The sequence below is a fragment of the Triturus cristatus genome, chromosome 6 (assembly GCF_964204655.1).
Source record: "Triturus cristatus chromosome 6, aTriCri1.1, whole genome shotgun sequence".
Classification (NCBI taxonomy): domain Eukaryota; kingdom Metazoa; phylum Chordata; class Amphibia; order Caudata; family Salamandridae; genus Triturus; species Triturus cristatus.
In genome coordinates this window covers 1898667539-1898811717 of record NC_140589.1, presented here as the reverse complement: position 1 = coordinate 1898811717, position 144179 = coordinate 1898667539, and the positions used below count along the sequence as shown (strand labels likewise).

General features: G+C 46.1%; 1 protein-coding gene across 1 annotated transcript; it reads left to right on the top strand.

Moving 5' to 3' along the window:
- Positions 1–27570: 27570 nt before the first annotated feature.
- On the top strand, positions 27571–137813 carry LOC146822362 (uncharacterized). Its single transcript, XM_085613447.1, has 2 exons — positions 27571–27668; positions 132401–137813. Exon 2 carries the CDS (start codon positions 132791–132793, stop codon positions 134369–134371), a length of 1581 nt encoding a protein of 526 aa, XP_085469573.1. The 5' UTR covers positions 27571–27668; positions 132401–132790; the 3' UTR covers positions 134372–137813.
- The last annotated feature ends 6366 nt before the right edge of the window (positions 137814–144179 follow it).

The window sequence follows — 144179 nt, the reverse complement described above, 5'->3', positions numbered from 1 at the left end:
TAATGTAGTGCGGCACACAATAAAACCCTGAATGGGTGCCGAAAGACTAGGATCTCTAATGCACGCCCTGGATGGGCTGACCCCTCTGTAAACATCTTCTCGGCGCTGTTGAGATATGAACTCGAAACGCGTCTGGCCGCATTTTCCTCTGCTGGGGCATCGAGAGGCATCGCTGGTTCTGGAGTGCTTTCTTGCCACGTGGGCATCTTGGGAGCAATAATATATTACCTACTGGCGGTCGCCAGTAGGTAGTTATAGTTAGGACCTATTTTCCATAGGAAATCTGCAACATTCTATTCCCAATAAATCTGGCGCCGGTTGACAAATCTTTTGGCCAGCTCCGGTCCGCTCCTATCCTGAAAGTTTCGTGGTAATTCATCAAGCGGGGGGCTGAGAAAAAAGGGGGTCCCAAAACGCGTTTTCCCCATGCAATTTCCCATAGGACCTGTTGACACAGCTACAGCCCGAACTGCTGAATGGAATTACACCAAATTTGGCAAAGAGGTAGTCTTCAGTTCAGACTCGTGCCTTTTGCATAAATGGTGTAAATCTGTTCAGTAGTTCCTGAGAAAATTAGACTAAAAAAGATAGATATATCTATGGCCTCGGAGGATCCTCGCACCATATGTGCACCCTAAGCGCACCCTCCCCGAACCGAGCGCGCACCCTCCCGTTAACACGCTGAATGCTAATTGGCTCTCAAGGGTCTGTCTACATTCGAAACCAGGAACTGTTGGCAGCCATTTTGTGCTTCGGTAGAAGAAATGAGGGGAATAAGGGTTTAAAACAAATAAAGGGGGCAGGGTAGAAAATCACTGACCCTCTAGTGTTGTTTAGGGGGTCTCAGAAGGACCCCCTGGGGCCCCCTTTTAAAAAAAATAAAAAAAAATCGGCAAAATGCGCGCAGAGTGTGCAGATACGGGCGGAAAAAAAAAACCCGAAGCGCGGTCTTCCACGCTTCGTTAATAATTAGCCCCCAGGTGGGCCAAATCCCGGGGGCGAAATGTGGGTAAATGAATAGCTTGGAGGGGGGCTGCGTGGCCCCCCTCCTGGAGCCCTCGAGGGCTCTGGGGACCGCCACCCCCAGGGCTGGCTCCTACAGTGTCCTGGGGTGCCCACCCCCAGGACAATGTTGATTGCTATGAAAGGGCGGGAGTCTCCTGTTAGGGTTTTGAAAGAGAGAGCAGGGAAACCTGCTCTCTCTTTCAAAATCCAAAAGATATTGCTTTTGCACACGGGGAGCTGCATGTCAGCAGCTCCCCATGTGGAAAAGCAATGCCGGCTCCCGAAGGGCGCGGGGAGCCGGCTGGGACCGTGGGGGCGTTGGGGCTCCCCCCACGGTCTCCAACGTTTTTTTATAAGCCCCGGGGAATGGGGATCCCCGGGGATAATAAAAATTAGTGATAGGGGCTATTTTTTTTTACGGTAAAATTAGGAGTCGCGCATCCTAACGTGTTGAGTGCACGGTTTCTCTCGCGTTGAGTGCGCGGTTCCTATCGCGTTGGGTGCGCGGATCCAAGGGAAAAAAACTGGAATTTTTGGGAGATAAACATCAAGCTTAAGTGTTTTGTTCTTGAGTAGCTCTAAAAAGAGCCGTTGCGTTCATTGAGAGTTTTTAGTACTTATAAGTAAGTACCTATACAGAGTCTAAAGTTGTTGAGGAAGACTCTGTTTCCTTCATCAGTAAAGTGTACTCCATCACTCCTATACATCTCTTGCATATGAAAGCGCAGATTGTTATTGTAAATGGACCCCATTCTATAGTCTCGGAGAAAAGCAGAAACAGATTTATTCACGTTTCCTAGCTTTCTCAATTTGTGGACAAAAATGATTGGACCAGTTCCATTTCTGCCTTTGGCATATGTTAGAATACACAAAGGCAGTTTTGGGAAAAAGTGAAATCAATTCTGCAAAGGTGTCCTTCATAAGCATTTCCAAACCTACCCCAGTCAAAGTGCCTAGGTCATTGCCACCACAGTGCACTATTATGAGGTCAGGGTGTTGGATATATTCATAAAGGATTTTACCAATGGCATCAATTGGTGCCACTTTAACCCTCTCTGTCCAATCCATTTAATGTCTACATTTGGCAAACCTAGGTCTTTGTGAATGCCTTTGTTTTCTGCATACCTTTGGCTCCAGAAAATATAGCTGTGTCCCACAATCCACACTCTAAGCATCTTGAAGGGAGGTCTGGATGCACTCAGATGGTCTCTGTAAATGAAATGGCAGTTTGAAAAGTAAGATTTTTCTAAAATGGTGGCTAAGATGCAGTTTTGAAAAAAGACAAGAAATCATTGGTTGTTTCACAACCTTCTACACTGAAAGGTAGGGTGCATGTTTCTGTTTTTTAAACGCATGATTCTTATTGGTTAACAAAAACTGAGTGAAAGGAACATTATATATGATAAGCTGATATGTTGAAAAGTCTTGATTAGCAACATTGTGTGCTGAACTTGTGTGCTCAGTTCAGTGTTCCATGACCTGTTGCTATGGTAACAGGCAGAAGGCAGATTGGGGGTAGGGATCAAATTTATGTCATTTGGAAAGGGTTACAATGTTTAACCATTAGAAATGTGTGTTTGCTTTGAATTTATGTGGGAAGGAATGTGATTTGATGTTTACATATATATGTGTGGAAAATGAGAGGGAAACTTTGCCATTCTTTGGTTTTGCTGACAGGTGCACAGTGAAGAGATTCTGTATAAGAAAATCTGGTGTGTGACTGATATACTTCTTAATCTACAAAACAACTTAAAAGGTGAGTTATTTAATTGTGAGGGGATGTATGAGGTCTATTTTGATTTTAATCAGACTAATGTATTTCTCCTGCTAAAGTGCAGGGAGTACTTTTTTTTGTCTACAATCTTATTGACAGTGTGTGTGCATGTAGAAACCATTCTGTGATAAGCATTTGTGTTTTTCATGTGTTTGCAGACAGAAAAGTCTGCTGTCTTTATGTTTTGGTAGAATTAGAAAACAGTCATTGTTTATGAATTTGCAAAATGAGTCATGTTTATACACTAAAATGTAGTACTCATAGATTAAGAAATGTGTTTTGGTATAGTGCAAGGGATAGTGTTGTTTGTCTAGAATCACACAGTGAGTCTGTGTGCATTTAGGAATCATTTTGAGAGAAGCATTTTGGTACTAATGTGTAGTAGAAAGTTTTCTGTAATGTGTGCAGTGACCTTAGATCTTGTAGACTAGTAAATGTGTTTTGTACAAGGGATAGTTGTCTGACTACAATCACACTGTGAGTCTGTGTGCATTTGGGTAAGCATTGTGAGAGAAGCATTTGGTAAAATGATGTATTTGCTGACAGACAATTGTTTTAAAACCTGTCATGTTGTCAAGTTTTAGTATCATTAGAAGCCAGTCTTTGCTTGTGCATTGATAAAATGAGTCAGGCTTTGACACTAAAGTGCAGTACTTAAATATGTAGGGCCCGATTCACAGAATTAACTTAAGACTAAATCCTAAACTTACTACTTTATGGTATTCACAGAATGCACTTACTACTTTTGGTATTCACAGACTGCACTTACTACTTTTGGTATTCACAGAATGGATTTACGACTACTAACTTTACGTCCGCACTCGGGCCGGAAATTCCGGCCCGGAGGCGGAGATTTCGGCCATGGCTAAATCCCCACCTCCGGGCCGGAAGCTCCGCCTCCGGGCCGGAAGATCCGCCTCCGGGCCGGAAGCCCCGCCTCCGGGCCAGAAGCCCCGCCTCCGGGCCAGAATTTCCGGCTCGAGTGCGGACGTAAAGTTAGTAGTCGTAAATCCATTCTGTGAATACCAAAAGTAGTAAGTGCAGTCTGTGAATACCAAAAGTAGTAAGTGCATTCTGTGAATACCACAAAGTAGTAAGTTTAGGATTTAGTTTTAAGTTAATTCTGTGAATCGGGCCCAAAATGTTTAAGTCTGGGATAGTATTAACATGCGCTGTGATATATACCCCCATATATTTTGCAGCCTGCACTATCGGGGCATCCGATGGACCGATAGCCGCAGATTGAATCACTTGAGTCTTGGCAGCATTAAGTTTATAACCTGAATAAGCCCCATACTGATCCGCTATAATCTTCACAGCCATGTAGGCAGACGAAACATCCGAAGTCAAAACAAAAATGTCGTCGGCATAAGCTAATACCTTGTAGTCAGTTGAATGGATCGTGACTGGATGAATGTCCTGCGCTTTCTCAATTAAATTTAAAAAAGGTTCTATATACAACGCAAAGAGCAAGGGGGAACACGGGCAGCCCTGACGAGTACCCCTTCCTACTGTAAATGACTTAGAAACTAGCCCAGAGACTGAGACTGTGGCTTTAGGAGTAATATACAAAGATTGGACTGCGTGGATAAATTCTGGGCCTAAGCCCTTCCAATCGAGAACCGCCCAGAGAAATGGCCAGGCGACCCTGTCGAACGCTTTGTCAGCGTCCAGCAGGATCGCCCCTACAGGTGATGCGGTTGCCTGGGCCCAATCCAATAAAGCATCTACTCGAGATACATGATTTGCTGTGTCTCGGCCTGGAATGAAACCATGCCGACGTAGCGAAACCAGGGGAGTGATTATAGCTGCTAATCTGGATGACAAAATCTTAGCAAAGATTTTATTATCAGAATTTATGAGTGAAATAGGCCTAAATGAGGCGGGATCTAATTCGGGTTGATCTTTTTTCTTAAAAAGAATGATATTGGTCAAAGTCCAGGACTCAGGAATGCTTCCCGATTTGTGCTGACCTAAGAACTGAGAGAAGGGCCCGACGAATCTCCTGAGTAAACATTTTATAAAACTCCAGAGGGACTGCATCAGGGCCTGCTGCCTTGCCATTGGCCAGTGCTCCAATTGCTGTCTCAACCTCCTTCCATTCTATGGGGGCCAAAAGAATGCTCTTCTGTTGAGCTGTGTGTTGAGTAGTTGGAATACTAGCCAAATAGGCTGCAACCTGCTGATCTGAGTGTAAGACGCCATTACTGGTTTCGTTGTATAAGTTTTTATAAAACTGTTGAAAGACTTCAAGAATCCCTTCTGGAGTTTCAAGAAGCTGACCATGTGAATTCTGTATCTTAGTAACACGATTGGCCAGCCCCTTCTGCTGAAGTCTCTTTGCCAGAACCCTGCCTGATCGCTCTACCAATTCAAACATCTCGGAGCGATATTGCAAAAACTTAGCGGCTAGATCTTGGCCAAAGAACTCCAGCAGAGAGGCCCTTGTCTTAGCTATTTTTGCCTGGCTTTGCATAATATCTCTACCTTCTCTTACAGCTTCAATCAATTCTGTCTCTACTGTACTTAGCTCTGCCAAGCGCTCGTAAATTTGTTGCTGGACTAATTTTCGATGAAAAAAGGAAAAGCTCTACGTCTCGCCCCTCATGGCTGCCTTGAATGCATCCCATACCACATTTTCAGAGGCTGTACCAACATTAAAATCAAAAATTCCCTAATCCAGCACCTCATATGATCTATATAGACCTGTTCTGTCAACAGTTTCCTTTCAAACGTCCAGACCCTAAATTCTGGGGCCTTCTGAGGCAGAATATATTCTACAATAAGTAAATTATGATCAGATAACACCCTTGGGTAAAGTGAGATGGACGATGACATAACCAGCTGATCGGACATAAAAAAATAATCTAACCGAGACATTTTATTGTGTGGAGCCGAATAATATGTAAATCCGTCTAATGATTGGTTATGAAAATACCAACAGTCTGTCAAGAAATGTTCTTGTACCAAAGCTTGTAGTGCACGGAACACCCTGGGCTTTTTCCCAAAATAAGGTAAGTCCACAGATAAATCAACACTAGCAGCTAAGGTGATATTAAAATCCCCACAAAGGAAGGTAGGGTATGGATACAAAGCTAATTCGGTATTCAAATGGTGCAGGACTGCCGGGTCATCTAAATTTGCCCCATAAACTGTACAAACTGTATAAGACTTAAAGTTTAAGATTATTTCAGCAATCACCCACCTGCCTGCACTATCTTGACTAGTCCTTCTACAAGTACACAGGCCTCGTCGTGCCAAGACTGCCACCCCCCTGATCTTGGATGTTTGGCGTGAGCAACCGATTAATTCAAATCCAGGTATCCGAAGCATGCCCCGCTCATTCCAGGCAATGTGAGACTCTTGAATACAGATCAGATCCAGCCGTAAGGCCGAGATCATCTTTGAAAATAGGGCCCTTTTCCTCCCATTATTTAACCCACAGATATTCCAGGAAGATATCCTAATCTTTGCTTGTGCCATTCAACATAGATACAAATACCTGCGCTATAATAATAGACATCTGACCTCAAGCCACTGCCAACAAATATCTTTCCTGTATTAGATCCAGCATAAAATACTGAGCTACACACAGTTAAGTTGAACCACAAGCTTTTTTTAATACTCAAGTTAACCCCCTCCACCCAAAACAACCCCAACCCGAGTATGAACCCCACCAGGACCCTACTCTAACGCACCCTCCCACCCCACCACCCCCAACCCTACCAACCCCTATATAGGGCAACAGGGCCTAAGCACTTGCGATGGAGGAGCCGGTAAGACTCGCTCTCCTGAAGGCAATCACCACACTACTTAAAGAAAAAGGGAAAAAAAAACGTAGAGTGCTTTCTTCTGACTTTCGCTACTACTTTTATCCATACAGTGCAGCTTGCAAAGCCAGTAAGGGGCCGCATAAGAAATACAAACACAGAGCCTTATCAAACTTTAAGTAAAAAGCTATAAAGGCCAGAACAACCCATGACCACCATAAGAAAAATCCCAGAAAGGGAGACAGATTGAAATCTGACCATGCTCTCCCTTATAATTAATACAAGTAATCCTTGGCTTTAACTTCGGATTGAAAATATTTAACTTGACCCTGGCAAATGACCTTAAGCTTTGAGGGGAAAAGTAAAAAAGCCTGAGCCCCCTTTGACTGAAATGGGGTGATTAGTTGGCGGAGGTGCCACCTTCGCTCGACAGTAGCGGGGCAGAGATCGGGGCGCACAAGAAACTGACACCCCTTAGCAGACCTCTTTCTATCCGGCCTAGCCAGGTCGTAAAGTTTCTCTCTAGCCAAAAAGTTGTTTAAACAAATAAGGATAGCTCTCGGCTTATCTAAAGCTTGACCGGAGACCCCACTCTGCCTAAATGGGAAGCGATGAGCACGTAGCACCTCAGTCCCCCAGTCCCACTGCTGAATCTCTGGGAATGCTTCTGTTAATAGTTCCACAATGAATTGCCGAGTATCTGATCCTTCAATCCCTTCCGGAACACCAAGGACCCGTAGGTTGTTCCGACGTGCCCTATTTTCAAGGTCCGTAAGTTTCCATAAGATATCGTCCCTTTGTGACTGGATAGTCGCGGTTACATTTTTTTGTGAGCTCATGTAATCCTCAAGTGTGGAAATTCTCTCTTCGGCCACGCCTATTCGCGTGGCGATTTCTGTGCAGGTTTTTGCGAAACTGAAGCCTGAAGCACTATTTGGGAAGATAATACTGTTTGAACTTATTGCGATGCGGTCTAAAATTGGGGTAATCTATCGGCACTTACTTTCAAGGCTCCCAGATGATATTACTGCATCTACATTAAAACTAGAAGCCAAATTTGTTGTAACGGGGATAGACATAGTTACCTCCCTGGAACTAGCAGGTAGGGTCCTTATTTCTGGTAGTCTACGATCTCAGTGCTATATGGCTATGTTTGACTTATATTACACGCCGGCCAAGATATCTAAGTGGGCAGGGCGTGGGAGGCATAGTTGCCCAAGGTGTGGGTTAATGGCGGTGGACGGTGTCCATATGTTTTTCGGATGTCAAAAGCTGAAGTTTTTTTTGATGGAGGTAGAGCAGTTTCTAAATGTCAACCTTGGGATCTCTGCTGTTCTCTCCCCCGAGTTAGTCATTTGTGGGTATCAAAGCAATAGTGAACATATCAGGCCCCGTTATTCTTCAGCTTTCTTGTAAATAGCCATGGCCATGGTCCGCCTTTGTATCACTTCAGAGTGGATAAGCCCTCTGTCACCTACTTTTATTGATTGGAGAGGGAGGATTCTAGCACTGTATAACCTGGAGTCTGCAGTCTGGGCTAGGTGGGGTAGAGCCAGGCGCGACTTTGGTAAAAAGATATGGGCCCCACTTGAAGCATGGATAGGCCAATAGCTGATGTTCTATTTAGATTGTCTGGATAGCAAGCATTAGGCCTTTCAGCAATGTGGCATAATGTTATATACTGTTTTCTCTAATTATGGCTGTACTCTTATTTATTTGGCTTTATTAATCTATACTGCGCTGTAATCTGTTTAGAAAGTTCTGTGATAGGAATGCAAATGTATATAATTGATTTATTTATTTTTTTCTGTCCTGAATCGAGGCCCTTTTTTTTTTTTTTCCTTTTTCTCGTTGTAACCACAAGCAAAAAATATGATTTTTTTTTTTTTAAACAAAAAACAAAAAAAAAACACTTTGGTGAGGCATCAGCCTCCAAGGGGAGAGATGTTTAATGCCTTTACAGGTTTCATTTATTATTGCATTTATTTCACCTGTTAGATTAAGAAAAATAAACATTGACTAAGCTGAAATGCAGATTCCATCACAAAAATCTACTGGTACTTAATGAGACATTTAATTGTCCATACAGACAAGTGCACTGAAGAAATTCTAGATTACACGTTTAATGTAAAGATGCAATAGGTTGAGTAAGGGCATACAATTCTTCTGTGATCCCATTCTAATGATAAATATAGACTCAAGGAGTCCTATTATTACACGGCCTAAGATATAATACAAGATGGAGCCTTTTCCAGTGAATGGACCATTCAACACACAGCACCACAGTAAAGGCGGGAAACATAAGCAACTGCTGCAAGGGAATCCTTTCTGCTATCAGAGATACTGGTATAGGCCCCAGATAGATAATCTAAGCATCTTCCACACAGTCTAACTCCAAAGATCAGAGTCTCTGACCATATCTACACAAGAAACAGGAGGTTTAGAACCATTTTCAACACAATGGCAAAGTCAAGAAGTCTCACCTTTTAGACACACAGGCTTTCCCAATGCTGCACATGATCAGGGGTAACAAAGGTGCAATGATATGGCTAATGTTGCCTCATTTTGTGGGCATGCAAATTTTTCTCCACAATGTCTACACCCATAGAATGACACATTCACCATTTTCTGTTTTTGGTCTGGTGTTAGCCAAGACCTTTTACTTTCCCAAAAATACAGGTATAATATACTTAAAGGGGCTTTCAGCTCTTAATCCATTGGTCTGTTTTTATGCCATTCAGATTTTTCTTCCGCCCACTAAAGAATACAGCATGGGGCAGGGGGTCTGCCAACTTAATCCACTGGCTGACTTCACACTGAGTGATTGCATTTTACTCCTTCAGTGCCAGTGTTTTTGTTTGCACTTAGTTACTTTAGCATTGCCCGAGTGTTTAGAGCCTCAGGCAATAGCAGGATGCTTTCTACAGCACCAGACACATTCCAGCTTTATCAGTGCCTGCCTCCTGCTAATAATGTTGTAAATTCCTTTTGGAGAGGCCTTTGTTTATCTGACTGCTGCTATATCCGAGTGTACCAGAAGGCGTCCATATGAATCTATTTTTTATAAAAGTAATTCACTTTTCAGATAGCACTCAATGAAATGCATTAGTACCTGCACTCCTGTGGGTATTTTAATTGAGGACTACAGCTATGCTTGTAAACCAACTTAGCCTGTATGTCCTGCTTGTATGTCTTGCTAATTTGCTTTCAGTGCTCATTTGTTGTACTTCTGTAGATATTTAACTAATATATCACCAGTTGAATGGGTGCTGTGCTGTCTATCTTTGCAATCCTATCTATTTGCCTATGTGTGTCCATCAACCATCCAACTGTTGTCTATGTATGTATCTCCCTATCTATTACTGTCTATTTCTCTACCGTCTCTCTATCTCCCTGTCTGTCCCTCTATATATGTGACTTCCATCTTTGCAACTCTATCAATCTTTTTGACTTCTATCTATCTTTAAAAATTTATCAATGTGTCTATATTTTCAAGTGTATCTATCTATCGCTATCTGCAAGGTTATCTTTATCATTCTGTCTATCCAACCGTTCTGCCTGTCTTTGTGAACCTCTCTATCTGTTTGGCAAGCCTCTCTATTTATCAAAATTTTCAACCTTATCCTCTGATTTGTAGTAAAGATTTCCAAAAAAAGCATTAGCAAAGGCATGAGGCTGGCAGCCAACACTAAACCAATGGCTTGCTTAGGTTGGGTGTTAGTTTGATCTTTTAATTGTACCAAATTTATGTGCAAAACAGTCACTTATAGTGGCTTTCAGTCAGACTTCACCAATAAGTCTGTTGTGCTTTTCACATTTTAGTATTTTTCCTTTGCTCACGGTTTTTTAAACTGACGAGGGCCAGGCTGCTTCCTCAACAATAACATTTTCCAAAAACGATGACAGAACATATCAAGAATTGTCAGAGTCAAAAGGTTGGTGGCCAACGCCAGATTTTTTGGCCAGGACTGCAGCATTTATAGTGCCATCACCTAAAGTGACAGCAAAACGTGGCTTCAGGCCTGCCTATGTAGCCTTGTTGGGAAGGACAACGTAAAAGAAAACAAATGGCCCACACACTCAGGAACAGAAATCCCAGGGTGTTTAAGGGGTGGAGGGAAAGAGGGTGATCATTATTTATTTTCAATAACTACATCAGGAGTTTGTGTGGAAAAACAAGCAATAGTTTATGTTTGGTGGAGGGCCATAAAAACCAGCAACAGCTGGTTATGAAACTTTTTGCATATGAATGGAACCGCTGTGATGGTGGTTCCTTTCAACATACAGAGCTGACCGCTGGTCAGAGGTCCCTTCCATATATGATGAACTACTGTCAGGGTGGCAGGCATTAAGTCCTCTGCCACCATGACAGAAGGTAGCCGCCCTCCATGGTCAATCAGTAAACTTCAATTTTTTGAAACATATATTAAGTTCTTATAACCAAACACAAATCATAACTTCACTTTAGACTTTTTCTTCTATTTCTGGAGTTCTTCAAGCATTTTCAAACTATTACTGGGTCCTGGTCTCTAATCAAACCTTCAATGGGGTTCGCAAAACTCCATGAGGTTCAACAGAGGATCATGAGCTTCTTGCTGGACGTTTGCATATCTCAGGAGTAGTGCTGAAACATGCTATTCCTGCAGTGGGGTCCAAAAATTCCACAATAAAATACACCTTTTCAAACGTTTGTTCTTTGGAGGGGAACTCTTCGAGGCCCCTAACATAGCATGGGGCAGTCAGAGTTTACTTACCCTCTGCTAGTATGCCGTTTAGTTGTTTTTTTTCCCCCGGGTTGAACAGCCTCAACATTTTTCTCATGTTGCAGCCAATCAGGTTTCCAGAACGAGATATGGACGACACGAAAAATAGCTCCCTCATCCAACAGGATTGTTATTCTTTTAAAACTGAGGGTCCACGGAAGTCCACTAACACAGATATGCTAATCTCTGTGTATCAACAGATTAAATAATTACGTTTGTTAACAATTTCAAACCCAACAAAACTTTATTAAAAACTACTTTCTCAAAAGTTACTGAATCGACTTAAACCAAACCAAGAAAAGACAGTTCCTTGAGTAAAGTTATGCGTTTATATCGTGTGTTGTGCAAATCATTCAGAGTTTTGTTTCTGAATAGATTGCAAAGGTTCCTGTGGGAATTAAAATGGGAATTATCACTTGTGTTCCCCACTTGGAGGGTCTGTACAAAACTTGCAACTGAGAACCCAAACTGGATAAACTTTTATAGAAAGGTGTTGTGCAAATTGGTTGAAGGAATTTCACCTGCAACTGAGGCTCTACACTGGCATCCAGTAGGAAGATGAATATGATTCGGAGCATTTCAAACTGAGCCTTCTGTGGGATGGACCAACCTTCTCACAATCTAAACTCAAAGGAGGACCCTCATTACAAGAACGGCCCCGCTCCTGGTACAAACGTTACATCAGTTGGAGGTCTTTCTCTGTAATGACACAACCTGTGGAGCAAACTTCCAAAGTCAACAAGGGCACAATAAGGAAGGACAGAGCAGGTGTAGATGCTATTCAGAGCAGCGGGTCTAGGCACTTATCTACAGCACAGCAAGTGTAGGTGATAAGAACAGCACATCAGGTCTAGGCACTAGCTTGAGCAGAGAGGATATAGGAACATTAAGGGTACAATAAGGTATGACCCTAAACAGAACAGATGTAGATGCTATCTAGAGCAGCTGGTCTAGGCGCTACCCACAGCCAGTGCAGGGGCTATGAAGAACACAGTGGGTCTAGGCGCTACCTACAGCAGAGTGAGTCTGAGAAGAACTCAGAACAGAGAGTGTAGGTGTTATTAATGAGGCAGTGTGTGGACTGTACAGCTGTAATACAGTGGTTTTGACTAGAAGAACTGTGGCAGTGTCTAGGAACTAAGACAATATACCGACTGAGTGTTATCATGAACTGTGTGAGTTTGAATACAATCAGAATGATATTAATCAAGACTTGATTAATAAGAACGCACAGTCATCACAGCATTATTAGTAATGGATGAGTTAAGTGGACCTGAGCAATAAATTGATTGACGTTACTGAGGGGTGCAGTATCCACAATTCTGAGCCATCAAGTAAAATGAACTACTTTAACTTCAAATTGTAGTCCTCATTTTAAATGAATGCATGATGTCATTTGTAAAGCGCTGGCTTTTACTCCAATGGAGCATCTTGGTGCTTGACACGGGTAGACTGAGTGTCAAAGATTGTGATCTCTAATGTCACCGTGGTCAGATAAGAGACAGTGCCAGACTATCTGGAAATGTGAAGATCCAAGTTTTAAGTCTTTTCTTAAACATGGACTCCATCTGTGTAGTTCCAGGCTTTTGTTCCCAGTTCAGCCATAGATTTTCCTCCTCTGGACTTCCGATGGAAATGGGGGGGGGGGGGGGGGGGAGGCGGGGCACTAGCAGATTATCCATGGAAGATCTCAAATTTCGTGTAGGTACATAGGCTTTTAATCTGGTCCTGAGTTATTTGGGGCCGCTTTGTTTTACAGCTCTGAAAGTTATCACAAGGATTTTGAAGAGAATTATCTTGTGTATTGGTAGCCAGTGGAGGATTTGGAGGGCCTCAGAGGCAGATGACCCCTTTGGTAATTTCAGTACCATGCTGCTGCATTTTGTACAGTCTGCAGCTTTTTCAGAGTACTTTTCTTTACTCTTGCATAGAGACTGTTACAATAATCTAGGCGTGACAAGATCAACGCCACTGCCACAGACTTGCGAGCTATAGCTGGAAGGAGGTCAAATAATTTTTTCAGAGTTTTTATCCAATGAAAACATGTTCCTGCTACCGACAATGCCTGCCAATGAAAGGAGAGGGAAGTATCAAATCAGACACCTAGATTTTTGGCAGTGTCTACTGTAATAGGGGGTGGGGCTGCGTCTGTTGGCCACCACATTTTGGATGTGAAGATATTATATTTTCCCAGCAACAGAATCTCCGTCTTTTGGCTATTGCACTCAAGGTGATTGGTCTTCATCCATTCGAAGACAGCAGAGAGACATTGTTGGAATTTTTATTCTGCTGCTGTGGATTCTTTATCCAGGGTAAGGATGAGCTGTGTATCATCAGCGTAAGACACAGTCACGATGTCAAAAGGATACCACCAGGTCTAGCAGGGTCACCATATATAGATGTTAAAAAGTGTGGGGCTCAAAATTGAGCCCTGAGGCACACCCGAGAGCAGCTGTTTCTCTGTTGAAGTGTAATTGCTGAGTGTTACTGATTGTCTTCTGTTCCCCATGAATGATGTTAGCCAAGCCAATGCTTTCTGTGAGATCCCTGCTCTTCTTAGCTGTTTGCCAAGAACAACATGGGAAACAGTGTTGAATGCGGCCGAGAGATCCAACAGAATCAGCACCGCCATCTTTCCTTGATCCAGTGCGAATTTGAGCGTCTCCGCAGTGTGTAGCAGTGCTAACTCCGTTGAATGCCCAGCCCTGAAACCTGATTGCCTGGGGTGTAACACGTTGCTTAATAGGAGAAAGTCATTTAATTGCTTGTTTACAAGTTTCTCCGTTATCTTGCTTAAGCAGGGCAGTAAAGAGATGGGTCTTAGATTGGTCAAGGTAGTTGGATCCGGGAGGTGGTTCTTTTGAAGTAGTTTAAATCGAGGCAATTTTCCAGCTGTCTGGTACAACAGCCTGTCTAAGCGAAGAGTTGAGGATCTGATTAATAATTGGATTAATAGTGCATGTAGAATTTTTGGGGGGGCAGGGATCGCCTGGAGAGCCTGATTTGCATGTCAAAATAGCCTGTCTGGACTGTTTGAGGGTGATGTCCTTAAAATGGTTTAGCATCAGTCTATTATCTAGATTCATTCTGATTTGATCCTTCTGTAGATGGTGTATCTGTTAATTTAAAATCCTTTCTACGGTCATTGACCTTTTCATCAAAGTAGTTCGCTATGTGGTCACATAGTTTTTGTGACGGGGGAATTACCTGATTGAACATCTTAGGGTGGGTAAAGGATTCTACAATTTTTGTTATATATATATATTCTCATTTCCAGGATTATAGCAGATTCAGGGGCAGTATATAATGACACTAGGGGCAAGGTACCATGTAATATAATTTGCTATGATGGCTCCCTTTGAGGTATTTTTCTACTGAACATTTGACAAAAGTGCGAAAACTGGACTCTTTAGATCTGTGGCTTCACAGCAGAGAGCTTCTTCTTAAATACAGTGTATAATACGTGGGTCCTATATGCTACTGAAGGAGGAGTGACCCCAGGTCTGTTACACCGGAGTCACAGCACAGTACAAAGGGTCCTCAGAGGTGCCTGTGGCTTCTGTCTAGTGGTTCTCTCGTGTCATCATTTCTTGCACCCACACATCTTGTGTCCCAATCCCTTGGAACCATGGGGTCTGGTCACTGCCTGTCACTTGCATTCAGTGTTTACATCCCTGTGTCCATTACTTGGAACACATGCCCTTTTTACTTGCATTCACATTGTCCTGTTCAGGTGTAAAGTATTGCATTTGGAACAAGCAGTGTCAAAGACAATGGTAATGGACTGTATAACCTGCAGGTGACAGTTTATGGCAAGTGCGCTACTCACCTCTTTATAGACAACTTCTCAAGCTCTTTTTGAACAACTCACAGACCTCAAAACTGGGACTGGCCCCAAGGGTTTCAAGAATGATTTTACCCTTTCCACTGTAGTCCATCCTCATACTTGTATGGTCCCCCACGGCTTCTTCCCCTCACTTTCATTTCCTTTTTTTCCACCCATTCTTGTGTGTTTGGTCTGCACATGCAATAAAAACATGCAAAGTAAATACAAAAAAACAGTGTTGTGCGTCCTGATGCAGGCGCTACAATTTAAACAATGAGGAAAAAACGGATTTGAAAGAGTTATGAAAACAGCAGAAATACATCAAAGCCATAAAAAGTAAACACTGACAAATGGACCCCCCCCCCATACCCACCTATCCACCTCAAAGCCTGGATCCAATCCAAATAGAAATATCACACTTACACATTTGCTCACTGTGCAAGAGCACATGCATGGACTCCCACCCACAATACCCCTGTCATGTGAACCCACATCTGAATACAAGCTAATACCAGGGCATGAAGCACATAATTGTTATAAGTGTGCTAAACAAACATCAAATCTGCGTAAGATGACATTACACCCAATACTTCATCAAGATATCTACTAATATCCACTTGACATGGATGAGAGGCTGAGACAGCCCAGCTGGGATCTAAGGCTGAGGGCCTGATTACGAGGGCCCCCTTTAGGTACAAAATGTATTGCACCTGATAAAACTAGGGACCGAAGTGCATGTAGTAATGAAAGATAAAGATGGACCATACCAAAGGGGAGGTTGAGGGAACAGAGAGAAAGAGGAGGTGTATGAGACAGAGGGAGGCAGAGGGGAAAGAGGGAGGCAGAGCGGATGGGATGGATGGGGCAGAGAGGACAGAAGGAAGGGACAGTGCAGAAGGGAGAGAGGGAGGCACTCGGGTGTGTCTATGCTTCTGCTAACTTCATTAAACTACATGTATTTTTAGGGCTCTCACCCAACTTTTTAACCTGCACCAATACTATTATTGTACAGTTCTTTGCTTCTATTCAAGCACATTTTCATTCCCATGCTATATACCTGTAATGCTTTATTTAGCCATACAACATTCTTGCAAAACCAGACCTATTGACACTGTCAATGCTTGTTGTGTTTTTTTTCTATTTGCTGTGCTTTTTCAAACCTGTTTCTTTTACTATTTGCTGTCTCACTAATTCTTTTTTTGAACCACAATCTGAATTACATGTAATTGAAGCAAATAATTTGAACTAGTCACAGGATACACAACAGAGCTGCCCCACCATCTTCAAAACCAGCTCCATCATATACAAAGCAAGATAACCAGCACAGGCACCTATCTGCTTGACAAGTTCAGCACCTCCAGTGGCTCTTGGGTCACCCTCAGCCATGTTTGCATCAGGCAGGCAACAAAGAAGTGTAAAAAAGAAAAAAACAAGGCAAAAGGCCTTTCCAATCTACGCACCCAGAATCTAGTTACAGCCTTGTATCCATTAGAACCGCCCCAACACTGTTACAATTTTTTGAAAGCGCTGAAGACACACCTTGTCATAGAACACTACATTACGACAAAGTACCAAATCACTTCCTGCCTCAGATCACCTCCTGCCTCAGAACACAGGGGCCCTTCAATAACTCATGGATTGTATCTTTGCCTTTGATCCGGCACTGGGCTCCAGAGCCTTCAATGTTATGTTTGTCATATACAAATACTACATACATATTCCATACACAGCAAAAGTCGAGGGAATGTGGGGAAGATGGCGTCTACCCCCTCTTCATAGGGTGGATGCAGGCTACACTGCCAAGAGGTTGGGCCCCACAGAAATGTGCTAAACATATCCCAGTGTAATTTTCAGACACCCGAACACATTCAGCAGCGCCTGCACATAGTCTTTGTTCATTCCGAGCAGCAACGTGCAGGCGGGGAGGGGGCCTGTCAGATTCCAGCTGGGTCCAAAACAAAGTCTGAAGATAAGGGGCTATCAGGCATTTTTTTGTTGGAGCATCTGGGCTGGGAGCCTCACATCTAATGAAATGGAAGGGAAAGATAGGTACACAGCTTCTCACTTCACAGACAGTTAAGATAAGCATGCTTTTCACTTTGCCCAGTCCCTGTATACAAGACATACGCATGCATTATAAGGATGTCAGATGTGTTGGTCTGTCCCAGTATTTACACAAATAACTCTTTTGATACCACTGTTTTGTTTTATTTCTTTTACAGCACTATAGTGCTACATATCCCAATGCAGGATGTCGGAGCACTTTTACATCACACGTACACATTACACATTGATTACAGATCATGTTTGTAATCAGTGTGTAGGATGAGTACATAAGACAGTAGGGTTACAAGGTGTAGGAGCCATATGTTTCTCACAGCTCACTGTGCTAGATTAGAAGGATTACAATTTATAAACTGCAAGCAACAAAAGGATATCTGTTAAAAACCGTAACCCACTTACACATTTAAGTAAAACAAAAATCTGTTATCTGTGTGTTACATAATGTGCATTGCATGAGTCATACTAACCCTATATGCTACTTTTATTCAAATCTGGGACTAGACAAAACACAGATCTCGCCAGCAAATAAGTTAACATCCAGAGTTATCTTACCATTTTTATTATTCTCTGAAATTTAGTTGGCACATAAAGATCTCTACAGCAGGTACATCAACCCCATTATATTTTGTATAATGCAGACTCAGCAACAAATAACACAGAACAGACTGACTGTCACATTTCTCGTTGTTGCCAATTTCTTTGCAGTAGAGTATTATAAAATAAAAGTCGAGGTACAAATTTTGCGCCAGGGTTCTGTCACTTTTTTGGCACAACCTGATGCAAAATCTCATTTGTCAAATACTGTAGTGCACTCAAATGTACTCATGATACACATGCTAAACGTATGTGTGAGGCCTTAAGATCAGATATCACTTCCTGTGAGGTCATGGGTTGTAATACCTCTTCCTGTTTTGCCAAGTCCAAAGTCATATGCTGAAATGTCCCATGCTGTGATGTCACGCACCGTGATATCACTTGCATAGTGTCCCACTTGGGTAGTCCTTCCACTTCCTTTTTTAGGTTTGGCCTGAACAGCACGCATGTGCTATCAGTGAAAGTGAAAAAAAAAAACCTCAGTGGCGTGGTCAGTGACCGAACATAGCAGACGCAAACTAGGCGAGCTCCGGAGACTGAGCCGCTCTGAACCATAATCCTGCCAATATCCGACACATGCCAGGGGGGTCGAGAGCAGTCCCTGCCTGCCCCCCCTCCCCAGCAGCTCCTACCATTCTTGTCCGGAGCGAGGGAGGCTGTGGTGGCGCACTGCGACCGTTTGGCCTCCGGTGCCTGAGGAGAGAGAGCCCTGATGTCGCCGGCTCTCCGAGGGTGGCCTGAAGGGTGTGGGGGCAGAGACAGGGCGGACGGCCCGCGGATGTGTCCTCGCTGCAGGGGGGAGTGTGAACATGCCGCCATCGCTGATGGCGAAGTAGACGCACTGGGCCCAGCGATCTGCCTACGCGACCGGTAGGAGGTCTTGTGGCATCCCTGGTGCATGGCCTGTGGAGCCACGAGGAGAATTGTGAGCTGCTTCACGGGCAGAGGCCCGACCACGCCCAGCAACAGGTGCCCCATCCTGAAAGCTGAGAGGACACTGCGTTGGTACAGATCTGCACAGGGGATGGGTGGGGAGCCCGAATGACTTAGGCAGAACTTGATAAATGAGCCCCCTGCGACTAACACCTGGAACAAACGAAGCTGCGGTAATATGCCACAACTGTGTGACCGCCAGTACCTGGTGGGCGGCCGCCTCAACATAGCTGGCTGTCCGAGGGGGGCCTCAACAGAGTTAGGCCCGGGGCCGAGAGCACGGCCCATGGCTGTGTCCCTATTGTGAAAGGGGAGCGGGCATGCTGCCATCGCCGGAGGAGTAACAACCCATACAGTCGGCAAGGGGGCGGCTCGATATACCGGACACCCGTCCGGAGGAGCCACGAAGAGAGTAGAGAAATCTAAGGGGTGAGGTGACCCGAGCTTAGAGGCCTGATCGAGCACGAGACACACTCTGTTCCAGACACCCTACCCTCAATGTTAAACATACCCTAGGTCAGGGTGGGCTCAAGCCGGGGGCTGGTGAGGGCCGGAGAGGGTCTGGACCGATACCCCTGTCCCTCCCATTAACACTTTGTCTGGGGGACCTCCCTGCTTCAGGGCCGGATCAAGGCCGTTGACTAACCCATAACTCAAGGAACAATGGCATAATCTCCAGTATAGCAGAGCCTTGGGGCCCAAGGACGCTCTGCTGATATTTGCTGATAATGTGTACAGTCTGGGGCCTACTCGCAGGACCCCCACGCCAACAGGCCGTGGGATAGGGACCCAAAGGTGGACTCACAAGGCCCTGCACCTGCCCTCCCCGCTCCCGTGGTCCCTGTCCCAGCAGGCAGCGGTGCGGGAAGTGGCAGAGTGGTTTCAGGCACAGACTAACAGTGGAGCAGCCCCTGAGCCAGACCCTGGAACCATGGCAAGAGGCAAAGAGGGAAAAAAAAACAGCTGAGCAAAATGGAGCACTCTGTCCTCCCACCACCCATGCATATGGAGAATGGGTCCAAGTTGAACTCACAACAGCAAGGAGAAGAGGCCCATGAGCGATCAATCATGGCGGGCATACAGAGTATAAAAGGCAACCAAGAGCCTAAACTTGATTCAGTGGTAGCTGAAATGACCTTGATGAGGGCCGAACTCAATAAAGAAAATGAAAGGCTCCGCAACACACTGCAAACGGTCAAAGACATCAGCGAGACCACTACTTAACAGCAGAAACAGGAAGCCTCTCTACTCAAAGACACTGTCACCATGCAGGCCCGCCTGGAGGACATGGAAGGTAGATTCAGGAGGAATAATCTGTGCAGGTTGAGATACCAGACAAGCCCTGCACTGATCTCTTCGTGGGACACTTTATTACCACTGTGCCCCAACCAAGAGGCCTCTCAAAATTCTTCTCGGTTGAGAGAGCGCACAGGGTGCCTGCGCTACTCCCCATCCCCCCCCCCCCAGAGTGGGCATACCCCCCGCACCATTGTGGCCTGCACATTCAAGCACAGGGACGCAATCCTGCTGGCATTCAGGAGCACTCCATATCTGAAATTTGAAGGAACTACGGTCGCCCTCTATCCTAATTAGACTCTCAATGTCCAACAAATGCAGAGAAGCTTCATGGAAGTGAAATTAGAGCTACGGAGGCGTGAAATTAAGTATATGATGCTTTTCCCTGCCAGACATGTTTTTTTTGCATCCCCTGAACTGGCTGTAGAATGGCCAGCCCGCTGCCATACAGTGGGAGACGGAAAGCAACAACGTATTTCGCGCCCAAAGAGCACGGATGGAGGGTGTGGGCACACCGGCGTTTGCCCATCACAAGACGACACAGACAACAGCGTGAACGGGGGGGGGCACAGATGAAGCTTCTGACTCACCGGACCCCTGAATCGGGCTAGAGCTAGACAGGAACCTCCACTATCTACAAGTCCTGAGGCATATCCACAATAAGCAACTGTGACAGTCTACAAGCTGCAAAGATAGATATCAGTGTTCATAATTCAGGGGGGACACTGATGTGCATACAGAGGAGCAGATGAGCTGTCATTTCAATAGCAGGGGACATCCTCTACCAACTCCATTCCTTGGAAAGTACCAATTTCCTTCCGACATCTACTCCTTCGAAACGGCAGAGCGACGAGAAACTGTCCTGGTAGCTGTCTCCCTCCCCCCCTGCCCCCCCCCAGTTGTTAATTGACTAACATGTTTCTTCTTTTCAGGGGCGACAGGCGCCTTGCCAGTTGAGGATGGGTGGGCAGTCTAGTTTCCACCGGGCAGGGTAGCAGGGTGGGGGGTGCTCCTGGTTTTGATGGGTTAGTTAAGATGGTAGTTATAAGCAGCAAGAGAGAAATGCTTGAGGCAATATGCTGGGGTCCCTCCCACTTTGAGGTAGCCATCACCTTTCTCACTATACAACATATCACTCCCACTTAGCACCAGGTCCCGCTTTTCGATTCCATCAGGGAACGTGAACGGTCTAGGCAATAAGATCAAACGGCGAATGGTCCACCAATTCATCCGTAAACACGCCCCTGATGTTGTACAATGGCAAGAAACACACTTTTTAGGCAATACATGCAGGGCAATGACTAGGGGAGTTTACACAATGGTGGCACACTCTGGATCTACGAACGACTACAGAGAGGTGGGTATTCCGATTAGAAATTCCACCCCTTTATTTTGCATAAGGCTTGGGTCGATCCACGGGTAAATTATGTGGCACAAATGGGTACCTGGGAAGGGATTCTTTTGTGCTCCGTCTATGTTCTTCCATGACTTCACAGCCTCACACACCCGGGTTGAGAGAGATGCTGCTTCAATTACCAGAAGGGGTCTTACTCCTTGGGGGAGACTTTATTGCGATGCTTTCATCTGATGTAGATAGGCACACCCAAGCCCACCTGACCAACTGGGTCCATACACTATCCAACTTTGTCACTGCCCTGGGCCTAGCTGACACCTAGGGTACACAACACTAGACAGACTGCCAGTACACTTTTCTGTCCGGGGTTCATCACAGTCTTTCCAGACTAGAATACATTTTCACTCAAGTTGTTCACCTGACCAAGGTGGCCGAAGCATGGCACTTGGCCACAGAAATCTCAGACCACTCCCCTGTGTGGTTGGAACTATGGGGACGCGCTAACACAACTCGCGGCCCTTCATTGCCTGGCACCTCCGGGACATCCAGTTCACTGAGAAGCTGGATCAGAACACGATAGCCTATTTTGAAACTGAGGGCTCGGTTGCCTCCTACTTAACACTCTGGAAGGATTATGAGGCGGTCATACGAGTCACAGCATATTCACTAATAGAGGGGCAACAACGGGAGAAGGAAAAATCATTTCTTGCATTGGAGACCGAAATGAGGACACTAAAAGGGAAGGGAGGTAACGACTCAAATGCAGACCACTTGCACACCCTACGTCTAAACCAAAAAGAGTACAAAGACTTAATGGAAGATAGGGCGAAAACATCAAATGCTCTGTCCCAACAACGCCTATATGAAGTGGGCAATAAAAAAGGGAAACTGCTCGTGTGGCTCGAAAAGAGGGATCGCGCAAGGGGATGGGTGCCCCAAGTCACCACGGAGCTAGGTGATGTGGTTTCCAACCCAGAGGGCGTAGTGCAGACATTTGCACAATATTATGAGCAGCTTTACTCCCCCAAAACACAATGGTCACTCACAGATATCCATGATTTTCTGAGGGATATCAAACTCTCTACCCTCTCAGTGGAACACCGCACCTTCTTAGAGGCGGACATTGAATCATATGAAATAGAACAATTGATATGAGCATTGAACTCTGGTAAGACTATGGGACCCAATGGTCTACCCATTGAACTCTATAAACGCCTCACATCCACATTAGCTACCCAATTACATGTGGAGGGAAGAGCATATGCACCCAACAGACCAATGTTTGGCAACGATAGTCATCATCCATAAGGTGGGGAAACCGCCGGAGAGAGGCAGTTCCTAACCCTACAGATCCCTTCTCAACGCTGAAATTAAAATCTTAGCCAAGCTCCTTTCTAATAGGCTACGCCGGGTCACAACTACACTGATCCACCCTGACAAATCTGGCTTCATGCCAAATAGAGGAACTCTTCTTAACTTCCGCAGGCTGTACTGAGTGATGGCGGGCTCACAAAACGACAAAATATCCACTATGGACATATCAATGGACGTCTCTATGGCCTTCAACACCCAAGAGTGGACGTACCAGTTCGGAGTGCTCGAAAGCATGGGCTTCGGGACCAATTTTTTAGGTTGGATGCAAATATTGCATATGGCCCATGTGAAGGTGAATGGCATTGTATCCCACAAATGTATCCTGGGTAGAGGGATGTACCCTCGTCATTGATGTTTACACTTGCCTTGGAGCCCCTGGCGGATTGGGTCCGGCAGGACCCGATCATAAGTTGCGTCACTTGGGGGGGGAACAACGCATTTCTCTATATGTGTATGACATCCTTTTCTATGTAAGCAGCTCCCCTGCAACAATCACCCGCCTCACAAACATTCAACAAATTTTTGGTCAATACTACGGATACACTTTAAAATGGGACAAATCTCTCATGCACCTAATAACAGGTCCTATGCCCACGTTACCCAGAAGTATTGACCTCCCTCTAACTATTGGACATTTAAAATATCTAGGCATGTGCGTCACTATGGATCCCACCCTCTTTTATAGTCTAAACTTAGCCCCCCTCCTTGATCGCTTTGCATCAGATGTACAACATTGGAAGACCTTACCGTTCTCATTACTTGAGTGAGCGGCGATGTTTAAAATGATGACGCTACCTCGAATGCTCTAAATCTTAAAAAACACCCTTCACCATATACCGGATAAATTCTTCCGGACCATTGAAACCCTTTGCCGCTCGCTGTTATGAACGCAACCCCGCCACAGATTGCCCTCCACAAGATGAAGCTTTTGAGTATATGATGGAGGTATCGCCCCCCCTCACATAAAGAAATACTACTGGGCATCGAATCTAGCAATAGCAAACGATTGGGTATTTGCTCCCTGGAACGACTCGGCCTTTAGGCTGGAACGGCTGTCTATGGGACCTTAAGGATATCAGGCTATACTGTATTGCTCACCTATGGCCAAAAATCTTATTCCCAAGATGCAAACAGTAGCTCAAATATGTAGTACAGCTACATCCTTCGTGGGTTGAAGGGAGAAGCTCACTGACATGACCCCACTGTGGCATAGTGATGTGCTCTCTCAGGTGTGTAATCTTCAGGGTTTCAAAGCATGGAACCTTATAGGGATATCCTCGTTGGGGGATGTGTGGAGGGAGGGCAATATGCTTACTCGGGAGGAGATACAGACCCAATATGAATTGGCTGCCACTGAATCATACCGATATCTCCAGCTCAGAGACGCCATTGGGACACATATCTTCGGGGGGAACCCACTCTCTGATTCCTCCTCCTAGAAGACAGAATCCTAACTGAACTATTGCTCAAAAAAGAGTTTCCCTGATCTCTAAAAAGTTACAGAATAACTCTCCCAAAACTCACAGCACTTAGGTCCAAATGAGAGGGAGATATTGGAAACTGAGACGACGGTGAATGGGTGGAGGCGCTGTGGACCTTCCACAAGGTAGCTATACATACAGGGTTCCAACTGATTTTCCTGGGCATATTGCACCGCTCTTACAATTCACGCACGGCACTTAGAGCCATAGGATGCACCCGAACAAATCTCTGTCTTCGGGGATGTGGGAGTGGAAGGACATTCTTCCACATTATATGGGCAGGCCCAGCGATTCAAGCCTTCTGAGTTAAACTACAAAGAATCATGGGGGAAGTTACGATGGACTCCCCCCCCCTCCCCCAAACAGCAAAGAAATGCATTTTACATATCTGGGGAGAGGAACCGCCACCAAAATACAGCAAGATCGGCTAAGTGTGGGGGGGGGGGCAGCGAGGATTCCAACAGTGAGGGAATGGGAGCGGGACTTAAACTGGTGTATGTTAAACGAAAAGCCGATATATCAAGGGAGGGGCAGCCTGCGCAAATGGGAAAAGATCTGGCAGGGTGGCGCTCCTATAGGGGCTTAGATATGGGACCCACCCATTATAAGATCGGGAATGGGACAAACTTTCAGCCTAGAACAAATCTGTTTCTACTGCTTCTTACTCAGTCTCTATACCTCATATGTGATCTCTAAAAGAGTTTTTTTCCAATTGATGAGACATGGATCACTGCCGTGTGACCTCTTTTTTGCTGCTTAATGTTATGTGTATTTATGCTTTACTCCTTTGTTTAAAAATCAATAAAAAGATTTTTTTAAACTCGAAAACTGGCTCACAGCCCACCTCATACTGACAGTTACTTACCACTGGTTAGCTCCCACGTCGCTCGTTTTCTTGATTCTGATTGGTCAGAACCTCCTGCTGCTTCCACTTTCTCTTTGCTGCTTGCTGGTCGACCATGGAGCTTGCACCAAGTATAGTTCTGGTCTCTGTAGCCATTGTCCCTACACTGGCCACAGCTTGCACAGGTACTTATGTTTTCATTTTAAGAGACCACACCTTAAGAGCGCATGTCTTTTTAGGCTCTGTAAACACCCCACCCCCTCTCCCGTCCTCGTTTTATTATTTTTGTATGGCCAGGTGCTTTTCTTTCTCTGGCATGTTGGTTTCTGCTAGGGCTTTTCTTCTTGGGACAGGGGATTTGCTTTAGTGTGGTTCTTTTGGCTTTTGTTTCTGGTGCCCATATTTTGTATTTAGAGTGCATGGAGTTTTCTTTCTAGGAGACCATGGCTATTATTTCGGAAGCCCGTTTTTTAATTTTTTTTCCATCTTTGGCCTGAGATTTATGTTTGGCTGGCTCCGGTTTTGTTTTCTGGGGGTGGGTGACCTTTTTTTCTGGGTCCCCGATCCCCATGTCCAGTATTTGTGTTTTTTATTACCGGGTTCTGAAATTCTTGTTTGTTTTAGCCTGGGGTGTTTTCCCTAGGGTTCAGTGTCTTATTTCACTGGGTCCCATCTGTACTGTTTCTGGGACCTTGGGTCTGTGTGTTTTTGTCTATTCCTAATTGGTGGCCCAGTGGCGAGCCTGTCTCTTGTTTCACCTTATCCATGTACCCCTTCCCGCTGCTCTTTCCCTGCGGTCTGCCCCCTTTCAGTGCCAATTCCCGCGTCCCAGCTGACCGGCCCTCCCACCTCCCAACCCTAATTAATGGCGACTGATGTGCAGTCGCACGCAACAGGTGCACCGAAGGGGCGCGAAAGGCAAGCCAGTCAGCACCCAGCACCATGGACCTTCCACTGCAATGACACCAGCACCCTCCATGCAAAGACTGTTGCACATTGTGAGACGCGTGCTAGGTCTAGCCCTGGCTGAGAGTGTTAGCCCCCCAGTAGGTCGGGTCTAGTTGCTCCCCTGATCACAGCGTCCATCATGGGCTGCATTTAACATATATTCTTTCAAAAGGCAAACCACCAGCCCCGCATTTAAAAAAAGAAATGCAGCACGTTTTATATAGTGCGAACTCAACCCAAAAGGTATTGGAGCGATTTACATGATTTTTTTTTTTTGCATGCATGGGGAGATTAATTGATTTGTAGAGAATCACAGAATGTTAGTCTGACCCATGACACAAAACCCATCTCCTAAGTCAGCAGCTCGAGTATTAAGCCACAACCTCTACCACAGAGCGGAAGCATTTTCAATATTGTATACAACTTTATGCAACAGACAACCATTGACAAAGCCAATAATCCTGGCTTCTTGTAGGTGTAATGTTACTTGTATTATATATCCGGATGCAATAACAGAAGAAGCAAATTATCAGTTGAATGGCACACTATGCGAAGCACAGATTTTTTGCTTAATTGCTTTTAAGCCACGCCCTTAATTGCATTGGTCACGCAATTTGAGAGACCATCTAGTTTTATCATCCCACTTAAAGCCCTGGTCTACCAGCGTGGTCAGGTTCTTGGCGTACATAGCCTTGGCTGTGTTGCACAGAGACCTTACTCTGCTGGTCGCACACAGAGGAAAAAACTAGAGGTACTATAGCTTGCGTGGTATTGTAATTAAATTAGTGACTGTGTTTACGAAATCATCCCCACATTTCCCAGGTGTCGGTAACCCTGGTGTAATGTTGCAGCCAACAATCATTGCATAGTCATTAAAAACATTAACAAAGCCAAATAGCTCTCACATAACATGAGAGCTATTTGGCTTTGTCAATGCTTATTTAGACATAATGCAGAGTATGCAAGCTGCTGTGTAACATGGCTTAAAGAATAACAAAGTACAAGGGCGCGATGAACTCTGGCTGTGTCACAGCGCTTTGTTTTACTTTACTTTAAGCTGTACTTCACAGCATGTCTAAATAAACATTGACAAAGGCAATAGATTTAACGTAACTGGTGCGCATGTGAAGCGCTCCGATACCGTCGGTTCGAGCTCCTGCTACAAAAATCTGCACACAAAAAACTGCGTCCCAGTCCAGGCCGGAATAGAGGCCCCCACAACCTCTCCGCTGATTGATGCTGAGAGTAAACTGCCAGTAGACTGAGCTCCGCCTCTCTCTCCAGCGGGGGTATGCCCTCCCCAGCCTCACCTCTGACTCACCAAGCCTCACAGCGCCTGGAGATAAAGCCTCTGCTTCAGAGCGCCACTGTGCGTGTGCGCGAGTCACGCTCACTGGCTGCGGCAACAGAGAACATCCTTCCGGAAGTAGTGAATGCAGATCTGCACATGCGCTGAACTCGGGTTACGTTTGTGAAAAATATAGACGGATCACAAATGCGCATGCGCGAACCTTCAGCTACTAGTTGGAATCCAGTGACATATAGGGGTCTGCGCATGCGCAATGCGACCAGTATGCTACCCTGACAGCTGCTGCCTGACCCCGGAGTTTGATGCAGATCGAGCAGGATCCCTGGTGCAGGAGTAAGTGCAAGCGTTATCACTGTTTGTGTTAATGGGATTTCACGTCCACTAGTGACTGCTGAGCTAGACCCAGTCTGTGGTGAGTCAGTGGCAGGCCCGGCTCCAGGAATTTTTGTTTGGGTGGGCCAAGGGTACATTCGGGTGGGCCACTGCTTGCCCGATTTATCGCTTATATATCTAGCCAGGCCTACTTCTGGGCCCTCCTTTTATCTCTCCTAAATCTTACAAGGTACAGTAAAACACACTCTTTTCCAAGTCTCTTTTAAAATGTTATCACTCTCAAAAAGTGCTTTTCTTCCATGTAATGTCCCTTTGATGGGAAGAGGAGGTTTGTAAGGTGGGAGTATCTAGCAAGTGACTCTAATTGGGCTCCCTCTGTGCAAGCCTTCAGGGAGAAACCCTCTTCATTACTACCTCCACCTAACCACTGACTCTGCAGCGCACTCCCTTACAGGCTTGATTATCCACTTTTCTACCACCCCTCTCCATTACACCTTATCTCACAGCTGACCTTGGGCCCCAGCCCCATATCAGCCACCATTCAGTACCACTTTCATTATTTCCAGTAAATAACAATAGTAAAATCACCTTCAAACTTGAAACATTGAATATAGCAGTAAATGTAATTAGCATGCATGTTAAAGTATGCTCCACAGTTGTCCTAATCACCCGACTGTTAATTAAATAAACAGAAAGGCCATGACAGGGCCAGCTTTAGTGCTGGTGCAAAAGTCTTTTTGACCTCTTTTTGACCTCTTTCTCCGTAGGTAACTTAACAACCACCCTCCACCAGTGCCCCTCATCTCCCCATAGCTCCCCCACACCCCATGACCTCCTCCTCAGGTTCCCTCACTACCACCCTCCACCAGCGCCCCTCATCGCTCCTTAGTTCCCCGCACCCCATGACCTCGGATTCCCTAACTGCCACCCTCCACCAGTGCCCCTCATCTCTCTGTAGTTACCCCTACCCCATGACCCCCTCATCCGATTCCCTCACTGCCACCCTCCACTAGTGCCCCTCATCTCTCTATAGTTCCACCCCATGACCGCCTCCTCTGCTTCCCTCACTGCCACCCTCCACCAGTGCCCCTCATCTCTGTAGTTCCCACCACCCCATGAGCTCCTCCTCAGATTCCCTCACTGCCACCCTCCACCAGCGCCCCTCATCTCTCCATAGTACCCCCACCCATGACCACCTCCTCGGATTCCCTCACTGCTTCCCTCCACCAGCACCCCTCATCTCTTCGTAGTTCCCCCCACACCGTGACCTCCTCCTCGAACTCCCTCACTGCCACCCTCCACTAGTGCCCCTCATTTCTCCATAGCCCCATCCCATGACCTACTCCTCAGATTTCCTCACTGCTACCCTCCACCAGCGCCCCTCATCTCTCTGTAGTTCCCCCCACCCTGTGACCTCCTCCTCTGACTCCCTCACTGCCACCCTCCACTAGTGCCCCTCATCTCTCTGTAGTATCCCCCCCCACCCCGTGACCTCCTCCTCAGATTCCCTCACTGCCACCCTCCACTAGTGCCCCTCATCTCTCTGTAGTTCCCCCCACCTCATGACTTCCTCCTCTGCTTCCCTCACTGCTACCCTCCACCAGTGCCCCTCATCTCTCCGTAGTTCCCCCACCCCGTGATCGCCTCCTCGGACTCCCTCACTGCCACCCTCCAGTAGTGAACCTCATCTCACTGTAGTTCTCCTCCACCCCGTGACCTCCTCCTCAGATTCCCTCACTGCCACCCTCCACTAGTGCCCCTAATCTCTCTGTAGTTCCCCCACCTCATGACTTACTCCTCGGCTTCCCTCACTGCCACTCTCCACTAGTGCCCCTCATCTCTCTGTAGTTCCCCCCACCCCGTGACCTCGTCCTCTGACTCCCTCACTGCCACCCGCACCAGCGCCCTTCATCTCTCCGTAGCTCCTCCCCACCCCATAACCTCTTCCTAGGCTTCCCTCACTGCCACCCTCCAGTAGTGAACCTCATCTCACTGTAGTTCCCCTCCACCCCGTGACCTCCCCCTCAGATTTCCTCACTGCCACCCTCCACTAGTGCCTCTCATTTCTCTGTAGATCCCCCACCTCATGACTAACTCCTCGGCTTCCCTCACTGCCACTCTCCACTAGTGCCCCTCATTTCTCTATAGCTCCCACACATGACCTCCTACTCGGATTTCCTCACTGCCTCCCTCCACCAGTGCCCCTCATCTCTCTGTAGTATCCCCCCACCCCGTGACCTCCTCCTCAGATTCCCTCACTGCCACCCTCCACTAGTGCCCCTCATCTCTCTGTAGTTCCCCCACCTCATGACTTCCTCCTCAGCTTCCCTCACTGCTACCCTCCACCAGCGCCCCTCATCTCTCCGTAGTTCCCCCCACCCCGTGATCTCCTCCTCGGACTCCCTCACTGCCACGCTCCAGTAGTGAACCTCATCTCACTGTAGTTCCCCTCCACCCCGTGACCTCCTCCTCAGATTCCCTCACTGCCACCCTCCACTAGTGCCCCTCATCTCTCTGTGGTTCCCCCACCTCATGACTAACTCCTCGGCTTCCCTCACTGCCACTCTCCACTAGTGCCCATCATCTCTCTGTAGTTCCCCCCACCCCGTGACCTCGTCCTCTGACTCCCTCACTGCCACCTGCACCAGCGCCCTTCATCTCTCCGTAGCTCCTCCCCACCCATGACCTCTTCCTGGGATTCCCTCACTGCCACCCTCCACTAGTGCCCCTCATCTCTCCGTTGCCCCTCTCTCATATCCATTCCATTCGTTGTATAGCACTACTCATATGAGTGAAGGGTGTCACAGTACTTTACATAACAGCACACATTATACAGAGACACTAAATCAGTTTACGGGAAATGTCACATAAGCCAATGAAGATTACAAGGTGTAGAAATCACTTCATCCATACTGGTGGGCAATATATTTTATGGGGGTTTGGTCTGGAGAAGCACAAACTCAGGATTTAAAGAGTACTCCAGTGGTTTGGGGTTGGCTTTACTGATAAAAATGTATAACTGCCCAAACAAACTCTTTTTTTGTAATATTAGAATAATGAAAGAATGGAGAAGTTCTAACTATATCACAACACAAAAAAGCGAAGTTTGTATGCCGCTCTTTGATGACCGTTCATAGGTCACTGTCCTATGTTAGGATAGTAACTTTTGAACTACAAGTAACACAAGGATATCTGTGACAGAGGTAGTAACCCACTGAGCTATTCCCATAAAATTCAGTTTATCTGCATTTAAAAGCTACCAATAGATAAATGGTTGCTCTGCAGCTGGATCGTAAATCAAAAGTTATCTGAACAGTTTTTATTGTTGTTGTACATCGGTGGCAGATTTACTGCGAGGGCCAAGGCTCATGTTTGGGTGGGCCAGGCTCATGTTTGGGTGGGCCTGGCCCACCCGGCCTACCCTCTAGAACCGGGCCTGGTCAGTGGTCACTTTGAAAATATTGAAGAGGAAGGAGCGGGGGCTTGGGTCAGAGGTGAAGGTTTCTACGGGGCCCCCAGGATGAGGAGGGGCAGGGTTGATCAGTCGGGGTTGGTTCAGAGGTAAATCTGTGTCTGAGGTGGGGAGGGGCAGGGGAGGTGATAGTGGATCAGGCAGGACTGGTGCAGAGGTAAAACTGTGTCTGAGGTGGGGAGAGGGGCAGGCGGTGATAGGGTATCAGGCAGGACTGGTGCTGAGGTAAAGCTTTCTATGGGGCCCTCTGGGGTAGGGAGGCTGTGATCGGGGAGTAGGTTTGGTGCAGAGGTAAAGCTTTCTATGGGTTCTCTGGAGTGGAAAGGATCAGGGGGTGATCAGGGAGCGGGCGAGGGTGGTGCAGAGGTAAAGCTGTGTATGGAGCCCTCAGGATGAGGAGGGGCAGGGTTGATCAGGCAGGACTGGTGCAGAGGTAAATCTGTGTCTGAGGTGGGGAGGGGCAGGAGGTCATAGGGGATCAGGCAGGACTGGTGCAGAGGTAAAGCTGTGTATGGAGGACTCAGGATAAGGAGGGGCAGGGTTGATCAGGCAGGACGGGTGCAGAGGTAAATCTGTGTCTCAGTTGGGGAGGGGCAGGAGGTCATAGGGGATCAGCCAGGACTGGTGCAGAGGTAAAGCTTTCTATGGGGCCCTCTGGGGTGGGAAGAATCAGGGATGATCAGGGAGCGGACGAGGGTGGTGCAGAGGTAAAGCTGTGTATGGAGGCCTCAGGATAAGGAGGGGCAGGGTTGATCAGGCAGGACTGGTGTAGAGGTAAAGCTTTCTATGGGGCCCTCTGGGGTGGGAAGAATCAGGGATGATCAGGGAGCGGGCGAGGGTGGTGCAGAGGTAAAGCTGTGTATGGAGCCCTCAGGATGAGGAGGGGCCGGGTTGATCAGGCAGGACTGGTGCAGAGGTAAATCTGTCTCTGAGGTGGGGATGGGCAGGCGGTGATAGGGTATCAGGCAGGACTGGTGCAGAGGTAAAGCTTTCTATGGGGCCCTCTGGGGTAGGGAGGCCGTGATCGGGGAGTAGGTTTGGTGCCGAGGTAAAGCTTTCTATGGGATTTCTGGGGTGGGAAGGATCAGGGGGTGATCAGGGAGCGGGCGAGGGTGGTGCAGAGGTAAAGCTGTGTATGGAGCCTCAGGATGCTACTCTCCTGCAAGGGTCTCAAGGCACTGGGGGGGAAGGGTGAGACAGCTCAGTTGAGTACTCGGGTCATCCGAAGACCCAGGTATTGAGGTGCTTCCTGAACAGGAGCAGTATAGGGATTCGCCGGAGGTGATGGGGGAAGGTGTTCCAGGTCTTGGCTGGGAAGTAAGAGAAGGCCTTTCCTCCCATTCTGGTCTTGTAAATAAGTGGGATGGTGGCCAGAGAGAGGTCAGCTGATCGGAAGTGTCTCTTGGGTGCGTGGAAAGTGAGGCAGTTGTTTAGGTATGCTGGTCCAATATTGCTTGGGTGGGTGAGGAGCTTGAAGGTTATTCTTCATTGGATGGGGAGCCAGTGGAGATCTCGGAGGTGTTGGGTGATGGGGTTGCGACGGGGGAGTTCTAGGATCAGTCTGACTGTGGTGTTCTGGATAGTTTGGAGTTTCCGTAGTAGTTTCTTGTTGTTTCTGGCATAGAGAGCATTGCCGTAGTCCAGTCTGCTACTGATGAGGGCTTGCATGACAGTGTTTCTGGATTCGGATTGTATCCATCTGAACGTTTTTTGGAGTATGCGGAGGGTGTTGAAGCAGGCCGAGGATACAGCATTAATCTGGCCTTTGATTGTGAGCGATGAGTCTCGTATTATGCCAAGGTTTCGTGCATAGTCCGTCAGAGTGGGAGGGTTTCCAGGGGCCAGGGGCCACTAGATGTCGTCCCATGCGGATGGGGTGGAGCCAAGGATGAGAACTTCTGTTTTCTCTGAGTTGATTTTCAGGCAGCTCTTCTTCATCCAGGTGGCGATGGCTTTCATCCCTTCTTGGGAGTTGGGCTTGATGATGTTGGGTCCTTTGGTGAGGGAGAGGATGAGGTGGGTGTCGTCAACGTAGGAGACAATGTTGAGCCTGTGTTTTCTGACGATGGTTGCGAGGGGGTGCATGTAGATGTCGAAGAGGGTGGGGCTGAGGGAGGATCCCTGGGGTACTCCACATCTGGTCTCCGGTGTTTCCAAGAGGCAGGGTGGGAGTCTGATATGGGAAATGGGGGGGGAGGTGCAGAGGTAAAACTGTGTATGGGGTCTTCGGATGAGGAGGGGCAGGGGTGAACAGGGAGTAGGCGGGGTTGATATTGAAGTAAAGCTGTGTAAGAGGTCCTCCGGGTGAAGAGGAGCAGAGGGTGTTCAGGTAACAGGCGGGGCGGTGCAGAGGTAAATCTGTGTATGGAGTCCCCTGGGCTGAGAAGGACAGGGGGTTATCGTGGGAGCAGGCGGAGGTGGCGCAGAAGTAAAGCTGTGTGTGCAGTCCTCGGGGTGGGGAAGAGTAGGGGGTGATCTGGGGATTAGGCATGGTGGTGCAGAGGTAAAGCTGTGTATGGGGTCCTCGGGGGGGAGGGAAGGAGCAAAGGTAAAACTGTGTATGGGGTCTTCGGGATGAGGAGGGGCAGGGGTGAACAGAGAGTAAGAGGGGTTGGTGCAGAAGTAAAGCTGTGTATGAGGTCCGCAGAAGTGGGGAGGAGCAGGGATTAATCTGGTAAGCAGGCAGGGTGGTGCAGAGGTAAATCGGTGTATGGAGTCCTCGGAGGGAGTGATCTGGGAAGCAAAGCTGTGTATGGTGACCTCAGGGTGGAGAGGAGCAGAGGGTGTGGAGGGAACAGGCAGGGTGGTGCAGAGGTAAAGCTGTGTATGAGTCTCCTAGGGTGGGAAGGAGCAGGGGGTCATCAGGGGAGCAGGCAGGGTGGTGCAGAGGTAAACCTGTGTGTAGGATCATCAGGGGTGGGGAAGGGCAGGGGGTGATCAGGGGAGCAGGTAGGGTGGTGCAGAGGTTAATCTGTGTATAGGATCATCAGGGGTGGGGAGGGGCAGGGGGTGATCAGGGGAGATGGCAGGGTGGTGCAGAGGTAAACCTGTGTATAGGATCATCAGGGGTGGGGAAGGGCAAGGGGTGACCGGGGAGCAGGCAGGGTGGGGCAGAGGTAAAGTTGTCTCTGGGCTCCTCTGAAGATACTGGGGAGCAGGCGGAGCTATAAAAGTTGTGTCTGTTTGTGTCTGGAAGGGAGGAGCTGCAGCTTAGGAGGGTCCTGCACAATGCAGCTTCAGGAGCATGTTTAACTTCAGACAGTTGGAAATCCAGCCACCTGCCATTAACCAGCCCTAAATGTGTGAATAAATACGGCACTGTGTACCTTTTATGAGCATTTTCTCTTTGTGTTTATTGCTTTTATTAAGCCTGTTGAAAAGTTCTGATGTACTGTTATATCTGTGAACAGAGGGACAGAAAGCATATGAATCGCCCAGGATCACACAGTTTATATAACCAAAGCGCTTCCGCACCTCGTCAGGGGTGCTAGTTATGCAATTCTGTTTCAGGACTGGAGGCTCAGATTATTGTTTCTCTTTCTTTACTGCAAACATAGCAGCCAATGAAAAACATCTTAACATTACACAAAAAACAACATTTCCCATGATATTTTGCATACAACTACCAATCGTGGTCAAGGAGACCATATAAGAGTCACCATCAACATCATAAAAGCCTCTTTCTTTGCTGCTCGCAGCTGAGATATGTGGCTCTTCTTTTCTGATATTGATTAATGTGTATGTGGTATACATTTTATTGTACCTTGCATAATTGTCCCTGGACAGGTCTTTCCCCATGCTCTTGCGTGCGGGTGAACGAGCTGCCTGTCTTTTTCTTGTCTTTTTTTGTGCACTCGCTTCACGTTGCGGCCTCTGCCGCGCAGGTGTCTCGTGCCCTCCTGCTTTCAGGAGCGGTCTAAAATTGCCTTTGTTTGTTTTGCTCTTTCCATCACTCTTCAGAGCGTCTTTTATTATAGTGGTCTCTTGCGTAACAAGCATCAGTTCCTTTCCTGACATCAGGCCCAGTATTAAAACGGAGCCTTGAGTAGACGGACTTGCATAGCCCAAATTGGCTGGTTTGGGATCTTTTTGGGCCTCGCACGATCCTACTAAAATTAGCTATAACGGTTATCGGCGCTCGGCTTACCGCTGCATATCTGAATGCATTTGTGATCCTGGTGCCGGCTTAGCTGCAATAATTGGGCTGTCCTGTGGAGCGAGTGCACTCTCCATTAAATCCTTGGCTCGTGATGTCCTGGACTTCTGGGGCTGCTATAATTTGTGACTGCAGCTGGTGCTGAGGAGCTCAGTGCTGGAATAATTGTTGATCCGTGTGCATGTGAGTTGGCTCCCCCCTTACTGATCGTTGGTTTGATAGACTTGGCATTTACCCTTCATTTATTTATAAATCTAATTAATAATGGAAGATCAGGTTCCCTTTGAGGAGGAGTAAGAGTCCTATTATGAGGAACAACAGGGAGCCCTTTTGGAAGATTATTTATTTGACACTGTGGATGCTTCTGTACAGCAGTCGGTCAACAGGGCTATTGAGACTGCTGTCCCCATTACAGTGAATCAGTCTCTGGCTGCTGCCCGTAAACCTATCACTGTGTACTTAGAGAGTTTTGTGGAACAACATGTCTTTCAAAATCCACCAGCACCAGATCCCCAAGCATGTTCTTCAGAGGCACCCCGTAAAGCTAAAGCCAAGTCTTCAGAGTGGCTTCACGGAGGCTTTATGATGAATCTCCCTCAGGGTCATATGGGTGACAATGGTTATTCAGTCCCCTCGTCTTCCGTAGTTGCACAGTCCATCGCAAAGATAAGAATCATACTGAAACAGTCACTACTGATATGGATTCTACCCAATCAGATTATGGTGAAACACCCAAGAAGAAAAGGTCGAAGAAATCTGCCTCAGCTAAGTCCCCTGTTCCCGTTCTGAGTACCTCCAATCCTTTTACTTTCAACCCCCTGGATATAGTCAATCCCCATTAATCTGATTGGGCCCCTGTTCCTGAAGTATCAGAGTACCGTCATGAGAATCTGAGAAAGGGTTTCAATAAGGTGGTGCGTAACCGCCTTCAGGCAGAGTGTCCCAGGTCTGACATACCTGATAAGGTCACTTAAACCCCAGAAGTGAACCGAAGCATGCTAACCTTCTTGAAAAAATTTGCAAAGGATCTGAAGAAGGGTATTGACCGCGCCTGAAGTGGCTGTCAGAATAAGTTACTGGACTTGGCTGGGCCTTTGACTAAGATTTTGGAAATTGCCTTTGTGGCTAAGGAGACGGCTACTCCTGTGGATCCTGATATATTAGCTAGCTAGACCAAACGAGCGATATGTTTATTGGGGGACGCGAACTGCGCCGTGTCAACTAAATGGTTGTTGGAAAGGCGTTCGCCGGAGGGGGGTTCGATACACGTCTTGCCCGGGTCGGGGGCGCCCCCGTCTCGACCCAGGCTTTCAGTACTTTCTGGAAGTCTTCCTTTGTGCTTAGTCCGGTGGTAGCGATGCCAAGGTCTTTGCAAAACTGTTTTAATTCTCTATGCGTGTAATAGTCCAATTGATCCTCTCGGAACGGTGAGCTTATTTCGGTACCTGCGGCACCCAGGGAGGTTTCTCCTTCCATCTCTGTTTGGTAGTGCGTCAGTCGTTCACTGCACGCTCTCTTTCGGTGTCGGCTCGAATCCCGTCGTCTGCCACCAAATGTTGGAAAGGCGTTCGCCGGAGGGGGGTTCGATACACGTCTTGCCCACCCCTTTGACCCACCTCTCCCAAGTAGGCCGAACCAGGCGCGCACACCCTGAGATACACTACGAACAGAGTGACACCACACGTATTCTTTGTAGGACGATAGGTTCTTTTATCGATGATTTCAAGGGATCTTTATGATCCAAAACGCAAGTAGTACAGCAGTGGCACAACGTACCACAAATCAGTCGTGGGGAATGGGGGTAGCGGGACAGTCTTTCAAGATAGTGTCTCTGCGAAATACCCTGCGGAAAGCTCACAATCCTCGAGCTGGAGGGTGTCGTGTCTCTGGGCGATCTCTTACCGAGTCGTCCTCAAGGGGAGCGCCGCGAGTCTCTCAGCAGGCACAGGTGGTCGGAGTTCGGGAGCCGCGATTCCGTCAGCAGGGCTCAGATGGTTCAATAGCTGGGGGCCGCGAGTCACTCAGCAGGCCTAGGTGGTTCAGTGTTCGGGAGCCGCGACCTCGTCCGCAGGGCTCAGATGGTTCAATAGCAAGAGGCCGCGAGTCACTCAGCAGGCCCAGGTGATTTCAGCATTCAGGAGCCGCGACAGCTTCTGCAGGCTCTGATGGTTCCAGGTCTTCTCTGTCCTTGTTTCTCCGGCACCCCTTGTTATACTCCGCTGGTTCTTTGAAGTCCGGAGTGCTCGCAGAGGGGGGACTGGGGTGACGGAGGGGGTTCGGCGGGATTTCCTGCCGCTCACTTCTTTGGTCTTTTCAGGTGGGTCTGGGAGGGACCCCAGACGCTCGGCAGGGGAGGCGCCTGCTCCCCAGGGGCCTGGTGGCCGATTGAGTCCTCCCGGGGAAGGCGACCCGAGGTGTGACTGGGCTGGCGCCTCTGGGTCTGGCTCGAGGGTTCCCGCTCCCTCGGTTGGGCATGCATGGTAGGGTGTTGAGTCTGTCAGGCCTCTGGCCGGCCCGCGGATCGGGGGTGGCTGGGGCGGCCGGAGTCGGAGATGTCGTGTCTTGAGGGTGGTTGCAGGTTGGCTGGATGATGGAGAGGGCAACGCTGTGAGGCCGGTCTCACAATGGTGTAAATCGTCCCTTATGCGAATGGACTTTAACCTTACTGAGCTCGCTTCGGACAAAGTGGGTGCCTTGGCTGAGGGCAGTCTCTTTGGAGATAAATTTGTCAAAGATGTGTCTAAATATGTGGGTACTTTTACGTCACTGGATAAAGCCCAATCCAATGTCAAAAGGATCTTCCAGGCTGGCCTTGTTAACCAGGCCGGGCGAGGCAGGGGCCACTCACCAGGCCATTACTATCATTCAGGTCTCCTCAGAGGTGGATGTGGTCAAGGTAGAGGTGATTGGGACTCCATCGGGTGGCACCTTCTATGCCACCCGGCAAATATTCCCCAGATGTCACTTCAACCGAGGCAGACATGGAGCTTAATTTCAATCCCAGAGTTCAGCAGCCAAGAATTCTCGATACCTCAGATATGACTTTGGAGGTGGCTCGGGTTCGGTTTTTCCTCCACATTTGGAGGACTCTGTCTCAAGATGCATGGGTTTTGCAGACGGTTCTGGGATTTATTCTGGAGTTTTATCAGACTCCTCAACAAGAGTTTCCTCCTTGACAGTTACTTTTTCCCAACAAAAGTGCTCTTTTATAGATGCAGAAATAGAAGATCTGCTGCAGTAACATGCAGTGGTTTATTGCGACAACGACGCCCGCGGTTTCTGTGGCAACGTCTTCTTGGTTCAGAAACGGGGCAGTGGTCACAGATTGGTGCTGAATTTGAGAGATTTCAATCATTTCATAGTGTACAAACATTTCAAGATGGAGGGCATCCATCTGTTAACAGATCTGCTACTGAAAGGGGATTGGATGTTCCGGCTGGATCTCAAGGATGCGTATCTGACCATTCCCATCTTTCCTCCTCACTGGCAATTTGTTTAATTCTGGCGGAGGAACAGGTGGTTGGAATAGTTGGTCCTTCCTTTTGGGCTATCTTCGGCGCTATGGTGTTTAACCTGGTGATCATGCAGGTGATAGCCAATCTCAGGGAACAGGGAATACGCATGATAGTGTACTTGGACGATGTTCTCATCATGGCCCAATCACAGTCTTTGGCCAATTTTCATTTACAGAAGACAACATCTCTCTTGCAAGATTTGGATTTCATCATCAATGCAACCAAGTCGATTCTCTTTCCAACCCAGACGATAGACTTTCCTGCGTCATCGACTCCCAGTCGGCACAGCTGAAGCTTTCCAAACTGAAATTGCGTGGTCTGAAGAAGGAACCGACTTCGGTTCTCTCTCAACAGGTGGTTTCCATACGGGTGATTGCCCATTTGGTGGGCCTGTTGGCTTCTTCAACCCAGAGAGCGGAGGCTCTCAACCCAGGGGTCCAGAAACCTCTCTGGTGGTGGCAAATGGCAGGCAGCCATTCAGGAACCACATCGGGGCTGGTCGATTTTCAGGGGGCATCTCTAAGATGCCTTCTGAGTGCATTTTACAATAAATCCCTCCGTGGCATCAGTGTGGGTTTAATGTGTTGAGAAGTTTGCTGCCAAACTTACCAGTTTTTAGTAAAGCCATTACCGAGCTGTGGAGTTCGTAATGACCAACTCCCAGGCCATATACTCTTTATGGCAGTTACCACACTTACAATGTCTAATAATGGGCTTAGACACTGTAAGGGTACAGGGCTCATGCCTCTGTAACCTCACCCTAGGGCTTGTGCACCCTGTTAGAGGGTTGACTTAGACAGTGGATTCCAGGCATGGCACACAGGGATGTGTGCCATGTCGATTCTTCACTTTTCTCTGCATCAAAACACGCAGACTGCAGTGGCAGTGTGTGTGTTAAGGTGCAGGGCTTCTAAGGTTGGCATAATAGATGCTGCACCTTTAGAGGCCTTCCCTGGTCACAGTGCCCTTGGTACCCATGGTAGGTTTTACAAAGGGCCTACCTGTGGCCAGGGATGTGCCAATTGTGGATACATAGATACAGTCTTGGGAAAGAACACAGTCTCTGGGAGCCTGATTGGCAGGGGCCCAGGGCACCTCAAGTGAGGTTGCATCAGATGTTAGGCAAAAAGTGTGTGTGGGGAGGGGGGGCACATTTTGTTTTATCCCAGTTCAAATTAGTAGACCCAAGACTGCTGAATACTGCTACTTGCTGCAAAAGATATAAGTTTGAATTTCGGTGAATATACCACAAGACTAGGCACATCTCCATTCCACCAGAAAACATCCAGTCCATTTTTATCACATGCTTACTAGTAATTTTTACTTTGACTCTAAAGACGCTTATTTTGCCAAATATGGAGCAGAGCAGTACGTTCAAACATTGATTATCCAAGAGCACACAATTTGTCCAAATGGGAGGCCAGGATTTGAACTTTGTCTCCTGGTTCCAAGTTTCCAGCTAGTCCTGTAGCCCACAGTTTGAGTGTTATTGATTCTGATGGTAAAGCTAAAGTGCTGTCCTTCCCTGGGGAATGTCAGTTTTGTGGCCCTGTAGCCCACAGTTAGGGTGTTATTGATTCCGATGGTAAAGCTAAAGTGCTGCCCCTCCCTGGGGAATGTCAGGGTTGTGGCCCTGTAGCCCACAGTTAGTGTTATTGATTCTGATGGTAAAGCTAAAGTGCTGCCCTTCCCTGGGGAATGTCAGGGTTGTGGCCCTGTAGCCCACAGTTAGAGTGTTATTGATTCTGATGGTAAAGCTAAAGTGCTGTCCTTCCCTGGGGAATGTCAGGGTTGTGGCCCTGTAGCCCACAGTTAAAGTGTTATTGATTCCGATGGTAAAGCTAGAGTGCTGCCCTTCCCTGGGGAATGCCAGTGTTGTGGCCCTGTAGCCCGCAGTTAGAGTGTTATTGATTCTAATGGTAAAGCTAAAGTGCTGCCCCTCCCTGGGGAATGTCAGGGTTGTGGCCCTGTAGCCCACAGTTAGAGTGTTATTGATTCCGATGGTAAAGCTAGAGTGCTGCCCTTCCCTGGGGAATGCCAGTGTTGTGGCCCTGTAGCCCACAGTTAGAGTGTTATTGATTCTGATGGTAAAGCTAAAGTGCTGCCCTCCCCTGGGGAATGTCAGGGTTGTGGCCCTGTAGCCCACAGTTGGAGTGTTATTGATTCTAATGGTAAAGCTAAAGTGCTGCCCTTCCCTGGGGACTGTCAGGGTTGTGGCCCTGGCCAGCTTTAGAATGCAGTGTTTGTTTCCAGCATTTTTCGATTAAGTGGGAAAACTGAGATTACCCCTCGCTAAAACATACCCACGGGACCAGATCCTATGTCAGTAAGAGGTTACTGGCAGAATCTGTGGTATATGCGGATACTTACTATTGGTGTTTCAAAGCTCAAGACTACTTTATTCCACTTGTATACCAGAGTTGTCTCTCAAAAGGTGCAACTAGAAGAGCCAAGACTTACTCCAGTAAGTAGTAAATACAATGAGTAGTAGCTGCACTCACTAAATTCAAGCTGAGTGAAGTCTTTTTAATGACTGATTTACGAGAGAGTAATTTAGAATTAAAAACACCCAAAAATGAGCTGCATGACAACTAGACACCCGCTACGCAACAGACATTTTCTGATGTCTCAGTGCATTCTAAGTGTCAACGCCTACTTGCTGTGACTGCAGCCTCACAAAGTGTTGTGTTACCTGATAATGGAAATGTGGCATTGAATGCAGAGGTTTAGCTGTGTTGTGTGGCCCACTCTTACCGTGAGGTTTATAGGGGCCCAATCTACCCTCTCCTGCAGTATTATGGGGAGGAAGTGGCAGAGATGGGGAGTCTAGGAATTCGGGGGACAGGGGCTGGCTGCCCCAGGGTGTTCTCGGGCCCACTCCTGCCCTCTGTGCTTTGAGGACCCTGGTCACCCTCTCCCCTGCAGTGTTATGCGGAGGGATGGAGACTCTTACAATTTAGGGGCCAGAGGTTGACTGATCTGGGGTTCACTCCTGCCCTCCTTGCTTTGAGCACCTTCAATTGCCTGCTTCACTAAACTTTCTTGAAGCTTTGCCTACTCTCATTGCTGTGGGGCCCTGGTCAGGAAAATCTTAAGGATTTTTGGGGGTCTAGACCAATCATAATGTGCCCCTCCCCCCTCTCAGAACAGCTTTTATTTTTTATTTTTGTTCCATTTTGACACATCGTGCCACAAGAACTTAAAAAAAAAAGTTTTATTCAATTTTAGTACAATTGCCAAACTGCTATCTTCATAGCAACCCCCCCGCGCCCCATCGGCTACACAACTCCACCCCCCAATACAGACAGTCCCCTGACTACAATCCAGCCACAGCATGTAATAGACAAATCCCTTTCCATGATCCCCATACTTTAGTTAATTTGTTCGGGCAACCACATGCAAGATATATTTGATCCTCCACCGGTTCATATTAGACTCCCATGGCTTCCCCGTTGGGGTCCCCCTTACTGCCCCATACCTGTATCACATGTCTCCGTGGCAACATCAGGGCTACATTGCAAAATAGGAACATATACCTCAAGTGTCTATTCTTCCCAGATCCCCAGCAGTACTACCTTGGCATTCAATTCTATTGTTTCTCCCAGGACCTGAGAAATCGGTTTTTTTTTTTTTGATAAAAAACTTTTATTGTTTTTATAAAGCAACAATAAGTTATATGGCAGTCCATGGCGAGCCCCATTCCATGTTAAATACAATTAGCAGCAAAGACATTTGCTTACCCGGTCCAGCATATACTAAAATAAGAGACATAAAGCATTTTGTCTACATATTCAGTCTGACTCGGTTCCCATCTCCGCAGCCCAAACCAATTAGCCAAAACTTTCTTATGTTTTGCAGGACATCCCCTGGCCTAATACACAGGCTTCTCCTGTTGTGCACACCAGTCTATCCCACGCCTCCGCAATGCAAGCGTCGGTACCCTGGGGGCTATCCAGCGCGTAGGAATATCCCTCTTAGCCACCATAAGAGCAGTACCTGGCAAAGTCCTATCTACACTGGTAACCCCCCACGCCCTCATCCACCCCTAGCAGGATCAATAAGGGAGAGAGTTCCCAACTCGTCTGAAAGCCCAGCCACCACCGCCTCCCAGTAACTTGTTATGATCAGGCATGATGATGCTATATGAAAAAAATCCGCTGGTGTGTGGGAACAGCGGGAGCAAGCAGGGGTGGCCATAAGGCCCACTCGAAACAGCCTGAAAGGACTAGAGTACAGTAAATCTGGGTGACCCCTCCCCCCTTTCTCAAGAGCTCCCATCATTATCTTAGCTTCCTTGGGACTGAATTTTGGGATGGACATATATGAAGGGATGTGTGTTTGCAATGCGTGGTATAGCTGCAGGGATTATGCAATTGTGTTAGAGTATAGGTCTGCTGGAGCTCCTGGAAGAAAGCCATATGTGAACCCATCCAAACATCCCACAGGATTGTGATGCCTATGTTGTCCCAGCTAGCAAATCCCTCCAATGTTGCCACCTCCCCAACCATGTACCATGCCATAATGGGTGTGTTGGGTGAGTTTCTTTCACCATCCTGTATGTTTCTGGGCAGGCCACCACCTGGTAAACACTAGACAGGTCACTTCCAGCATCGCAGTAGGTATGGTTGTACCATAGAGTAACGCCATAATGCAGGATAAGCCCAGCACAGCAAGCTCACACCTACAGGCCAGGTCTGATTAACCCCAGGTGAGCCAATCATTGAGGACTAGTAGATGTGTGTCTAAGTAATACATATATAGATTGGCCGTACCAAGCTCTCCCTCATAAGGAGTATGCTGACAGGTGGGGAATGATAAGCGGGCTCTACTATTATGCAATAGAAAGGAGAGTCCATCTTTGTAAACCAATTACGAGGGAGACATTGAGGAAAATTCTGAAGAAGGTATAAAAACCTGGGCAAGACCATCATTTTATTGAGGGTAATCCTCCCCATAAATGTCAGCTGCAGTGTTTGCCACTTCTTCTTGAGGTCTGTTTTCATCCTGCGGGTAAGGGAGGTAATGCTAGGGACCAGGTCAACTCGGGCCTGAGAGCCACTTGGATACCCAGGTACCGAAAGCTGAGGCGACGGATTGGGATATTAGTACGCCAGTCAACACAGTCTTGCGTGGATGTTAACGGTACTAACACCGATTTGTTTGGGTTAACAACCAATCTGGAGGCCTCTGCAAAGAACTGTAAAAGTCAAAGACAGCAAGGGCCGCTGTCCGCTGGGTCCTAGAGGTATAACACCACATCATCGGCATAAAGTGCAATGTGGTCCTCATGGCCTGAATCCCACGCCCAGCCCCGAATGTGGGCGTCACATCGTATGAGTCTCACTAAGGACTCTATAGCTAACGCAAAACAAGCATTGGCATAGCCAATAGGTCTCGCCTTTGGGACCTTATAAGTGTTTGGCCATGCAACAGTTCATGTTGTTGCACCAAGGATATTGTGCTGCATAACTAAATACTTATAAGGTCCCAAAGGCGAGACCTATTGGCTATGCCAATGCTTGTTAAGGAAGGGGACAATAATGGCCTCCTGCCAGGTTTTAACTAAGAGTTCCACAGTAACAATTCTAATGACATTCGTAATAAGTAGTGATTTGTAAGCGTCTACAGGGATTCTATCTAGCCTTGGTACTTTGTTCGAGGGACTGCTCTCAATAGCTAAAGTAACATCTGACACATCAATTGTTCTACTAAGGGCAATAGCTGCATTCAAATCACAGGGTGCTACAGAATCCATCGGCACACTAGTAAGCCGAACTCCCGAACCAAACATTTTGGAAAAATGAGCCACCCAGTTTTTAGCTAGTATTGGCATATCTACTTAGGGTAGTTAATTTCCCAACAAACTTGGTGAGTCAACAACCTGCCAAACGGCTCTAAATTCTTTCAGTGGACTTGCTACCCAAAGATCTTCCCTGGCCTTCTCCCTTATTTCGGCCTTCCTTGTGGCAACTACTTCTTTATATGATTTTCTGGCCAAGGCTACTCCTGTATTCTCAGGGCGTTTAGCAAGTGCTAGTTTTAGTACCTGATGGGCTTTGGAGCAAGCATTATTGAACCAGCTAGGACTGGACCTAAGCTTAGTGGCACTTTTGGCTATCTAGCTGCCGTATAGGTATTGAAGATGGAGTGGGCTTAAATAACAGCTGTTGGATTTGTATCAGCCCATACAGGGCTCGAGAAATCCACTCGACCGCTCGCATTTGCAAGGTAAATTTAATGAGGTCGAGCTATTTTTAGGTCCTCCTCGCCCTTTCTGGCGAGTAGGGAAACATACTAACTTTTGTCCTCTGTCTTTGAAAACTGAGAAAATGTGACAAGATAACAAGATTTAAAGGCCTTTTTATTGCTCACAAAGCAAATGAGCAATAAAGATGCCTTTAAATCTTGTTATCTTGTCACATTTGCTCCGCTTTCAGAAAAGAAGGTCAAGTAGGTTACTGTCAGGTCGAGGAGATTTTTAAAGGTACTAGACCTGCAGGACTAGTACCATTTTTCAGATTTTTCGAACTCTGCCATAAGACCGTAGCAATTTAGCGCTGATTATTGGTAAAGAAATCTGAAGAAAAAAAAAAGGCATCCTTATCGATTTTCTCCCATTTGATGTGTACCCCCTTGTTTTTACTAAATTCAACTGTAAGTTGCCGAACATCCATAGTATTTCAGAGGTAGGCACTTTTTAATGTGAAAGCAGAATTGTAGCCCTATTTCTGTGTTTGCAAACTATACAGGTTTTTTTTTTTTTTTCAAAATCTGGTCAGCCTATTTTAGGTTCATACAGGATTCGATAAAATGGAAAAATCTTAAAACAAGCCCCAGAAGGCGGAGTGCCAAAAAAGTCAAGACTGGCTGAAGGTGTCACACATGAAAGAAGGGGAAAGATTTCCAATAATAAATTTGTGTATAACATTACACACGTGAAAGCCTGCAGGGAGTGCAAGTGCACATCTCTGGTGATTGATAGGGCAGCTGCCCTGCTGTGACCGATGACAGCTTGCAGAGAGTTTCCTATTGCAGAGGCCGCGCACACACCAACAGTTGTTAAAAGTACAATGCACCGGTTTAGGATGGTGTCAGCCGATCGTAATTTACATTATGGGTGGAGTCACTGAGCCTTCCTAGTGCCAGTACTTGTATGGACGTCAGCTGTCTACGCTAGGCCAAGAGGGATGTCACAAACGTGCATTTTGTTATGCACCCACAGAAATTGCTTACGAGACAAAATATTCTCAGAACAATTAAAAAGAATGAAGCTTCAAAATTATATCAATTTGGCTCCATTTCAAAAAGAAGGTTCTTGTCACATTTGCAACATGAGGACAAACTTCAATAGATGCAGCAAGGCTTCATGACAAATCAACCAGCAAAGAAAATATGAGCACCAGGAAGAAAAAAAGCAAAGAAAATCAAGATGTGGGGCCCTTTGGTTAATCAGATGTTCATTTCGGCTACATCATGAATACTAACTCAACATAAAGATATTGTTTTTTAACCTCACTGAACCCACACAGAAATGTCACCATTACCTAACTCAGTGTCCAGCGCCTTCAGGGGTGGCTCCTCCATTTGGGCGGAGGAGCGTCGCCCCACTCCTTTCTTGCAGTGCGAGAAGCAGAAACATAAAATGGTATTCTAAATACCATTTTATGTTTCTGCTTCTCGCACTGAAAGAAAGCAGAAAGGTTTAGTTGGGGGGCAGGTGGGTGGGTCTGCTCTATGGCAGGGGAGGAGCGGCTTGCCCACTGCTGAGGGCGCTGACTGGTTGGTCGGCCCTTTATGTACACTCTGCCTTTTCTCCATGTAGGCTGCATGCAGCCTACATGGAGAAAATGGCCTCCCCATAGAAGCCTGGCTGGTTGGCGTCCCGAACAATCACAACGCTGCCATGACAGCATTGTGATTGGCTTTGGGGAGGGGCGGGAGGCTGCCTGCTTCCTGTTAAGGAGAGGAGAAGAGAAGCAAAGACAGCGTGGGACCGGCGAAAGCAAGTTAACTTTTTTTACTTTTTTTTAAATTAAACCTCCCCTCCATGGGTTTAAGATAAAAAGAGCTTCCAAAATATAGATGTTAGCAATACCCAGACTGTATGTAGTACACATTTGTTTATAACAGTCTTTTAAAAGGACACGGTTCACAGCTCAGATGGTAACTCCCTTGCAATATCACTCAAAAAAATAAATGCCTCATCAAGAAGCTTCAAGTGATTCTTTTAATTAAAGCCAATATCTGCTTCCAAGCACCCTTTACATTTGCAGATTGACCATTTGTGCACATTTACATTTCTTTCAGGCAAGGAGGCACCCTGGCAAGAAGGCTTGTTTAGCTGTCTGCACCTCCCTCGGTTTCACAGCAGATTCTGTCTTACACTTCAGATGAATCATTTAAACTGTCAGAATTAACCGTCCCAGGACGGCTGTCTTTCACAAAAAGTTGGGGGAACTGTCATAGATAAATGCAAAAAGAAAGGCCACGTCTCGCCCCTCAGATTACTCCCACTTTGAGCACTGACAAAAGGAGAAAACTTTCAAAATGCAGGAAACTAGACGGTTCTGATTCTTAGTTTGCTTGCAATGTGGACTAGACTCCGACTTTCTAACTGTTGGACGTCTTGTAATGGGGATAATTAAAGTAGAGCAGAAGTAAATAGCCTACGTGTGCACTGGTAAGAACACACTGGCAAAAAGAGGGCATAAGGCACCTTGTACAAACTACAGCCCAGGGTCAATAGTTTCTAAATCAACAATACATTGGAATAGTGGCCCACTACATCGACTGTTACCTGTCATTAGTTTCTGGGCTTCATATGGTTCCATGTAGCCGTTGATTTCCCCTTTCCCCTCTTTGTTCTTCAGCTCGTTCTTCGCATCAAACGGATCAGAATATTCGTCAGCTGTTATAACCGAGGATTGGGTGAAAAAAGACAATATTGTGTTAGGACTATTATAAAAAGTACGCTGTTCAGTTATAAGTTTATGATTTATTAGATAAGTTAAGCACAGCAACAATAACGTAGTTATCTTCTTAAGAGTCACTGCAACTGACTCGAGTACCGCATTCTTGCATAGCCTTCTTCCAGAACTAGAACGTGGAACCTATGGTAACGAAAGATTCCTATACATAATATTGAATACAACATATCTTCCTTTTTTTTATAAATGAACAAAAGAAAATGTAAGCAGACACAACAGAACACTATTTAACAAAATCAAGTAACCTAGCAGGTAAAACTCTAGTGCGTGTAGAGTCTTTAACCCTACCAGCAACAGAATCATTAGAGTGAATCATGTTGTCAGAGAACTTAGTCTGAAAAGGATGTGAAGCAGAATTGTTGTTTACCCTTGGCCCATTCTTGATATTACGATTTACAGGACACAAAGATACACGTCTAACATTCCACAACTTCCCATTTTGAGTAATGAGACTATTCCTAAAAACTTTAGTGACTTTAATGGGTTTTGAAAACCTACCCATACACTTACTCACAAAACCCGGTTTCTTAATTCTGACTAGATCACCCACAGTGAAATTATGTTGCTTGGTATTCCACTTTTTGGCAAACCAAATTTTACGCTTATTTTGTTTCTCTTTGATCTTTTGAGAAGTATCAACAAGATTTACATCAGCATTCAAACTCTTTTTACATTTTTGTTTCAACCACCAGGGGCAAATTTGAGAAGCCGGATCTCTTCCCCTTAGCAGTCGAAATGGACTTATTTCTGTTACAGAATGAGGGGTAATCCTATACATCCATAACCTTTCCCTCAACAGGTCTCTCCAATTCTCTCTCTGTTTACCCACATCTGAAATATAAGACTTAAGAACGCGATTAAAACGTTCCACTTGACCATTTTCATGGGGTGCATACAGTGACGTGGTGATATGTTTTATGTTGTGACATTGGAGATATTCCTCCATCTCATTGGAAATTAATTGAACCCCATTATCCGTTACAATGGTTGAGGTACAACCTTCCCTAGCAAAAATCTCTTTGAAAAACTCCAACACTGCATTAGTAGTAGAGATAGGGACAAATTTTACTTCTGGCCACTTGGAATGGTAGTCAACTAAAACTAACGCATATCTTGAATCTGATGGAAGACACATAAATGGGCCAGATATATCAAATGCTATTTTCTCCCATGGTTCATCAGGCCATTCCGTACTCTTAAGGGGAGGAATATTAAGTTTAAGCATTTTTTCGCTAGAAATACAAATATCACACTCCCTCACTGTACGATCTGCCATGCGATCCATCCCTGGCCACCAAAAATAGGATCTTATCAAACGCTTCATGGCCGACATACCAGGGTGGGAATTGTATGCCAACTTAAGAATCGTTTCACGGACACCAAAAGGTGGCACACACTTCCCATTTTTGTAAACAAGATCTCCTTCCAATTCCAAACTCTCTGCAACTTGAAACATATTCATGAGTTCCTCACTAATATTTTTTTTTGTTGGCCAACCTTCTAGAATATACTTCTTAACAGTTTTCCATAAAGCATCTTCTTGTTCACTTGACCTCCATTTCTCCTCTGAAATGCCTGCAAAAGCACCCACCACCAGATCTTGAATGGAAGTGACAATATCTTCTTCATCATCATCTTTACCTTTTTCCTCAAACTGACAAGGATGTCGTGATAAAAAATCTGCCGTGACGTTTTTCTTACCTGGTACAAACTCAATATTGAAAGAATATTCCTGTAACCTTGACGTTAATCTAGCAATCCTTGCAGTGAAATTCCAACCTCCACCTGGTGAAAGAATATGAACTAACAGTTTATGATCTGTCTTTAAAGTAAACCTACTTCCCCATATGTAGTTTCTAAAATGTTCAACAGCCCATGCACACGCTAGTAATTCCTTTTCAATGACAGCATACCGTCTTTCTGTCTCGTTTAAGGTTCTAGAGGCAAAACAGACATTCCACTCTTCATTTCCAGACTTTTGAGACAAAACCCCTCCAATGCCATATAGACTTGCATCTACCGTGATGATGCATTGTTTTCTTAAACAGAAAGGTTTTAAAGTGGGTGCATTTATAATGTCTTGCTTAACCACAGTAAAAGCATCCTGTTGATCTTTTCCTCACTCAAAAGCAGACTTTTGTCTCAAAAGTTTCCTCAGCGGCTCCATTTTAGATGCAAAATTTGATACAAACTTACTGTAATATTCACACATGCCCGCGAAGGACAATAATTGTTCTTTGTTACATGGAGCGGGTGCATATAAAATACTATCGACATTCGATTTTTTTGGGTACAACACCATCTCCAGTAAGAGTGTGACCTAAGTACTCTTTAAAGTCAGACCACTATGTTTTAGCCTTGAACAAACTTCTGATAGATGTTTAAGGTGTTGTTCCTCATTAGCAGAAAATATTAAAATGTCATCTTGGAAACATTTTACATAATCATCTATATCTTTGAATATATTAAACATGACCCTTTGGAATACAGATGCCGCCGAAGCCAATCCAAACTGCATTCTTGTATATTGAAACAAACCTTGCGGAGTGATGAAAGCTGTTAACGATTTAGATTCTTGAGTAAGGGGAACTTGGTAGTAGGCAGACCTTAAATCTAATGTTGAAAAACATTTTGCACCTTCTAACAAAGACACCAGTTCATTAATATTCGGTAATGGGTGACAGTCTACAACGATGGCTGAATTCAAGGCTCTCGAGTCAACACATAATCTCAATTTTTCATCGGGTTTGCGAACTAAAACAATGGGTGAAACCCATTCAGAAGAGTTAATTGGTTCGCTAATCCCTTCTGACACTAGTTCATTTAACATGCCTTTTCACTCTTCTCTAACATTGATAGGCACGGGTCTGATCCTTTGCCTGACTGGAGTTACATTTGCCTTGAGTTTGATCTGATGAGAGAAATCCTTTAACTTCCCCAAAGAATCCGCAAATACATCCTTATAGGTGTCCTTCAAGAATTTCCCCATGTCTTCACCAGATGTGACTGAAATATGGTCCATGGTCATAGACTCATCCAATGTGACAGGCTCTTTAAGTCTTGGATTTAAAATAATACCAAGTTTATATTGGTCCTTCCAACCAAGTACATTTATGCCCTTGACCGAGACATACAATTGTATATATGCTCTCCTGTTCTTGAAAAATAACTCTGTGTGGAAGAAACCAACCATATCAATGCGAACCATCGTAGCTCACAGGATTGATATCTGATGGTAAAATTCTGTGTATGTCAAAAACACCAACAAGTTTTTCTTCGAAATATTGTTTAGATACAATGGTCCATGGAGAACCAGAATCAGCCATCAAATTCAAGTTCACACCTGAAATGTTAACATTACACATAGGGGAATTTGCACTCAACATGTTATCTGAATCTTTAACATTGGCAATGTTGTCACGCAAAGAAAGAACAAACCCTGTGTTTTGTTGCGTAATGTCTTCTCTTTTGTCAACCTGACTTCCTGTTGCCCCTTCTAAAGTGCATGAAATCCTTGTTCGATTTTGGGGTGTGAACTTCCTCTGGTCCTTACACATATTTGCAAAATGTCCAACCCTGCCACAATTTTTTAACTCTCTTTTAATAGCAGGACGTCCGCCAAACGAAGCCATATGGTTTTTGTTTCTACACCTGTAACACATCAAATTCTTTTCATACCTATCAAATCTTCTAAAATTTTCATATCTGGAATTTTGTGCGGAGTTAGAATTAACATGCTAGCGGGATCTATATTATGCTGTGCACCATCCAGAGAAGCACTCCTTCGAGAGACCCACATACAGCAAGGTTTCTTTTCATATATTCGGCCACTGTATACTAACGTATAATGCCTAGATCACAATGTTGCCCTTAGTTAAAAAAACCGCCACTGATCGAGAAAACATGTTAAAATTAAAAATGAATGAAATGAATTCCTTTGGGACGTAGACTTATGGATGCATAAGTTCAGCTTGGTGAACACAAAAGTCTTAGCCTTTACCACGACCATCTGCCAAATAGTGGTGCTTAGGAAGAACTAATCAGCGGCCCCTTGCTAACAAGTTCATGGAATTGCTAAAAGTCACTCTGCCCTCTTTCCTTCATTGTCTTGGGCTCTAGCCACAGGAATGCACTTCAGCTGTCCATGGAAGGTATGCTCAACCCTATCTTATGACATGCCAAAGGGCGGGGCATCCAAAATTGATCACACATCGCCTGCATAATTAATACTGGGAGACAAACTTTAGGAGTGAACATCAGAAAACATCCAGTATTTGCAGAATCTCCTTTTTGATCGTTGCAATATTTGCCATGTTTACTTTCTGAAATTGCTTTGATCATCAAGTTACAGCTGCACGTGAGCGCAGCCCTAAATCTCTGATTACTTACTTCTTTATATGCCTGTCGAGCCTTTTCTTTATGCTTTCTGATCCTGAGCAGATTAGATGATCTACCTGAATCAGTGGTTTAGCAGTAGCCTGTAAGGAGGTAGTCTGTTCAACTAGTCAAGTGCAGTGGTTCTTAACTGGTGGTCCAAGGACCCCTGGGGGTCTGCAAGGCCTACTCAGGGGCCCAGCAATCATTTTACAAAATGAAATAATATTACAAATTAGTAAAGTGTAGACAAATATAGACGCAAAATTAAAAATGTTAACACGTTTTTATGTATTTGATCATGAATTGAACATCATTTTTAAATATTTCAGCATTTGCACTGTGTATACTTGCTTTGTGGTGTCCCCAGCTTCCAATATTCATTCAGTGGATTCACAGAAATCAAAAGGTTAAGAACCGCTATTCTAGTGCTTTTCAAACTTACTTACTACAGTACTATTTTATACCCAAAAAATGTTGTTGCGTTCTACAGTTTTGCATCCTCAGACTGCATGCAATCTAAATAAATTCTACTCAGTATCTCCATTTATCTATTACCCACAAGTGCTCAAATAGCACCCAACATGCTACCTACCTCAGAAACACCCCCCTTACATTAGGGTAGTAGCTCGCAACTTGATTGCCAAGACCAGTGCCAGTTTGGGCCCAATGATAAAGCATGCCACCCATTGAGTTGGTGAGGGGCTTTTTGTCATGAAAATAACAGAACGTATCCGATAGCTACCAGAGTGTCTGCATTCTAGCAAGGAGATTTTTTGTGGCTACTCAAGCTATCAGAAGTATTGCAAAAAAGCACTTAAATTTGAGTAATCATTTTTGAAAACTCCCTGATCAGCTTAACAGTATAGCATACACACCATATTGGATGTGCAGTTCATAGCGGTGTCATCTTTCAAAGCTGCCAAACTGATGATGGTCAAACGGTCCCAGACGGCATCTTTCAGTTTTACATTTTTTATTTCATTATAATATTGAATGGGCGTGAGCCTGAATAGCATGGCTACTAGTGCGCCATACAGAGATATGCAATAAAAATGCAGAATACGCAAAATAATAAAAACAGGAGAAAAATCACTAGGCAGATTTCGTTGCCAAACAACTAAACAAAATAGTTTAGAACAATGACCTATAATTAAAAAACAAAATTACTGGAATATTCCTACAATAGGTAGGTCTGTGCCCTAACTAAAGTATGGTAACCCAAGAGGGAAATGTACAAGTGGAACCACTTTTGCAGTACAGCAAATGTCTGCCAAAAATCCCAGTGGTTTATTGCCTCTGGGGGTGAGTAAGCATCTCCTTTTGACTAATTACCAAAGGTGCCTTTACACTTGAAAAAGTAATTAATTTCACTTAACATTGAGATGCTGCCTCTGTGTGTAATTGGCAGCTGCACATACTGGATGAAATGGAGGCTTCGTTAACACATCATCACATGGCTTTCATGAACAAGCAGACTAAAACTACAGAAGTCTGTGTTGACACGAGTATGAAAGGACAACCGCCTGCCAGAAAATCTCCCACTCAGAGCATCTTCTACAGGAAGCTGCCGCCGAGTGTACCTTGGACAGCCCTCGACCCACCTTATACGGGACAATCCAATGAATACCAAAAACAACCCCCTTAATGACCTCTGCCCTATTCAGCGTCGTACAACCATTCTCTCTCTCCAGCGATGTACTACCGTGACCCACTGAGTTTGCTGAAATGTTTATAAAAAATGCATTTGTTTCCCAGAGTGCTCGTGAAAGATATGTGCAGGTCAGAGGTGGGTGTCGACTTATTAAGTGTGAGTGTAGATGGTAGCCCCTAGGCATTCTCACAGGAGAGAAACTCTGAAGACTGAGGCGATTGATTCCACATTGGAAAATCTAGGTAGTGGTATCTCATCAAGGAGAGGAGTGGTGTTTTTGGCATTGGAGCGCGGGACAGCTGCGTATGATGCAGCGTAGTAGTCCGCAAATACCTGGAAAATACCAAGGGAGGAGCAGTGCATTCACCCTTGGTGATCCTCAACCTCTGGTATAAATAGGCTGTCCGGAAATCCGTTAAAACCGATTGTGACCGACAGTACCCTACCGGCTGAAAATGAGCTGACCCGGTTTAAACTGACTATCACTGATTTTGCGGGCATGCAATCTAGACTCCGGAGCAGCTGAGGACCCGAGTGCCCCCGCCCTCCCTCGAACTCAGTGGCCCTGGAGAGACTCGATTGGACCAGCCCGATTTCTCCGTGCGCACCCTCCCATCTCCTTGCCATCAAAATTAAACACAGGCCAGCCTTGCTTGCAGCGGAGATTCTGGCAATCTGAGGTGTAAGCACGCTACCCTTTGTGTCCTCAGGTTCCGTAAATCAGCAGCAGTTCTTCTCCAGTCCAGTAAAATGATATGCGTGACGCATCTGGATTTGGCGCCACCTCTTGGTCCCCGCCCACTACGTGATTATATCTCCATCCTCTGACTCCGATGGAAGGATAGGCACTGGGACTCCTCGGAGGGGCTGGGCCCAGTCAGCCAATCAGAAGTTACAGCAGCCCTACCCTGACCCTCCCTTCCAAGCAGTTTAAAGGCCAGTGTCTAGTTTTTTCCACACCTCCTGAGCATCGCTGAGTCAACCATTCCGAGACGCAAAATAGCTCAGCGGGTTAGTCAATCAGGTGCTGAAATCTGCCTGAAGTCTGGTGGGGCTGACTCGTCCTTCCATCGTTTGGAGGTTGGTAAAAGCAGTACCATTGCTTTCGTTATGAGTGATGCACATTAGTTAGTACGATATAAACACACAACACTGTAGAAGTAAATACTGGATGTCCCAAAATATTATGTAGGTTTTGCAGTCTCACCACCAGGCAATCAGCAGGCAGCGCAGGGTTGTAAAGCAGCTCAGTGAGCTAGTACACCTGCCGCGTTGATGTGAGCTCAAGCCCCAATGACTTAAATCTCTACTGGGATCAAGTAGATGAGTCAGGCGCATTGAATTTTTGTTAGCCCAATACCAGACTTTGATGGGTTTAAAATTCTACAGTACAATTCTTTATTTCCAGACGTAGTTTTGTTGAAAGCTTTATTACTTTTGAGTAGTCGGTTCTTACGTTTGGCTGCTTGAGCTGTATACAGCCGTGCAACGCCCATTGTGCTACAAGGGCTTCAGCCCCCCCCCCCCGTCGTATGTGTCAGCCTGGGATTGGACAGCTTTCCCGGACACACACACAGCCGCACCAGAGCACTTCACAGGTCTTTAAAAGACCATATACTTGTTAAGGAGGCTTTGTTGTGTATTCACGCCTTCTTAGAGCCCCTGCATCTCCACTCTGCCGATTGCTTTAAGAATTAGCCCGCCCACGAAATTTTTTCTTAGGCCCCCGACCCCCACCCCCCCGAAATTTGGTTCTAGTTGCGCCTCTGGCTATATATAATAATTGCTTGTCGTGTATTTCTGTACCGTATTTCTTTTTTGGGCCAGTTTTATATGCGCAAACTCGACCCGGAGGCTTTAGAGTGCTTTCCATGAGTACCAGTTACATTACAGACAGGACAGATTAATTTTGTGTAGGCACAGTGAGATTAACTGATTTGCCCAGAATCACAGGATGTTGAGCCGCTGCCGAGACTCGCACCCTGTTCCTCAGTCCAGTTTCAAAGTCGGCAGCTCTGGCCGTTACAGTTTCTTGATGCTCACAATGAAAACAATGTTGATGTAGACACACGAGGACTTCCTTACAGAGAGGAACAGGGAGACTTCTTGACATGTCTGTGCAACTGGAATCCCGGTGAGTGTTCTCCATACACAGACTGGCTTGTGAATATGTTTGCCTTAGTCCCACAGGGTTTTCAAGTCAATGTCCGTGACACACTTACTATGATGCCTACTCTTTCTTACCTTTATGCCTTTAAGATTAAGGCTGTTGCTCAGAAATCTGTCAATACGGAAGGTCTCGCAAAGGTATGATAGCAGGGTTGACTTGGCCTTTCATGCTTCTGATAAATTGTGTGTTCTTGAGTTCACTGTCTCCAGGGACCACTTCCTCGACAAACAGCTTAATTTTAAGAGGTGTTGGACTTTTATATAATTCACAAAAACAACTGTTACCAGGAAATCTTGATAATCCTCATGCTTAAATGGCGCAGGCGTTCCTATGCACAAGTGATATTTTTTATGTTCTGGGAAAATGTTTTTCTCTTCATTAATTGCCCTGTGTTACAGTTCTCTTTTACTTCCCAGGTAGTTCCCTTTTCTTGTGACTGTTTTCTTTTAGTTCTCAAGCAGGCCCCTTTTATTCATGTATACAGCTGCTTTTTTTAGCTTCCGGGGTATGTCTCCTAATTTATACGCCCGTCACTCTTTTACTGCCATAGGCAGGTCAGTTTATCCTGCATAAAGCTGGTCTATTACTTCAGTTATGTCCCCTAGGCAGGCCCCATTACTGCTGTGTAAATCTCTTTTTTTTCTTCCCAAGTAGGCCCCCTTATGCCTTTCTGCATGGTTTTTTTCTAGGTCCACTTATTTCTGTGCACATGTCTCTTTTTCCAGTAGGTCAGCACAATACCACTACATACATTCAGTTGGGTGACTGCGTCATTATGTGCAGTGCTGAGATACAGTAAAAATCTACAAAGCGCTTTCTAAAAACATATGTGCTTATGCTGAAGATTTGTAAGCCTACACTTATATTGTTACAAGCAAAGCTATATGTTTCAGAATGTGAGTTGCTTTTGGAAAAAAGTTCAGGACATGCGGAAGATGTCGCTTGTAACTTTGTGTCCTGCTGGAGTACTGCAAACTATACGGACTTCACAATATGGTGCTATAGCATATGGTGTTTGTGACTTTTAACCATTAGCACTCCGCATACTTGTTTTTTTCAGCCTGTATTTATTTTAAAAGTAAAACAACACGTCCCATAATGGTGTTGCCTATGAAGCCAGATCTGACATCAAGTGTCCCTCATGACAAAAGACCACAGAGTGGCAAACCGAATCACAAATCAGCTGTGAGATACATCAGGAGGTTTTACACGCAGCACATAAGTAAAGCCTGGCTATAAACATACGACCATCGACTAAAGAACACTAACTTTTCTAGCATCAAAAATCTGAATTGGCTGAGCTGCCCACACCTTACATGTAGTGATTGGAGATCTTTGGAAGCAAATCTAAAATTTACCAATGATTGTATACTGTTGGCCAAGATCCCTATTGCCAGATTTAGAACTTTGCAAAAAATTGTGTAATCCTGGGTACATCACTTTTGTTCCACACGTTCTAGATTGTAAATTTAGGAAATTAAAATAAGTGACAACCAATTGTACAATGTTGTCTCTTATTTTCGTAATTATATCTTCCCACCCACCTCCCCATTACATCCTGGCTTCGGTACTCTGGTTAAAACCAGGGCCCAGACTTACTGTAGATCTTTGTTCAAGGTATGTCTTCTGTGTGTCTAATGAAAAAGGACAAAGATGCAATAAATGAGCTGTCATGTGGGTGATGTCTTTCACACTGGCAAGAGAAAACGCTTCTACAAAGGGCAGTGAGGAAGGAAGGCCTTAGTCCTTCAGCTTCTCATAAGACCTTTTTTTTTTTTATATTTGTAGTTTTGGGACCCGCTCAGCATGTCCAGAGCTGGGAAACAGAGAAGCCTGCGCACAAAAAGTTATCTTTATACTGAGAGAATGAGGGCAAATTAGCAGCTGCGGCAGGAACAATCAAAAATGTACCTGTGTTTATGTTTTTAATCACCCCAACACGTATTTCAAAGATAAACACACATCTATTAATGGATAAAGATACAGAGGAGTTCCCATTCTTGCCGTTTTACTATGCACAAAAAAAGGGCATTTGTTAAATCCGCAGAATGTGTATGCGTATTTGTGTTTTATAATATTTGAATGGGTTTTGAGTTTCTCTGTGCCCCATCTGTTGGTCCAATACCCCTCCCCCCAAGCACCCGCTTTGACACTGGACCACCCTTGCACCCAGGACCTCTGCGTTTCCTCTGAGCACTGGACACCTTGAGCTTGACAGATCCAGGCTGCTGGAAATGGTGGCCTCCAGGCCTTTCAATCAGACCCTCACCTGCATTGTATTGTTAGAACTGCTGTAGCACTCTCCTACATCTTGTAGAGACCCCAAGGTGCTTTCTGGTGGGTCAAGTAAGTAGCTACTCTATTGTGTATGACCGCAAGGGTTGGTAGAGGTGCTTGCTGTAGGCAGACCCTACTGAGGCCCTAATCTACAGTTGGGCTTTAACTTTGGGGGGTAGGGCCCTCCTGCAGTAATATTACTGCAATCGAGAAGTAAATTGAGAATACAGGAGCAAATGAATTTGGTAAAACATGCAGAACAGCCGTCTATAGTGTAGGGCAGCCTTATTGTGCACACAAAGGGACTCTCCTTGCCTCTGCTGTGGGTAAATCCCTGCCCTTCCCATGTGCCCTGGTCTGAACTCAGCCACAGTTTGCAGGGGCCCTTGTTTGATGGTCCATGTTGAGAGGGCCTTTTTACAGATAAAAGATCACATGGGAAGAAAAGAGCGAGCGCACAAGACCAAAGACTCTCTGAGGAAGTATTGTATGGTGTACTACAATAAGTTTAATTTGTAAAAAATGCATTTGACCCTCATATACACTGTACGTGCAATGTCTATATACCATGCTCTATCAGTGCAGAAACGGTCCATAAACACCGGAAAAACACTGTTTCTGTTGTTTTTTATGGTGCAAAAATGTGTAACCACTGAAATCACTGTTTTTTTATGTTATTGAAATCACTGGAAAACACTGAAACAAAACACCAGAATTTACCCAAAATAGAAACTGAAAACAGGAAAGCCTATGCATAAGCAAACCCCAGAAAGGGTGCAATCAATCCTCACTCACTAGTGTATGCTCTCTGTTGTGCATATGCAAACCCCAGGAAGGGTGCAAGCAATCCTCACTCACTAGTGTCTGCGCTCTGTTGTTCATGAGCGAACCCCAGAAAGGGTGCAAGCAATCCTCGCTCACAAGTGTATGCTCTCTGTTGTGCATATGCAAACCCCAGAAAGGGTGCAATCAATCATCATTCACTAGTGTTTGCGCTCTGTTGTGCATATGCAAACCCCAGAAAGGGTGCAATCAATCCTCACTCACTAGTGTATGCGCTCTGTTGTGCACTTGCAATCTCCAGAAAGGGAGCAAGCAATCCTCCCTCACTAGTGTATGCTCTCTGTTGTGCATGTGCAAACCCCAGAAAGGGTGCAATCAATCATCACTCACTAGTGTATGAGCTCTGTTGTGCATATGCAAACTCCAGAAAAGGAGCAAAATCAATCCTCACTCACTAGTGTATGCGTTCTGTTGTGCATATGCAAACCCCAGGAGGGGTGCAATCAATCCTCACTCACTAGTGTATGCACTCTGTTGTGTATGAGCAAACCCCAGAAAAGGAGCAAAATCAGTCCTCACTCACTAGTGTATACGTTCTGTTGTGCATATGCAAACCCCAGGAAGGGTGCAATCAATCCTCACTCACTAGTGTATGAGCTCTGTTGTGCATGAGCAAACCCCAGAAATGGTGCAATCAATCCTCACTCACTAGTGTATGTGCTCTGTTGTGCATAGGGAGACCCCAGAAAGGGTGCCATCAATCCTCACTCAGTAGTGTATGCGCTCTGTTGTGCATATGCAAACCCCAGAAAAGGTGCAATCAATCCTCACTCACTAATGTATGCGCTCTGTTGTGCATATGCAAACCCCATAAAGGGAGCAAAATCAATCCTCACTCACTACTGTATGCTCTCTGTTGTGCATGAGCAAACCCCAGAAAGGGTGCAAGCAGTCCTCACTCACTAGTTATGCGCTCTCTTGTGCATATGCAAAACCCAGAAAGGGTGCAAGCAATCCTCACTCACTAGTGTATACGCTCTGTTGTGCATGAGCAAACCCCAGAAAGGGAGCAAAATCAATCCTCACTCACTAGTGTATTCGCTCTGTTGTGCATATGCAAACCCCAGAAAGGGCGCAAGCAATCCTCACTCACTAGTGTATGTGATCTTTTGTGCATAAGCAAACCGCAGAAAGGGTGGAAGCAATCCTCTCTCCCTAGTGTATGCGCTTTGTTGTGCATATGCAAACCCCAGAAAGGATACAATCAATCCTCACTCACTAGTGTATGGGCTCTGTTGTAGATATGAAATCCCCAGAAAGGGCGCGATGAATCCTCACTCACTAGTGTAGGCGCTCTGAAATGGTATAGTGACGAATGCGGTGTTAATAAACGTGTAATGTGCCCCGTTTGCATGTATGACACACCGTTTGTCTTAAAATCTGCACTAGCTACAAGTGCACTTGATAAGAATGAAAGTGTAATGGGCCCCGTTTTAAAACAAATTGTAATTTCTGTTGAAGGAGTTGCATGGAGTGAACAGCAACGCCCTATTGTGGCACATAAAGCTGAAGCTGAGAAAACGTTTGCTATTTAGGTTTAATTCTGGTTTTGAAGCAGCGTAGGTCACGGAGGTGTTTATGAAGGAGCTCCATGGAGTAAACAGAAACTTCCTATTGAGGCATATACTGGCATTTGAACACAAAATGGTATAGTGAGGAATGCGGTGTTACTTTGGCTGGTAGTTGTAATGTTTAAGTGCACTTGATAAGGATAAAAGTGTAATGGGCCCCGTTTTAATATAAATTGTAAGTGCTGTTGAAGAAGTTGCATGGAATAAACAGAAACTCTCTATTGAGACACATAAAGCTGAAGCTTAGAATCTTTTTGCTATTTATGCTTAGTTCTGGTTTTGAAGCCGCGTAGGTCACGGAGGTGTTTATGAAGGAGTTGCATCGAGTAAATAGCAACTCCCTATTGACGCATTTACTGGCAATTTGAATACAAATTGGTATAGTGAGGAATGCAGTGTTACTTTGGCCGGTAGTTGTAATGTTTTTAGTGCACTTGAAAAGGATGAACGTCTAATGGGCCCCATTTTAATATAAATTGTAAGTGCTGTTGAAGGAGTTGTATGGAGTAAACAGCAACTCCCTCTTGAGGCACATACTGGCATTCAAACTGAAAATGGTATAGTGAGGAATGTGGTGTTAATTTGGCCGGTAGTTCTAAGGTTCTAAGTGCACATGATAAGGCTAAACGTGTAAAGTGCCCCGTTTCTAGTGGGCTATTCCGAGCTGCATATATTTCAGTATTAAATGGCCCAGAAATTGTTTGCATGTATAACACACCGTTTTTGTTTTTTAATTTGCACCTGATACAAGTGCATTTGATAAGGATGAACGTGTAATGGGCCCCGTTTTAATATAAATTGTAAGTGCTGTTGAAAGAGTTGCATGGAGTAAACAGCAAGTCCCTATTGTGACACATAAAACTGAAACTGAGAAACGTTTTCTATTTATGTTTAGTTCTGTTTTTGAAGCTGCGCAGGTCACGGAGGCGTTGCATGGAGTAAGCAGCAACTCCCTATTGAGGCATATACTGGTATTTGAAAAGGAAAATGGTATAGTGAGGAATGCGGTGTTACTTTGGCCAGTAGTTGTAATGTTCTAAGTGCACTTGATAAGGATGAACATCTAATGGTCCCCGTTTTAATATAAATTGTAAGTGCTGTTGAAGGAGTTGCATGGAGTAAACAGCAACTCCCTATTGTGGCACATACTAGCATTTGAACTGAAAATGGTATAGTGAGGAGTACCATATAATTACACACCACATAATTACACTCTACTCAATGCAACATAAATACACTCCATATAATACCACTCTGTGCTACATAATTACACGACACATAATTTCACTTTACTGAATGCAACATAAATACACTCCACATAAATGCACTCTATGCCACATACCACCAATCAACATAAATGCACTCCACCCCATGACAAAATTTCACTAAGCATAATTTCACACAACAGTTCCGGGCCATACAATTCACTTCCACACATTTCCAATACACACCACATAATTACACACCAAACAACATATTTCAACTCTACAACTCCACAACGTACCTCCAATCCACATCAAATAGTGGCACCACCTGAGCACCAAACATCACTCACCAACACCATTTTGCATCAGCGCACCACCTAAGCATCACCTAAACATCACCTAAGCATCACGTCAGTCTGCCCCCAGAATCTGGCATCTGTTGATTCTCCCCTAGTGTCCAAAGTGTGTTCATAATAGTTTTATTACAAATGGGGGTGCACAACTCAAGAAGTCCAGAAAGGCAAGAATAATAGAAAAGTAACTTCTTTATTCCATATATATTACATTCAAGTCATACGACACTGGACTAAAACTAAACATATTATACCAAAAAAGACTATACAATGAGAAAAAGAGAGAGAAAACACAACAATCAAGCACTTGACTAAACCATATAAACAGACATGAAATCATGTGTACAAAAACAAACAACTTAAGACATACATATAAATCTGATTTGTGCATTGTATACTGCCAATGAACAAAAGTTGTATAACACTTGTTGAGCTCGAGTTAGACATAAGTACAGTTACTTGTTGATTGTACAACCAAAATTCAACAAATAGCCTAAATAGCTATAATCTCAATGTACGACCATAACGACTTCGACATATCCCGTCTATGGTTCAAAATTGACAAAAATAGACGAAAACAGATCAGAAAGAGAGAGAAGAGAAAGAGATAAGGGAGAGTCACATTTGAAATGTATAACATAAAACTATTTCTGAATTTGCAGAAGAATAGAGTGCAAAGATACAAAGACAAACAAACAGAGCTTTTTTTACCAGAGAAAAGTGTCATTTGTAAAGTAAAATTTGCCAAAGTGCCAAAAACTTTTTATTAATACTTTCAGATCAGTTGGCTTGTCACAAACGTAAATCTGTTCATATGTAGGCCTGTGAGAAGAACATAAATTTATTAGCATTGACAGACATACTTGACTAGATCAAAATATATAAGATATGTTAATAGAGGGTAAGAGTAGAATATATCTGATATTGAAATGAATAGCCGGTTGGATGAAAATAGGAAGGAGGGCACCTAAAAAATGACCCTACCCAGATAAAAATGACTTAAGTTGAACATATAGCCCATATTGAGTATGGGTTATGGAGAAAGCACACTCAAAAAAGGTACAAAGCTGTTTAGTCAAAATAAATTGGCAGAGTCGGACATAGATTCAAAAAAACCCGGGTAGCGTGTATGTATCTTCACAAATCAAGCAGTTGAAAATCACCTATCAGCTTAAACCCACCTGTTTGTAACAGTTTATGAAAATTCCAACGATTGCCAGCAGAACGGATCCGAATATGATAAAAAATACACCCACGGAAATAGGCAGATGTAATCTATAAGTTGAAAGGATGAGAAAGAAAATTTGTCTACCACTGTATGGACACTTCTCAAGCATATCCGTGGTACCACAGCCAAACAGAATTTGAAAAGAGGAAAAGGTAAGGTATGCATATCCTCATCAATCACTAGATTAAAAAATAAACACATCTGTTATGGCAGACCAAAATGCTCCAATTAAATTCTAGTAGGCGAATCCATTTGTCACAATAAGAAAGCCCCACAAAGAGTCAATGGCGAATATAATTTATTGTGCCTAGAGAAAAACAGAAAATGTATATACATAATTGTGAACACTTCCCAGGCACAAGTAGGTACCCCCCAGTTTATACATAGAAATATTGTCGTGTAGACCGTAGAGATTCATATTCACAGAAAAAACAGTGATTAGAGAATATCAATCAATCAATACATTTATAAAGCACGCTACTCACCCGCGAGGGTCTCAAGGCGCTGAAGAGGGGGGGGGGGCGCTACTGCTCGAATAGCCAGGTCTTGAGGTGTTTCCTGAAGGTGAGATGGTCCTGGGTCAGTCGTAGGTGTGCGGCAAGGGAGTTCCATGTCTTGGCGGCCAGGTAGGAGAATGATCTCCCTCCCGTGGTGGTTCTGCGAATCCGTGGGACGGTGGCGAGGCTGGCTAAGTGGAGCTGGCGGGTAGGAGTGTAGAACGAGAGGTGGTTGTTGAGGTATTCATGGGCCCATGTCGTGGAGTGCTTTGTGTGCGTGGGTGAGGAGCCTGAACGTGATCCTCTTGCTGACGAGGAGCCAGTGCAGGTCTCTCAGGTGGGCAGATATGTGGCTGTGGCGAGGGTGTCACAGGGCGGGTCCAGGGGGCCGGTTCACACAAGTAGCGACGACGGTGGAATGCTAAAGAAAGTGTTTTTATTGGTATATACAGGTGGGTTCTGTGGGCGGGAAACGAAAATAAAGGTAGTAATTGGTCTTGGTTAGTCCATATCGCCTTCCTTTGTTCTGGTAGGTTCACGGCGTTTCTCTGGTCTCTGGCAGGATAAACCTGGACGTAGGACCTCTGGTGCTGTGTCCCTCGGTAACGTTGACCTTCCTCCCCCGGGTGACGGCAACGGAGAGGGCAGGCATAGAAGAAAAAAAAAAGAAAGATTCAGCTCTTTTGCTCTGGGTCTTTCCCGTCTCCTAAAGGGTAGGGAGTGAGTGAGGGGATTTATAACAGTGTTGCCCTGAGATCCTCTGGGGTTGGGGAGTGCTCGTGAGGGGAGGACGCAAGATGCAAGGCACTGGCGCAGCGGTTCCACTCTCAGGGCGTTATATGCTCCTTTCGCCCCCTCTGCTACCTCCCGACCCAGCCCGCCACACGGCTCCGTACCTGTGTGAGCCACACCGCTCCAGAGGTGTGGCTGGGCGATACAGGGGTACGTGGGCCTCCTGGATCTCCTTCGCGATGCGGGATCCTTCCTTCGACTTCTCTCGTTCGTCTTCCTCTCCTGGGGCTCTGTCTGTCCTCCGCTCTCCGTGGTCCTTCTCTCCTTCCGGGTTTTCCACTCCTCGTTGTTCCGGTTCGCCTTTTCTTTCTCTTCTCCCTCGCCTGATAGGCTCTTCGTATTTGACGTTTTCTTCGGGGGCGTGGCATCCGGAGGACGAGCTCCAGTTAAAGGGATAGGAGTCTCTACTGGGGTCATCGGGCATCCAAGCGTCTCCGTCCATACAAGTTTGTGAAGCGGGCTGTAAAGGAAGCAAATCAGGACAGTCAAGGGTAGGGGTCCATCAGTCTTCTCGTTCCCCTTCCTTTCCCGGGCACGTGAGAGGGGTTTTGGTTTCCTCCCGGTGACAGAGGGATGTGGAGGATGAGTCGTGCGGCGGCGTTCTGTATGTGCTGAAGACGTTTCTGAAGTTTGGCTGTGGTTCCTGTAGTCGGCTGGTGACGACGCCCTGGGTGACCGTCTGTTCTGCTTGGGTTTTCGGATCAGATAGAACCCGCTCATCAGAGCCTCTCTAACCCAGCCAGAACGTTACCCTCTCCCTAGGGCCTATTCACAACAAGTAACCACCGATATATATATATATATATATATATTGTTGGAAGGCGGACCCCGAGGAGTCGGTGAGACCACCAAGGGGGGGGCCCTCTCACTGCACGAAGTAGCCGAGCGCTGCCGAGAAGTCTCCTGAGAGATCCTTCTCCTATCCCGTACTAGCACAGTAACACCACCACACCGGACTCAAGGAGGTTGTCTCAAGACAAGCAATTCTTTATCATCAATAAAAGGTTACGAGTTCAATATTTACACGAAGGGATCGAGGGATCCACCCAAAAGTCTCAATGTCTCTTTGGAAGGGTAGGGGTAGCGGGACAGTCTTTGGCAGGAATGTGGTACGAGGGTACCTGGGGCCCAGTTCTTATCCTCACGCTGGAGGACCTCCGATCTCGGAGGGGTCGAGCCGCGACGGCGTCAGCAGGGCTCTGGCGTACAGTTCGTGGAGAGCCGCGATTCAATCAGCAGGGCTCTCAAGATGGTCTCTGCTCAGCTCGAGCCGCGACGTCGTCAGCAGGGCTCCGAGGAAGGTTTCAGCGAGGTTGGGCCGCGACAGCGTCTGCAGGGCTCCGATGTTCCAGGTAGTTCAGAAAGGGTTCACAAGAGGGAGCCGCGACGCAGTCAGCAGGGCTCGTGATGGTTCCGGCAAGAGTTCGTCTCCGTAGGGTCAGCCGCGATTCGATCAGCAGGGCTCTCGACTCCGGGATACAACTGCCGAGCTGTGGTGGGGTCGCCCCAGATATAGGTCTGGAGCCCTTTGATGTCCGGACCTATGCGCCCGAGGGGGCGGAGTGGCCGGGTGGAGGTGGCCAGACGCCCAGCAGGAGAGGCGCCAGGCCCATGGGAGTTTGCAGGGTGATCACACCTCGAGAGGGGAGGACAGTTGGGGGTCCCATCGATACTGTCCTCCGCCGGGGCGATGAATGGTTCCTGCGGCACCCCCTGGCCAGTTCGTGGTGCCTCGATGTCGGGGCTTCGCTGGGATCGAGGCCGGGTTGAGCGGGGTCGCGCCGGCTGGGGCACGGTGTGACGTGGATGCCAACAAGATGGCGGAGACACGAGGAGTATGCGACCACGGCCAGCTCCGGGTGAAGGGCCTTGGTGCAGTCCAGACGGGTGGCCCGTGACGGCCGGGGCGGGGAACGGCCACAATCCAGTGGGTTAAGGACCACGCCACGAGGCCAGGTCCAACAGGCGTCCCCCCCAGCCGAAGGCATGGAGAGTCACCCATCTCCTTGGGGATTCTCCTCGTCAAGGCGGAAGAAGCGGGACAGGCCGTCGGCGTTGGCGTGGTCATTGCCGGGCCGGTGTTCGACGTCAAAGTCCATCCCTTGTAGCGAGATGGACCATCGCAGCAGCTTGGGGTTTTCGCCCCGCATTCGCATTAACCATTGCAAGGGCCGGTGGTCGGTCTGGACCCGGAAGTGGGCGCCAAAGAGGTAGGGCCGGAGCTTCTTGAGGGCCCACACCACAGCGAAGGCCTCGCGCTCAATAGTGCTCCAGCGTTGCTCCCGGGGCAGTAGTCGCCGGCTGATGAAGGCCACTGGTCTGTCGAGCCCCCTTTCGTCAGTTTGGGAGAGGACGGCCCCGATCCCATACTCGGAGGCGTCCGTCTGTACCACGAACTCCTTCTGGTAGTCCGGGGCTTGCAGCACCGGAGCAGTACACATGGCCGTTTTGAGGGTGTCGAAGGCTGTTTGGCAGCGGGGTGTCCAGTGTACCTTCTTGGGCTGTTTTTTGGATGTTAACTCTGTGAGGGGGCCAACAATGCTCCCATAGTCCCGGATAAACCGCCGGTAGTATCCGGTGAGGCCCAGGAAGGCCCGGACAGCGGTCTGGGTAGTGGGGGGTTCCCAGGTCTGGATGGCATCTATCTTCGCTTGGAGGGGGGCCACCTGCCCGCTCCCCACTTGATGGCCCAGGTAGGTCACGGATCCGTGGCCGATTTGGCATTTGCTGGCCTTGATTGTGAGCCCGGCCCGCTGGAGGGCGGCCAGGACGGCCTCCAGGTGGAGGAGGTGCTCGGCCCAGTGGTTGCTGTACACGGCAATGTCATCTAAGTAGGCCGCGCTGAAGGCCTCAAGCCCGGCCAAAACCTTGTTCACCAGTCTTTGGAAGGTGGCCGGGGCGTTCTTCATTCCGAAGGGCATCACCCGAAAGTGGTAATGCCCATCCGGAGTCGAAAAGGCGGATCTTTCTTGGGCGCCGGGGGTGAGCTGGATTTGCCAGTACCCGGCGGTGAGGTCCAGCGTACTCAAGTAGCGAGCGGCCCCTAGGCGGTCGATCAGTTCGTCGGCCCGGGGTATCGGGTGTGCGTCCGTCTTGGTTACTACATTCAGGGCTCGGTAGTCCACGCAGAATCGCAACTCCGGGGGGTGACCGGGAGCTGCGGCCTTGGGCACCAGGACGACAGGGCTGGCCCACGGGCTGTCGGAAGGCTCGATGACCCCCAGGGCCAGCATCTTCGCTACTTCGGCCTGGATGCAGGCCCGCACTCGGTCAGGCACCCGGTAGGCTCTGTGTCATATGGGGGGGTTCTCCCCGGTGTCGACGTCGTGGACGCACCAGTGGGTCACCCCCGGGGTGAGAGAGAAGAGGGCTGCGTAGTCCCGCAGTAATCGCTGGCAGTCGTTGCGCTGCTCCGGGGTCAGGGACGAGGCGAGTTGGACCCCTTCGATCGATCCATCGTGAATGTCGGATTGCAAGAGGTCGGGCAAGGGCTCGGAGTCGTCCTCGCCCCCCTCGTCGGTCGCCAGCAGCAGGCTCAGTTCGGTCCGGGCGAAGTGGGGTTTTAGCCTGTTCGCATGTAGGACCTGGAGGGGGTTCCGGGGGGACTCCAGATCGACCAGGTAGGTGACGGGACTTTTCTTCTCCACCACCTTGAAGGGCCCGGTCCACTTGTCATGGAGGGCGCCGGGTTCGACAGGGGCCATGACCCATACTTTCTGACCTGGCTCGAATTCTACCGTAGAAGTGTTGCGATCGTACCACTGCTTCATGTCCTCCTGGCTGGCCTCGAGGTTGGCTTCGGCTATGGCTCGGAACTTGCGGGTCTGGTTTCGGAGGGTCAGGAGGTATCGGTAGACGTCAGGAGGGGCGCCTCGGGGCTTCATCTCCCAGCCCTCCTTGACCAGGCTGAGTGGTCCGCGGACCGGGTGTCCATACAATAGTTCAAACGGGCTGAACCCCAGGGACTTCTGCGGGACCTCCCGATAGGCAAACAGGAGGCAGGGCAGCAGGACATCCCATTTCCGCCTGAGGGGTTCTTCCAGGCCCTGGATCATCCCTTTCAATGTTCGGTTGAACCGCTCAACCAGTCCGTTCCCCTGAGGGTGATATGGTGTCGTGAACTTGTATGTGACCCCGCATTGTTGCCACAGGGACCGCATGTACCTGGAGATAAAGTTCGTGCCACGGTCGCTCACCACTTCGCTGGGGAATCCCACTCGGGAGAAGATCCCCATCAAGGCCCGGCCTACCACAGGGGCCGTTATAGTTCTGAGCGGGACCGCCTCCGGGTACCTGGTGGCGTGGTCCACGAGGACCAGGATGAAGCGGTGGCCCAGGGCGGTTTGGGGGTCCAGGGGTCCCACAATGTCGATTCCGACTCGTTCAAACGGGGTGCTGACGGCGGGAAAGGGCTGGAGGGGGGCCTTGACCCGACCCCCCGTCTTTCCGCTGGCTTGGCAGGTCTGGCAGGACCGGCAGTGGTTGTCCACATCTCTCCGCATCCGGGGCCAGTAGAAGTGGGTCACCAGACGACTGTACGTTTTGTCTTGCCCCAAGTGTCCGGCGAGGGGCACATCATGGGCCAGGTTGAGAAGGAACTCCCGGAAGCGGAGGGGGACCACCAACACGCGGCCGGCCCCGAGTTCTGCCACTTTCTGTTCACTGTACAACAGGCCCTCGGCCCAGTAGATCCAGTGGGTGCCGGTCTGGTCACCGTTGGCTTGCGCGATCGCCTGCTGTCGGACCCCTTCGAGAGAGGGACAGGACTGTTGCTCTTGCTGGAACTGCTCTCGGGTGGGGCCCCCTTCATGTTGCCATTGCGTCAGCTCTGGTAGGGCGCTCGGAGAAGCCATCTCTTCGGGGGAGGATTCGCTGGGCCCGGGGTCGGTGTCCGCCTCCTCCTCGCTGCTGGCGGGAGGGGGTGTGAGCCCCTCGGATCGGGCAGTCCCGGAGGTCGAGGATGAGCGGGGGGCCTGGGCGGTCATGGACCGGGTGATGGCGCAGGCCCAATCAGCCAGTCCCAACATTTGGAGGTGCTCTCGTCGTTCTACTTGAGCCCAGGGGGAACTCTCCAAGTCGTTCCCCAGGAGGCAGTCGACCGGGGCGTCGTCGCGCACTGTCACCTTCAGCAGGCCCGTCACCCCTCCCCACTCGAAGGGGACCAGGGCCATCTGGCATAGGCTTTCACTGTTGTCGGCCGTCCGCACAGGGCACAGCACATTCGATAGAATCTGTTCAGGGGTCACCAGGTGGCAGCGGACAGCGGTGATACTGGCGCCGGTGTCGCGAAGGGCTTCGGCCCGTTGTCCGTTGACCGTGACCTGCTGCCGGTACTTCTGGGTGTTGGTTGGGATGGGGGTGCAGGGTACCATCTCTCGGCTACCCAGGCAGACCAGGGACATGGCTGCCGGCTCCCACTCAGTGTGTTCTCGGTCGAGGGCCTCTTCTTCCTCCTCTCCCCCCAAGGCGGCGGCTGTCAGCTGCCGGGGCGGGGGCCCGCCGGCCCCGTTTCTTCGGTTCAGGGGGCAGGCCGGGTCGCTGGCAAAGTGTCCGGTTTGTTGGCAGCCATAGCAGGTCACTGGTGGCCGTGGTCCGGGTCGGGCCGGGCCCACCCTTGGCGCTAGGCTCGGGGAGAGATGTGGCTGCGGTGGCCCTCGAGGGGGGCTCCTGGGGGCCCCAGCGGGAGGGTCTCGGTTCCTGTTCGGCCCTCCCCCCCCACCGCGCTGGCGTGGGGGTCCGTTGGGGTTCCTCTGGTACTCCCCCATTGAGCTCCGGGGGACCCGGGAGTTGACCCATCGATCGGCCTCGACGGCAAGTTTTCGCGGGTCGGTCATTTTGCTGTCGAGGAGGTGCTGTCTCAGTTCCACGAAGCAATTGTTGGAAAGATGTTCCCAGACGATGAGGTCGACCAGTTGCCCGTAGGTGGTTACTTTGCTGCCTTTGATCCACCCTTCTAGGGCCCGACTGAAAAAGTCCACATATTCCACCCATGTGGTACCCGGGATTTTCTTGCAGTCTCGGAACCGCTGGCGGTACATCTCCGCTGTTAGCCCGTAGCGGGTGAGCAGGGCCTCCTTCATGTGATCGTAGGAGGTCATCACCTCCTCCGGTAGCTGGAGCAGCGTGTCCCGCCCTTCACTCAGGAATCGCCCCCACAGGCCTGCGCCCCAGTCTTTTCGGGGCACTCGATGGGAGGTCATGGCCACCTCGTAGGCCTTGAACCATTGTTGGATATCGTCATTCTTGTAATACTCCTTGACGACCTCCTTCGGGATATGCACCTTGGCCTCGGGGGGCGGTAGAGTTTCTCTAGTACTGGGGGTGTTGGTCCCTCCGTTCTTGGCCTTGATCTCGAGCTCCTTGAGACTGCGCTCGTGCTCGAGTTAGTTTCTTTTCCTCCAACTCCCGGTGTCGTCTCTTCTCTTCTATTTCTTCTTGAAGGCGTAGCTGCTCGAGGGCCAGTTTCTTTTCTGCCAGCTGGAGTTCGCCGTCCAGTCGCAGTCGGGCGAGCTCTAGTTCGTGGCTCCGGACCTTTTCCCGCTCTCGTATTTCTTCCTCGGAGAGGCCGGTTTCTAGGCTCTTTCTTCCTCCGGTTGCCGGGGTCAGTGCGGTTGCTGTGGTCTCCGTCAGGGGCAAGGGCCCTTCTTCCTGGGAGGGGCCTGCCCCAGCCTCCAACCATGCCCTCAGAGCTTTCTGCATCTCTTCCTTGGTACCGAGGCTGGTGGTTGCAATGCCTTTGTCTCTGCAGAACTGTTTTAATTCTTTGTGCGTATATTCTTCCAGCCGTTCGGGCTGGAACTCCATTGTCGCGTTGTTTTCCTGGCTGCTCATGATGCTATTCGTTTGGATGGGTAGCTAGTGGGTACTGGCTGGTACGTACTGCGTTCGGCTCGGATCCCGTCGCTGGCCACCAAATGTTGGAAGGCGGACCCCGAGGAGTCGGTGAGACCACCAAGGGGGGGGCCCTCTCACTGCACGAAGTAGCCGAGCGCTGCCGAGAAGTCTCCTGAGAGATCCTTCTCCTATCCCGTACTAGCACAGTAACACCACCACACCGGACTCAAGGAGGTTGTCTCAAGACAAGCAATTCTTTATCATCAATAAAAGGTTACGAGTTCAATATTTACACGAAGGGATCGAGGGATCCACCCAAAAGTCTCAATGTCTCTTTGGAAGGGTAGGGGTAGCGGGACAGTCTTTGGCAGGAATGTGGTACGAGGGTACCTGGGGCCCAGTTCTTATCCTCACGCTGGAGGACCTCCGATCTCGGAGGGGTCGAGCCGCGACGGTGTCAGCAGGGCTCTGGCGTACAGTTCGTGGAGAGCCGCGATTCAATCAGCAGGGCTCTCAAGATGGTTTCTGCTCAGCTCGAGCCGCGACGTCGTCAGCAGGGCTCCGAGGAAGGTTTCAGCGAGGTTGGGCCGCGACAGCGTCTGCAGGGCTCCGATGTTCCAGGTAGTTCAGAAAGGGTTCACAAGAGGGAGCCGCGACGCAGTCAGCAGGGCTCGTGATGGTTCCGGCAAGAGTTCGTCTCCGTAGGGTCAGCCGCGATTCGATCAGCAGGGCTCTCGACTCCGGGATACAACTGCCGAGCTGTGGTGGGGTCGCCCCAGATATAGGTCTGGAGCCCTTTGATGTCCGGACCTATGCGCCCGAGGGGGCGGAGTGGCCGGGTGGAGGTGGCCAGACGCCCAGCAGGAGAGGCGCCAGGCCCATGGGAGTTTGCAGGGTGATCACACCTCGAGAGGGGAGGACAGTTGGGGGTCCCATCGATACTGTCCTCCGCCGGGGCGATGAATGGTTCCTGCGGCACCCCCTGGCCAGTTCGTGGTGCCTCGATGTCGGGGCTTCGCTGGGGTCGAGGCCGGGTTGAGCGGGGTCGCGCCGGCTGGGGCACGGTGTGACGTGGATGCCAACAAGATGGCGGAGACACGAGGAGTATGCGACCACGGCCAGCTCCGGGTGAAGGGCCTTGGTGCAGTCCAGACGGGTGGCCCGTGACGGCCGGGGCGGGGAACGGCCACAATCCAGGGGGTTAAGGACCACGCCACGAGGCCAGGTCCAACATATATATATATATATATATATATACACATCACCTAAGGACAGGGAATTCCTACTATATATATATATATATATATATATATATATATATCCAAAACCTTCGTATTCCACTACGGAATAATTGGCACGCACTCACAGGCTCTGTAGTTTAAATCTCCAAAGTTCTTTTATTCAGCTTAATTCTGCTTTCAGTATTGAGGGACAAAACCAACGCGTTTCGCTATCAGCCGATAGCTTGATCACGGTTAGTGCTTTTCCTTCAAACCAACCAATAAAAACAAAATAAAGTGAGGTCACGTGATACATGATGTCAAACATTTTGTTGTCTTGACCCACTGACTTCTGGTCCCTGTAGTTCATTTCCACAGCCTGATCGTAATTATTAGTTATTGTTACAATGTCATTCATTTTTGGTGTGTAACTCAGTATATATCTCGGGATACAATTGTCAAGAATACTTTTCAACATTTTAACCCAAAATAAGAGAAATATATGCAAAAAAAGTTTTGCAAAAAAAGTTGCTGAGCTCCAAAACATATACTATGCTATTGTTTCCAAATATTTACAACCCTGCTAAGTTTCACTGTTCCATTCAGGATACGATACTTTAGCCTGTTGGCAAAGAAAAAGTAGGCCCTCCAGTGGGCATGTTTTCCTCTTATTCATGATGACCGCAGCGGTTATGATTCATACCGCACGGATAAATAGGAGAAACAGGGATTTTAACATAGTAAGTCAGTGCAACGTCATTAACACCAAAGTTTTACATAATTTGTAATGTCACTGTTGTGTCCTTCTTCGAACCAAAAACAACATCACAGGGAAAGCCCCCCAACTTAAAGAAAAAAGCCCTTTACAGGTGAACATATAGTTCCTCACTTTGGTTAAGCCCCCACGGGGTGTAAATCCTGAGATTGAGTATCTGGCGTGATTCTCGACGTCTTAGGTTTTTTTCCCGGTCTCCTCCTCTTATGTGTGCAGGGACTGTCTCCAAAGCATAAAAACACAGTAGTTTCCAGTCACTTCCATGGTGGATCTCCATGTGTTTAGCAACGGCATTGCTTCTGTCTTTGTTCACCGTCGCTCTCACATGTTCAAGTATTCTTTTTTTGAGTTCACACTTGGTGCTCCCGATATACTTGAGTGGACATGGACATTCAATTACGTATACCACAAACTGACTTTTACAGGTGATCAATTCCTTTATTTGCCATTTTCTGTTGTGGTTTTCCTGAATTATGACTTCTGTTGTATTTTTGGCAATCTGGCACACTTTGCACGAGTGGCACTTTCTGAAACCTTTGGTTGTAAGCCATTGCGTTCCTTTCTTTTTGGTGTTATCCTGATGATGGCTGTGTATTAGTTTGTCCCGTAGGTTCTTTGCGCGTCGATATGTGATATTGGGGTGCTTCCCCATGATTTCGCTTACCACCGGGTCTAATTGAAGGAGTTTCCAATTTCTACGTAAGATGTTGTTAATTTGTTTGGCTTCAGTTGAATGATCCATGATGAGTCTTATAGGTGCTGGTTGAGTCATCTCAGTGCTGGTTTCCTTGTTTTTGGGGTGTAGAATGGTTCAAACAACGAGAAATTTTTTAGGGGACATGAGACTTGTATTGCAACAGAGGCTCTGGGAACAGAACCAACACCAATTTCAAGGTGCAAGAAGCAGAGGCAGAGGGCGAAAATGGGTACAACGTACCCCAAACTTAGAAACAAGAAAGCAACAAGGAGAGGAAAAAGAAAAAAGTGGGTCAGAGGAGACAGGAACCAAAACCAGGAGCATGCGACAGAAGACCTCGAAATAGACTGGTTGGCTGCCCCTGGGGACAAGGAAGAATTGGTAATATTGAACTTATCCAACCATGTCCTAACAGACGACACTAATTCACTACTTAAACATGGCATCAATTTCTGCCCTACACAAACGATGGACCTTGCACAAACCAGGATTGACATTTACAAATACGTTAGAAAAATCAAACTGGCCAAGATTTTCAAAGAAAATCAGGAAATGTCAAAATTTACAGAACAACGAAAGCAGAAGAAAACTGATTCAAGTATTAAAACATCGCTCTTACAAACTACAGATATGCCGGCACTTCTAACTCTGATCAATCTAGATGTAATGGAAGAACCAGAAATGATCGATGAATCTACAGCCTGCCCACAAGGGGGAGCAGGGCTCAGTGGGAAAAAACCAACTTCACGTTTCTACCCACAATTACCACCGGGCAATAAAATCGACATCTTTCAAGAGGCTGTAGTTCAGGAAATTTATAACATCAAAGGCCTAAAACATAAGGATAACTTGAAGAAAGAAGAAAGAATGGCTCTTAAGACACTAATAGAGGACAAAACCATCACAATAAAAATGGCGGACAAGGGAGGAAATATTGTTATCCTAAACACGGAAGATTATGTAAGGGAAGCACATCGCCAATTGGATAACAAAGAATACTACACCAAATTGGACAGGAACCCATCAAGAATCTTTAAAGAGAAATTGGACAAAAATATATCCCAATGGCAAAAACAAGACCTAATAGACGAAGATGAGAAAAAATTCCTGATCACGGAACATCCAATTATGGCAACCGTATATTTCCTACCCAAGGTGCACAAGGATCCTCAGAAACCCCCAGGCCGCCCTATAGTGTCTGCCAAAGGATCATTGATGGAACCAATAGCCAGTTACATTGACCACTTCTTGATGCCCTTTGTACTTAATCTCAACTCATACATACAGGACACAACCGACCTCCTGAGACATCTACAGGAACTTCCTTGGCAAGGATCATACCTGCTAATAACCATGGATGTGATATCGTTATATACGAACATTGACAACGACATCGGCCTGACTGCATGTGGGTTCTTTTTGAAAGATAGGGAGATCAAATTCAAACATCACAACCAGATGCTGATGGATATGATCCATATGTGCTTAACCCAAAACGTGTTCCTTTTTGGAGAGGAAATTTATCTCCAGACTAAGGGATGTGCAATGGGGTTCTCTTTCAGCCCGGGATACGCATGCTTGACTATGGGTTGGTGGGAGCAACAAATAGCATGGCACCCCAACAATGACAAATACGTGGATAAGATCATGAAGTGGTTGCGATACATAGACGATCTATTCATAGTGTGGGATGGCACAGCACAAGAATTTGAGGAATATTTTAAAATCTTAAATTCCACAGATGCAAACATCAAATTTACTTATAACATCAGTAATGATAGAATTGTCTTCCTGGACACAGAGATTTATGTAGCCAATAACAAACTGGAGACCACTCTACATAGAAAAGAAACAGCCACTAACTCAACGTTACATGCCAAGAGCTTTCACCAATCAACAGCAAAGGACAATATCCCTTATGGGGAATTCTTAAGACTACGCCGCATCTACTCGGAACAACACGAGTGGGAACAACACAGCAAAAACTCAGCGATAAGATTTAAACACCGAGGTTACCAAAAAGGGACTATCACAAGATGCTGGAGGCGTGCTAATGAAAAACAGAGATCAACCATTCTACACCCCAAAAACAAGGAAACCAGCACTGAGATGACTCAACCAGCACCTATAAGACTCATCATGGATCATTCAACTGAAGCCAAACAAATTAACAACATCTTACGTAGAAATTGGAAACTCCTTCAATTAGACCCGGTGGTAAGCGAAATCATGGGGAAGCACCCCAATATCACATATCGACGCGCAAAGAACCTACGGGACAAACTAATACACAGCCATCATCAGGATAACACCAAAAAGAAAGGAACGCAATGGCTTACAACCAAAGGTTTCAGAAAGTGCCACTCGTGCAAAGTGTGCCAGATTGCCAAAAATACAACAGAAGTCATAATTCAGGAAAACCACAACAGAAAATGGCAAATAAAGGAATTGATCACCTGTAAAAGTCAGTTTGTGGTATACGTAATTGAATGTCCATGTCCACTCAAGTATATCGGGAGCACCAAGTGTGAACTCAAAAAAAGAATACTTGAACATGTGAGAGCGACGGTGAACAAAGACAGAAGCAATGCCGTTGCTAAACACATGGAGATCCACCATGGAAGTGACTGGAAACTACTGTGTTTTTATGCTTTGGAGACAGTCCCTGCACACATAAGAGGAGGAGACCGGGAAAAAAACCTAAGACGTCGAGAATCACGCCAGATACTCAATCTCAGGACTTACACCCCGTGGGGGCTTAACCAAAGTGAGGAACTATATGTTCACCTGTAAAGGGCTTTTTTCTTTAAGTTGGGGGGCTTTCCCTGTGATGTTGTTTTTGGTTCGAAGAAGGACACAACAGTGACATTACAAATTATGTAAAACTTTGGTGTTAATGACGTTGCACTGACTTACTATGTTAAAATCCCTGTTTCTCCTATTTATCCGTGCGGTATGAATCATAACCGCTGCGGTCATCATGAATAAGAGGAAAACATGCCCACTGGAGGGCCTACTTTTTCTTTGCCAACAGGCTAAAGTATCGTATCCTGAATGGAACAGTGAAACTTAGCAGGGTTGTAAATATTTGGAAACAATAGCATAGTATATGTTTTGGAGCTCAGCAACTTTTTTTGCAAAACTTTTTTTGCATATATTTCTCTTATTTTGGGTTAAAATGTTGAAAAGTATTCTTGACAATTGTATCCCGAGATATATACTGAGTTACACACCAAAAATGAATGACATTGTAACAATAACTAATAATTACGATCAGGCTGTGGAAATGAACTACAGGGACCAGAAGTCAGTGGGTCAAGACAACAAAATGTTTGACATCATGTATCACGTGACCTCACTTTATTTTGTTTTTATTGGTTGGTTTGAAGGAAAAGCACTAACCGTGATCAAGCTATCGGCTGATAGCGAAACGCGTTGGTTTTGTCCCTCAATACTGAAAGCAGAATTAAGCTGAATAAAAGAACTTTGGAGATTTAAACTACAGAGCCTGTGAGTGCGTGCCAATTATTCCGTAGTGGAATACGAAGGTTTTGGATATGTGACAGCGTGGCTCTGCTGTGGCACTGCACCGGATGAGAGAGGCGCCAGGGGTCCATAACACGGAGCCGTTTTGGAGCGATATATATATATATATATATATATATATATATATATATATATACACATATATATATTATCTACTGGCGGTCGCCAGTAGATAGTTATAGTTAGGACCGTGTTTCCATAGGAAATCCGCAACATTCTATTTGGAATAACTTTGGCGCCGGTTGACAAATCCTCCCGAAATTATCAAAATAGGTGGGGCGCTCCGCTCCCCTCCTACCCTGAAAGTCTCAGGGGGATTCGTCAAGCGGGGGCTGAGAAAAAAGGGGGGTCCCAAAACACGTTTTCCCCATGCAATTTTCCATAGGGACCTTTAGTCCAAGGTACAGCCCGAACGGCTGAACAGAATTACTTGAAATTTGGCAGAGAGGTAGTCCTCAGGTCAGGGAAGTGCCTTTTGCAGGTCTGGTGTCAATCTGTTCAGTAGTTCCTGAGAAAATCAAAAGTAAAATCATATATATATGTGGGCGGAGCCTAACCACACATCTCATCCTGAGATCTGATTGGCTGTCAGCACATCATCCAAGAAATGTTGGCAGCCATCTTGGGACCAATATACATGATAGCACCTCATTAAAAAGCATTGCAGTTAATAGAAGGTTTTAAGACTTTAGTTACATTATAAATCATATGTTGATGGTACCATACTCATTTTAGGAATTGTGGTATGTTCTAAGGTGATTTCACCATGTGAAAAAGCCTTCTGCTGGGAAATCATGATTGAGAGAAAAATATTTTCTCATGCTTTTCCCACAGAGGTTTGGAAGGTGATCTATAAGCTAAACTGAGAGCTTATTTTCTGTAAATTCACATTATCTTTCTCAGTCATGTGAGAATGAAGTCTGACATTCTCAGTAAAACATGTACATCCAACAAGGGCAGAGACTGTCAGTTGATTCCTTTGTGTTCTACTGCAGCTTCCCAGAGTGTTCCAAAGAACAACTAGAGCGCTAACAGTCTTACTTATGATAAACGTATGGCACACCTGAAGCCATCTTGCTTGGATTAAAGTGGTAACTCTTAAAACATTTAATTTAAAAAGGAACAAAATGAGGGGGTTCATTTTTCCATAAAAAGTATGATTAGTGCTGCAGAAAGAAAAATTAGGGCACATTTTGAGTGACTTCTCAAATCCTCTTCTATTTCATTAAAACATTCTGACATGCAGACTGAAACATGCACTTTCAATACCAGCAGCAGTTTTCCCTGGTGAGCAGTAGCTTTACTACAGTGATCTAATGAGCAAAAAGAGTGCTAACATTCTGAATTTATGGCAAATGTGTGACACATCTGAATGCCTTCTTGATGGAATCAAAGTAAAAAACTGAAAGTATTTCCTACTGAGGAGACTGCAGTAAATGAGGAAATTAGGAAACTTCATAACAAATAAGTCTCCCAAGATGGCCACCAGAGACAAAAGAGCCCAAATGTAGCCCAAATATCACCCAGATGTAGCCCAAGTATAGCCCAATGACAGAATGTCCCAGAGTGTTCTTAAAAACAACTAGAGCGCTTACTGTCTTCAGTATGACATTAGTATGGCACACCTGAAGCCATCTTGATTGGAATTAACTGGTAACACTTAAAACATTTAATTTAAAAAGGAACACAATGAGGGGGTTCATTTTTCCATAGAAATTATGATTAATGCTGAAGAAAGAAAATGAGGGCACATTTTGAGTGACTTCTCAAATCCTCTTCTATTTCATTAAAAAATGTTGTCCTGCAGACTGAAACATGCACTTTTAATACCAGCAGCAGACTTCCGTGGTGAACAGTAGTTTTACTACAGTGATCTAATGAGCAACTAGAGTGCTAACATTCAGAATTTATGGCAAATGTGTGACATATCTGAATACCTTCATGATGGAATCAAAGTAAAAAACTGAAAGCATTTCCTACTGAGGAGACTGCAGTACATGTGGAAATTAGGAAACTTCATAACAAATAAATCTCCCAAGATGGCCACCGGAGACAAAAGAGCCCAAATGTAGCCCAAAATCACCCAGTTGTAGCCCAAATATAGCCCAATGACAGAAGTGTGCAAAACACTTATTATTTTGTGTTTTTGCAGTGTTATATAGTGCAGACTTGTCAGGTATTGGAGTGCTTTACATGAGCATTGGTTACATCACACAAGAACAAATTCATTTTGGTTGTAGACATGGGGAGACTAAGTGATTTGACCAGAATCACAGATTGTCGAGCTGAAGCAGAAACTCCAACCTGGTTCCCCAGTTGCAAAATCTGCAGTTCTGGAAGTAACACCACATCCTCTCCCCTAAGTGCAACATTTAATCAAGTGGTCAACTGGATAAAAAAACATAAAGATAACAAATAATTTAAAAGTGCTTTGTCGCCATTTGAAAAATATGTCCTTATTTTAGTCTTTTAGAGCACTAACCACAATTTTGATGCCAATGAGACCCTCTCATATATGTAATTTCTAAAGGAAATGCTCTAGGTATTACAGTTTTGATCACATCAAGATGACGTCAGGCGTTCCACACTTTTGTAATAAATATAGAATGTTAGCAATCTAGTTGTTCATTAGGATACTGTTGAGAGGCAGAGGCCAGGGGCACGGACTCTGAAAATTGCAGGCAGGTAGGAGGGTGCAAAGGCAACAATTTAACCACACTGAGCAGGCAGGAAGGGCCGTGGCAGCACAACAGACTATGGAGGGCAGTGGAAAGGGGGGCAGGGGCAACAAACCAACAATACAGGACTTGCAAGAGAGGCTGTGGCAATGTAATAGACCATTGTGGGCAGAAGGAAGAGGCAATGGTAGTACAACCATACATGCCAACAGACCCGATTCAGCCAGGAAACGTCCAATGTTTTTAAGCTCAAATGGGCTTTATTTGATCTGTCTCCTGACTACAATCTCCTCTTTTTCAATGTAACTCAAAGGGGAAAATCAATACCCCAGTTTTTTTTCAAAATCTCCCTCTTACCAAGTTCAAAATGTTCGCAAGTATGGTACATTGGATCATGGAAGGAAATGGGGTAGGGACATGGACTTGGATAACAGAGGACAGGAGGGACATGGAGAGGTGCACCAAACTGACCCTGCAGGGCAGGCATCAGGGTTTGCAGCAGCACAATACACCACACAGGGCATGCGGGACGGGAGTGCAGCACAACAATCCATAGAAAGCAAGAGGGAGGGGACAGGACCATGCACATGGATAACAGAGAACAGAGGGGCAAGAGGCAATGGTAGCTAGCTGACCATAATGGACAGACAGGAGAGAAAGCTGCAGCATAACAGACCATAAAGGGCAGGAGGGACGGATCAGGTGCATTACAATGGAACAGACAAGCCAGGAGGGAGGGAGTAGGGGTCTGCACATGTAAACAGAGGGCTGGGGGCAAGGGGGCAGGGCAGGAGCAGCAAGATAGCCATGGAGGTCAGGCAGGATGGGCACTAGAAGCAAGACACACCATGAAGAGCAACACTGAAACTGTGATGGCATACACACAGACCATGGAGGGAAGGTGGGAGGGGGTCAGGGGGTCAGGGGCAGCTAACTGACCACACAGGGAAGGTGGAAGGGGCCATGGCAGCACAGAAGACCATGCATGGCAAGTGGGAGGGTTAGTGGCAGCACAATGGCTATGATGGGCAAGAAGGAGGGTGCAGGGGCATGCACAAAGGACGATGGAGGATAGAAGGGAGGGTCAGGACCTGTGCACAGACAAGAAAGTTCAGGGGAAGGGGCCTCACAACAGACCGCATGGGGCAGGCAGGAGGAGCAGTTGCAGCACAACAGACCAGGGAGGGCAGAAGGGTGTGGCAGTACAATGGACCATGTAGGACCGGAGGAAGAGGATATGGGCATGGTATGTGGACAGGCAGGGTGGAGGTGGCAGGGACAGGTTACAGTCATCTGACAACGCTAGGCAGGTGGGAGGGGAGTGGCAGCTCAACAGAACACTCAGAGTATGTCAAGAATTCCTGTCATACAAGGGAAACACGCCCTTATGTAAACAGGAGAGCTGTTACATAACTCAAGGGAAACACGCCCTTATGTAAACAGGAGAGCTGTTACATAACTCAAGGGAAACACGCCCTTATGTAAACAGGAGAGCTGTTACATAACTCAAGGGAAACACGCCCTTATGTAAACAGGAGAGCTGTTACATAACTCAAGGAAAACACGCCCTATAAAGGGAGGAACCGGGAGGTACAAGGCTGTCGGATATTGTGTTTACACCGACGTACCTGCTTCGTGAAGAGCAGTGTTCCGGAGTGGTGCTCCAGTAAGGCAAGAATGGAGGTAGGTCGAGTCGTTACTCCCTGGGCCGTGTCTTGCCCCATCGTCACCTGTGAAGGACCCGGAAGCTCTACCGGTCAACCATTGAGCTTCGCTTTTTGACTCGGCTGAGTCCAAGCGCAGTGGCGCTTTTGCTGGTTGGAGTCGTAACTCCCAGCCCGACCAGAGACACAGGGACTGCCAGCTGTAACGCACACCAGGAGGTGTTTGCCGCGTTACAGACTCGGAAGTCCACAGGATCGATCGAGCGGCTGCTCTCGGTTCAGTCTTCTTGCTTGTGATTGGGGTATCGGTGACGCATCACCAGGAGGTGACTCCGCGTCCCGGTGCAGTCTGAGGAAGAGGTTGAGCGGCTGCTCCCTTCAGGTAGAGACCCCGGCTGGGTGTTTCCCTGACTCCTCGATTCTCCCCAACACTCTTCGTGCCCCTCACAGCCTACCGATTGGCATTGTCGGCCATTTCATTTCTGCCCTCTGTTGGCATACGCCGGGATCGGCGTATATGCAGAGGACGGTTAGGACCATCCGTGCTGTGGGCTGGTAACGTACTTAGCCTGGAGGATTCCAGTGACTATAACTTTTGTTTGTTCTTTGTATTTTATTTGCCTTCATTAAAAGAACTAACCCTTCACAAGTGGTTGCGTCCTCATTGTCGTGTCTGTTAAACGATCCTGACACGTTCAGGGCGTTACAAAATATCCGACCTTAATAACACTAACTGTCTCCCGGTCGATAACAGACATGGCAACACTTGATGATGTGCTGGCTGCTTTAGCGGCCATGCAAGTTGAAGTGGCTGCCTCTAGGCAAGAAACAGCCGATGTAAAAGCCAGACTGGATGCTATCCAATTGGACCCGCTCACGCCCAGCACCTCCCTCACGAACCAGACCCCTGCGGTAGTAGTGGAAATGCCGGTAGCCATCCCCTTGGCAACACCAGAGAGGTACAGTGGGGATCCTAACACAGTGCAGGTATTCCTCACACAAGTGGCGCTACATTTATCGTGCAAACCAAAGGCGTTCCCCACGAGTCAGGCTCGTGTGGCTTTCCTTATATCCTATTTGGCTGGAAACGCGGCACAATGGGCCGTACCTCTGGTGAGCAGGGACGACCCCCTCTTATGTGATTGGGGTGCTTTTCGCGAGGAATTCCTGAAGGTATTCGACAGAAGGGCTGACTCGTACACGGCGGACCGTGAAATGCTTGAGTTGAGACAGGGATCCAACGACCTGGTGCAGTATCTCAACGCGTTCCGATGGCTGGTTGCGGAAACCAAGTGGCCTGTTGCTAAACAGACGGCGCTCTTCCATCAAGGGCTGTGCGATGAGCTCAAGGACGCCGTGGCTCATATTGACCCTCAACCCAAGACATGTGAGGGCCTTATCAACCTGGTATTACGGCTGGAACATAGGCTAAGTGAAAGAAAGGGGGATCATGGGAGAAAAGGAAAATCCCTTCCATCCTATGTGACGGTGGGAAGTCCTGAAACTTCCACCGCATCCAAGGGAGAACCCATGGACATCAGCGCAATACGAGCGAGCCTCACAGCCACGGAGAAAGAGTCACGCCGTAAACAAGGATTGTGCCTATATTGTGTCAAAAAAGGCCACTACGTACGTGAATGCCCTGCCAAACCGAAGACGTCACGTTATCGGGCCAACCGGTCGGTAACAGCCGTGGTGGACATACCGGCGGAAAACTAGAGGACTCCAAGACCAGAGAAGGGGCATCTCGGAGTCACTCATCCATCCCTTCACTTTCCAACTCGGTCACTAAGGGACAACGACACCTGTTTATCACGGTGCACTTGGGAGTGCATGACCAGTGGATACCCGTTGTGGCCATGGTGGATTCAGGGGCCACTGGCATGTTTATGGACCACAACGAGGCATGCAGGCTAGGGCTAGTGCTTCTTCCCAAAGCAGTACCCGAAGACGTCTATGCGGTAGACGGAAGGCGATTGGTGACGGGGCCCATCGGACAGCACACGGGGGTCCTTCCGATGAGATATGGGAGGAACCATTTGGAACAAATCAATTTTAACATCATCCGAGCGCCCCAATATGGCGTCATATTGGGATTGCCGTGGCTACAGAAACACAACCCCTTTGTGGATTGGCCAACACATCGCATCGAAATGACGTCACCGTATTGCATCCTGCATTGTGGAATAAGAACGGAATCCCTTGACGCAGATGAGAGCGGGAGTCAGACGGTGGCTACAGCGGCAGAAAAAGATGTGGCTCTCCCCCAGGCTTATCACAGTTTTGAGAATGTATTTGATGAGGTGAAGGCGGAAGTGCTACCACCACATAGACAGTTTGACTGCCAGATCGACCTGGTGCCAGGGGCCAGCGTTCCCAGCGGCAGGCTGTATGCCCTGACGGAGCCTGAAAACGTGCATCTCCGGGGGTACCTGGATAAACTCCTCAAGCTAGGATTCATCCGCCCGTCCAAGTCTCCGGCCGCCTCGCCACTCTTCTTCATCCCAAAGGCTAATGGGGAGCTGAGAGCCTGTGTGGACTTTAGGGCATTGAATGCGATAACCATAAAAAATCGGTACCCCTTGCCTCTCATCAGTGTACTTCTGGAACAGGTCAAGAAAGCTCGTATCTACACCAAGTTGGATTTGAAAGGGGCATACCATCTGGTGCGCATGAGGGACGGAGACGAGTGGAAGACCGCCTTTAAGACCAGGTTCGGCCTTTTTGAGTACCTCGTCATGCCGTTCGGTCTGTGCAACGCCCCGGCAGCCTTTCAGTACTTTTTGAATGAGGTATTCAGAGAGGAGTTGGATATCTACGTGGTCGTATATATCGACGACATCCTCATCTATTCGTCCAGTGTGGAGGAGCACGTACACCACGTCAAAGCTGTGCTCCAAAAGCTGAGGGAAAACATGCTGTTTTGTAAACTCAGCAAGTGTGACTTCCACGTCACATCCGTGGAATTCCTCGGAGTGATGCTGAGTCCAGAGGGACAGGAGTGTCCTACGTGTGCTACCATGAAGGCCGACCATGGCCGAACCCAAGGGCTCTTACATCCACTTCCGACCCCGGATAGACCATGGGATAGCATATCACTGGACTTCGTGGTGGGCCTACCGGTAGACCAGGGGATGACGGCAATACTGGTGGTGGTGGATTACTTGACGAAAATGGGGCACTTCATCCCCTGCAAGAGAGTCCCTACGGCCGGGGAATTGGCGTCACTACTCCTAAAGAATGTGGTACGACTGCATGGATTACCTGGGGTGATCGTGTCGGACCGGGGGTCGCAGTTTACTGCGCAATTCTGGAAGACTTGGTGCACTGCGCTGCATGTTAAGACCGCCCTGTCCACCAGCTACCACCCTCAAACGGACGGCCAAACCGAGCGCCTGAACCAAACGCTCAAACAGTATCTGCGATGTTTTGTGGACCAGGGCAGGGAAGAATGGGTCGACTTGCTATGGGTTGCAGAGATAGCCTATAACAACGCCACTCACAGCTCCACACAGTCATCTCCGTTCTATAGCAACTATGGCCAACATCCCAGGTTCTTGCCATTTCTACATCCGTTCAGAGAGGACAGGATTCCCGCCACAGCGGACAGGGTGGCACACATAAAAGACACGTTGATGCGCTCAAGGGCTGTCCTAATAGAGGCCAAGAGAAGATACAAGGCTGCGGCAGATAGGAAGAGAAGGCCCGGGCCACTGTACCGCACTGGAGACTACGTCTGGATATCCACAAGAAACATGAGGTTTCGAAAGAACAGTGTGTTCCATCCCAAGTACATGGGCCCCTATCGAATTACCAAGTGTATGGGTCCCGTGAACGTGAAGGTGTGCTTGCCCCAGTCATTGCGGATACACCCTGTCTTTCATGTATCATTGCTCAAACCAGCACCCTCCAAGCCGTCTGGGACACCTAGGCCGGTATGCGTGGAGTCGGAGGTGGAGTATGAAGTGTCGGGCATACGGGCGTCCAAATGGCGCAGGGGGAAGCTGTGGTACCTGGTTGCGTGGAAAGGCTATGGCCCGGAGGAGCATTCATGGGAACCGGCTGAAGGGGTTCATGCTCCGCGCTTGGTCTCCTTGTTCCATCGGCGTTTTCCTGCCAGCGCTGGACCCGTGGGGAGCCGCTGAGAGGGAGGATGTACTGTCAAGAATTCCTGTCATACAAGGGAAACACGCCCTTATGTAAACAGGAGAGCTGTTACATAACTCAAGGGAAACACGCCCTTATGTAAACAGGAGAGCTGTTACATAACTCAAGGGAAACACGCCCTTATGTAAACAGGAGAGCTGTTACATAACTCAAGGGAAACACGCCCTTATGTAAACAGGAGAGCTGTTACATAACTCAAGGAAAACACGCCCTATAAAGGGAGGAACCGGGAGGTACAAGGCTGTCGGATATTGTGTTTACACCGACGTACCTGCTTCGTGAAGAGCAGTGTTCCGGAGTGGTGCTCCAGTAAGGCAAGAACGGAGGTAGGTCGAGTCGTTACTCCCTGGGCCGTGTCTTGCCCCATCGTCACCTGTGAAGGACCCGGAAGCTCTACCGGTCAACCATTGAGCTTCGCTTTTTGACTCGGCTGAGTCCAAGCGCAGTGGCGCTTTTGCTGGTTGGAGTCGTAACTCCCAGCCCGACCAGAGACACAGGGACTGCCAGCTGTAACGCACACCAGGAGGTGTTTGCCGCGTTACAGACTCGGAAGTCCACAGGATCGATCGAGCGGCTGCTCTCGGTTCAGTCTTCTTGCTTGTGATTGGGGTATCGGTGACGCATCACCAGGAGGTGACTCCGCGTCCCGGTGCAGTCTGAGGAAGAGGTTGAGCGGCTGCTCCCTTCAGGTAGAGACCCCGGCTGGGTGTTTCCCTGACTCCTCGATTCTCCCCAACACTCTTCGTGCCCCTCACAGCCTACCGATTGGCATTGTCGGCCATTTCATTTCTGCCCTCTGTTGGCATACGCCGGGATCGGCGTATATGCAGAGGACGGTTAGGACCATCCGTGCTGTGGGCTGGTAACGTACTTAGCCTGGAGGATTCCAGTGACTATAACTTTTGTTTTATTCTTTGTATTTTATTTGCCTTCATTAAAAGAACTAACCCTTCACAAGTGGTTGCGTCCTCATTGTCGTGTCTGTTAAACGATCCTGACACGTTCAGGGCGTTACAGAGTAGATAGGAGTGGCAGGTCCATGGAACATGGTGGGCAAAAAGGATGGAGCAGGGGCATGCACAAAGACATCGGAGGGCAGGGGGAAGGAGAATAGGGGCAGCAAGCTAAGCACAGAGTTTAAGCAGGAGGTCAATGATGGGGCATAGAATTGGGCAATGGAGGGCAGGAGGAGTGGACTGGTACATCATACTAAATTGAGGGCAGTGGCAGCACATCAGACCATGCATGGAAGGAGGTAGGAGGCTAGTCCATGGATTCACACAACAGAGAATAGGGAGGAGGGGGATGGGGCAGCAAGCTAACTGTTCAGAGAAGGCGGGTATTAGGAACTTTATTGTTTTTAAAATGTGTGCCTGTGCGAACTACTTAAAATATGAACAAGTATGCAACATAATCTCACTTTTATTCAGGAAGAAGAGGACGTTTGTGACTGTGACTCCAGGCTCACTAGGCAGAAACACCCCCTGACCCTCCACCCCCTATCGCAAAATGTAATGCCCGTGAAAAGGGTAGGTGAACACAGTGTTATATAGAACATAGTCCTGAGAGCACGATTGAAAATGAAAACTAGATATAGTGTATGGTATAAACTATGCACCAAAAAGTGTGATATAAGATGAACCGGGCGTGAAATATAATATGCAATACATTGTGCGCAATTACAGATTCATTGGAGAGCGCGAGATAGCACAGGCACTAGCGCGTGCTATGCGATATGCGCCTTGGAGTGTAATATGCACAGGGCAGTGTTGTGTAACCTAACTAGTCTCTAAAGTTGTAATATAAAATATGTGCTGGGGAGTGTAACGTTGCATATGCACTGTGACAAAGATATGGATCCCAGATTGTAATATGTATGGCATAGCACTGTGCGTTATAACATAGGCATCGAGGAAGGCACGTTAGATGGGGCAATATAACCCGTGCGAAGACAAGTGTGGCATGACATATTTACGGGGTGGTGTTACAGTGCACATGGGCTAGAGAGTGTCATAGCATATGCACTAGCTAGTGGAATACAACACAGAGGTGTGTGGCACTCAGCAGGCAATGGTGGGTGTAACATAGCATTGGGCTCTGCCAGGAGCGCGCTGTGACTCTCAAGTGATGTTCGTCCCCTTTCCAGAGAGTAAAATAAAAAGTATTACACATCCGGCAGTGGATGTGTGTTTTATTAACCGTGAGGGGGGTTTCTTGCATAGTTTTGGTCGAATTTTTGTTGAATCCCCTTTGAATGGCTTGGTGTGCATGTGTATTAAATGTGCCCGTCAATAGCTACCCATGTTTGTATAAATAAACGACAAGGGTGTCTACCGGGATTAGGCACGGTAGGGCATCAGACATGTCAGAGCTTCACTAGTGGTATAAATACATTCCACGTGGATTCATTGTATTCATAGTCGCCTTTTAATGAATATCACGCAAATCGTCATGGTGATAGGTACGTACGGTTTGTCCAGCATGTCCTAGGTGTGTCTATGAATATATATTTTTTAAAAATAATAAAAAACAGTGGCCGGCCCTGGGGATTGGGGTCAAAAAAATATCATTAGGAGACAGGCCCTGGGGGATGGGGTCATCAGGGCCAATAAATTAGAATAAGAAGGGGAACCACACAGCCCCCCTTCTTAAAAAATGTAAATAAATAAAAGACTGGCATCGTGCCGGAGGCCACACCCCTCCTTGCAGCACTCTGCAAACGCATCCCCTGGCGAATTGTAAGTTGGGGAATTAATTCCTCTTCAATACTGAGGGTCCCTGAGGGCCAACTAGCCCAACAGGCATCTCCAGTATGCGCCAGGAAGCTGCGCTGCAGACAGGTGTTCTGAGGCCAAGCCCCTTTTTACACCTCTCTGCAACGCAGCTCTGTGGCGCTTACTGGAGGTACCTAGTGGTCTAGTTTGACCCTAGGGACCCTTAGGATTCAAGGGGAATTAATCTCTCAACTTAGAACAGCCACAGGGCGCGTTTACACAGTGGTGAAGGGAGGGGACGGGGCCTGAGGTGACTTGTGCAAACACGCACTATGGCACGTTTTAAATTGGGGATATAATTTCCCTTCAATACTGAGGGCCCCTGGGGGCTATCTAGCCCACCAAGTGCTTCCAGTAAGCGCCACTGAGCTGCATTGCAGAGAGGTGGTCCAGGCCGTGCCACTTTTTACACCTCTCTGCAACGCAGCTCTGTGTCACTTACTGGAGGTACCTAGTGGGCTAGTTGGACCCTAGGGACCCTCAGGATTCAAATGAACTTAATCTCCCAACTAAAAACGGACACAGGGTGTGTTTACACAGTGGTGAAGGGAGGGGACGGGGCCTGAGTTAACGTGTGCAAAAATGCCCTGTGGCCTGTTTTAAGAGGTAGTTTTAATCCCCCTGCCCTATTATATACTAGGGGTTTACAGAGGAGGTCATGCTAATCACAGGGGGACCCCAGCGCATAATGTTCCCTAGTGTATGTAGGTGTTTTCACTGTATTCTAAGTGTCTTTTAACATAGCACTGGCTCTAGGACTGGTTAGTCAGACTCAGTTACCACCAGTATCCGTCTGAAAAAGTTGAGGGTACAGGATGATTTTGCAACAAGCCTTCTTTCTGCTCTTCTTTTTGTTCTTTCTGCACGTTATCCTTCTTCCTGCACTTTTCTTTGTCTTTGAGGACTTCTGTTGCTTCTTTCTGCACTTCTTTTTTTTCTTTCTGTGCATTTTTTCTTCTTTCTTCACATGTCCTATCTCTGTAGGCATAGTTAGAAATTAGCATTTAAAAAACCTTTGAAATTCACAGAAAAAACCATAGGTTTCAGGCACGTTATAGTTAGGAATCAGCATTTAAAAAACCTCAGAAATTCACTGAAAAAACCATAGGTTTCAGGGGTGTTATAGTTAGCTGGACTTTTCACTTGTACAAAACCATTGAAATTCCCCCGTTATAGTTAGTTCACTAACTGATGACATCACTGATGACATCATCCTTGTGATAGAGTGGCAGACCTCCTCTCACCCTAATATAACTTTTGATACACACATTCAAAAATAGAGACTAAAATTTTCAAAACAATGGACATACCAATACCAGTTACAACAATCTCTTCAGTAATTCTAAGATCCACATACACATCCACTCATTCACCAACAGTCCTATACAGTCACTCATACATGTACTCACTCATCATATGTACTCATACACCTATACATCCTGTTACACAATGCCACTCATCCATAGAGTTACTCACACACATAGTCACTCATGCTAATAAAGAATCAAACATACATTTACTTGCATATACAGTTATACACACACCACCACACTTACTTCTACGGAAACTTACACATACTTAGTCTTTTAAACAATCACTTATAGAAACACATACTTATTCATACAGGAACTCTTTCAATCTCTCACTCTCACATATACTCACTTATATACACCAATAGTCACATATACTAGTTTAAAACATATGTAGTTACTCATAAAGACACTATTGAGACAGTCATTCACTCACTAACACACCCATACACACACTCATCCACCCATACAGTCCTGCACACATGCTGTCTTCAACACATACAAACAGTGAGTCACTCATTCATGCACCTGTGCACTACGTAATACCCCCACCCAACCATGCAGACACTCAGACTGATACTCAAAAAACCAACTAATAACCTATATAGACACCCATGTAGCTACTCACCAACCCATGTAGCCACTTATACACAAAGTGAGAGACTGATACAGATATTTACATATTTAAACATTACTCACTAAGCCATGTATTCACTATGATACACTTAATCAGTCAGTTACACAATCAATTTTTCAAAAACAAATCATCCATTTAGACACTTATATACCCATTTATTCTTCCATTGACCTTGAGATATAGATATATAAAACATATTTAATTTTCAGAAAAACACACATTCACTGGATGATGTCATCAGTGATGTCATCAGTGATGTCATTTGAGATGTCATCAGTGTTGTCATGAGTGATGTCACTGACCATGTCATGAGTGATGTAATATGTGACGTCATCAGCAGTGCATTGCGGGCGCGCGAGTTATAGTTAGCTGAACTAACTATAACGGGGGAATTTCAATGGTGTTGTACAAGTGAAAAGTCCAGCTAACTATAACACCCCTGAAACCTATGGTTTTTTCAGTGAATATTTATATTATTTTCTTTAAAAAAAAAGTCGCACACCCAAAGCGTACACATCACGGTGGATGCGCGGATACTAGCCGCCATTTTAGAAAAGTCGTGAAGGATACGCGTACGGTGTGCAACGGCTGCGTGTTGTTCAGTTACATCATATACTTTTAATATTACGTGATATGCGCAATTGGTATGCAACCAGTCTGTGACTCCTGCTCCCGCACATTCGCGACACATGCGCATTACGGTACCAGACGCTTGCGCGGTGGCGGGTCCCGAGTGACATCAAATACGTGCTGGTGCAGGCTGGGTGCGCGACTCCCGGAAAAAAAATGTATGTTCTAAAATGTATGTGTCTTTAATATACATATTAGGGCTTGAGATTATCTAAGATATTCATAAAAATAATATATTTGTTCTTATAATAAACTTATATTATTTTTAAATATATTTTCGCGAAGTCGGGTGCGTGCATTGTGAGCGCAGAGTGCGTGGGTCCCATGTGACCTCAAAAAAAAAGATTTGATTGGTTCATAACATTTCCCACCGTAACTATTGAAGGACCCCACCCATTTTAATCATTCTTGTTGGAGCTTCTTTAGAGAGACATCTCTTTTCCTACAAGAACCGTTTTTGCTTCTTTTTTTCGGTGTTTTTCAAAAATTATCAAATAAAATGGCATCTGGACAGCAGAAGGAGGAAGTATCTTCTGATGAAGAATTCTTGCAGGAGGCACCACATCCACAGAGACCGGAATCTGTCATGTGGAAATTCTTTACTTTTCCACCTGGAGAGAAGAAAGTAAATGCGAGAAAGCTGTTGTGCAAAATTTGTGACCGAGTCCTGTCAAGAGACAGTGAAAACAAATACTCTTGTGGCACTGCTTCTATGTACAAGCATCTCCGGACCACACATCCTCTCAATCTTGCTCGGGAGGAAATGAGGCGAGCTGCTTTGAACCCCTCACCTGCTGTAGCAAGTACGTCTGGAGCGTCCTCAGGAACACCTGCAATGGACATTAGGGCAGAATTCGCCTTTCTCGAGCAACACTGCGTGAAGTGTAAGAAACACATGCTTCGGTGAGCAGTCGGTGGATGCAGTTTGTGCTGCGCAACGCAACCATCGTTGTTAATTTTTGTTTATTTTGTTTTTGGAATGATAAGTAATTCCAAAAGTTTCCTGTTTTATTCGTTCTTTTTTGTTCATGTTTTGAAAAAAACACCCAAAAAAGTTCAAAATTGTTAAAAAATACAAAAGAAAAAAGAAGAAAAAAATAAGTTCTTATCACAATTACATTATCTGATTAAAGAAAGAGCTATAATTGCAAGGTAATATGTGAAAGTTTGGTTGAATATATGTATACAGCATGATTGACTGAAAGAATGCATTAGTAGTGTATGGTGAATTTATAGGTGAAGATTTATGAGGAAGTACTGCACAGTGACACTGCAAGCTCTTTAGCTGCACTGCACTGTGGCACTTCCGAAGCACAGGGATGTGACAAATGTACATGAATATGTTGCAACTCTGTGCTTCCCTCTGCACTGCTGTACAAACTGCAGCCATGTGGTGACACAGGCACCCTTGCACAATGGTGCAAGGATGTCTGTGTCATGTGGAGATTGTTTTTGTGCAGGAAGGGACACCTTCCTGCACAAAAACAATCAGTAAAGGCATTTTCCTCTTTCCGTGTATGCTGTGGAATGCAGCATGCCTTGAAAGAGGAAACAATGAGGAGAAATGAAAACAATTCTCGTTGCGCCTTGCTACACCAACTCTAGGATGGCGCAGCATTCAGACACATCTCCAGATTTATGATTTCTCATAAATCTGGATATGTGTCTTGTTCTATGGGTGTTGCGTACGAACACCCACAGCAACACCTTTGGAACACCCCTTCAACGCAAAGTTCTGTGTATGAAGGGGTCGTATTTACAAGGAGAGGAAAGACCATGCAGGGTGGCTTTTCCTTTCCTTGTAAATATGAAGGAGTCCCTGGCGCCATCACTACGTTACAAAAAGTGACCTACTGGTGGTGCAGGGTGCTTGTAAATCTGCCCCATAAGTGCTTAGGTATTGACAGACTGATACAATAAGAACATAGTGCTGGATGGGTGATTGAAGAATTGCATGAGACTGACAGGAGGTATCCTACGCTGCATCGGTACTACTTCAGTATTTAATGGAGTGGACCAATAGTATGTATCTGCTTAGAGATTTGTAGGGATTATGCACAGAATATTTTATGTGTACTTGTGTTGGTGCCTAGGTCATTTTATAAGAATACCACAAGTAACAAGAATGATGACAGTGCTGCAAACAGAGTGAACACTTAATTTATAAGTGCTCACGTATTTGTGGAGTGATAGGATAAGTAGATAGTGGTAGATAAGTGATTAAAGAAGTCCATGGGACAGACTGGACGATTCCTACACTGCATGAGTACTAACTGGGTATTTAGAAGAGAGTATCAATAGTATGTAGCTAGTTAGAGGTCTGCTTGGATAGTGCACAAAATATTATAGCTGTACTTGTGTTAGTAGCTAGGCCATTCCATAAGTTCATGACTAGTAACTAGAATAATTACAGTATTACAAACAGAGTGTATAGTGAATGTATAAGTGCTTAGGTATTGGTGGAGTAATATGCTAAGTAGATAGTGCTGGATGGGTGATTGGAGAAATGCATGGGACAGACAGATGGATTCCGAGACTGCATAGGTACTAACTGGGTATTTAGAAGAGCGTATCAATAGTTTGTAGCTGGTTAGAGGTGTGCATGCATAGTGTACAAAATATTGTACCTGCACTTGTGTTAGTGACTACGCCATTCCTTAAGTATATGACTAATAGCTGGAGTAATTTCAGTGCTGCAAAGAAAGTGCGTGCTGAATTTATAAGTGCTTAGGTATTGGTGGAGTGATAGGATACGTAGATAGTGCTGGATGGGTGAATGGAGAAGTGCATGGGACAGACAGAAGGATTCATAGACTGCAAGGTACTAACTGGGTATTTAGAAGAGCGTATCAATACTATGTAGCTGGTTTGAGGTCTGTATGCATAGTGCACAGAATATTGTACCTGCACTTGTGTTTGTGACTACACCATTCCTTAAGTATATGACTAATAACTGGAGTAATTTCAGTGTTGCAAAGAGAGTGCATGCTCATTTTATAAGTGCTTAGGTATTGCGGAGTGATAGGATACGTAGATAGTGCTGGATGGGTGATTGGAGAAGTGCTTGGGACAGACAGGAGGATTCCTAGGTTGCATGGGTAGTACTTTACTAAGTAGTTGGTTAGAGGTTTATAGATATATCTAGTGCACAGCTGAATGTAGTTGTGCATTGATAGTGTTTGGATTACTTACTCTTACCTTGACAGTAGTACATATAAAAAAAAGCTAAACATTTGGATGGTCAGAGCCTTTAGAGCCAGAGAACCAGGTCTGCAGAGCTGCTCTAGAGCCAGAGAACCAGGTCACAAGAGCTGCTCTAGAGCCTAAGAACCAGGTCACAAGAGCTGCTCTAGAGCCTAAGAACCAGGTCACAAGAGCTGCTCTAGAGCCTAAGAACTAGGTCACAAGAGCTGCTCTAGAGCCAGAGAACCAGGTCACAAGAGCTGCTCTAGAGCCAGAGAACCAGGTCACAAGAGCTGCTCTAGAGCCAGAGAACCAGGTCTGCAGAGCTGCTCTAGAGCCTAAGAACCAGGTCTGCAGAGCTGCTCTAGAGCCTAAGAACCAGGTCACAAGAGCTGCTCTAGAGCCTAAGAACTAGGTCACAAGAGCTGCTCTAGAGCCAGAGAACCAGGTCACAAGAGCTGCTCTAGAGCCTAAGAACTAGGTCAGCAGAGCTGCTTTAGAGCCATAGAACCAGGTCAGCAGAGCTGCTCTAGAGGCAGAGAACCAGGTCAGCAGAGCTGCTTTAGAGGAAGAGAACCAGGGCAGCAGAGCTGCTTTAGAACCAGAGAACCAGGTCACAAGAGCTGCTCTAGAGCCTAAGAACTAGGTCAGCAGAGCTGCTCTAGAGAGAGAGAACCAAGTCAGCAGAGCTGTTCTAGAGGCAGAGAACCAGGTCAGCAGAGATGCTTTAGAGGAAGAGAACCAGGTCAGCAGAGATGCTTTAGAGGAAGAGAACCAGGTCAGCAGAGCTGCTTTAGAGCCTGAGAACCAGGTCAGCAGAGCTGCTCTAGAGCCTAAGAACCAGGTCGGTACAAAAGGGGGTGGTGATGGACGGAGCATCAGAACCAATCAAACACTCACACCCAGTCAACAGATCTGGGTTTGATCCATCACCGTTCTTTAGCCCACTCTGCCACCCCAGTTCAGACATGGCCATATGCAAATCAGTCTGACCCTGTGCCTCATGGGAACAGTCCAGCCCGAACTGCCAAGCCATGCCTTCCCTGGACCGGAAACACGCTTCCTAGGACCGGTTTCTGGCATTTCAGCCGTCTTCAGCCAGGCTTGCTTGAATCCAGTGGCAAAGTGAGCAAGGGACTCACGTCTGAGCATACCCTGCCAACTTATGGCGAACAAAGCGGTACAAAAGGGGGTGGTGATGGACGGAGCATCAGAACCAATCAAACACTCACACCCAGTCAACAGATCTGGGTTTGATCCATCACCGTTCTTTAGCCCACTCTGCCACCCCAGTTCAGACATGGCCATATGCAAATCAGTCTGACCCTGTGCCTCATGGGAACAGTCCAGCCCGAACTGCCAAGCCATGCCTTCCCTGGACCGGAAACACGCTTCCTAGGACCGGTTTCTGGCATTTCAGCCGTCTTCAGCCAGGCTTGCTTGAATCCAGTGGCAAAGTGAGCAAGGGACTCACGTCTGAGCATACCCTGCCAACTTATGGCGAACAAAGCGGTACAAAAGGGGGTGGTGATGGACGGAGCATCAGAACCAATCAAACACTCACACCCAGTCAACAGATCTGGGTTTGATCCATCACCGTTCTTTAGCCCACTCTGCCACCCCAGTTCAGACATGGCCATATGCAAATCAGTCTGACCCTGTGCCTCATGGGAACAGTCCAGCCCGAACTGCCAAGCCATGCCTTCCCTGGACCGGAAACACGCTTCCTAGGACCGGTTTCTGGCATTTCAGCCGTCTTCAGCCAGGCTTGCTTGAATCCAGTGGCAAAGTGAGCAAGGGACTCACGTCTGAGCATACCCTGCCAACTTATGGCGAACAAAGCGGTACAAAAGGGGGTGGTGATGGACGGAGCATCAGAACCAATCAAACACTCACACCCAGTCAACAGATCTGGGTTTGATCCATCACCGTTCTTTAGCCCACTCTGCCACCCCAGTTCAGACATGGCCATATGCAAATCAGTCTGACCCTGTGCCTCATGGGAACAGTCCAGCCCGAACTGCCAAGCCATGCCTTCCCTGGACCGGAAACACGCTTCCTAGGACCGGTTTCTGGCATTTCAGCCGTCTTCAGCCAGGCTTGCTTGAATCCAGTGGCAAAGTGAGCAAGGGACTCACGTCTGAGCATACCCTGCCAACTTATGGCGAACAAAGCGGTACAAAAGGGGGTGGTGATGGACGGAGCATCAGAACCAATCAAACACTCACACCCAGTCAACAGATCTGGGTTTGATCCATCACCGTTCTTTAGCCCACTCTGCCACCCCAGTTCAGACATGGCCATATGCAAATCAGTCTGACCCTGTGCCTCATGGGAACAGTCCAGCCCGAACTGCCAAGCCATGCCTTCCCTGGACCGGAAACACGCTTCCTAGGACCGGTTTCTGGCATTTCAGCCGTCTTCAGCCAGGCTTGCTTGAATCCAGTGGCAAAGTGAGCAAGGGACTCACGTCTGAGCATACCCTGCCAACTTATGGCGAACAAAGCGGTACAAAAGGGGGTGGTGATGGACGGAGCATCAGAACCAATCAAACACTCACACCCAGTCAACAGATCTGGGTTTGATCCATCACCGTTCTTTAGCCCACTCTGCCACCCCAGTTCAGACATGGCCATATGCAAATCAGTCTGACCCTGTGCCTCATGGGAACAGTCCAGCCCGAACTGCCAAGCCATGCCTTCCCTGGACCGGAAACACGCTTCCTAGGACCGGTTTCTGGCATTTCAGCCGTCTTCAGCCAGGCTTGCTTGAATCCAGTGGCAAAGTGAGCAAGGGACTCACGTCTGAGCATACCCTGCCAACTTATGGCGAACAAAGCGGTACAAAAGGGGGTGGTGATGGACGGAGCATCAGAACCAATCAAACACTCACACCCAGTCAACAGATCTGGGTTTGATCCATCACCGTTCTTTAGCCCACTCTGCCACCCCAGTTCAGACATGGCCATATGCAAATCAGTCTGACCCTGTGCCTCATGGGAACAGTCCAGCCCGAACTGCCAAGCCATGCCTTCCCTGGACCGGAAACACGCTTCCTAGGACCGGTTTCTGGCATTTCAGCCGTCTTCAGCCAGGCTTGCTTGAATCCAGTGGCAAAGTGAGCAAGGGACTCACGTCTGAGCATACCCTGCCAACTTATGGCGAACAAAGCGGTACAAAAGGGGGTGGTGATGGACGGAGCATCAGAACCAATCAAACACTCACACCCAGTCAACAGATCTGGGTTTGATCCATCACCGTTCTTTAGCCCACTCTGCCACCCCAGTTCAGACATGGCCATATGCAAATCAGTCTGACCCTGTGCCTCATGGGAACAGTCCAGCCCGAACTGCCAAGCCATGCCTTCCCTGGACCGGAAACACGCTTCCTAGGACCGGTTTCTGGCATTTCAGCCGTCTTCAGCCAGGCTTGCTTGAATCCAGTGGCAAAGTGAGCAAGGGACTCACGTCTGAGCATACCCTGCCAACTTATGGCGAACAAAGCGGTACAAAAGGGGGTGGTGATGGACGGAGCATCAGAACCAATCAAACACTCACACCCAGTCAACAGATCTGGGTTTGATCCATCACCGTTCTTTAGCCCACTCTGCCACCCCAGTTCAGACATGGCCATATGCAAATCAGTCTGACCCTGTGCCTCATGGGAACAGTCCAGCCCGAACTGCCAAGCCATGCCTTCCCTGGACCGGAAACACGCTTCCTAGGACCGGTTTCTGGCATTTCAGCCGTCTTCAGCCAGGCTTGCTTGAATCCAGTGGCAAAGTGAGCAAGGGACTCACGTCTGAGCATACCCTGCCAACTTATGGCGAACAAAGCGGTACAAAAGGGGGTGGTGATGGACGGAGCATCAGAACCAATCAAACACTCACACCCAGTCAACAGATCTGGGTTTGATCCATCACCGTTCTTTAGCCCACTCTGCCACCCCAGTTCAGACATGGCCATATGCAAATCAGTCTGACCCTGTGCCTCATGGGAACAGTCCAGCCCGAACTGCCAAGCCATGCCTTCCCTGGACCGGAAACACGCTTCCTAGGACCGGTTTCTGGCATTTCAGCCGTCTTCAGCCAGGCTTGCTTGAATCCAGTGGCAAAGTGAGCAAGGGACTCACGTCTGAGCATACCCTGCCAACTTATGGCGAACAAAGCGGTACAAAAGGGGGTGGTGATGGACGGAGCATCAGAACCAATCAAACACTCACACCCAGTCAACAGATCTGGGTTTGATCCATCACCGTTCTTTAGCCCACTCTGCCACCCCAGTTCAGACATGGCCATATGCAAATCAGTCTGACCCTGTGCCTCATGGGAACAGTCCAGCCCGAACTGCCAAGCCATGCCTTCCCTGGACCGGAAACACGCTTCCTAGGACCGGTTTCTGGCATTTCAGCCGTCTTCAGCCAGGCTTGCTTGAATCCAGTGGCAAAGTGAGCAAGGGACTCACGTCTGAGCATACCCTGCCAACTTATGGCGAACAAAGCGGTACAAAAGGGGGTGGTGATGGACGGAGCATCAGAACCAATCAAACACTCACACCCAGTCAACAGATCTGGGTTTGATCCATCACCGTTCTTTAGCCCACTCTGCCACCCCAGTTCAGACATGGCCATATGCAAATCAGTCTGACCCTGTGCCTCATGGGAACAGTCCAGCCCGAACTGCCAAGCCATGCCTTCCCTGGACCGGAAACACGCTTCCTAGGACCGGTTTCTGGCATTTCAGCCGTCTTCAGCCAGGCTTGCTTGAATCCAGTGGCAAAGTGAGCAAGGGACTCACGTCTGAGCATACCCTGCCAACTTATGGCGAACAAAGCGGTACAAAAGGGGGTGGTGATGGACGGAGCATCAGAACCAATCAAACACTCACACCCAGTCAACAGATCTGGGTTTGATCCATCACCGTTCTTTAGCCCACTCTGCCACCCCAGTTCAGACATGGCCATATGCAAATCAGTCTGACCCTGTGCCTCATGGGAACAGTCCAGCCCGAACTGCCAAGCCATGCCTTCCCTGGACCGGAAACACGCTTCCTAGGACCGGTTTCTGGCATTTCAGCCGTCTTCAGCCAGGCTTGCTTGAATCCAGTGGCAAAGTGAGCAAGGGACTCACGTCTGAGCATACCCTGCCAACTTATGGCGAACAAAGCGGTACAAAAGGGGGTGGTGATGGACGGAGCATCAGAACCAATCAAACACTCACACCCAGTCAACAGATCTGGGTTTGATCCATCACCGTTCTTTAGCCCACTCTGCCACCCCAGTTCAGACATGGCCATATGCAAATCAGTCTGACCCTGTGCCTCATGGGAACAGTCCAGCCCGAACTGCCAAGCCATGCCTTCCCTGGACCGGAAACACGCTTCCTAGGACCGGTTTCTGGCATTTCAGCCGTCTTCAGCCAGGCTTGCTTGAATCCAGTGGCAAAGTGAGCAAGGGACTCACGTCTGAGCATACCCTGCCAACTTATGGCGAACAAAGCGGTACAAAAGGGGGTGGTGATGGACGGAGCATCAGAACCAATCAAACACTCACACCCAGTCAACAGATCTGGGTTTGATCCATCACCGTTCTTTAGCCCACTCTGCCACCCCAGTTCAGACATGGCCATATGCAAATCAGTCTGACCCTGTGCCTCATGGGAACAGTCCAGCCCGAACTGCCAAGCCATGCCTTCCCTGGACCGGAAACACGCTTCCTAGGACCGGTTTCTGGCATTTCAGCCGTCTTCAGCCAGGCTTGCTTGAATCCAGTGGCAAAGTGAGCAAGGGACTCACGTCTGAGCATACCCTGCCAACTTATGGCGAACAAAGCGGTACAAAAGGGGGTGGTGATGGACGGAGCATCAGAACCAATCAAACACTCACACCCAGTCAACAGATCTGGGTTTGATCCATCACCGTTCTTTAGCCCACTCTGCCACCCCAGTTCAGACATGGCCATATGCAAATCAGTCTGACCCTGTGCCTCATGGGAACAGTCCAGCCCGAACTGCCAAGCCATGCCTTCCCTGGACCGGAAACACGCTTCCTAGGACCGGTTTCTGGCATTTCAGCCGTCTTCAGCCAGGCTTGCTTGAATCCAGTGGCAAAGTGAGCAAGGGACTCACGTCTGAGCATACCCTGCCAACTTATGGCGAACAAAGCGGTACAAAAGGGGGTGGTGATGGACGGAGCATCAGAACCAATCAAACACTCACACCCAGTCAACAGATCTGGGTTTGATCCATCACCGTTCTTTAGCCCACTCTGCCACCCCAGTTCAGACATGGCCATATGCAAATCAGTCTGACCCTGTGCCTCATGGGAACAGTCCAGCCCGAACTGCCAAGCCATGCCTTCCCTGGACCGGAAACACGCTTCCTAGGACCGGTTTCTGGCATTTCAGCCGTCTTCAGCCAGGCTTGCTTGAATCCAGTGGCAAAGTGAGCAAGGGACTCACGTCTGAGCATACCCTGCCAACTTATGGCGAACAAAGCGGTACAAAAGGGGGTGGTGATGGACGGAGCATCAGAACCAATCAAACACTCACACCCAGTCAACAGATCTGGGTTTGATCCATCACCGTTCTTTAGCCCACTCTGCCACCCCAGTTCAGACATGGCCATATGCAAATCAGTCTGACCCTGTGCCTCATGGGAACAGTCCAGCCCGAACTGCCAAGCCATGCCTTCCCTGGACCGGAAACACGCTTCCTAGGACCGGTTTCTGGCATTTCAGCCGTCTTCAGCCAGGCTTGCTTGAATCCAGTGGCAAAGTGAGCAAGGGACTCACGTCTGAGCATACCCTGCCAACTTATGGCGAACAAAGCGGTACAAAAGGGGGTGGTGATGGACGGAGCATCAGAACCAATCAAACACTCACACCCAGTCAACAGATCTGGGTTTGATCCATCACCGTTCTTTAGCCCACTCTGCCACCCCAGTTCAGACATGGCCATATGCAAATCAGTCTGACCCTGTGCCTCATGGGAACAGTCCAGCCCGAACTGCCAAGCCATGCCTTCCCTGGACCGGAAACACGCTTCCTAGGACCGGTTTCTGGCATTTCAGCCGTCTTCAGCCAGGCTTGCTTGAATCCAGTGGCAAAGTGAGCAAGGGACTCACGTCTGAGCATACCCTGCCAACTTATGGCGAACAAAGCGGTACAAAAGGGGGTGGTGATGGACGGAGCATCAGAACCAATCAAACACTCACACCCAGTCAACAGATCTGGGTTTGATCCATCACCGTTCTTTAGCCCACTCTGCCACCCCAGTTCAGACATGGCCATATGCAAATCAGTCTGACCCTGTGCCTCATGGGAACAGTCCAGCCCGAACTGCCAAGCCATGCCTTCCCTGGACCGGAAACACGCTTCCTAGGACCGGTTTCTGGCATTTCAGCCGTCTTCAGCCAGGCTTGCTTGAATCCAGTGGCAAAGTGAGCAAGGGACTCACGTCTGAGCATACCCTGCCAACTTATGGCGAACAAAGCGGTACAAAAGGGGGTGGTGATGGACGGAGCATCAGAACCAATCAAACACTCACACCCAGTCAACAGATCTGGGTTTGATCCATCACCGTTCTTTAGCCCACTCTGCCACCCCAGTTCAGACATGGCCATATGCAAATCAGTCTGACCCTGTGCCTCATGGGAACAGTCCAGCCCGAACTGCCAAGCCATGCCTTCCCTGGACCGGAAACACGCTTCCTAGGACCGGTTTCTGGCATTTCAGCCGTCTTCAGCCAGGCTTGCTTGAATCCAGTGGCAAAGTGAGCAAGGGACTCACGTCTGAGCATACCCTGCCAACTTATGGCGAACAAAGCGGTACAAAAGGGGGTGGTGATGGACGGAGCATCAGAACCAATCAAACACTCACACCCAGTCAACAGATCTGGGTTTGATCCATCACCGTTCTTTAGCCCACTCTGCCACCCCAGTTCAGACATGGCCATATGCAAATCAGTCTGACCCTGTGCCTCATGGGAACAGTCCAGCCCGAACTGCCAAGCCATGCCTTCCCTGGACCGGAAACACGCTTCCTAGGACCGGTTTCTGGCATTTCAGCCGTCTTCAGCCAGGCTTGCTTGAATCCAGTGGCAAAGTGAGCAAGGGACTCACGTCTGAGCATACCCTGCCAACTTATGGCGAACAAAGCGGTACAAAAGGGGGTGGTGATGGACGGAGCATCAGAACCAATCAAACACTCACACCCAGTCAACAGATCTGGGTTTGATCCATCACCGTTCTTTAGCCCACTCTGCCACCCCAGTTCAGACATGGCCATATGCAAATCAGTCTGACCCTGTGCCTCATGGGAACAGTCCAGCCCGAACTGCCAAGCCATGCCTTCCCTGGACCGGAAACACGCTTCCTAGGACCGGTTTCTGGCATTTCAGCCGTCTTCAGCCAGGCTTGCTTGAATCCAGTGGCAAAGTGAGCAAGGGACTCACGTCTGAGCATACCCTGCCAACTTATGGCGAACAAAGCGGTACAAAAGGGGGTGGTGATGGACGGAGCATCAGAACCAATCAAACACTCACACCCAGTCAACAGATCTGGGTTTGATCCATCACCGTTCTTTAGCCCACTCTGCCACCCCAGTTCAGACATGGCCATATGCAAATCAGTCTGACCCTGTGCCTCATGGGAACAGTCCAGCCCGAACTGCCAAGCCATGCCTTCCCTGGACCGGAAACACGCTTCCTAGGACCGGTTTCTGGCATTTCAGCCGTCTTCAGCTCAGACGTGAGTCCCTTGCTCTCCATGCCACTGGAATAAAGCTATCCTGGCTGACGAGGGCTGAAAGCCCGAAACCGGTCCTAGGATGCTTGTTTCCAGTCCAGGGAGGACCTGGCTTGGCAGTTCGGGCTGGACTGTTCCCATGGGGCACAGGGTCAAGACTGATTTGCATATGGCTGGGTTCAAACTGGAATGGCATGGTGAGCAAAAAAACGATGGATTTAGGCCCAGATCTCTGTACTGGGGTGAATGTATGACATTGTTCTGCATTCTGTCCATCAATTGTTGTTTTTGCATTTGTCACCCCGGGTGGGAAGGGTATGCTCAGACGTGAGTCCCTTGCTCTCCATGCCACTGGAATAAAGCTATCCTGGCTGACGAGGGCTGAAAGCCCGAAACCGGTCCTAGGATGCTTGTTTCCAGTCCAGGGAGGACCTGGCTTGGCAGTTCGGGCTGGACTGTTCCCATGGGGCACAGGGTCAAGACTGATTTGCATATGGCTGGGTTCAAACTGGAATGGCATGGTGAGCAAAAAAACGATGGATTTAGGCCCAGATCTCTGTACTGGGGTGAATGTATGACATTGTTCTGCATTCTGTCCATCAATTGTTGTTTTTGCATTTGTCACCCCGGGTGGGAAGGGTATGCTCAGACGTGAGTCCCTTGCTCTCCATGCCACTGGAATAAAGCTATCCTGGCTGACGAGGGCTGAAAGCCCGAAACCGGTCCTAGGATGCTTGTTTCCAGTCCAGGGAGGACCTGGCTTGGCAGTTCGGGCTGGACTGTTCCCATGGGGCACAGGGTCAAGACTGATTTGCATATGGCTGGGTTCAAACTGGAATGGCATGGTGAGCAAAAAAACGATGGATTTAGGCCCAGATCTCTGTACTGGGGTGAATGTATGACATTGTTCTGCATTCTGTCCATCAATTGTTGTTTTTGCATTTGTCACCCCGGGTGGGAAGGGTATGCTCAGACGTGAGTCCCTTGCTCTCCATGCCACTGGAATAAAGCTATCCTGGCTGACGAGGGCTGAAAGCCCGAAACCGGTCCTAGGATGCTTGTTTCCAGTCCAGGGAGGACCTGGCTTGGCAGTTCGGGCTGGACTGTTCCCATGGGGCACAGGGTCAAGACTGATTTGCATATGGCTGGGTTCAAACTGGAATGGCATGGTGAGCAAAAAAACGATGGATTTAGGCCCAGATCTCTGTACTGGGGTGAATGTATGACATTGTTCTGCATTCTGTCCATCAATTGTTGTTTTTGCATTTGTCACCCCGGGTGGGAAGGGTATGCTCAGACGTGAGTCCCTTGCTCTCCATGCCACTGGAATAAAGCTATCCTGGCTGACGAGGGCTGAAAGCCCGAAACCGGTCCTAGGATGCTTGTTTCCAGTCCAGGGAGGACCTGGCTTGGCAGTTCGGGCTGGACTGTTCCCATGGGGCACAGGGTCAAGACTGATTTGCATATGGCTGGGTTCAAACTGGAATGGCATGGTGAGCAAAAAAACGATGGATTTAGGCCCAGATCTCTGTACTGGGGTGAATGTATGACATTGTTCTGCATTCTGTCCATCAATTGTTGTTTTTGCACTAAGAACCAGGTCAGCAGAGCTGCTCTAGAGGCAGAGAACCAGGTCAGCAGAGCTGATTTAGAGCCAGAGAACCAGGTCAGCAGAGCTGCTCTAGAGCCTAAGAAGCAGGTCAGCAGAGCTGCTCTAGAGCCAGAGACCCAGGTCAGCAGAACTGCTCTAGAGGCCGAGAACCAGGTCAGCAGAGCTGCTCTAGAGCCTAAGAACTAGGTCAGCAGAGCTGCTCTAGAGCCAGAGAAACCAGGTCAGCAGAGCTGCTTTGGAGGGAGCAAACCAGGTCAGCAGAACTGCTTTAGAGCCAGAGAACCAGGCCAGCAGAGCTGCTTTAGAACCAGAGAACCAGGTCAGCAGAGCTGCTTTAGAGCCTAAGAACCAGGTCACAAGAGCTGCTCTAGAGCCTAAGAACTAGGTCAGCAGAGCTGCTCTAGAGCCAGAGAAACCAGGTCAGCAGAGCTGCTTTGGAGGGAGCAAACCAGGTCAGCAGAACTGCTTTAGAGCCAGAGAACCAGGCCAGCAGAGCTGCTTTAGAGCCAGAGAACCAGGCCAGCAGAGCTGATTTAGAGCCAGAGAACCAGGTCAGCAGAGCTGCTTTAGAGCCAGGGAACCAGGTCAGCAGAGCTGCTCTAGAGCCAGAGAACCAAGTCAGCAGAGCTGCTCTAGCTGACACTGACTGACTGACACTGACTGACTGACACTGACTGATTGACACTGACACTGAGTGACTGACACTGATTGACACTGACTGGCAATGATTGACTGACACTAACTGACACTGATTGACTGACACTGATTGACTGACACTGATTGACTGACACTGACTGACTGACACTGACTGACACTGATTAACTGACACTGACTGACACTGATTGACTGACATTGACAATGACTGACTGACTGACACTGACTGACTGACACTGACTGATACTGACTGACTACTCTCTACTACTCTACTACTCACTCTCTACTACTCTCTACTACTCACTCTCTACTACTCACTCTCTACTACTCTCTACTATTCACTTGCTACTACTCACTCTCTACTACTCTCTACTACTCACTCTCTACTACTCACTCGCTACTACTCTCTACTACTCACTCTCTACTACTCACGCTCTACTACTCTCTACTACTACTCTCTACTACTCACTCTACTACTCTCTACTACTCTCTACCACTCACTCTCTACTACTCTACTACTCACTCTCTACTACTTACTCTCTACTACTCACTCTACTACTCTCTACTACTCACTCTCTACTACTCGCTCTCTACTACTCTCTACTACTCACTCTACTACTCACTCTCTACTACTCACTGTCTACTACTCACTCTACTACTTACTCTCTACTACTCTCTACTACTCGCTCTCCACTACTCACTCTCTACTACTCGCTCTCTACTACTCTCTACTACTCACTCTACTACTCACTCTCTACTATTCCCTACTACTCTCTCTACATCTCACTCTCTACTACTCTCTCTACTACTCACTCTCTACTACTCTCTACTACTCACTCTCTACTACACACTCTCTACTACTTGCTCTCTACTACTTGCTCTCTACTACTCGCTCTCTACTACTCTCTACTACTCACTCTACTACTTACTCTCTACTACTCTCTCTCTACTACTCACTCTCTACCACTCCACTACTCTCTACTACTCACTCTCTACTACTCTACTACTCACTCTCTACTACTCTCTCTACTACTTTCTCTACTACTCACTCTCTACTACTCTCTACTACTACTCTCTACTACTCAGTCTCTACTACTCTCTCTACTACTTTCTCTACTACTCACTCTCTACTACTCTCTACTACTCACTCTCTACTACTCTCTACTACTCACTCTAGCCAGGGAACCAGGTCAGCAGAGCTGCTCTAGAGCCAGAGAACCAAGTCAGCAGAGCTGCTCTAGCTGACACTGACTGACTGACACTGACTGACTGACACTGACTGATTGACACTGACACTGAGTGACTGACACTGACTGACACTGACTGGCAATGATTGACTGACACTGACTGACACTGATTGACTGACACTGATTGACTGACACTGATTGACTGACACTGACTGACTGACACTGACTGACACTGATTAACTGACACTGACTGACACTGATTGACTGACACTGACAATGACTGACTGACTGACACTGACTGACTGACACTGACTGATACTGACTGACTACTCTCTACTACTCTACTACTCACTCTCTACTACTCTACTACTCTCTACTACTCACTCTCTACTACTCACTCTCTACTACTCTCTACTATTCACTCGCTACTACTCACTCTCTACTACTCTCTACTACTCACTCGCTACTACTCTCTACTACTCACTCTCTACTACTCACGCTCTACTACTTTCTACTACTACTCTCTATTACTCACTCTACTACTCTCTACCACTCACTCTCTACTACTCTACTACTCACTCTCTACTACTTACTCTCTACTACTCACTCTACTACTCTCTACTACTCACTCTCTACTACTCACTCTCTACTACTCGCTCTCTACTACTCTCTACTACTCACTCTCTACTACTCACTCTCTACTACTCACTGTCTACTACTCACTCTACTACTTACTCTCTACTACTCTCTACTACTCGCTCTCCACTACTCACTCTCTACTACTCGCTCTCTACTACTCTCTACTACTCACTCTACTACTCACTCTCTACTATTCCCTACTACTCTCTCTACATCTCACTCTCTACTACTCTCTCTACTACTCACTCTCTACTACTCTCTACTACTCCCTCTCTACTACTCACTCTCTACTACTTGCTCTCTACTACTTGCTCTCTACTACTCGCTCTCTACTACTCTCTACTACTCACTCTACTACTTACTCTCTACTACTCTCTACTACTCACTCTCTACTACTCACTCTCTACCACTCCACTACTCTCTACTACTCACTCTCTACTACTCTACTACTCACTCTCTACTACTCTCTCTACTACTTTCTCTACTACTCACTCTCTACTACTCTCTACTACTCACTCTCTACTACTCTCTACTACTCACTCTCTACTACTCTCTCTACTACTTTCTCTACTACTCACTCTCTACTACTCTCTACTACTCCCTCTCTACTACTCTCTACTACTCACTCTCTACTACTCACTCTCTACTACTCACTCTCTACTACTCACTCTCTACTACTCACTCTCTACTATTCACTCTACTACTCTCTACTACTCACTCTACTACTCATTCTACTACTCACTCTCTACTACTCACTCTCTACATTTGGGCTCTTTTGTCTCTGGTGGCCATCTTGGGAGGCTTATTTGTTATGAAGTTTCCTAATTTCCTCATTTACTCCTCAGTAGGAAATACTTTCAGTTTTTTACTTTGATTCCATCAAGAAGGCATTCAGATATGTCACACAATTGTCTTAAATTCAGAATGTTAGCACTCTAGTTGCTTAATAGATCACTGTAGTAAAGCTACTCCTCACCAGGGAAGTCTGCTGCTGGAATTGAAAGTGCATGTATCAGTCTGCATGTCAGAATTTTTTATTGAAATAGAAGAGGATTTGAGAAGTCACTCAAAACGTGCCCTATTTTTTCTTTTTTCAGCACTAATCATAATTTCTATTTCAAAATGAACCCCCTCATTGTGTTCCTTTTAAATTAAACTACTCACTCTCTACTACTCACTCGCTACTACTCTCTACTACTCACTCTCTACTACTCTCTACTACTACTCTCTAGTACTTACTCTCTACTACTCACTCTACTACTCTCTACTACTCTCTACCACTCACTCTCTACTACTCTACTGCTTACTCTCTACTACTCTCTACTACTCTCTCTACTACTCCCTCTCTACTACTCACTCTACTACTCACTCTCTACTACTCTCTCTCTACTACTCGAAACTATGCTCTCAGTTTAGCTTATAGATCACCTTCCAAACCTCTGTGGGAAAAGCATGAGAAAATAGTTTTCTCTCAAACATGATTCATGATATCACAGCAGAAGGTTTTTTCACATGGTAAAAGCACCATAGAACACACCACAATTCCTAAAATGAGTATGGTACCATCAACAAATGATTTATAATGTAACCAAAGTCTTAAAACCTATTAACTGCAATGCTTTTTAATGAGGTGCTATCATGTATATTGGTCCCAAGATGGCTGCCAACACTTCTTGGATGAAGTGCTGACAGCCAATCAGATCTCACGATGAGATGAGTGGTTAGGCTCCACCCAGATATATCTATATTTTTTCCCTTTAATATCTAAAAAACTACGGAACAGATTTACAACATTTAACAAAAAGACACGACTCTGAACCAAGGGCTACCTTTTTGCCAAATTTGGAGTAATTCCGTTCAGCAGTTCGGGCTGTAGCTGCGATTGAAGGTTCCTATGGAAAATTGCATGGGGAAACCTGTTTTGGGACCCCCTTTTTTCTCGGCCCCCGCTTCACGAATGACCGTGAAACTTTCAGGATAGGAGCGGACCGGGGCGCCCCACCAGTTTGGAAAATTTCACGAAGATTCGTCAACCGGCGCCAAAGTTATTGCAAATAGAATGTTGCGGATTTCCTATGGAAAATAGGTCCTGGCGGTCGCCAGTAGGTTGCAATGCATACTTCCAATTGATGAAGAAATTGCAAGGGGATGATAAGATCATCATTAGACAATCTGATCAAGGGGGCAATGTTGTTTTGTGGCCACGGTATTTGTATATGGAGGAGGCTCTCTCACATCTCAATGACAGAGAATGCTATAAACGCAGCGACATGCAAACAGTTAGAACCTCATGGAGCTCGTTTTACACAAAATTGGTAGCTTGGAAATCGTCTGGTTTACTGACTTTGAATGAATTAAAATTTTTAAAAATTCAACACCCCATCATTCCAGTTATTTACTTTATACCCAAAATCCACAAGCATGCGGGTAAACCCCCAGGTAGACCTATAATCTCCGCCCAGGGTAGCATCATGGAGAACGCCTCAAAATGTGTTGATTATTTTCTACAAGAACATGTCAAGAAATTACCTTCATACATACAGGATACGGGGGATTTTCTTGGCAAAATTGAACATGTGAAATGGGACCCCGGATATGTACTAATCTCCTTAGATGTGGCATCGTTGTACACGAGTATTCACCACAAGGATGGATTAAAAGCTGTTGAACACTTTCTGAACACACGTCCCCTCAACAGACTTTCACATAATAGGATGATTTTGAACATGATTACCGATTGTCTGGAAAATAATTTTTTCTTGTTTCATAATCAAGTATATCAGCAGGTTAGGGGCGTTGCCATGGGGGCTTGTTTCTCTCCGAGCTATGCTTGTTTGCATATGGGGCTCTGGGAGGAGCAGGTCCTCATGGCAAACCATGGCGACATCGTAAGAAATCACATTGTTTGTTGGTACAGGTATATTGATGACTTGTTTTTAATTTGGAATGGCACAGAACAGTCTGCACAGGAGTTTATTGTGAACTTAAACATCAATAATTTGAATCTCAAGTTTACGGCTGTGATGAGCAATAGTAGTATATTCTACCTAGATGTTGAGGTCTTTGTGTTCAACAACAGACTGGAAACACGACTTCATAGAAAACCCAAGATGGCGGCTGAGTGAGGAGGGAGGTGTTCAGCCGGTTGTGCTCTCCCGGAGTAAAGACGGAAAATTCTCTAAATCACGACGATATTTTAAAGCCTCTAAACTAAGGATGCAACACGTTTCTGAGAGCCCTTGCTAAGACAAAGCAACTCATGTATAAGAAGTGTAGTGACAGAACGGATAACTTACGCGGCTGGGTTTCGGCATTGGCCCGATACACGGAGCAGCTGCTTCCTCGGTTGGAACGCATCGAGAGGCTCTGTACCTCCCGTCTGCCGATCACGGCTTCAATCTGTCCCTCAAACATGGGGCCAAAGGTGGTTCTGCGGGGGAAAGGTGCAGCGGATCGACCAGGGCAACCGGCAATTACTTCGGAGAATGACGCTCCTGGTCGTGGACGCAGACAGAAGCACAGCGCTCTCCCGGAGACCTCCGCAGACAGGAAGGGGAAGGGCGGGTGCTCTCAGCCCCAGCCACATCGGTCCTCAGTATCGGTAATCGACCTGCTGAGAGGGCAGGCTGCGCCGGCTGCGCCGGCTGCCTGCAACAGGGATAGCAATGCGTGTGGCAATCGCAACGCTAGTGGAGACGGCAGAGATGATGGGGAAGAAGGTGGAGCTGGGGCTTTCGAACCACCAAGTAAGGAGCGGTGCAAAGAGCTGCCTGGAGGGAAAGAGGGGGGGAAGGAGCCCATACTAAGCATGACTGGCCCGGGTGGCAAAGGCGAACCTTTGGACTTACAGCTTAATGCTGCTACAGTTAAACAGAGTGCTTGTCCAGCCCAGGACCAGGGCCAGGAGAGTCCGTTGGTTTCATTGGAGGGTGGGGGGAATATACCCCCCGTTCAGATATCTGTGCCACTGCCAAGTCAGAGTGAGGCTTCGTTGGGGGAAAATAAGAGTACTCCCGTTCAGTTGAAAGATCATGCCCCTAGAAAAAAGGGGGGTTTCAGGGGCCACCGAACTCCACGCCAGGATTGCGATAGGGATCTTGACTCAGAGGCAAATGACTTTTATTCTCTCTCTGATGTAACGTGGTCTGATGGTGCCTCTGATTCAGGCGGAGATACCCTGTCTAGCGATGAGCCACAATCACAGTCTAAAGCTAAATTACTTTCTGCTTCTGAATCTGTGACAACGGTACGTTCTCTGAATCTCTGTCCAACGAGTCTTGAAGGCCAGAAACAGGCGAATCTGAACTGGGACTATACACTCGGAGATCAATTGATGGGCAGTATTAACCCCAACTTAATTACTGGCTCAGAAGCTGGGCTTAATGCAGCTCCTTCTACATTAGAGTCGATTATGCAATGTGTTGCAGCACATCGAGAGGAGTCCCGGGCGGAAAGCAAGAGGTAAACTCCAAGGGGCTATCAGGAAGGTCGCTAAGACCTGTAAGGATATTAGTGACCGCATGACTGACATTGAGACTCGGACAGATGTGTTGGAATTAGAGGTTGCTGGTTCCAAAGGCCAAGTAGATGCTCATGAGGCACGATTAATGGATATTCAGTGGAAACTTGAGGAGGGGGAAAATTTTCAGCGTCGGAACAATCTGAGATTTCTGGGTATTCCAGAGGGGAAGGAAGGGTCTGACTCTCGTTCTTACATTGTTCAATTGTTGCAGACCTCTTTGCCAGATTTGGTTGGCTGGGACTGGGATAAGGAGGTACAAAGGGCGCACAGAGTCCCCTTTTCTATTCGTCCACCTCTCCGTCCTAATGCTAAACCAAGGGCGCTATTGGTATATTTTGGGAATTTTCTGTTGAGGCAAAGCGTTTTTGAAAGAGCTAGACCAGATGCCCAAGTAAAAGCTGAGGGGTTTTCTTTTTTTGTTAGACCCGACTTTTGCCATGTCACCGTGGAACGCCGGTGGCGTCTACGTCAGATGATTAAACCCTTCCAAGAGAAAGGAGCTCAGGCTTTTCTTTTAAACCCTGCTCGTTTAAAAGTAATTTGGAAGGATACCACAAGCTTTTTTACATCCGAGATTAAGGCAAAGGAGTTTTTGGATTCAGGAGGGAAAGTTTAACCCGGGGTGTAATTAGCTTAATATCAGATTTTGGGTGATTCCCCCGCTATTCTTTTTTTCAGATGATTGAGAGAGTGTTAGAAAGTCTTAGGAAGTTAAGTTATGTTTATTTTCGGGAGAGCACAGCATTCATCCTCTACAGACCTGGTTGGTCTGTTGCCTTCATTTGCAGGGTGGGTGGCTTGGGTGAGGTGGGTGGGTTGGGTGAGTAGTCGAGGGTTAGGGAGTGGGGTGGGGAGGGTAAGGGGGGGAGTTAAAAAAATTTCAGGGAAATCAGGGAAATTTGGTAAAGAGTATAGGTTGATTGATACTGTATTATTGAGATGTTTTAAGTCACTGCACTGGAGTAAAAGTTATTATGATGGGTAGGTTGAGAATTTGTTCCTTGAATATAGGGGGGTTGAACGATGCTGGTAAATGGTACAGGTCTGCCGAAGCTATCCGCTCATGGGGGGTAGATGTTATCTGTCAACAGGAAACACATATACCTTTTCAAAAAAGAGGGTTAAATAGTATCCCTGGGTTTAAACAGGTGGTCTGCTCGCGTCAAACTATCACTACAAGAGGGGTAGCTATACACACTACCACTCGCATGCCAGAGACGGAGCGAACTTTAGCAGATAGGTGGGGGAGATGGGCTATTGCTCTATTACCGTGTAGGGTAACTCTATGTACAATTTATGGCTCCAACTTTGATGATTCGGATTTGTGGGGTGAGTTGGAGCTTGAGCTGGCAGCCTGGCCTTCCCCGCTTATAGTTTGTGGGGATTTTAATATCCATTTAGGTACTTCGGATATATCTTTGGGGGGGTATGATGGTAGGAAGCCTCGGGTATATAAGGCTCTTAAAGCTTTTGCTGGGAGCCATGGATTAGTTGATGTGTGGACCCGTAAGGTAGTAGGAGATGCCGGTTATACTTATTTTTCTTGCCCCCACCAGAAATATGTTAGATTAGATTATTTTTATATTTCTACCTCCCTTATAGACCATGCCAATATACGGAAAATCCCAAAGATTCTGTCAGATCATAACCCGCTGATTCTAGAAGTGGAGCTTTCGGCATTTCTGAATCGTCCTAGTAAATGGTCCTTTGATAGGAAACTTCTTGTAACCGAAGGATTTGTAGATCATCTCAGGAGTTCAACTAAGCAGTTCTTTGACATAAATCGGTATAGTGCGTCAAGGGAAACTGTTTGGGATACGTTCAAGGCATATTTAAGGGGGGAAATTATAAGTTTTGCTGGACACCTTAGGAAAGAGCATAGGGTGACTGTACAGAAACTTATGGCTGACCTCTCTATGAATGAGGAACTACATCTTAGATCAATTGTTAATAAACATAAGGATGCTGCGAGGCTAGCTGAACTAGAAGTGATAAAGGTTAAAGCTAAATTAAACGGAATATACAATAGTAGGAATGCTAAAATATATCAAACACGATCCAGGGAGAACTACGAATATGGGGAAAAGACCGGAAGGCACCTTGCATTAAAATTAAAACAGCGGACGGCGGCTAACAATATCCTGGAGGTTAAACGGGGTGACGGGAGTAGTGTAACAGATCCCCAGGACATTCTTCAAGTTTTTGCTGATTTTTATGGAGATATTTATAAATCTCAGACTGATCCACAATCTGCCACAGGTCAGGGTTTAATTACCCCTACTCCCACTCTTACCCCTGAAATTTTACAGGAACTGGAAAAAGATTTTACACAAGCGGAGGTTGACGAGGCTTTACAGTCTATGGCATCTGGTAAAGCTGCTGGTCCTGATGCAATTCCTATAGAATTGTATAAGGTTTTGTACTCCGAGCTATCACACATATTTCTGGACTTATTTTTAGCAGTACAATATCATGGTACTACACCCCATTCTTGGAAAGACACTAATTTAATTGTTTTTTTGAAAAAAGGGAAACCATCTGTTAATCCAGCCTCATATAGACCTATTTCTTTGATTAACACCGACGAGAAATTATACTCTAAAATTATAGCCAACAGGCTTTCAATAATAATTGCTTCCTTGGTTAGCCCATGGCAGCATGGCTTTATTCCCGCGCGTGGAACAACGGATCATGTGCGTCGGGTGATCTCCTTATTTGATATTACCGAACAGTTGGGGGTGTCAAATGTCTCTGATTTTACTAGACGCACAGAAAGCCTTCGATCAGGTTGAGTGGGCTTTTCTTTGGCAGATTCTAAATTCTAATGGATTTGGTCCTCGTATTCAGACTGCCATAAAGGCAATGTACGTACAACCATATACAAAAATACAAATGATGGGGATGGAATCTGGGAGAATTAAGATCTCACGTGGCACCAGACAGGGATGTCCATGTTCCCCGATTCTTTTTGCTCTGTACATAGATCCTCTAATAAGATCCATGCTTAACGATCAGGCTATTAAACCTATAGTGGTTAGGGGATTTAGTACAAAAATCTTAGCGTATGCGGATGACATCGCTATAATCACTCCTGACCCCCTGACTGCGTTGGTCCGTATTGAGGCTCTTGCATTAGAACTTGGCCGTCAATCTGGATACAGGTTGAATACTGCGAAAACTAAGATTGTTTGCTCTGATAATACCCCGCTTAACGATGATAGGAGATCCTCGGAGGCTACCTATCTAGGGATTAATATAAGTGCGGGCGTTTCTACTATCTGGGATATTAATCTCCCACAGTTGTTAACTAAGATTAGCACTGACTTAAAGCGCATAGATAAATTATATATTTCCATTATAGGACGTGCTAATATCATTAAAATGACTATGTTTCCCAAAATTTTTTATTTTTTTAGATGCATTCCAATTGAGCCCCCTAAAGAGTTTTTTCAAAAAATTGACGGGATATTTTCTCAGTTTGTATGGGGGTACAAAAAGATTAGAAGATCTATAAAGTTGATGACTTTGCCACAAGACCGTGGCGGATTAGCTATCCCTCATATGAAATTTTATTTTTGGGCTGTAATGCTACAGCAAATGGTTAGTTTATTTCGACCAAAATTTGGACCAGGTACAATCTCTGCACAGTATAACACGGACTCCCCTCCATCTGTCTATGAATTAGCATTAGGAGACTATGCACCAGGCGTTTTATTAAGGCAGTTAGATGGCAGCTATTATAAGAGAACGCGGTTCAAAATAGTCAGAACTGCCTGGAGTGTTTGGAGCAAAATAAGTAAATTTCTGGGGATCCCCAAGATACATAAATATCATGTTATCTGGCGCTCGTCTATTTTTCCACCTTTATTTTATGATAATTTAGGAAAAACCTGGGAACTGACTGGTATAAATTTAATCGGAGACTTATTCGTGAGATCCGAGCTAAAATCCTTTCAAGAGCTTCAAAGCCAATTTGGGGTGGAAACTAAGACTTTTTTTAAATATCTACAATTTAGGGAGATTATTAAAACCGCAAAGTTTCAATTAACTGGATTCGACGATATACCAATGCTTGATTGGCTTGGGCATAGGCAGCCTCGAATAAAGGATTTATATTTAATTTTGCTGAATGCTAATCAAGATGATATCGTCAGCTCCGAAAGTGCCTGGGCAGGCTTACTAGGGGACCCAGATGTGGATATTTGTAGGTCTCTTTATCTGTCAAAAAAATATTTCTTGCAGCTAACCTTAAAGCCCAACATTTCAAAACTTTGTTTAGGTTATACTATACCCCGGCTAAACTCTTCAGTTGGGGGAAAAGGGAAACTGATTGTTGCCCCAGATGTGATTACGGCCCGGCAGATATAATACATATGTTTAGTGGATGTAATAAACTTGTTAATGTGAAGGCAAAGATAGAGAATTTTCTTAATCAGGTTACTGGTGGTTCGGCACGACTAACATCAACTCTGATCATTTTAGGGATTGATGATAGTCTAGGTCTAGATTCTTCCCAAATTTATTTTTACTTTATGGCCTTGGCCATTTTTCGTTTAACCATTGCAACTCATTGGAAGGATCCTGAACCACCCTCCTTTCAGGAATGGTTTTCAAGACTTCATCATGTTTTTAATTTAGAGAAGGCACTTTATAAGTGTAAAGGAAATAGAGCCAAAAGAAGAGGTCTTCGGATATGGGGCCCAATTTGGGAAACTGAAGAGATCTAGAGATGTTTTTTTTTCTGTATCGCTTAACCGTTATTTTGAAGTGTATAGCTGGCTTTGTAATATGCTACTTGCAGTGATTAATTGGTTTTTTTCCATTGTTTGTATGACCATCTCTTTTTTTTTTTCCCATATCACAGTGTAACTATGTTTCTCTTGATTTCCCTGTTTAAACCAATAAAAATATATTAAAAAAAAAGAAAACCCACTTCTGGCAATACAGTCCTGCATGCGCGCACTCATCATCCGCCACATTTAATCAGCAGCATCCCATTCGGGGAAATGTTGAGGATTCGCAGGATTTGTAGTACAGATAAGGAATGTACACTAGCTAAGCAGGAATGCAAAGGGAGGTTCCTTGACAGGGGATACTCAGAGAAGGTCTTGGATCAAGCCATGACCAAGGCAAACAAAATACAGAGATCGGACACATTGAGACGTAAACCCACTTAAAATATCGATCTGGTCCAGCCTACTCGTCTCATAATGACATACAACGTACAACATAAATCAATACGTAGAATTGTCAATAAAAACTGGCCCTTAGTCTGTAATGATCCTGTTTTGGGCAAGGAAATGAACAAATCCCCTAGTATTGCTTTCAGAAGAGCTCGCTCTATGAGTAATTCCCTGGTTAAGAGTAGCCCAGAGGTCAGGATTACAAATACTTGGCTTGGAAAAAGCAAGGGATTCATTAAATGTGCTATCTGTAAGGCATGCAAATATGGTATTAACACACAAACATACCAAGTGCCATTTCAGCCTAGTCCCGTGAAAATCAACAAAGCCTTAAACTGTAAAACGGAGTATGCAGTATATGTGCTGGAGTGCTCGTGTGGCCTGCGGTACGTCGGCAGTACGACACTACAGGTTCACAAACGGGTGCTCCAGCACATTAGGGCCATCAATAACTGTGATGCGGCATACCCAGTGGCTAGGCACTTCAAGGAGTGCCATGAAAATAACTTGGCACACCTCAAATACTATGTCATTGACTCGGTGTTGCCACTAAGAAGAGGGGGTAACCGCGAACGGTTATTACGACAAATGGAAACTAGGTATATACTCAAATTGGACAGTAAGGCACCACAGGGCCTAAATGCAAGTGAAGACTTTTTTACCTGTCTATAAAAATGAATATTCATTGGCTGATATCAATATTGAAAATCGCTGCTGCTTCTTGACTGTAATTAATTTTCTTTTAATGAAACTGAAGATTTTAATTCTGTGTATAAGTTGAAGGAAAATGAAATTAAATTCTCATTTCCCTTTTGTATTTTTTTACATACCTTAATCATGGCTGTGATAGGATGTAATTTGGTATACTTTGCACAGCACAATTTTGCACTTTATCTTTCCCACGTTTGAAGATCTAGGCCCACTGGGGCAGTTAACTAGACATTCTTTGTATGCAATGAGCAAACAAGGCTGTGAGACGGAGAATATTGTTCCCTAATTGTTGGTATTCACAAGGGGCATTCAGGCCTAATAATTGTGTCTTTGATAAATGAATATGATGTTTATGTTTAACTGTGCACCCTAGATAGAGATAGGATGGGGCATTATGCTGCCAAACTCTACATGGTGTTAATGGTTTTAACGAGTATAACATTTTAGTAGTGGATCATTTTTAGCATTTTTATGATATTTTATCAATGCTATGATTTTATCCATTGGTATGTATTTATATATTTATCTGTATATATTTACTATGTTCAGCGTCATTTTGCACTTTGATATTTTATCATGGTACTCTATTACGCTGCGTCATTTGCACAATCCTGGGAACACCTTGCATCCGTGGGGTCGATCTGTTCTCTATGTCTATGAAGCTATGTGGGAGTGTTTTAACAAACGTTTTTGCGCACAGGCACTTTAAAAACAGAAAAAAACTCTCTATCAGCGTATCATGTGATCAAGGACTCCGCGAGGCTGAAACGCGTAATGGCGATGGTGTAGGGGCTTGGAAAATAAATCTCTGAATGAGCACACAAACCTGGGTCTATCATCGTCCTTTCGGAATGGCATGTCGACGGAGTAATGGAAATATATATATATATATATATATTCACTGAAAAAACCATAGGTTTCACACATGTTATAGTTAGCTGGACATTTCTCTCGTAAAAAACCAATGAAATTTCCCCGTTATAGTTAGTTCAGCTAACTATAACTCGCGCGCCCGCAATCCACTGCTGATGACGTCACATATTACATCACTCATGACATGGTCAGTAACATCACTGATGACATCACTGATGACATCTCCAGCTAACTATAACATGTGTGAAACCTATGGTTTTTTCAGTGAATTTGCAAGGTTTTTTAAATGCTAATTCCTAACTATAACGTGTGTGAAACCTATGTTTTTTTCAGTGAATATATATATATATATATATATATATATATATATATATATATATATATATATATATACATATACACATAACCTATATCTAGACCTCTTATAATACAAGTGGCGGCCTCGCGATCCCAGACGGACCCAGGACTTCCTACCCAGACGGCAGCCTTAGCCTCGCGGTCCCAGATGGACCCAGGACTTCCTACCCAGACGGCAGCCTTAGCCTCGCGGTCCCAGACGGACCCAGGACTTCCTACCCAGACGGCAGCCTTAGCCTCGCGGTCCCAGACGGACCCAGGACTTCCTACCCAGACGGCAGCCTTAGCCTCGCGGTCCCAGACGGACCCAGGACTTCCTACCCAGACGGCAGCCTTAGCCTCGCGGTCCCAGACGGACCCAGGACTTCCTACCCAGACGGCAGCCTTAGCCTCGCGGTCCCAGACGGACCCAGGACTTCCTACCCAGACGGCAGCCTCAGCACAAGTTCATCCTATGATTACCATAACATACAACAGGGGAATCAGTTTTACTATTTATCAGATCACACAAGAACTGCCAGTTTGAGCACAACCTGTTCTCTGGTTCGAGGGGCTCCTCTCTCCCTTATTCAGTTACCACTTACCTGATCAGGGTTAATATCTGTTCATGTCAAGTCACAGCTGACTAGAAGAATAGGCTACCCTCTTATACAAGAACACGCAGCACATGTTGATTCACTACAAACTGGATACTTTATTATTCATTATATACGCAATCACATAACATTACTGTGTAACACATAACCTGCAAAGAAAAGTGAAAGATTAGGTTGTACACTCTAATAAGAAAGGGGTCGACATCACCTTAGTCGTGTGTAGCCTGCACTCAATGGTCATCTAGGTTCCCTTCTCGTCTGTGCCTCGGCTCGCCTGGAGGTCACACCTCCGTAGTCACGGCTCCCTTCTCCGAGTCACTGGGACCTCTTCCTCATCGGCTACTCTCTCCTCTCTGGCAATTCTGCTAGAAGAGTATCTGTCTCTCGGTTTTTCTCCGCCTTCAAGTTTGTCATCTGTCTTCCCTGGAATAAGTAGTAGCTTTACTGCTAACGGCTAGATGCCGCCTACGGACTGAAGTAAGTGCCACGTAACTGCCTCAGACTTTCACTAATATAGAGGTGCATTTCCTCATGGAAAATTCCGGCCCGTAACCTGCCGCCCACCAAATTCTCGTACCTCCCCGTACCAAGGACACTTTCCCAGCCGGCCGGCCTGATGTAGTGTCTTCGGCATGAAGAAAAATACAATCCTTTGATAAGGGCCGGTCTGAACCGGTTCTCTCCAAGCGAATAACACCTCATAACTAAAACATCCCCTTTAACCTAGAAGCATCTCAAGCTGCCGGAGCAGAAAGAAAGATGGAGTCTCTCCCGTTTGAGGCCTACCAGGCCTGAATTCAGTACGGCTCCATGAAATACCCTCACTACAGGGCAGGTTATCCCTAATACTAACGAATCTATCCCCTAGGATATGTGTGCAAGCCCTAATCTATGGGGAAGAACACAGGATCATGTCGAAGTGCCTAGTAAATAGACTTCATTCACTACTCTAACCCTTAGGCTTGAATGGTAAGAGACTGAAGTCACCCTAATCACCCGTCAACACAATAGGGCCAGGAAAATCGAGCAGTACATTTCACCCTTGACTTCAGTCTATTATACATTCATTAAACAGAACTAACATCTGTGGAAGAATAATATGAAACAAAGCTAACTGATCTATGTCTAGTACCAAATGTGCAAAATTGAAGTAGTGAAGGAATACACTGAATAAAGCAACAGATAGAAATCAAAACAGCGATGGTAATCAGAATACCTCCTAATATTTGACGTAACAGATACAAATCAGGTAACCAATTAAAGAGCCAGTCAAACCAGCCCTGGTCAATGTGTTTTCAAACTTCCTCCGTCAAATCATGTAGCTTGTCAATGTGAGCGCGAATGGATTGTGTATGATCAGACAAGTTAAAACAACAAAGACCCTCAAAATCAGAACAATCGTGTCCATGTTTAAGCAAAAGATAATCAATGGCCGCTCGATTTTGCAAGATGGCCCTGCGTTCACCCTGGGCGTCTAACAGCATATCAGACAGGACTGTAGAAGTATGATTAATGGATTTTACCATCCAGCAGGCCATTTTCTCAATAGATTTAGTATTATAAACCACCAAAGCAGGAACACCAATAATTGAAATAGCCAGGCTAAGGTATTCAGACTTGGAATATAAATGCAAAGATGAGTCACAATCCTCCTGTAACATCACTGTATCTCGAATCACACGAGAATTAGCATTCGGATGTGACGAGAACATCAGTAAACTGAGTCTCGTAATGGCACAAGGGCCACCAGAAATATTTGCGGGGACATATGGCCAGGAAGTATTACCACATGAGAAAAGCCATCCGGCAGGTAGTAACATCGTGCGATAATGACTAGGGGTAACTACCAAACTCTTGCAAGTCATATTGTTCTGGACCGAAGCACATGTTTTCGGTGTCCTTTGAAAGCACAAAGTTCGCTCATGAAGGGTGAAGGAAGTAGCACCTTTCAATTTTAGACGCAGACATTCAGAAATTGCACTAGGATTACACGTAAGGTAAAAACACATATCTCCTTGTGTGATATTATAGGTAACTATTTGGGACTGGACGGGGGGTATCTGGTCTGGTAGTTCAGTACATAAGGGGCAATACGCATGGGTGGCAAAATCGCCCAGAAGAACATTGGGGCGAGCCTTTGAAATGTTGAAAATATTAATCAAAGTTTCCAGCGAAGCAGGGACAGCAACCAGACAGGTCGCTAAGATGTCGTGTACAGATCTCATCGGCGTCAAACAAAAGTGAGGGGCATCGGTCACCCTTTTCGCCAGTAAGGTCCAAAAGTTCGATGACGAATCCCACGCAGCGAGGGAACGCGACACTCGGGTGCGTAGCTCATCCCGGGTTGACGGGATTCCTCCTCTCTCGTCGAACCAACCCGAAAATAGTCCGACGACGACACATCCTGCAGCAACAGTCCAAAGAATGATCTGAAAGAGAATCAAATACAGGCATTATTCATTCTCGTAAGTAACATTTGTCAGCCGGGACCGCTTCCCAGCTATCTTTCCCTGGTCTCATAACTAAAATGGTGTTGTCATGACCGGTGGCGATGACCTCTGCTTGTTCAGGGGGATTCTTAGGCGACTGCACCCAAACCCTGGCCCCAGGGTTATCTGTGGAGCCAAAACCTTTCTGGCCTCGTACAGTTAGCAAAGTTGGGGCAGTGCCTTTTACCATCCCACCACTGAAGACAGGCAGTATGAGTAATTGAGCCACTCGGTCAGTTCGATGGATCAGCAAGTCAGCCTCACTGCTATTCAGCAGGAGCACCTTAATCTCTCCCTGATAATCACTGTCAATGACCCCTCCAAGTACCTGAATGCCTTTTACAGCCAGCCCCGATCTAGGGGCGATTAATCCAAAATTCCCGGGTGGTATATGAACACCAACACCGGTCGCGATGATGACCCGATCTTTACCTTTTATAACGGTGTCATCCATGGCATGCAAGTCTAAACCTGCCAACCCTGGGGTCGCTCTACATGGAGCCAAGGCTCCGGGAGTAATTTCCCAGTACATCACAGTCTCTCTGATTTCATTTGGCTGAGCATGAACTTTCGGAGGGAACAAACGCATAAGTGGAGATTCAGCATTTAGAAAAGGACGATTATTCAAAATTAATAGCGCTTGGGGCAAAAAGTCTCGCCAATTCTTATATTTGTCATCTGTCAATTTACGCAGCTGCTCCTTCAGCAGACCATTCAATCTCTCCACAAGACCCGAGGCCTGCGGATAGTATGGGATATGAAATACCCAGTCAATATTGTTTTCCACACAGAATTCCTGTACCAATCTTCCACGAAAATGGGATGCATTATCAGATTGGATTTGGAATGGCACACCATAATACATCATAATCAATTCCAATGTTTTAATGGTATTCAATTGGGTAGCTTGCTTACAGGGAAGGACTACCAACAGGCCACTGTATGTATCAACAATAGTGCAAACATATTGACAATTCCTACTCATGGGAAGTGGACCGATGTAATCAATCTGCCAAATTTGAGCGGGCAGTTTCCCGCGATGTAAATGACCTTTAACAATTTGGGGCACTTTGCGCTGTCTGATATGCTGACAAATGGGACAATGTAAAATAACATTCTTGATCAAATCTAGGGGAATATAAATTCCTCGATCAGCAGCCCACCTGCTAGTGGCTTTCTCTCCAAAATGTCCTGCCTTCTGGTGGGCCCATTTCGCCAATCCCGCAATATCAGAATCTTGCCTGTCCACCACTGCCTCAGCAATTTTAGATTTCTCATCTGCAATGTTATGAAAAAATTTGTCAAGAGAATCTATCGGGGTGTGAGCATCCACATGGAAGATTGTAACAGTACTCTGTGGGAGCATCTCCCAAATCTCCTGCCATAATTCTTTTCCCCACAATTGTTTTGAATGCAGTTCCCAATTATGGGAATGCCAAGTCGGTAACCAAACTGCCAGTCCATTGGCAGTAGACCAAGAATCGGTGAAAATATGACATGTGCCAGGTAACTCTTGTTTCAGAACTTGATAAACAGCATAAAGTTCAGCAAATTGACTGCTCTTACCTTCACCAGTTGTGCTCAGTAGTTTTTGTGTGATCGGATTATAGGACACCGCTTTCCAGTGCCGTTTCGTCCCTATGAACCTTGCTGAACCATCCGTAAACCAGACATGGTTTCTGTCCTCTGCGGACAAATCATCAAAAGGTCTACCCCACTTGACAGGAGACTCCTGTACTAAAGGTACGGAACATTCACTCTCAGTCTCAGTCGATGACGCTCGCGCCACCTGCTCATGTAAAGATGCAACTCCTTTCTGTCCCACACGTGCCCTGTCTTGTATATACCATTTCCATTTAATCACACTCGCCTCTTGAGCATGTCCAATTCGGTGAGTTTTCGGCGAACTCATAACCCACTGCATGATAGGAATTTCAGGTCGCAAAACTATATCATGACCCAAAGTCAGTTGCTCGGTATCCACCAGAGCCCAATAACATGCAAGTAACTGTTTCTCAAAAGGTGTATAACGCTCCCCAGCATCAGGTAACTTTTTGGTCCAGAAACCCAACGGCACTCTACTCCTGCCTTGCTTCTGCCACAAACTCCAATTCGCATAAAGACCCTGTACAGACACATTCAAATCCACCTCACCATCACGTACGGGCCATAAATCCAAAGCATGTTGAATTGCCTCTTTTGCTAGGTTGAACGCATCTTGCTGTGGTTTATCCCATTCAAATGCATTCTTTTTACGAGTGACACGGTACAAGGGGGCCAATATTTGACTCAAATGAGGAATATGCTGGCGCCAAAAACCAAATAAACCAATGAAGCTTTGGGCTTCTTTCCTATTCCTCGGAACTGCAAAATCAAGAATTTTCTGTTTAACCTGAGGGATCACTTCACGGTGTCCTTCATGCCAATTAATACCCAAAAATTTTACAGCCTGGGACGGGCCTTGTAATTTATCCGGATTGATTTCCCAACCTTTCTCACGCAGGCAGTCAATGACTCTGTCCAATTGGGTCTGAACTTCCTCTTGTGTTTCGCCTTGGATCAAAACATCATCAATATAATGACACATCTGAATTTGTGGATGAACTGGTACCTCAGCCAAATGCTCTGCCACCAGCCGGTGACATATCGTAGGACTATGCACATAGCCCTGAGGAAGACTTCTAAACGTCATCTGACGCCCATTCCACGTAAAACTGAACTGTTCCTGACACTCAGGGGCAATCGGAATCGAAAAGAAAGCATTAGCAATATCAATGGACGCATACCATGTACCTGGATGTTTTTGGATTCTTTCAATTAGAGTAATGACATCCGGTACCGCAACGGTCAAGGAGGGTGTATGTTTGTTCAATTCTCGATAATCAACAGTCATACGCCAAGAATTATCACTCTTACGTACAGGCCAAACAGGATTATTCCAAGCAGAAGTAACTGGGGCTATAACACCTGCATCCACCAACTCCTGAATAGTGGTACTAATCTCCTCATGACCACCTGGAATACGATACTGCTTCTGACAAACCACTTTTGTCGCCTGAGGAACTTTTATGGGGGGCATTCGTAAACGACCAACCCGTATAGGCCTGGACGATATATAATGCGTAGTTCCAAATTGGTAACATCCATCATCTAAATGCAAAGTCATTCCTCTCAAAATATCAATTCCAATTATGAATTCCAAGAGTGGCACCACTAGTACAGAGTATTCTTTTCTAGGGATTCTACCTATTCTCATTTCAAGTAAAGTTTGAACGGCAGGAGTTTCCTTTCCACCTAATCCAGTAATTGTAAAAGACTGACCTGTAAACTTTTTTGATTTTCCATGAATAAGAGTGGCCTCCGCTCCTGTATCCACCAATGCTCGGGCCCTTTGGATATTACGATGTCTCCAATAAATTTCAATATCCACATAGGGTCTATTATCTCTGTGAGCCCATCTGTGTACTGGAGCTTGACCTATTTCCTAGTCATGCTTACTGCATTCTGTGTACCAGGATAAATCAGGATAAAGACTCTCACGTTTCTTAGGTATCGGTGCCTCCTGTTCATATCCATTCCCAGTACGAAATGGATTCGTATTATCTGCATTGCACTGCTGGTTTCGATCGGCCAAACTATGACGATCCTCTCTCCTCCTCAACTCAGGGGATTGATCCCTATCATCTCTACGTCTGCTGTAAACATAATCATTTTTTCCCCTCTCTCTTTCCTCTTCTCTCTCTCTGTCTCTCTCTCGACGGGGGGACATATCACGTACATAACGTCGATCATCACGACGAACAGAGCGCCCACGGCGGTCGTCATCACCGCTACCGTCCGAACCACCACGATCACACTCAGTCATCCGAACACGCCGGGCACCCTCCTTCCGATCCAAGCCACGTTTGCGAAACAACTCCCACAAACGAGCAGTAGTCTCACCGTCAATGTCCTCCCTCCGCACACCATCGGCCAGAAGACCAGAAAAGATATCACGTCTAGTAAGTTTATTGTCACCAGGAGTACGAGTGTCAGGCCGGGACTGACGTTCAGGTTTAAACCACTCACCCAACTCACCGAGTTGGCGTACCGATTCCAGTACCGTAGATAACACGTTACCAGTCTGATTAATCAATAAAGTCATCATGACCTGCTTATAAGCAACAGGGGAAGAACGAATAATACGATTCCGCACAGAAGATGTCAACGAACCATCAAGCAACCTGTCAGCAGTACCCAGAAAAATTGCCGTTTTCATCACCTCCTCTTTGAGACGTTGTGCAGCGTCACGCAAAGTATACCACGGTTTGTCATTCACAGGCCAATCAGACTCAGTAGGATACTTTATATTACAACCCTCAGTCGCCAATTGAAGTAAAGAAATTTGACCACCACCATTATAGTTACGAAAATGATCCTGTACAGTAGAATCCGAACTCAAGGAACAAAACTTCAAACAATCGCCATTATCTAACATAATGCCAGCAGCACCCAGTTCATAAAGGCGCACCATCCATGTGAGCAAGGTCTCACCAGCTCGCTGCCGAAATCGCTGCAAAATATCACTAATTTCCTGTTGAGTAAAGTCCTCTAAAGAGTCTAAAGAAACACCCTGCGGAGCAGCGGGAGACTGCTGCAGCTTCCGACGAAAAACTGGATGCGCCGAGACCGCGGGATGAGCATCACAAGGAGCTCGACCAGTACACGTAGAGGAACAATCAGTGGAAGAAGCATCAACCCCGCTCGAAGGACGAGCACAATCACGGGGTGCACCATCAGAGGCGCAAGAAGCAGATGTACAAGCACGGCCGGAGCGAGAGGACTCGCACTTGACAGATTCCTCACCCGAGGAATAAGAATCACTCGAAGTCCAGATATTACCATCCCATTCATCAGGATTCCAATCCAGTCCGGCTTTCGCCACAACCAGACGCACCTTTCGCGTCGAAACCCAACCGCGCCGATTCTTGTATTTATAACGAGCAATTCGCACAGCCGCCCTCTCGGCAATAGTCTGGTAAGTCTCAAGTTTGTCAGCAAGCAACTTATTTTGACACCGCAACAAAGTATGAGAATTCTGAATCTCAACAAAGTGCGCTTCCACATCCGTAAGAGAAATCTGTAGCTTCAACAACCTCTCATGCAGAATCCTGTACGCAGACAGAACAATCCAACCTCTACGCCCCAAAATGGGAATCTCCTCACCCTTCGAGATGGGTGCCTTCTGTAAACAAGTAATCACATTAGCCGGCTCCGCCAGCTCCAAAGAAGAATTCCAATTCTCACTCAAACCAGTAGAATCAGCCCACTCACGGGCTAAGGCTTCATAAGGCGTTGAATCCCATCCGGGAATATCAACGGGCAACTTAAAAGTAGATTTTGACTTTCTAGAAAACATCGTGAAAAAGAAAGAAGAAAAGAAAGAAAAAGAAAAAGAAGAGAAAGAGAGAGAAAAAAAAAAAAGAAAAACTATACACACAAATATACCACAAATAATATACAAACAAAACCACGCACACGCCGAAAGCAAACACGAGACAACACGACGCACACAGGTTTCGAAAACGGTTCGTGACGCCAAATGTTCTGCTTGGGTTTTCGGATCAGATAGAACCCGCTCATCAGAGCCTCTCTAACCCAGCCAGAACGTTACCCTCTCCCTAGGGCCTATTCACAACAAGTAACCACCGATGTGTATATATATATATATATATATATATATATATATATACACATCACCTAAGGACAGGGAATTCCTACTATATATATATATATATATATATATATACACATATATATATATATATATATATATATACATATACACATAACCTATATCTAGACCTCTTATAATACAAGTGGCGGCCTCGCGATCCCAGACGGACCCAGGACTTCCTACCCAGACGGCAGCCTTAGCCTCGCGGTCCCAGACGGACCCAGGACTTCCTACCCAGACGGCAGCCTTAGCCTCGCGGTCCCAGACAGACCCAGGACTTCCTACCCAGACGGCAGCCTTAGCCTCGTGGTCCCAGACGGACCCAGGACTTCCTACCCAGACGGCAGCCTTAGCCTCGCGGTCCCAGACGGACCCAGGACTTCCTACCCAGACGGCAGCCTTAGCCTCGCGGTCCCAGACGGACCCAGGACTTCCTACCCAGACGGCAGCCTTAGCCTCGCAGTCCCAGACGGACCCAGGACTTCCTACCCAGACGGCAGCCTCAGCACAAGTTCATCCTATGATTACCATAACATACAACAGGGGAATCAGTTTTACTATTTATCAGATCACACAAGAACTGCCAGTTTGAGCACAACCTGTTCTCTGGTTCGAGGGGCTCCTCTCTCCCTTATTCAGTTACCACTTACCTGATCAGGGTTAATATCTGTTCATGTCAAGTCACAGCTGACTAGAAGAATAGGCTACCCTCTTATACAAGAACACGCAGCACATGTTGATTCACTACAAACTGGATACTTTATTATTCATTATATACGCAATCACATAACATTACTGTGTAACACATAACCTGCAAAGAAAAGTGAAAGATTAGGTTGTACACTCTAATAAGAAAGGGGTCGACATCACCTTAGTCGTGTGTAGCCTGCACTCAATGGTCATCTAGGTTCCCTTCTCGTCTGTGCCTCGGCTCGCCTGGAGGTCACACCTCCGTAGTCCCGGCTACTCTCTCCTCTCTGGCAATTCTGCTAGAAGAGTATCTGTCTCTCGGTTTTTCTCCGCCTTCAAGTTTGTCATCTGTCTTCCCTGGAATAAGTAGTAGCTTTACTGCTAACGGCTAGATGCCGCCTACGGACTGAAGTAAGTGCCACGTAACTGCCTCAGACTTTCACTAATATAGAGGTGCATTTCCTCATGGAAAATTCCGGCCCGTAACCTGCCGCCCACCAAATTCTCGTACCTCCCCGTACCAAGGACACTTTCCCAGCCGGCCGGCCTGATGTAGTGTCTTCGGCATGAAGAAAAATACAATCCTTCGATAAGGGCCGGTCTGAACCGGTTCTCTCCAAGCGAATAACACCTCATAACTAAAACATCCCCTTTAACCTAGAAGCATCTCAAGCTGCCGGAGCAGAAAGAAAGATGGAGTCTCTCCCGTTTGAGGCCTACCAGGCCTGAATTCAGTACGGCTCCATGAAATACCCTCACTACAGGGCAGGTTATCCCTAATACTAACGAATCTATCCCCTAGGATATGTGTGCAAGCCCTAATCTATGGGGAAGAACACAGGATCATGTCGAAGTGCCTAGTAAATAGACTTCATTCACTACTCTAACCCTTAGGCTTGAATGGTAAGAGACTGAAGTCACCCTAATCACCCGTCAACACAATAGGGCCAGGAAAATCGAGCAGTACACCGTCTTTCTGGTTTCGTTGGGGATCCACCGGAAGATCTTTTGGAGCAGGTGCAGGGTGTTGAAGCATGAGGATGAGATGGCGTTGACTTGTTTGGTCATCGTGAGGGAGGAGTCCAGGATGAATCCCAGGTTGCGTGCGTGGTCCGTGGGTGTCGGTGCGGTGCCCAGCGCTGTGGGCCACCAGGAGTCGTCCAAGGCGGATGGGGTTTGTCCGAGGATGAGGACCTCCGTCTTGTCTGGGTTCAGTTTCAGCCGACTGAGCTTCATCCATTCTGCGACGTCTTTCATTCCTTCCTGGAGGTTGGTTTTGGCGGTGGCTGGGTCTTTGGTGAGGGAGAGTATCAGCTGGGTGTCGTCGGCGTAGGAGATGATGTTGAGGTTGTGTTTGCGTGCGATGGCGGCGAGGGGGCTCATGTAGATATTGAAGAGGGTTGGGCTGAGCGAGGAGCCTTGGGGTACGCCGCAGATGATCTTGGTGGCCGCGGAGCGGAACGGCAGGAGGCGGACTCTCTGGGTTCTGTTGGAGAGGAACGAGGTGATCCAGTCCAGGGCTTTTCCTTGGATCCCAGTGTTGTAGAGGTGGGTTATTAGGGTGCGGTGGCAGACGGTATCAAAGGCAGCTGAGAGGTCTAGGAGGATGAGGGCAGTTGTCTCCCTGTTGTCCATCAGGGTCCTGATGTCATCGGTGGCTGCGATGAGGGCGGTCTCGGTGCTGTGGTTGGCTCGAAATCCGGACTGGGATGGGTCGAGCGAGTTGTTTGCCTCGAGGAATGCAGTCAGCTTTTTATTGCCGGTCTTCTCGATGACTTTTGCCGGGAAGGGAAGAAGAGAGATGGGGCGGAAGTTCTTGAGGTCTTTAGGGTCTGCTGTGGGTTTTTTCAGAAGGGCGTTGATCTCTGCGTGCTTCCAGCTCTCTGGGAAGGTGGCTGACGCGAAGGAGTCGTTTATGATGTTCCGGAGGTGGGGTGCGATGATGGTGTCGGCTTTGTTGTAGATGTGATGGGGGCATGGGTCAGAGGGAGAGCCAGAGTGGATGGTGTTCATGACGTGGGTGGTGTCTTCTGTGCTGATGGGGGTCCAGGCACTGAGGGTGGTGGTGGGGGTCGTTGGTTTGGTGACTGGAGGCGGATTCTGGGCGTCAAAGCTGTCATGTATATCTGCGATCTTGCGGTAGAAGAACGTGGCGAGGGAGTTGTCGAGGTCTTGCGACGGTGTGATGTTGTTGCTGGGGTTGGAGAGCTCTTTTACGATGTTGAAGAGTTCCCTGCTGTTGTGGGTGTTGTTGTCCAGCCGCTCTTTGAACGATGTCCTTTTGGTGGTGCGGATCAGCAGGTGGTGTTCGCGAGTGGCGTTCTTGAGGGCTGTCATGTTTTCTGTCGTCCTTTCGTGGGGACCAAACGAATGTGCTGAACACGCCGCGCTACATTTTGGAAACATTAAGAAACATTGAACAAAAAGACACCAAGAAAAGGAAGGCTAGAATTACTATAGAACCTCCACACGGTGTATTTGCAGACGAACACGGAAGATTATTCCAAAAGGAATCAATAAGAAAAAATTATTTTAAAGGCAATGCAACATTGAAATAGGGGGCTGCGTGGCGGTGAGGGGAGCGACCTGCCTGGTAACAGGGTCAAAGGTCATACCTCAATGTCCACTGTTTGTCCTAAACAATTTCCAAAGATTCAAGAGGTGAAGTGTATTGCACTGTGGCCCATATTCATTCTAAGAGGATACAAAGATTCCTGTTAAGTCAAAGGAATTAGTAATTATAATGTGGCCCAATGAAGATAGATGCATTTCGTATGTCCTGTCCATATCGTATGGTTTAAAAGAGTAACTCTCACCATGGCGCGCTGTCATATTTCAGTTGTCCCTGGAATCACCTATACCCCTTCTCATAAAGCCACCCCTAATTCAAGAGAGTGAAAGCAACTACAATTCCCAGGAACCACCATAATGCAGGTAAATAAAAAACAAAACATTACTTGTACTGCATCGAAAAGATTATCTTCAAGTGAAATAACCATAATAGTTGTAGACCTCATGTTCCTTGTGTTGATCTGTTCAAAGCTTCTGATCTCTGGAGTTACACAGTATGGAAGATGCTCAGATTACCTGTCCGGGTCCTTTCCCAGGGTCTCTGACTGTGTAAGGACTCCCTTGCAGCAGTTGCTTATGTTTCCCGCCGTTATTGTTATGCTCGGTGTTGCATGGTCCATTCACTGGCAAAGGTTCAATCTTGTATTATTTGTTCTGCCGTGTGATAATAGGAAGCATTCCCTGGAGAAGAAGGGCAGCATCTTTTTGCTATGGATTTAACATTGCAGTGTGTCGTGGGGAGAGGGTCTCACTCACTAAACAAGGAACCATCTCTGGTGTCAACACTCCTCGATAGAAGGAGATCACGGAAGGATTGTTTGCCCTTAGTCAGCAGACTGCATCTTTACATTGAAAGTGTAATTTTAGAATTTCTTCAGCACTCTTGTCTACATGGACAAATAAATGTCTTATTAAGTGCTAATAGAGTTTGGTGATGGATTGTGCATTTCAGTTTACTCAGTGTTTATTTTTCTCAATCTAACAGGTGAAATAAATGCAGTGATAAATGAACAAGGTAAAGCCATTAAACACTACTCATGTAGGAAGTGATGTAAAAAACAGTATTCCTCAAAATCACTTCCCTTGAAGGCTAATGCCTCGGTAAAGTCGTTTTCTGCAATAGAAAACCCAATTGACCCAATGAGGTCTATACTTGGCTCTTGAGCATCAGATGATAGTTATCGAAGACCTAACACACTGAAGCAAGTCTGGTGAGGTGTTCATTACGAAGCAAGAGCTTACCTGGTATCAGAACCCACAGAAGAGAAACCGTATGAATATTTGGAACGTGGCAACACAGGCAGAGAAAGAGCAAGTACAACATCAGAAACTTCATTCAAGAGTAAAACCATATCGATGAACTGACTGTGGAAAAATGTTCTTTGCAATGGAAGACCTAATGCAGCATCAGAGTGTCCACGTGGAAGAGAAACCATATCAATGTACAGAATGTAATAAAGTATTCCATAGGAAGAAGAATCTAAGGCAGCATAAAAAAATCCATTCTGGTGAGAAGCCGTATCAATGTACAGAATGTTACAAGGCATTTATCACCAATGGGCACCTAACACAACATCAGAAAGTCCACAATGGGGAGAAACTATATAAATGCACTGAATGTGACAAAGCATTTAAAACAAATAGACAGCTAAAACGACATCAGAAGGTCCACACTGGGGAGAAACCATATTCATGTATAATGTGTGACAAAGCATTTATAACAAATGCAGAGCTGAAGCAACATCAGAAAGTCCATAGTGGTGAGAAACCATATAAATGTACTGAATGTAATAAAGCGTTCAAATGGAAGGATTATCTAAAGCTACATAGGAAACTCCATACTGGGGAGGATCTTTATGAATGTACAGAATGTAATAAAGTGTTCCAAAGCAAGACAACCCTAAAGCAGCATAAACAAATCCACACTGGGGAGAAACCGTATAAATGCACTGAATGTGATAAGGGATTTATTGCACAGCAAACATTAATTCACCACCTGAAAGTTCACACAGGAGAGAGACCATATCAATGTGCTGAATGTGACAAGGCATTTATTACAAATGGAGAGCTGAAGCGACATCAAATAGCCCACACTGGAGAGAGACCATATCAATGTACAGAATGTAATAAAGTGTTCCAAAGAAAGAAGCATCTAAAACAGCATAAAAAAATCCACACTAGTGAGAAACCCTATAAATGTACTGAATGCGACAAGGCTTATATTACCAATGGATACCTAACACAACATCAGAAAGTCCACACAGGAGAGAAACCATATCAATGTGCTGAGTGTGACAAGGCATTTATAACAAATGAAAAGCTGAGGCAACATCAAAAAGTCCACACTGGAGAGAGACCATTCAACTGCACTGATTGCAAGAAGGCATTTAGTAGAAAAGCACATCTAACAGAGCATCAGAAAGTCCACACAGGAGAGAAACCCTATGAGTGTACAGAATGTGAGAAGGCATTTATTAGAAAGTCACATCTAATGCGACATCAGAAAGTACACACTGGGGAGAAACCATATGCATGCACTGAATGCGACAAGGCATTTATTACCCATGGAAACCTAACAAAACATCTGAAAATCCACACTGGGGAGAAACCGTATAAATGTACAGAATGTGACAAGGGATTTATTGTACAGCAAACATTAATACACCACCTGAAAGTTCACACAGGAGAGAAACCCTATGAATGTACTGAATGTGATAAGGCATTTATTACAAGGCACAGGTTAATAGTACATCAGAGAGTCCACACAGGGGAGAAACCGTATGAATGTACAGAATGCAACAAGGCATTTATTACAAAGCAAAGGTTAATAGTACATCAGATAGTCCACACTGGGGAAAAACCATATAAATGTACAGAATGTGACAAAACATTTATTGCAAAGCAAAATTTCACACACCATCTGAAAGTTCACACTGGGGAGAGACCATTCAACTGAACAGAATGTGAGAAGAAATTTATTAGAAAGTCACAATTTATGCAACACTAGAGTGTCTGCACCGGGGGTCTACAGAAAGTGACATGGGATCTATTACAAATCAAAGGTTAGCCCTACATCAGAAAGTCCACACTGGGGAGAAACTGTATAAATGCACAGATTGAGACAAAATATTTATTGAAAAGCAAAAAATAATACACCACCTAAAAGCTCACACATGAGAGACACCATATCAATGTGCTGAATGTGACAAGGCATTTATTGTAAAGCACAGTTTAATGCAACATCAGACAGTTTACACAGGAGAGAAACCATATCAATGTACAGAATGTAATAAGCATTCTGAAGGAAGACCAACCTAAAGCAGCATCAACAATCCACCCTGGAGAGAAGGCAAATAAATGTACTGTATGTGACAGTTAATTTATTGGCAGGGTCCAACTAATACAATTACAGTGTCAACAAAGAGGAGTGATGATGGTTAAGAATGTATATCATTGCTCTGAATGTGGCAAGGCATTCTTAACAAAGGCAAAGCTAATGCAACATCAGAAAGTCATCGCTAGTTGGACACCTGTCCTCCAAACAAGAGCAACTACATAGCAGACCCCGAAAAATATACTCACCCACTCGCTATGGCGAGTCAGATTTTATCAAGTGCGGCTATTTTTTGGACCTACTGCTTTGTTCTGTTGAGAGAACTTAAGCTGGAAAGGAACAGGTCTTCTGTTTATTGAGAAAGTGAATGAGTTATAAAGATGCCTTTAAATCTTGTTTTTATCTTGATATATTTGCTGTATGTTTAAGGACAGGTCAAATGTCAGTTTGTCTTTTTACTAATAGCTGCTTATCTTGAAAAATAGTGTTTACTTTCCTTTGTCAATGGAGCTGTTGAACAATCATTGTGAAACAAAAGGCTTTAGAATGCCAGTTGTTTTTTCTAACAACATTTAAATAACTTGCAAATGAATAGTACAAATATTCAAAATGTCAGGAATTAAGAAATCAAATTTTTTAATATTCAGAAGTGTGATGCAAATAGATTTTAATAGGAGCAAAACAAATCAGAACACTTTACTTGGTTGTGTGCAAATGACAAATGTTTGCAGAAACTCAATTTCAAAACATTTTTTGTACACTCTATAGTTTTATCAGTAAAACTGCATGTCATTGGGAAATCTTGTGACCATTTCAATGGAAAATCTGCTCACTGCAAATGACAGTGTGCTACCACTTCATGCTTTAGTTATGTATTTATTATAAGTGATAGTTTTTAAATATGTTTGAGAAACCTTCCTGCCCTCGCTCTGATGATAATGCTGTTAATGAACAAAGAAGCAAGTCAGGGGTATGCTACATGCAGCTAGATTTGTATTGTTTATGGAGCAAAGTGTAGTCTATTAAAGCATACAAAATAGTTTTTCTACAGCAGACATGCTGAACTAACATATTTGAAGGTGCTCTCATTTTAACAAGGAAGAAAATGGCAGCTCAGTGAATTAAAATATTTGCTTAGTATCATATCATTTGAAAGCAGTCTATGGGTCAAGACCATTACAATTCGATCGAGTAAATTATTCAAGTCACCAGACCTGCAGGTCTGGAAACATTTTTATGATTTTTCAAGGTTTTTGACAAAGCCATCATTACAAAGGACCTATAAATTCAAGAATCTAAAAATCCACACTGGGAAGTAACTGAAGCCATAAATGTGACCGTATGCTGATCAGATAGTCCATATTGGCAGAAGAAACTTTTTTTTGCTAAACGTTTCTTCATACCAAGAACTAGGCCTGGGCGGTAAATTCCGTTCCGCTCGCGGATTTTGCGGAATTTGGGTAATTTCGCGTTCCGCGGAGAACGCGAAATTGGATAAAATTCTGCTTTCCGCGACTTTGCGATATTTTTTGTTTGTTCGCGTTCTCAAAATGCGTGTTCGCGAGATATTTCTCCCCAAGCACGCTAACAGTGATTGTGAACAGGAAAAAAGCATCGCGAACAATCAATTCCGCGTGTTCGCGGAATTTCTGCGTGTTTGCGGGGAGTTTTTTACCATTTCGCGAAGATTTGCGTAACGTGATTACGCAAATTCCGCCCACTCCTACCAAGAACCTAATGTGTCAACATGCATTCTAGGGAGAAACCGTATCTGTCTTTAGCATGACAAGACATTCATTACAAAGTAATAGCTGACTCTTGATCAGAAATTATACACTGGGGAAAAGCCATTTGAATATTATAAACATGAAATAGCATTTCCTACCAAGCGCTCTCTGATGAGACATCAAAAAGGCCGCCCATGTGTAAGATGTACTGATGGTGAAGTCTTCCATCTGAAACAGTCATCATTTGCTGTGTCAAAAATTCCACACTTGCATTATAAATACCTGAAAAAAATGTAGAACAAAGGAAGAGAAATAGTGGCAGTCACAGTAGGTGCAGAACGATTAGTCAAGCATAGGTCCCAGGACAACTTCGACCTTTCTACAGATGACAATGTGACAATGTGCAAACTCCAGAGAACAGCAAACTTCAAAGGAACTCAAATGTTACACAAAGCAACAGCTAGATTCCTTTCCATGTTCCCAGCCTACTGTGGCATAAGGACTATTTTGGCTACTTATTGATAATACCTGGCTCTGCCTATTTACTCAGTTATGTGAAATTTGTTCTGCCAAGTCATCTAGGATCGTATCCACAGTTTTGGGGACATTTGTGATTATATCCAGAGTTTATCTAGGATGTTATACTCATGCTGCTTATTGTTGACATTTTGTTTCATTCATTAACAATACTGCCTTGGAGAGCACAAGTGGACTTTTGGGGTTGGTTGGAAGTCAGATGCCTCCGGCCTTAGAGGTTTGCAGCCCCCAAAGTATGTGTGCATCAGGTTTATGGTTTCCTGTGAGACAGGAGCTGCCACAATTTGTACAGACATTGCAAGACAGTTTGCTGGACTACCTGTGAATAAGAGGCTTCCACTTACAGCAGTGATTACAATGGCCTATCTCACGTGTTTGAAATAATTGTATTATTTCTACTTCTGTACAGTGTATTTACTTATCATGCTGATCTGTAATAAAACAAACTTCTGCTGAAAGTACCAACTGCAACCCTAGATGTGTGAACACTGTAAATATTTTCAGACCGTACAGTGTATATAGATATTTACTGATCTAAAGCACTCTAATGTCTATTCAGGTTATGCCTGCGCAATAGAAAAAACACTTCAATATGTCTGTTGGCCTAAATAGAGAAAGACAAAGCAAATGTTTTATCTCCCCATGAGCTTTGTTGCAAAAAGATAAACTCTGTAGCCCCCGTTGCCATGAAGAGGAACTAGGAATAAATCACACACTCCTACATCAACCTCCCCTATAAATATCCACACACACAAGTTTTTTTAACTGCCCTCATCCACAAATTGTGACATTATTCATCATAGGGCTTGATAACAACACCCCCATGCTGACCAACACCTAGGTTGGAGCAACAGGGAGGGGGGAGACAATACAGACATAAATTCATAGGGATCCCAAAAAAAAATATTGGTGCAGAAAATAGTCTAAAACTGCCTCAGGAATGTCCATCTTCACACTTTTTCTGGGACTTCCTGGTTAGGATTAAAATAAATATAGGATGATGGTGTCGGGATTTTTATTAGCCCCTCACTCTTCCTGTCTGCATGTTTGGCAACATGTTTCAGCCGATTTGATGTAACCCATACACGGGTCTTACGGCTTTCATCAGGACCTAAGATCCCCTATATTCCCCTTCTCTCCTTCTCTCCTACCTTACTTTAGTAGGTTAAGGATGGACCCAATCTGGGATGGTTCTGATAAACACACTGCGTTCGTACCTGTAAATGAAAGTGTACCAGTAATAACTATTATTTTATAATGAGAGGACTGACTCTGTGTGGTACGGCAGACTAGTGTCCATATGTTCAATCTTATCACACTCACGCCATTCATCCATTGTGTTACTGTTCTGTTTTATACTTTCTTTCTCATTAAATTTGCTCATTTATAACTACGAAGAGAGACACATATCAATCTTCCACCCGTGATCAGTGAAAACATAGTGAATATACGGGTGGGATATCTGCAACATCTTTGTCTTGAGTAAATCTTACCGAGTTTCACAGTAGTTGTAGCTCAAAAAAGTGCAGGAGCGATCGCGGCTCCATGTAGTCTAACACTAGTTGCTTAGGGGAATAATGTACATGATTATAATCTTTCCAGGTGGCCCTCCCGCCTGTCAGTATATCTATTTTCATACCCAGGTTTGTCTTTCAGGAGCGCTGGTACACTGAGGTCCGTGTGTTTTAGGTGTCTATTGTCACCATTAGGTCAGCCCCTGCCAAACCTCTCCTTACTTTGTCAAGGTGAGGCTGCCACCTCTGCACTTCTTTCTGTGTTCTGTGAAGGTGCCAGTCGCTCGCCACTGCTCCCCTAATTTATGTGGTCCTTCCTGCCACGTGATCTTGAGTTCCGGTCACATGATCGGGACTCACGGCCTCTTTCCTGTCCCTATCCTTCCGACATCTTGGGTGTATAGGACAAGAAGAATTGCAGTAATTCAATTTCAAACGTTCTAATAAATTGTAAAAGTAAAATACCATTTTGGCAACTATTCAGAATACATTCTTAATTAAAAGGAAACGCAGTTAATGAGTGGGTAAGATCTGTGGTGAAACTACGAGTCTTGGTGCATGAATCTCAGGGCGGTGTATCATTTATAATGATGGTGTGATAATGAGAAAATGTGAAAGCAATAAAACCCCTTTCTAGACACTAAACTTGCCTGCAGCGTTTGAAGGGTGATCATCTTGCTCCAGGTCATTATGGGCACAGTCTCCCTCCCTGGATGTCTGTGTAATAGCATAATGCAGTCTGGGTGTTGTAGTTTTGTTGATTCAAAAGGGCAATAGGCCAGAACAGTGTCCAGTGTGGAAAGAAATGTGAATATATGCTATCTATTTAGTAAATTCTATGGGATGTCATCTTTCAAGCCATTCTCTGCACTCCAGATCCCTTTATATCTATTTCTGTTCTCTGAGCAGCAGAATCCTTTTGGTGTATTGTGCTGTGTTCGGGATATTCAGTTTATCCAGCATTGTCCAGTAGATTTCCTCCACCATGTGCTTTTTCTCTAGGTAATGTGTAGTAAATTTCATCATGGCTTTCAGATATCTGATGTTACTCCTATGTTCTATGATCCGTATTTTCACTTTACCTGTTGTCATCCCTATGTATAACATTCCACAAGGTCATTTAATCAGGTACATTACATTTTCCGAGTTGCAGTTTGTATACTTCTTCTGCACTCACCAATATTTCAGACCTACGTCTATATTCTTGGTGTCCTTGGTAAGGTTGCAGACATCACAAGCACCACATCTAGTGTGGCCTGTTACTGGTGGGATGTCCCAGAGACTCTGTAAATATCCTTGTGTCTCCTATTCAATATGATGCATTTTATACTATTTGATGCAGTGTTAAACATAGTAAAGCTGATCGTATTTGTCACCGCCGTTTAAAAAAAAAATGTTTTCTAAAATGGCTTCCACATTACAATTGGATACTCTCTTCTGAGCATTCTTTATCACCCTGTCTGGATAATCTCTCTTGGAGTTTGTCAGAAAGTTTGATAGACCCCTTTCTAAAGTATCTTATATCCAAGCAGTTTCTCCGTAACTGGAGAAACTGGCCCACTGGGAGGATCTCCCTAAAAGATTTGGGGTGAAAGCTATTGAATGATAGAAGGCCATTTCTGTCCATAGGTTTATGAAAAACCTGTGTAGTCAACTTTCCTTCCCTTGGTACAATCACCAAATCTAAGAATGATAGTCTGGTTCGTGTGGTAAATGTAAAGTGTAGTAATGGGTTACGACTATTCAGCCAGTGTAGGAAATCATTGATCGATTGTTCATCTTCTTTCCAGATCAGCTGAACATCATCTATGAACCGGCATCAGAGTTTTATATGGTCCACCCAGGGGCTGTCATGGGCAAAGATATATTCCTGTTCAAAGGCTGTCACATACAGCCAGGCTAGGATCAAAAGCATTCCTCATGGATGTCCCATGGGTTTGCAGGTAAATGGTTCCCTGAAACTCAAACACTTTTTTGGTCAGTGCAATTTCTGCTAGGTTTAATATGAGTGATCTCGGAGTACTGTATGTGCAATACTGGGCATATAGTAAGTCCTCTAACGCCCTCAATGTTTCCCTTTGAGGGATATTTGTATAGCGAGATTCGATATCTAGCCTACCAGGAATTCTTTTGCAGAGTCAAATTCTATGTCTTTTATGAGATTCAGTACATCTCTTGTGTCCTTCAAATATGCCGCCATTTTTTGTACCTATGGTTTAAAGAAGAAATCACAAAATTGTGATAACAGTTCAAGTATTGAACCGATATATGATACTATTGGTCTCCCTGGTGGAGGTCTGGTGGGTTTATGTACTTTGGGCAATGTAAAGCAATATTGGATAACAGTGTTATCTTTAGAAAACAAGAGCCCTTCCTGTTCTGAAATCCAGTCATTGTTCACTGCTTCCCCCACTGAGGTAGCTATTTCTATTCTTATTTCAGGTGTTGGGTCCTGGATCAGGATGCCATAGTTCCCTCTGTTCAATAGGAGCCTAAGGCTCTCTTTTCAGAGGCTATCTTGGTCTGGAGGACTATAGCTCCTCCCTTGTCTGCTGGTTCAATAATCAAATCTGTGTTTTGTCTTAGTTGTTCCAATGTGGCCACCTCCAGGGGGAGTGTCGAGATTGGTGGAGTAAAATTTGATTTGGGACAAAAGGTGATATCCCCTCTCCTTGTTCAAGTCTCTTTGCCCTCAAAGAATATTTTCAATCTTATATTCCTGAAATACTAGTTCCTGTTGCAATTGGAAACTATTTAGTAGGTTCGTGGGGACAAAACTCAACCCCTTGTTCAAGGCTCTTTCTTGGTGTTCTGAATTTCGTCTGTCAGATTCATGACCAATGCTATCCTTGCATGTTCCTGGGACACCGTCCCGTGACATGCTCCTGGTCAACTGTTGATTTAGATCTTCCCACTGTACTCTTCGTGTACCTCTTTGTTTCCCCTTCCTCTCCTCATAGTTATAAATGAGCTAATTTAAAGAGAAAGAAAGTGAAAAGCGCGGGTTAACATAACCTATAGGCATGCCACCTGAGTGATGTGTTAACCAAACCCCTGGTGGGGACCACGATTGGAAACAATGAAGGAGTGGCATGAGTGTGATAAGATTGAACATATGCATGTTAGTCTGCTGTACCACACAGAGAGTGAGTCCTCTCAGTATAAAATAATGGTTATTATTGTTATATTATCGTTTACAGGTACTACCGCAGTGTATTTAGCAGCCTCAGACCAGATTGGGTCCATCTTCAACCTACTAAAGTAATGTACGAGAGAGGTGGAATATAGGGGTTTTTAGGTCCTGACGATATCTGTAAGACCTGTGCATGGGCTACCTCAAATCGGCTGAAACATGTTGACAAACATGCAGACAGGAGGGGTGAGGGGCTACTAAAACTCCCCGACACAACCATCCTATATTAATTTTAATCCTGACCAAGAAATCCAGTAATAAAATGTGAGGGCGGACATTCCTGAGCCAGTTTTAGACTATTTTTTGCATCAATATATTTTTTTGGATCTCTATAATTTTGTTTGTATTGTCTTCCCCTTCCCTGTTGTTCCACCCTGGGTGTTGGTCAGCGCAGGGGTATTGTTAGCAAATTCTATGATGAAGCATGCCACAATTTGAGGGTGAGGGCAGATTTAAAAAAACAAAGCATGTGCCACCTAGTACATTAGCTTGTTTCTGTATACTCTTACTTTTCTTTTGTGTGTGAGGAGCTAGAACCCCACCCCTTAGTATCATTAAATGCGGGAACCTGATCGATTGACCCCCTTAGTTTCTTCCAATGTCTGTAGATGGTCTAATACCGTCCTTGTTGTGTTGCAATGATGGGGATGTGGCATACATTGATTAAATCCAGTTCTTTTCCATAATTATTTCTTTTTATTTACAGGGCTTTAAATAGCATGAACATGACCCAAAAGAATCACAGCACTGTACATAGGAAAAGATCATGTATTTTACATGAAATAGGCTTAATGCAACTTTTAAGCCATTAACACCATGCGAGAAAGAAGTTGTATCAAATTTATGCCTGCATACTTAGATTGAGGTGATAGGCTAACACATCCAATGATATGTCCTGTTTACAAAGCCGACTCATGGTCCCTAACCAAATTGACAAAGCCCTTTTCCTTTTTCAGAGCCTGCTGTAATAATCTATCATTTGGTTCTGTCAGGGTTTCAATTACTTCCGACAAGTAGCAACAGCTTACTTATAACAAATATGAATGATAACACACAGAACAATTATTTTTTGAATAAAAATGTATTAAGAGAAAATCAAATAATAAAGGCTGTCGCAATTTACAAATTCATTTGCAATGTGCAGAACGTGACTGTGGTGTACCAGTGACATGTGGTGATTAGTGATAAAGATAGTCCACTATATACAGAAACAAATTGTGCAAGAAAAAAAGGGGGGGGGAAAGAGAAATCCTAGATGTCTTTATTATTAGCACATATGCCTAATGATCCAATGATGAATGGGGCTGTAATCATAAGCGTTGTGTAGACATTTGTAATACGCCGACGTTTCGACCCTATATATAGTGCAAAAGTTGAATTGCGTCCAGGCGGGTCTTCCTCAGGGCAGGAGGGGGGAGATGGCAGCCCAAAAGTGGATTTCTAAGTCTCCCTGCAAATGATAAATTCTTGGTCAGGTAAGGAGAGTGAAGGTGCAGAATTTATAATGTCTCAAAAAAATAAAATGTTGTTATGTTATATGGGGTATGTGTATACACAGGAAAAGCAAAGTGGTCTCAAAATGTTTTGGAAGTGTAGCAAATGCTACTCAAACAAATGCTATGGTAGAGCTATTACTCAAGAAACTACTGTTCTTTCTGTAAAAGAACATAATCACCCCCCCAATATAACAGAGATAGAAGTTAGAAATGCTCTTGAAAACATTAAAGAAGCAAGTACTAGCACTGATAAACCCACCACCCGAATACTCAAAGAGCAATTATTAAAAATACCACAACATGCATCAGGACAATTACCCTCAATACATTGTTTAAAAAGAACTATTGCCAGACAGAAAAAAGCAACAAGTACTATACTACCCCTAAAACCTTCGAAGAAGTAGTCATTCCCCCAGAATTAAGCATTACTCACACTAAATAACCATTTTTTTTTTATAACAAATGCCCTGATAAAATAATTATGTTTGCTACTGCAAACAATTTAGTGAAATTACAACAATGTCACACCTGGATGATGGATGGGACTTTCAAACTCTGTCCAAAACCATTCTACCAGCTGTACACAGTGCACGGATTGTAGCAACATTCTAACATTCCATTCATCTATGCCCTATTACCAAATAAACAGCAAACTACATACATAGATATCCTAACTAAAATAAAACAAGAAAGCTATAATTATTTTCCACCAAAAATAATGATTGATTTCAAATTATCCATGATAAATGCCATACTAAAAAATTATCCACACACAGCAATCCAAGGTTGCTATTATCATTTTAACCAGAGTCTGTGGAGACATCTGCAAAAATCAACCCTAGTGTACAATATGCTACAGATAGTACTTTCGCCTACCAGGGTAAAAAAATAATAGCACTAGCATATGTACCTGTGACAGATGTAGCAGAGCACTATAATATTCTAATAGAAAGCCCCTATTAC

Bases quoted from the DNA above. Each gene is read 5' to 3' on its own strand.
- LOC146822362 (XM_085613447.1), top strand. From the start codon at position 132,791: ATGTTCTTTGCAATGGAAGACCTAATGCAGCATCAGAGTGTCCACGTG.